A 144,179-nucleotide genomic window follows, 5' to 3' on the forward strand; every position below is an offset into this window, starting at 1 on the left:
AAAGGTCCATAAAAGATTAAAAAAGTTACAATAAAGACCTTGAATTTTACAACAAGGACACTAAATAGAGTTTTGGAAACGCCATTAGGTCCTCCATAGCAAGCACTACACCAAGATGAGCTCCAATATACAGTGTTCGGTGTTCCGAGGCCATCCCTGCTCCACAAGGAATGCTGCGGACGTGCCGGATAGAGCAAAAAGTGAGGCATGTACTGAAAGAGCAAAGTCTAAACCCCGTGTTTTGTGTGTTTGATGACAACACTTGAACAATCTCACCGTGTGCAAAGAGTATCTTTGTTAGATTTGCAAGTGCACGGTGACCTCGCTGGACACGTCAAGATCGAAGACTGAACCGTAGCTTATAGGTTTTCTGGTTTTGTGTGTGTACGAGGTGACATGGTTGGAGAGGAAAAGAGGAGAAAGCAGTTTTTGTCAGGCCGGTACTACCGGTACCAGTAGCGGTGGTACCGCTACCCCTACTGGTACCGCCCAACGGTACCGCTCTGGTGTTTTTGAAGGAGATATGCCCTAGAGGCAATAATAAAGTGGTTATTATTTATATCTTTATGTTTATGATAAATGTTTATATATCATGCTAGAATTGTATTAACCGAAACATTAGTACATGTGTGATATGTAGACAAACAAGAAGTCCCTAGTATGCCTCTTAAACTAGCTTGTTGATTAATGGATGATTAGTTTCATAATCATGAACATTGGATGTTATTAATAACAAGGTTATGTCATTGTGTGAATGATATAATGGACACACCCAATTAAGCGTAGCATAAGATCTCGTCATTAAGTTATTTGCTATAAGCTTTCGATACATAGTTACCTAGTCCTTATGACCATGAGATCATGTAAATCACTTATACCGGAAAGGTACTTTGATTACACCAAACACCACTGCGTAAATGGGTGGCTATAAAGGTGGGATTAAGTATCCGGAAAGTATGAGTTGAGGCATATGGATCAACAGTGGGATTTGTCCATCCCGATGACGGATAGATATACTCTGGGCCCTCTCGGTGGAATGTCGTCTAATGTCTTGCAAGCATATGAATGAGTTCATAAGAGACCACATACCACGGTACGAGTAAAGAGTACTTGTCAGGAGACGAGGTTGAACAAGGTATAGAGTGATACCGAAGATCAAACCTCGGACAAGTAAAATATCACGAGACAAAGGGAATTGGTAATGTATGTGAATGGTTCATTCGATCACTAAAGTCATCGTTGAATATGTGGGAGCCATTATGGATCTCCAGATCCCGCTATTGGTTATTGGTCGGAGTAAGTACTCAACCATGTCCGCATAGTTCTCGAACCGTAGGGTGACACACTTAAAGTTGGATGTTGAAATGGTAGCACTTGAATTATGGAATGGAGTTCGAATATTTGTTCGGAGTCCCGGATGAGATCCCGGACATCACGAGGAGTTCCGGAATGGTGCGGAGAATAAGATTCATATATAGGATGTCATTTTATGTGAAATAAAATGTCGCGGAAGGTTCTATGGAAGGTTCTAGAAGGTTCTAGAAAAGTCCGAAAGAAACCACCAAGGAAGGTGGAGTCCACAAGGGACTCCACCTCCATGGCCGGCCAGCCCTAGATGGGGTGGAGTCCCAAGTGGACTCCACCATAGGGGGCCGGCCACCCCCCACATGGGAGGTGGAAATCCCACCTTTGGGTGGGAGTCCTAGTTGGGCTAGGTTTCCCCCTCTTATGGAAGGTTTTGGTTTCGGGTCTTATTCGAAGACTTGGACACCAACACTTGGGATCCACCTATATAATGAGGGGCCAAGGGAGGGGGCCGGCCACCCTAAGACCACAAGCTGGCCGCCCCCCTTGAGTGGCCGGCCACCCCCTCCCAAACCCTAGCCAAAGCTCCTCTCCTCCATATTGCCCGCATAGCTTAGCGAAGCTCCGCCGGACTTCTACACCGCCACCGACACCACGCCGTCGTGCTGTCGGATTCAAGAGGAGCTACTACTTCCGCTGCCCGCTGGAACGGGGAGGTGGACGTCGTCTTCATCAACAACCGAACGTGTGACCGAGTACGGAGGTGCTGCCCGTTCGTGGCGCCGGAACCGATCGTGATCAAGATCTTCTACGCGCTTTTGCAAGTGGCAAGTGATCGTCTACCGCAGCAACAAGAGCCTCCTCTTGTAGGCTTTGGAATCTCTTCAAGGGTGAGACTCGATACCCCCTCGTTGCTACCGTCTTCTAGATTGCATCTTGGCTTGGATTGCGTGTTCGCGGTAGGAAATTTTTTGTTTTCTATGCAACGTTATCCTACAGTGGTATCAGAGCCGTGTCTATGCATAGATGGTTGCACGAGTAGAACACAATGGTTTGTGGGCGTTGATGCTCTTGTTATCTTTAGTTTGAGTACTTTGCATCTTTATGGCATAGTGGGATGAAGCGGCTCGGACTAACTTTACATGACCGCGTTCATGAGACTTGTTCCTCGTTCGACATGCAACTTGTATTGCATAAGAGGCTTTGCGGGTGTCTGTCTCTCCTACTATAGTAGAGATTCAATTTACTCTTCTATTGAAAACATTAGTATCAATGTTGTGGTTCATGTTCGTAGGTAGATTTGATCTCTATCGAAAACCCTAAACCACGTAAAATATGCAAACCAAATTAGAGACGTCTAACTTGTTTTTACAGGGTTTGGTGATGTGATATGGCCATAATACGATGATGAATATGTATGAGATGATCATTATTGTATTGTGGCAACCGGCAGGAGCCTTATGGTTGTCTTTAAATTTCATGTTGAGTAGTATTTCAAAGTAGTTGTAATAGTTGCTACATGGAGGACAATCATGAAGACGGCGCCATTGACCTTGACGCTACGCCGACGATGATGGAGATCATGCCCGAAGATGATGGAGATCATATCCGTGCTTTGGAGATGAAGATCAAAGGCGCAAGAACAAAAGGGCCATATCATATCACATATGAACTGCATGTGATGTTAATCCTTTTTATGCATCTTATTTTGCTTAGATCGCGACGGTAGCATTATAAGATGATCCCTCACTAAAATCTCAAGATAATAAAGTGTTCATCCTTAGTAGCACTGTTGCCAAGTCTTGTCGTTTCGAAGCACCTCGTGATGATCGGGTGTGATAGATTCAATAAGTACATATGACGGGTGCAAGACAGTTTTGCACATGCGGATACTAAGGTGGCCTTGACGAGCCTAGCATGTACAGACATGGTCTCGGAACACGTGATACCGAAAGGTAGAGCATGAATCATATGGTTGATATGATGAACACTATGAGTGTTCGCCATTGAAATCACACCTTTTCTCGTGATGATCGGGTTTAGGTGCGGTGGATTTGGTTCGTGTGATCACTAAGACAATGCGAGGGATATTGTTTTGAGTGGGAGTTCACTTAGGTTTTTAATTATGTTGAATTAAAATTTGAACTCAATTTGTCATAAACTTAGTCTAAACTATTGCAAATATATGTTGTAGAGATGGCATCCCCAATCAATTTTAATCAGTTCCTAGAGAAAGAGAAACTTAAGAGCAACGGTAGCAACTTCACCGACTGGTTCCGTCATGTGAGGATCTTCCTCTCTGGCGGAAATCTGCAATTTGTGCTTGATGCACCGCTAGGTGACCCTCCTGCAGAAGATGAATCCGATGAAGTAAAAGCTGTTTACGCGACTCGGAAAACTCGGTACTCTCAAGTTCAGTGTGCCATCTGTGCGATGCGGAATCCGATCTTCAAAATCGGTTTGAGCACCCTGATCCTCATGAGTTGATGAATGAGGCTGGAAGCTATATTCGAGACTCATGGGGCAGTGGAATGCTATGAAGCATCGAAACATTTCTTCAGGCTGTATGATGGAAGAAGGCAGCTCCGTTAGTGAGCACATGCTCGCCATGACCGGGCATGCGAAGAAACTCAGGTAACTTGGGAATAGTGATTCCTAACAGATCGGGGATTAATCGTGTCCTTCAATCACCGCCACCAAGTTACAAGAACTTTGTGATGAACTACAATATGCGAGAACATGAACAAGGAGTTACCTGAACTCTTTGGCATGCTAAAAGCTGCTGAGATTGAGATCAAGAAAGAGCACCAAGTGTTGATGGTCAACAAGACCACCAGTTTCAAGAAACAGGGCAAGTCTAAAGGAAAATTCAAGAAGGGTGGCAAGAAAGCTGCCACGCCTCCTATGAAACCTAAGAACGGCCCTAAGCACGATCTTGAGTGCTATTATCGCAAGGAGAAGGGACCTGGAAGCGTAATTGCTCCAAGTATCTGGCTGATCTGAAGAGCGGCCTTGTCAAGAAGAAGAAAGAAGGTATATCTGATATACATGTTATAGATGTTTATCTCACTGGTTCTCGTTCTAGTACCTGGGTATTTGATACTGGTTCGGTTGCTCATATTTGTAACTCGAAACAGGAACTAAAGAATAAACGACAACTGCTGAAAGATGAAGTGACGATGCGCGTTGGAAACGGATCCAAGGTCAATGTGATCGCAGTCGGCACACTTCCTCTACATCTACCTTCGGGATTAGTTTTAAGCCTAAATAATTGCTATTATGTACTGCGTTGAGCATGAACATTATATCCGGATCTTGTTTAATGCAAGACGGTTATTCATTCAAGTCCGAGAATAATGGTTGTTCTATTTTTATGAATAATATCTTTTATGGTCGAGCACCACAAAAGAATGGCTTATTTCTATTAGATCTCGATAGTAGTGATACACATATACATAACATTGATGCTAAGCGAATTAAACTTAATGATAATTCTACTTATATGTGGCACTTGTCGTCTTGGTCATATTGGAGTGAAACGCATGAAGAAACTCCATACCGATGGATTACTTGAATCACTTGACTTTGAGTCACTTGATAGATGCGAAGCATGTCTAATGGGAAAAATGACAAAGACTCCATTTTCTGGTATGATGGAGCGAGCTCTTGACTTATTGGAAATCATACATACCGATGTATGTGGACCAATGAGCGTAGCATCGCGCGGTGGTTATCGTTATGTTCTAACCTTCACAGATGATCTGAGTAGATATGGGTATATCTATTTCATGAAACATAAATCCGAAACTTTCGAGAAGTTTAAGGAATTTCAAAGTGAAGTAGAAAATCAACGTAACAAGAAGATCAAATTTCTACGATCTGATCGTGGAGGTGAATATCTGAGTTATGAGTTTGGCATGCATTTAAAGAAATGCGGAATACTTTCACAATTGACACCGCCGGGAACACCTCAACGAAACGGTGTGTCCGAACGTCGTAATCGAACTCTCTTAGATATGGTTCGTAGTATGATGTCTCTTACTAATTTGCCGTTATCATTTTGGAGTTATGCATTAGAGACAGCCGCATTCACTTTAAATAGAGCACCATCAAAATCCGTAGAAAGCGACACCGTATGAAGGATGGTTTAATAAGAAACCTAAGCTGTCGTTCCTGAAAGTTTGGGGTTGCGAAGCCTATGTAAAGAAGTTACAACCGGACAAGCTAGAACCCAAAGCGGAAATGCGTCTTCATAGGATACCCTAAGGAAACTATAGGGTACACTTTCTATCACAGATCCGAAGGCAAAATCTTTGTTGCTAAGAACGGAACCTTTCTTGAGAAAGAATTTCTCACTAAAGAAGTGACTGGAAGAAAAGTAGAACTCGATGAGATTGATGAATCTATACTCGTTGATCGAGTAGCGCGATACCGGAAGTTGTACTGTACCGCCTACACCGGCAACGAGAGGAAGCTAATGATAATGATCATGAAACTTCGAACGAGGAAACTACCGAACCTCGCAGATCGACAAGGGAACGTGCCACTCTGATTGGTATGATCCTTGTCTAAATGTCATGATTGTGGATAACAATGATGAGGACCACTGCGACGTATGAAGAAGCGATGATGAGCCCAGATTCCAACAAATGGCAAGAAGCCATGAAATCCGAAATGGGATCCATGAATGATAACCAAGAATGGACTATGGGAGACTTACCAGATAGCCGAAAGGCATCGAGAATAAATGGATCTTCAAGAGAAAAACAGATGCCGATGGTAATATTCTGTCTATAAAGCTCGACTTGTCGCAAAGGGTTTCCGACAAATTCAAGGAGTTGACTACGATGAGACTTTCTCACCTGTAGCGAAGCTAAAATCTGTGAGGATTTTGTTAGCAATAGCTGCATTTTTCGATTATGAGATTTGGCGAGATGGATGTCAAAACGGCGTTCCTTAATGGAGACATTGAGGAAGAGTTGTATATGGTACAACCCAAAGGTTTTGTCGATCCTAAAAATGCTGACAAAGTATGCAAACTTCAGCGTTCAATCTATGGACTGAAGCAAGCATCAAGAAGTTGGAACCGACGCTTTGATAAGGTGATCAAAGACTTCGGGTTTATACGAGTGTCATGGAGAGGCTGTATTTACAAGAAAGTGAGTGGGAGCTACGTAGCATTCTGATATTATATGTAGATGACATATTATTGATCGGGAATGATATAGAACTATTAAGCAGTGTTAAGGGTTATTTGAATAATAGTTTTTCAATGAAAGACCTTGGTGAAGCATCATATATATTAGGCATCAAGATTTATAGAGATAGATCAAGACGCCTAATAGGGCTATCATGAGTACATATCTGGACAAGATTCTAAAGAAGTTTAGAATGGACGAAAGTAAGAAAGGGTTCTTACCTATGTTACCAGGCAAGGTATTGAGTAAAACTCAAGGACCGGCTACTACGAGAAGAAAGAGAAAGGATGAGTAACATCCCCTATGCCTCGTGATAGGATCTATCATGTATGCCATGCTATGTACTAGAACGGATATAGCACATGCCGTTAGTTTGACTAGCAGATATCAAAGTGATCCAGGAATGGAACCTGGACAGCGGTCAAGAATATCTGAAGTACTTGAAAAGAACTAAGGATATGTTTCTTTGTTCTGGAGGTGACCAAGAGCTCGTTGTAACCGGTTACACCGATGCTCGTTGGACCACTGATCCTGATGTCTCTAAGTCACAACTGGGTACGTGTTTATATTGAATGGTGTCGATGAAGCTGGGCAAGCTCGAAGCGGTGCACGGTGGCGAAGTCTTCAACGAGAATCGAGTACATAAGCGGCTTGAGGCTTCATCGAAGCGGTATGGATGAAGAGGTTCATTGTAGAGCTCGGTGTGGTTCCTAGTGCATTGGACCCATTAATCATTCTTTGTGATAACATGGGTGCCATCGCCAATGCACAAGAGCCAAGGTCACACAAGAGGCTGAAGCATATCAAGCTGCGTTACCACTCGATTCGTGAGTACATCGATGATGGAGAAGTAAAGATTTGCAAAGTACACACTGATCTGAATGTAGCAGATCCGTTGACTAAAGCTCTCCCTAGGGCAAAGCATGACCAACACCGAGAATGCCATGGGTGTTAGGTATATTACAATGTAATCTAGATTATTGACTCTAGTGCAAGTGGGAGACTGAAGGAGATATGCCCTAGAGGCAATAATAAAGTGGTTATTATTTATATCTTTATGTTTATGATAAATGTTTATATATCATGCTAGAATTGTATTAACCGAAACATTAGTACATGTGTGATATGTAGACAAACAAGAAGTCCCTAGTATGCCTCTTAAACTAGCTTGTTGATTAATGGATGATTAGTTTCATAATCATGAACATTGGATGTTATTAATAACAAGGTTATGTCATTGTGTGAATGATATAATGGACACACCCAATTAAGCGTAGCATAAGATCTCGTCATTAAGTTATTTGCTATAAGCTTTCGATACATAGTTACCTAGTCCTTATGACCATGAGATCATGTAAATCACTTATACCGGAAAGGTACTTTGATTACACCAAACACCACTGCGTAAATGGGTGGCTATAAAGGTGGGATTAAGTATCCAGGAAAGTATGAGTTGAGGCATATGGATCAACGGTGGGATTTGTCCATCCCGATGACGGATAGATATACTCTGGGCCCTCTCGGTGGAATGTCGTCTATTGTCTTGCAAGCATATGAATGAGTTCATAAGAGACCACATACCACGGTACGAGTAAAGAGTACTTGTCGGAGACGAGGTTGAACAAGGTATAGAGTGATACGAAGATCAAACCTCGGACAAGTAAAATATCGCGAGACAAAGGGAATTGGTAATGTATGTGAATGGTTCATTCGATCACTAAAGTCATCGTTGAATATGTGGGAGCCATTATGGATCTCCAGATCCCGCTATTGGTTATTGGTCGGAGTAAGTACTCAACCATGTCCGCATAGTTCTCGAACCGTAGGGTGACACACTTAAAGTTGGATGTTGAAATGGTAGCACTTGAATTATGGAATGGAGTTCGAATATTTGTTCGGAGTCCCGGATGAGATCCCGGACATCACGAGGAGTTCCGGAATGGTCCGGAGAATAAGATTCATATATAGGATGTCATTTTATGTGAAATAAAATGTCGCGGAAGGTTCTATGGAAGGTTCTAGAAGGTTCTAGAAAAGTCCGGAAGAAACCACCAAGGAAGGTGGAGTCCACAAGGGACTCCACCTCCATGGCCGGCCAGCCCTAGATGGGGTGGAGTCCCAAGTGGACTCCACCATAGGGGGCCGGCCACCCCCCACATGGGAGGTGGAAATCCCACCTTTGGGTGGGAGTCCTAGTTGGGCTAGGTTTCCCCCTCTTATGGAAGGTTTTGGTTTCGGGTCTTATTCGAAGACTTGGACACCAACACTTGGGATCCACCTATATAATGAGGGGCCAAGGGAGGGGGCCGGCCACCCTAAGACCACAAGCTGGCCGCCCCCCTTGAGTGGCCGGCCACCCCCTCCCAAACCCTAGCCAAAGCTCCTCTCCTCCATATTGCCCGCATAGCTTAGCGAAGCTCCGCCGGACTTCTACACCGCCACCGACACCACGCCGTCGTGCTGTCGGATTCAAGAGGAGCTACTACTTCCGCTGCCCGCTGGAACGGGGAGGTGGACGTCGTCTTCATCAACAACCGAACGTGTGACCGAGTACGGAGGTGCTGCCCGTTCGTGGCGCCAGAACCGATCGTGATCAAGATCTTCTACGTGCTTTTGCAAGCGGCAAGTGATCGTATACCGCAGCAACAAGAGCCTCCTCTTGTAGGCTTTGGAATCTCTTCAAGGGTGAGACTCGATACCCCCTCGTTGCTACCGTCTTCTAGATTGCATCTTGGCTTGGATTGCGTGTTCGCGGTAGGAAATTTTTTGTTTTCTATGCAACGTTATCCTACAGTTTTGCACTGAGAATGTCCCACAGAACAAGTTACAGTACCTCTGCGGTACCTTGAGCGGTAGTACCGCTTGAGAGCGGTAGTACCGCTCACAGTACCGCTTAAGTACCATAACAGAAGTTACGGCTGTACCGCTCTGGTACCGCTTCGGTACCGCTTGGGATCCAGTAAGCTCTGGAAGCCTTTGCGGTACCTCGAGCGGTACCGCGAGCGGTAGTACCTCTATGTGTCCACGTGGATAAGTTCTGTGGGATTTCGAATCCAAAGCGGTACTACCGCTTAGGCAAAAACTGCAGGTAACGGTTGGATTTCGGGGGGCCTATTTAAAGGGCCCTTCTTCCCCAACACGATTTCATCTCTTCTCTCTCTCTCCTCCATTGTTGCTGAGCTTAATCCTTGAGGATCTCCCCAACCATCCAACCAATCTTGCCCAAATTTTGAGGAGTGGTGGAGGAGGCCCCGATCTATAGTTCTACCAAGAGAGATTTCACCAATTCGTGCTAGTCCTTAGTGTATCTTGGAGTTAGGGTTCCTATGGTGGAATCTTGGAGGAAGTGCACCTATGGAGGCTAGCTTGGTGTTGTGCTAGCCCCATAGGTTGTTGGGAGCCTCCTAGTGTTGTGGAGCTCGTCCCAACCTTGTGAAGGAACCACCGCCTCGACCGGTGCCATAGTGGAGAAGGGGGAGCCCCTTTGTGGAGCTCTCTCAAGGAAGAAGGTGAGGTCTTCCTTCGTGGTGTGGCCGCCTAGCCTCTTGTGTGAGGCTAGCACCTCCTCAACGCAGACGTACTCTCTTTTGTGAGGGGAACTGCGGGAAACAAACCTTGCCTCGTCTCCGCGCCATCCGGTTGTCCCGCTCCTTACTCTTAATATCATGCTTGTTTCCTTTACTTGTTGTGCTTGCCTAGGATCATGCTAGAAACATCTCCACCACTAAAGCAATCACCTTTACCTTCCGCACCGCTAAAACTGAAAAAGGATTAAAATTTGTGTAGCGTCCATTCACCCCCTCTTGTCTGCTACGATCCATTCAATTGGTATCAGAGCGAGGTTTTCTTGCTCGGGCTTTACCGCCTAAGAAATGGCCGGACAAGAGAAGGTTGTGAATGGGTCTCCTTCCCTTGAGCCACCCGCTCCATCATCTACCATCGATAGCACAACGGCTAAATTGGATGACCTCAAGAAATTGGAGTCATCCATCGTTAGCCAAATGAAGGTAATGATGATGGAGTTGGTTGCTCAAAAGCCAACCCCTATCGAAGATCCTAAGGCAAGTGCCGAGGATCCCCCACCAAAAGCTAGTCAATTTCCTCTTGTTGATTTTGTCGCGTAATCGACAAAAGATCCACAAAAGGAAGGGCTTGGGGAGACCGACACTTCAACAAAGGGGAAGGATGAGACACCGGTTGCGGGATGTCTAGGGGGTAATCATGCGGTGCCACCACCAAGTGATTACACCATAAACGTTCCAATACCTATGCCACATATCTTGTCGCATGGTTTACCACCGTTACTTGAATCAAATAGCTTCGAAAATTGGCAATTCTTAATGCGTTCTCATGTGCGCAGAGCTTCTACCGAGCTTTAGCGCATCATTGAGGAGGGCTATTCACCACGAGACCCAAAGAGCTTGACAAGAAGAGAAGTGGTGGATGACCAACTCAACACCACCGCCATCAACATGATCCACATGGTCGTCACGCCCAAGGACCGCGCTCATATCCGCTCGCTCAAGACCGCCAAGGAAGCATGGCATAAACTCGACAAGCTCTTCCTCGGAAATGAGAGCATCCAAAGCTCTCGTTTCGATGAAGTGAACAACATGGCCGACAACTTCGTCATGAATGAAGGAGAGACCCCCGAAGAAATGTATCGGCGCCTCATCGCTCTTGCCGTACAAATGCAAGATCTTGGAGCAATGTTTGTGGATGACCATTGGATCAAGTGAAAGTTCTACAACGCTCTCCTCCCTTATGAGGAAGTGAAGTTGACGGCCATCCACCAAAACGCATCCTTCCGTGCTATGACATCCGATGAAGTCCTTAGCGAAGTCATCGCTTTGGACATCTCCAAGAAAAATGCGGAGGATCTTGTTGCTCGCGCCCACAACACCCGCAAGCCCAATCTTGCATTGAAGATGAAGGTGCATGAAGCTAGTGAAAGCGATGAGGATCCCATTGAGTGGGGTCCGGATGATCTCAAGAACAACTATCATGAGCACATGGCTCTCGCCTCCAAGAAATTTTGGGAGGGAAACAAGTCCCGAAGCACAAGACCAAGAAGACCACGTGATTCTCCAAGAAACTTCTCCAAGAGTCCAAGGGAGGGGCAAAGGGGGAGAACATGCTACAATTGCAGCGACAAAAGTCATTTTGTTGCGGATTGTATCTATGAGAGAAGAGAAGATAATGGTGGAAGGCTTGTCCGCAAGGAAAAGTTCAAGTCACTCTCCAAAGGATTCTCCAAGTTCTCCTCCAAGCCCGATGACGACAAGGTCTCCTTCACCAAGAAGCCAAGAGTCTTTATCATTCGTGAAGAGTACTCCTCCGATGAGGATGAGGAGCATGAGGAAAAGAGCTCCAACAAGGAAGGAGAGGGAGTGGCCGCCATCACCATTACCACTCCCTCTATCTCCCTCTTCGACTCTCCTAATGAGAACCTCGTCACCAACAATGCCCATTGCCTCATGGCAAAGGTATCTTCGGAGGTAGAATCCCCTTCCAAACTCACATCTCCATCTAATGCTTTATATATTGATGATGCCACTAGTCTCACCATTAAGCGTGAGATTGTGGGTTTGGACTCTTTTCTCACTAACATGCAAGGGGATACCAAGACTCACGTTGGGGCTCTCTTGGCCCAACTTGGTGCGGCTCAAGACCTTATGGAGGAGAAGGAGAGGCTTGAAAGGGAGGCGGTAAATGAGATTGCCTCTCTCAATCAAGCATTTGAGGAGGAACAAAATTTGCGCATGTCTCTTGAAGCTAGTGTCATCACCCTCGAAGACTCCAACAATGCCATCATCTCCCAACTCACCAATGACCGAGATCATGCTCTTGGTTTGGTGGGTGAGCTCAAGAAGAAGATGCTTTCTCTCGAGGAAGCCAACAAGGAGAAAGATGAGGAAGGCCCCAACTCTTGTCATGCCGAGTTTGTTGATCAAGTTGCTTCTTTGACGAAGCACAATGCTCTACTCTTGAAGGTTAATGCTCTTCAAGAAGAATCCTTGGATGAGTATTACCACTTGTGCAAGTAGAAGACCTCATGTTGCAATCATGAAGAAGAAATTGCCACTCTTGAAAGCACCAAGGCTAAGAGTTTGAGTAGCATTCAAGAAGAGTCCTTGGTGGAGTGCCTCCGCATGAGCAAAGAGAAGGTCACTTGTTGTGATCATGAGGAAGAAATAGCTTCTTTGAAGAGGAGCGAAGCCAAGCTCATGGAGGTAAATTCCATACAAGAGGAAGCTTTGAAGGAATACTTTCCCTTGAGCAAGGACCGCGCGTGTTGAAACCATGAAAGTGACATTGCCAAGATGGAGAGTGACAAGCATCTACTCATGAAGATGAATTCTCTCCAAGAAGAAGCTTTGATGGAACATTTCCGGGTGAACAAGCCAAAGGTGGTCCAAGTGTTTGATATCACTCACCCTCATCCGGAGCATGAAGATGAGGTCAATCGTTTGAAGGCCAAAATTGATAGACTCCAATCCAAGCCAAGTACTTGGAAGGAGTCATTGAAGCCAAAGATGGAGCCAAAGAGGGCTCGTGCAATAAAGGATGAGTGGCTACCAAGCCAAAGAGGAAGAGGAATAGGAGGACCAAGAAGAATAAGAACAAGGAGAACATGGAGATCAACCATGAGGAAGGTGATGCTAGCTCAAAAAGGGATGGAGTACCCAACTCCGCCACAAAGGGTTTCGTCGGCTCTAACAACCCTTCTCACATTCTTTTTGTAGATTACTATGGACATATTCATGCTCTCTTTATTGGTCCTCAAGAGGACAATGTTGATTGGTCTATTTGGGTTCCCAAACTTCTTGTTACTAACATGATAGGACCCATTGAAAAATGGGTACCTAAATCCAAGACTTGATTCCTTGTAGGACCATGCTTCCGGTGGCGCTAAATGGGTGGTTGATAGTGGAGCCACAAGTCATATGACCGGAAGCAAGGATATTGTTGTCGACCTCGAGCCATCTCACTCTACCGTTTCATATGGCGACAACACGTGCTCTAAGGTATTGGGTCTTGGCAAGGTGGTGGTAACACCCGACATTTCACTTGTGAATGTCCTCCTTGTCGAGACCCTTGGTTACAATCTACTTTCAGTTCATCAAATAGCTCGTATGGGTCTATGTACATTTTTCGATGAACATATGGTGGTCCTCTTGTGGAGCAAGACACTCCGTGTAGCCTTTGTTGGATATGTAGAGAACGGATTGTATGTTATTGATTTCTCCGGAAAGACAACATCTTCCGCTCTTTGCCTATTCGGTAAAGGTGACAAGGGTTGGTTATGGCATCGCCGACTAGTCCATGTCAACATGAGGACTTTGAAAAGTCTCCACAAGGGTGGCCACATTCTCGGACTAAAAGAAGATGTTTCCTTTTGCAAAGATCGTGTTTGTAGGGCTTGCGTACAAGAAAAAATGCATGGAGCTCTGATGGCGTGTAACACACACGTTCGTTGGGAACCCCAAGAGGAAGGTATGTTGCACACAGTAGCAAGTTTTCCCTCAGAAAGAAACCAAGGTTTATCGAACCAGGAGGAGCCAAGAAGCACGTTGAAGGTTGATGGCGGCGAGATGTAGTGCAGCGCAACACCAGGGATTCCGGCGCCAACGTGGAACCTGCACAACACAACCAAAGTACTTTGCCCCAACGAAACAGTGAGGTTGTCAATCTCACCGGCTTGCTGTAACAAAGGATTAGATGTATAGTGTGGATGATGATTGTTTGCAGAAAACAGTAAAACAAGTATTGCAGTAGATTGTATTTAATGTAAAGAATGGACCGGGGTCCACAGTTCACTAGAGGTGTCTCTCCCATAAGATAAATAGCATGTTGGGTGAACAAATTACAGTCGGGAAATTGACAAATAGAGAGGGCATGACAATGCACATACATGATATGATAAGTATAGTGAGATTTAATTGGGCATTACGACAAAGTACATAGACCGCTATCCAGCATGCATCTATGCCTAAAAAGTCCACCTTCAGGTTATCATCCGAACCCTTCCAGTATTAAGTTGCAAACAACAGACAATTGCATTAAGTATGGTGCGTAATGTAATCAATAACTACATCCTCGGACATAGCATCAATGTTTTATCCCTAGTGGCAACAGCACATCCACAACCTTAGAACTTTCTGTCACTGTCCCAGATTTAATGGAGGCATGAACCCACTATCGAGCATAAGTACTCCCTCTTGGAGTTAAGAGTAAAAACTTGGCCAGAGCCTCTACTAATAACGGAGAGCATGCAAGATCATAAACAACACATAGGTAATAGATTGATAATCAACATAACATAGTATTCTCTATCCATCGGATCCCGACAAAAACAACATATAGCATTACAGATAGATGATCTTGATCATGTTAGGCAGCTCACAAGATCCAACAATGAAGCACATAAGGAGAAGACGACCATCTAGCTACTGCTATGGACCCATAGTCCAGGGGTGAACTACTCACTCATCACTCCGGAGGTGACTATGGCGGTGAAGAGTCCTCCGGGAGATGATTCCCCTCTCCGGCAGGGTGCCGGAGGCGATCTCCTGAATCCCCCGAGATGGGATTGGTGGCGGCGGCGTCTCTGTAAGGTTTTCCGTATCGTGGCTCTCGGTACTGGGGGTTTCGCGACGGAGGCTTTAAGTAGGCGGAAGGGCAGGTCAGGAGGCGACGCGAGGGGCCCACACAACAGGGCCGCGTGGCCAGGAGGTGGGCCGCGCCGCCCTGGCGTGTCGCCGCCTCGTCGCCTCACTTCATATCCCTTTCGGTCTTCTGGAAGCTTCATGGCAAAATAGGACCCTGGGCGTTGATTTCGTCCAATTCCGAGAATATTTCCTTTGTAGGATTTCTGAAACCAAAAACAGCAGAAACAAAGAATCGGCTCTTCGGCATCTCGTTAATAGGTTAGTGCCGGAAAATGCATAAATATGACATAAAGTATGCATAAAACATGTAGATATCATCAATAATGTGGCATGGAACATAAGAAATTATCGATACGTCGGAGACGTATCAGCATCCCCAAGCTTAGTTCCTGCTCGTCCCGAGTAGGTAAACGATAACAAAGATAATTTCTGGAGTGACATGCCATCATAACCTTGATCATACTATTGTAAGCATATGTAATGAATGCAGCGATCAAAACAATGGTAATGACATGAGTAAACAACTGAATCATAAAGCAAAGACTTTTCATGAATAGTACTTCAAGACAAGCATCACTAAGTCTTGCATAAGAGTTAACTCATAAAGCAATAAATCAAAGTAAAGGTATTGAAGCAACACAAAGGAAGATTAAGTTTCAGCGGTTGCTTTCAACTTATAACATGTATATCTCATGGATAGTGTCAATGTAAAGTAATATAACAAGTGCAATATGCAAGTATGTAGTAATCAATGCACAGTTCACACAAGTGTTTGCTTCTTGAGATGGAGAGAAACAGGTGAACTGACTCAACATAAAAGTAAAAGAAAGGTCCTTCAAAGAGGAAAGCATCGATTGCTATATTTGTGCTAGAGATTTTATTTTGAAAACATGAAACAATTTTGTCAACGGTAGTAATAAAGCATATGTATCATGTAAATTATATCTTACAAGTTGCAAGCCTCATGCATAGTATACTAATAGTGCCCGCACCTTGTCCTAATTAGCTCGGATTAACACGGATTATCATTGCATAGCATATGTTTCAACCAAGTGTCACAAAGGGGTACCTCTATGCCGCCTGTACAAAGGTCTAAGGAGAAAGCTCGCATTGGATTTCTCGCTTTTGATTATTCTCAACTTAGACATCCATACCGGGACAACATAGACAACAGATAATGGACTCCTCTTTTAATGCTTAAGCATTTAACAACAGATAATATTCTCATAAGAGATTGAGGATTGATTGTCCAAACTGAAACTTCCACCATGAATCATGGTTTTAGTTAGTGGCCCAATGTTCTTCTCTAACAGTATGCATACTCAAACCATTTGATTGTGAAAACCACCCTTACTTCAGACAAGACGAACATGCATAGCAACTCACATGATATTCAACAAAAGAGTTGATGGCGTCCCCAGAAAACATGGTTACCGCTCAACAAGCAACTTAATAAGAGATAAAGTGCATAAGTACATATTCAATACCACAATAGTTTTTAAGGCTATTTTGTCCCATGAGCTATATATTGCAAAGGCGAATGATGGAATTTTAAAGGTAGCACTCAAGCAATTTACTTTGGAATGGCGGAGAAATACCATGTAGTAGGTAGGTATGGTGGACACAAATGGCATAGTGGTTGGCTCAAGGATTTTGGATGCATGAGAAGTATTCCCTCTCGATACAAGGTTTAGGCTAGCAAGGTTATTTGAAACAAACACAAGGATGAGCCGGTGCAGCAAAACTCACATAAAAGACATATTGTAAACATTATAAGACTCTACACCGTCTTCCTTGTTGTTCAAAACTCAATACTAGAAATTATCTAGACTTTAGAGAGACCAAATATGCAAACCAAATTTTAGCAAGCTCTATGTATTTGTTCATTAATGGGTGCAAAGTATATGATGCAAGAGCTTAAACATGAGAACACCAATTGACAAGTATCAAATTATTCAAGACATTTTAAAATTACTACATGTAGCATTTCCCGATTCCAACCATATAACAATTTAACAAAGAAGATTCAACCTTCGCCATGAATACTATGAGTAAAGCCTAAGGACATATTTGTCCATATGCAACAGCGGAGCGTGTCTCTCTCCCACACAATGAATGCTAGGATCCATTTTATTCAAACAAAAACAAAAACAAAAACAAACCGACGCTCGAAGCAAAGCACATAAGATGTGATGGAATAAAAATATAGTTTCAGGGGAGGAACCTGATAATGTTGTCGATGAAGAAGGGGATGCCTTGGGCATCCCCAAGCTTAGACGCTTGAGTCTTCTTAAAATATGCAGGGGTGAACCACCGGGGCATCCCCAAGCTTAGAGCTTTCACTCTCCTTGATCATGTTGTATCATCTCCCTCTCTTGATCCTTGAAAACTTCCTCCACACCAAACTCAAAACAACTCATTAGAGGGTTAGTGCACAATAAAAATTTACATGTTCAGAGGTAACATAATCATTCTTAACACTTCTGGACATTGCACAAAGCTACTGGACATTGATGGAACAAAGAAATTCATCCAACATAGCAAAAGAGGCAATGGGAAATAAAAGGCAGAATCTGTCAAAACAGAACAGTTCGTAAAGACGAATTTTAAAGTGGCACCAGACTTGCTCAGATGAAAATGCCCAAATTGAATGAAAGTTGCGTACATATCTGAGGATCACTCACGTAAATTGGAATAATTGTATGAGTTACCTACAGAGAATTAGGCCCAGATTTGTGACAGCAAAGAAATCTGTTTCTGCGCAGTAATCCAAATCTAGTATGAACCTTACTATCAACGACTTTACTTGGCACAACAATGCACAAAACTAAGATAAGGAGAGGTTGCTACAGTAGTAAACAACTTCCAAGACTCAAATATAAAATAAAGGTACTGTAGTAAAAAACATGGGTTGTCTCCCATAAGCGCTTTTCTTTAACGCCTTTCAGCTAGGCGCAGAAAGGGTATATCAAGTGTTATCAAAAGATGAAGCATCGACAGTGGGGTTTGGAGTTTTCTCAACCATGCATAGTATTTTGGAGACATAAGTTTCAGCGGCTCCCTTTTCATTAGTCTTGGGCTTGCTACTCTCATCAAACAAATTTTCAGGAACAAGCCAAGCATAATTATCATCTAGAGCTTCATGCATTCCTAGGAGCATACTAGGTATCGGTACTTTAATCTCCCCTCCATCATTAACATTATTAGTGTACCTTATTCTATCCATGTCCATTTTTTCAAGTGTTCTGGTAACATCAGGATAGAAGCCAAGCCTCTTATGCTTAATAAAAACTTTTCTCGCTTCTTTAGCTATATCATCAAATTCTCTAAGAAGGACTTCTAAAACAAAATCTCTCTTTTCTCCCCTTTCCATATCAGAGAGTGTAAGAAACATATGTTGAATTATAGGATTAAGATTAACAAACCTAGTTTCCAACATGCGTACTAAAGAGGCAGTAGAACCTTCATAAGTAGGAATAACTTTTGCCAAGGATCTATCTTCAAAATCTTCAACTTTACTAACATGAGTGAAAAATGCTTCTATATTATCTCTTCCAATGATAGACCCACGTCCTACCGGTATGTCTTTTAGAGTGTACTTAGGAGGAAACATGATGAAATAAACAAGAGGTAAATAAAGTAAATGCAAGTAACTAATTTTTTTGTGTTTTTGATATGGAGAACAAGATAGTAAATAAAGTAAAGCTAGCAACTAATTTTTTTTGTGTTTTGATTTAATGCAGCAAACAAAGTAGTAAATAAAATAAAGCAAGACAAAAACAAAGTAAAGAGATTGGATTGTGGAGACTCCCCTTGCAGCGTGTCTTGATCTCCCCGGCAACGGCGCCAGAAAATATTGCTTGATGGCGTGTAACACACACGTTCGTTGGGAACCCCAAGAGGAAGGTATGTTGCACACAGTAGCAAGTTTTCCCTCAGAAAGAAACCAAGGTTTATCGAACCAGGAGGAGCCAAGAAGCACGTTGAAGGTTGATGGCGGCGAGATGAAGTGCGGCGCAACACCAGGGATTCCGGCGCCAACGTGGAACCTGCACAACACAACCAAAGTACTTTGCCCCAACGAAACAGTGAGGTTGTCAATCTCACCGGCTTGCTGTAACAAAGGATTAGATGTATAGTGTGGATGATGATTGTTTGCAGAAAACAGTAAAACAAGTATTGCAGTAGATTGTATTTAATGTAAAGAATGGACCGGGGTCCACAGTTCACTAGAGGTGTCTCTCCCATAAGATAAATAGCATGTTGGGTGAACAAATTACAGTCGGGAAATTGACAAATAGAGAGGGCATGACAATGCACATACATGATATGATAAGTATAGTGAGATTTAATTGGGCATTACGACAAAGTACATAGACCTCTATCCAGCATGCATCTATGCCTAAAAAGTCCACCTTCAGGTTATCATCCGAACCCCTTCCAGTATTAAGTTGCAAACAACAGACAATTGCATTAAGTATGGTGCGTAATGTAATCAATAACTACATCCTCGGACATAGCATCAATGTTTTATCCCTAGTGGCAACAGCATATCCACAACCTTAGAACTTTCTCCTTGTCCTGCATTTAATGGAGGCATGAACCCACTATCGAGCATAAGTACTCCCTCTTGGAGTTAAGAGTAAAAACTTGGCCAGAGCCTCTACTAATAACGGAGAGCATGCAAGATCATAAACAACACATAGGTAATAGATTGATAATCAACATAACATAGTATTCTCTATCCACCGGATCCCGACAAACACAACATATAGCATTACAGATAGATGATCTTGATCATGTTAGGCAGCTCACAAGATCCAACAATGAAGCACATAAGGAGAAGACGACCATCTAGCTACTGCTATGGACCCATAGTCCAGGGGTGAACTACTCACTCATCACTCCGGAGGCGACCATGGCGGTGAAGAGTACTCCGGGAGATGATTCCCCTCTCCGGCAGGGTGCCGGAGGCGATCTCCTGAATCCCCCGAGATGGGATTGGCGGCGGCGGCGTCTCTGTAAGGTTTTCCGTATCGTGGCTCTCGATACTGGGGGTTTCACGACGGAGGCTTTAAGTAGGCGGAAGGGCAGGTCAGGAGGCGACGCGAGGGGCCCACACAACAGGGCCGCGCGGCCAGGAGGTGGGCCGCGCCGCCCTGGCGCGTCGCCGCCTCGTCGCCTCACTTCGTATCCCTTTCGGTCTTCTGGAAGCTTCGTGGCAAAATAGGACCCTGGGCGTTGATTTCGTCCAATTCCGAGAATATTTCCTTTGTAGGATTTCTGAAACCAAAAACAGCAGAAAACAGCAACTGGCTCTTCGGCATCTCGTTAATAGTTTAGTGCCGGAAAATGCATAAATATGACATAAAGTATGCACAAAACATGTAGATATCATCAATAATGTGGCATGGAACATAAGAAATTATCGATACGTCGGAGATGTATCAAGCTCCTCACAAGGCCAAGATGGTCATCTCTACCACAAGATGCTTGGAGCTCCTACATGTTGATCTCTTCGGTCCACCGTCTCATGAAAGTCTTGGAGGGAAGAAGTATTGCCTCGTCATTGTTGATGACTATTCACGCTATTGTTGGGTATTCTTCTTCAAGTACAAGAGTGAGACTCAACAGACCATGATGGAGTTTGCCAATCAAGTTCAACGCAAGTACAACACCACGATCCTTGCAATAAGGAGCGACAATGGAATGGAATTCAAGAACTACACCTTGGATGATTTCCTCGGCGAAGAAGGAATCCAACATCAATACTCCTCGCCATATACTCCCCAAGAAAATGGGATCACCGAAAGGAAGAATCAAACCTTGATCGAAGCCACTCGAACAATGATGGTGGAGTACAAGTCCAACTACAACTTTTGGGCGGAAGCTATATCTACCGCATTCCATGCTACTAATCGTCTATATTTTCGCAAGGGTCTAGAGAAGACACCATATGAGATTCTCACCGATAACAAGCCCAATGTGTCATACTTCAAGGTCTTCGGATGCAAATGCTATGTGCTTGTCAAGGACACACGACTATCCAAGTTTGATTCAAGAGCTCAAGAAGGAATTTCGTTGGCTATGCTACAGATTCTCACGCCTATAGAGTCTTCAACAAGTCAAATGGGCGAGTTGTAGAATCTTGTGATGTGACATTCGATGAAGATGATAGATCTTTGGAGGAGCGAAGTGCTTATTGTGAGAAAGGAGATGCAATTCCCTCGGATGCCATAGGAAGGATGGGTGTTGGCATTCGCCGACCTCAAGAGCTACCTTCTATGAGTACCGGGGAAGGACCAAGTTCCACCCAAGTGGAGCCATCTACACCACAAGGCCAAGCTTCTTCCGTTGATCATACAAGTGCAAGCCAACCTCTACAACAACCTCAAGTTCATCAACAACAACAACAATAACAATCAAGTGCAAGCCCACCTCAACAAGCTCAAGAACAACAACAACTACTACTACCGCAAGCTCATCTACCTCAACAACCGACATCATGTAACCAAGGTTAAGCTTCAAGTTCTTCACCGAATGACCCGGGGACAATCTTTATGGACAATTATATTCCTAATACCCCCGAGTCGTCCGGCTCTCATGATGATGATGATGATGCCCCATTCAACAACAATGAAGGTCAAGGCGAGGATCTAAACCATTATGAAGGCCAAGAGGACTCACAAGAATCCACTCCTATAGCCGATACTCGCCGTGAAGATCCTACTACACGACATTTGCGCCTCAAGTCCCATTCTTTGCGTAATGTCATTGGTGATCTAAAGAGCAAAGTGACCACCCGGAGGCAACTAGCAAACTTTTGTGAGCACCACGCCTTTGTCTCTATGGTGGAACCACTCAAGGTTAATGATGCGCTTGAAGATCCCAATTGGTTGATAGCAATGCAAGGGGAACTCAACAACTTCAAGAGGAATGATGTGTGGACTCTCATGAAGCGACCCGATCATTGCCGCAATGTTATCAGCACCAAATGGGTCTTCAAGAACAAGCAAGATGAACATGGCATCGTCATCCGCAACAAAGAAAGATTGGTGGCACAAGGCTATTCTCAAGTTGAAGGCGTGGACTTTGGTGAAACCTTTGCACCCGTTGCAAGGCTTGAGTCCATCAGTATCCTTTTGGCCTTTGCCTCTCATCATGGCTTCAAGTTGCAACAAATGGATGTTAAGAGTGCTTTTCTTAATGGTCCTTTACATGAGGAGGTGTATGTGAAGCAACCCCTGGGATTCGAGGACCCCATTTTCCGGACCATGTCTTCAAGCTCAAAAAGGACCTATATGGTCTCAAACAAGCTCCTAGAGCTTGGTATGAGCATCTAAAGGAGTTGCTTGTAGACCGTGGTTTCGAAGTGGGAAAATTGATCCCACTCTTTTTACTAAGAAAGTCAATGGGGAGCTCTTCTTATGCCAACTTTATGTAGACGATATCATATTTGGCTCAACTAACACAAAGTTCAATGATGAGTTTGCTAAGTTGATGACTAATATGTTTGAGATGTCGATGATGGGTGAAGTCAAGTACTTCCTCGAGTTCGAGATCAAGCAAATGCAACAAGGCACCTTCACCAATCAAGCAAAGTACCTCCAAGACATGCTCAAGCGCTTCGACATGAAGGACGCCAAGGGCATTGGAACCCCGATGCATCTCAAATGTCAACTCTCCCTTGATGAGACCAGCAAGGCGGTGGATCCCAAGCTCTATCGTTCGATGATAGGTTCGCTTCTTTACCTTTGTGCTTCTCATCCGGACATAATGTTAAGCGTTGGTATGTGTGCACGGTTTCAAGCAAGTCCGAAGGAAAGCCACATTGTGGCGGTAAAGAGGATCTTTCGATATTTAGTTGATACCCCACACTTCGGACTATGGTACCCAAGGGACACGGACTTCTCTTTGGTTGGTTTCACCGACTCCGATTGGGCGGGCGACAAGGTGGATAGAAAGTCTACAACTGGAGCTTGTCACTTTCTTGGAAGATCCTTGGTGTGTTGGTCCTCAAAGAAGCAAAATTGTGTCTCCGTCTCTACCGCGGAAGCCGAGTATGTTGCCGCGGCAAGTAGTTGTGCTCAAATCTTATGGATGAGGCAAACCTTGCGGGATTATGGACTAGAGTATAGCAAGGTGCCTCTTTTGTGTGACACTGAGAGTGCAATCAAGATCTCCTACAATCCGGTTCTTCATGGCAAGACGAAGCACATTGAGATAAGGAACCACTTCAGCCGGGATCACATTGCTCGCGGAGATATTGTTCTATCCTTCATTGGTACCAAGGAGAAATTGGCGGACATCTTCACGAAGCCCTTGGATGAGAAGCGTTTCATTGAGTTGAGGCATGAGCTAAATATCATTGATCCATCGAACTTCGCTTGACCGTCGTGTGCACATACCACTCTTTAACTATATGTCTAGATGAAGAGCACGCATGAGCATAGGGGGAGTGCGGTTTAAACTTATTGAGCTATTCCTCCCCCCATAATGCATAAAGAAATCCAAAACATATGCTATTTGTCAAATAAGTGACTAATGAGCTTCATGTTGAGTTTTAGTCGTGAGTCCTAGATACATCTACGCGACCTCACACTACTATACTCTTACACGGTGGCTTTGGCCGCCAACCTCCTCCTTGAGGAGTTTTTGGTTCTTCGTGTTTCTTTGTGAGTTTCTTTTGTCCTTCTTCTTTTGTTATCTTTTCTTTTTCTCCATGTTTTTGGGGAGTCTTATCCAAGCTTTTTTTCCTTGTTGGTTTTTGCAAGCTTGGTTGTGTATTTCCTTACCATCCTTTTAGTTTGCTTATCCTCCTTTTTGGTGTTCCGATGCCAAAGGGGGAGAAGTTGCCTATTAAGATGGGTTTTTGCATGGAGACTTTCGTTGTTGTAGCCTTTTGGTCCTCGTTGTTTATCTCTTCTTGTGGCTACACCAACTCTATGGAGGCACTTGTTGTGTGTTTGGGTATTCTCAAGGCAAAGGTATGACAATTTCACCCAAAACTCCTTGCATGATCTTGTGTTGCCTCCATATTGTGCATGTGCTATACGAACATGTCAAGTATCCTTGTTGCCTATGTGCTTGGTTTGTAAAATCTAGGGGGAGTTATGTCTCTAGGATCTGTGCATTTGTATCCAAATACATATTCAAAATATGCACATGTCTAGGGGGAGCTCCGTCGAGCTTTTGCAAATCTAAATATCTCATCATAATATCATATGCCATTGCAAATTCTTGTGTTGTCATCAAACACCAAAAAGGGGGAGATTGAAAGAGCAAAGTCTAAACCCCGTGTTTTGTGTGTTTGATGACAACACTTGAACAATCTCACCATGTGCAAAGAGTATCTTTGTTAGATTTGCAAGTGCACGGTGACCTCGCTGGACACGTCAAGATCGGAGGACTGAAGCGTAGCTTATTGGCTTTCTGGTTTTGTGTGTGTATCGCGAGGTGACATGGTTGGAGAGGAAAATAGGAGAAAGCAGTTTTTGTCAGGCCGGTACTACCGGTACCAGTAGCGGTAGTACCGCTACCCCTACTGGTACCGCCGAACGGTACCGCTCTGGTGTTTTGCACTGAGAATGTCCCACAGAACAAGTTACGGTACCTCTGCGGTACTGCTTGCGCGTGACAGGGATTGCAACGGAGCCAGAAAGTAGCTTCTTGTGACGGTAAAGCACACGTCCGTTGGGAACCCCAAGAGGAAGGTGTGATGCGTACAACAGCAAGTTTTCCTTCAGTAAGAAACGAAGGTTTATCGAACCAGTAGGAGCTGAAGGCCACTTTAAGGTTGTTGGTGAAGGAGTGTAGTGCGGCGCAACACCAGGGATTCCGGCGCTAACGTGGAACCTGCACAACACAATCAAGAAACTTTGCCCCAACTTAACAGTGAGGTTGTCAATCTCACCGGCTTGTTGTAAACAAAGGATTTAACGTATGGTGTGGAGAATGATGTTTGCTTGCAAAGAACAACATAGAACAATGATTGCAGTAGGTTGTATTTCAGATGTAAAAGAATGGACCGGGGTCCACAGTTCACTAGTGGTGTCTCTCCAATAAGATAAATAACATGTTGGGTGAAAAAATTACAGTTGGGCAATTGACAAATAGAGAGGGCATAGCAATGCACATACATATCATGATGACTACTATGAGATTTCCTTAGGGCATTACGACAAAGAACATAGACCGCTATCCAGCATGCATCTATGCCTAAAAAGTCCACCTTCAGGTTAGCATCCGCACCCCTTCCAGTATTAAGTTGCAAACAACAGACAATTGCATTAAGTACTGTGCGTAATGTAAACAATACAAATATCCTTAGACAAAGCATTGATGTTTTATCCCTAGTGGCAACAGCACATCCACAACCTTAGAACTTTCTGTCACTGTCCTAGATTCAATGGAGGCATGAACCCACTATCTAGCATAAATACCCCCTGTTGGAGTTACAAGTATCAACTTGGCCAGAGCCTCTACTAGCAACGGAGAGCATGCAAGATCATAAACAACACATATATGATAGATCGATAATCAACTTGACATAGTATTCCATATTCATCGGATCCCAACAAAAACAACATGTAGCATTACAATAAGATGATCTTGATCATGATTGGCAGCTCACAAGATTTAAACATGATGGCATGATAGGAGAAGACAACCATCTAGCTACTGCTATGGACCCATAGTCCAAGGATGAACTACTCACGCATCAGTCCGGAGGCGGGCATGGTGATGTAGAGCCCTCCGGTGATGATTCCCCTCTCCGGCAGGGTGCCGGAGGAGATCTTCAGAATCCCCCAAGACGGGATTGACGGCGGCGTCGTCTCAGTAACTTTTCTCGTATTTTGGCTCTCGGTACTAGGGTTTTCCGATACGAAGGAATATATAGACGAAGAGGCAGCGTCGGGGGAGCCAGGGGTGGGCTCCCCACACCTGGGCGCGGCAGGGGGCTAGGCCGCGCCGCCCTATGGGGTGGCCCCCCTGCTGGCCGCCTCGGACTCTTCTTCGATGTTCTGAAATCCTCCGTGGAAAATAGGGCCGTGGGCTTTTGTTTCGTCCAATTCCGAGAATATTTCCTGCGTAGGATTTCTAAAACCAAAAACAGCAGAAAACAGGAACTGGCGCTTCGGCATCTTGTTAATAGGTTAGTACCGGAAAATGCATAAAAATGATATAAAGTATGAATAAAACATGTAGGTATGGTCATAAAACTAGCATGGAACATAATAAATTATAGATACGTTTGAGACGTATCAGGTACCTTGAGCGGTAGTACCGCTTGAGAGCGGTAGTACCGCTCACAGTACCGCTTAAGTACCGTAACATAAGTTACGGCTGTACCGCTATGGTACCGCTTCGGTACCGCTTGGGATCCAGTAAGCTCTGGAGGCCTTTGTGGTACCTCGAGCGGTACCGCGAGCGGTAGTACCGCTATGTGTCCACGTGGATAAGTTCTGTGGGATTTCGAATCCAGAGCGGTAGTACCGCTTACCAAAGCGGTAGTACTGCTTAGGCAAAAACTACAGGTAACGGTTGGATTTCGGGGGGCCTATTTAAAGGGCCCTTCTTCCCCAACAGGATTTCATGTCTTCTCTCTCTCCCCCCTACATTGTTGCTGAGCTTAATCCTTGAGGATCTCCACAACCATTCAACCAATCTTGCCCAAATTTTGAGGAGTGGTGGAGGAGGCCCCGATCTATAGTTCTACCAAGAGAGATTTCACCAATTCGTGCTAGTCCTTAGTGGATCTTGGAGTTAGGTTTACTATGGTGGAATCTTGGAGGAAGTGCACCTATGGAGGCTAGCTTGGTGTTGTGCTAGCCCCATAGGTTGTTGGGAGCCTCCCAGTGTTGTGGAGCTCGTCCCAACCTTGTGAAGGAACCACCGCCTCGACCGGTGCCATAGTGGAGAAGGGGGAGCCCCTTTGTGGAGCTCTCTCAAGGAAGAAGGTGAGGTCTTCCTTCGTGGTGTGGCCGCCTAGCCTCTTGTGTGAGGCTAGCACCTCCTCAACGCAGACGTACTCTCTTTTGTGAGGGGAACTGCGGGACAACCAGATGGCGCGGATCATACTAGGAACATCTCCACCACTAAAGCAATCACCTTTACCTTCCGCACCGCTAAAACTGAAAAAGGATTAAAATTTGTGTAGCGTCCATTCACCCCCCTCTTATCCGCTACAATCCATTCAGGTACCCACCTAGCGGCGACCACATCGAAGACAGTTGCTTCCTGCCTTTATTTCTTGTCGCACATCCCCTTCAGCGCCTTCCACCTCTCCGCCGCTGCTCGATTTGATGGCTGTTTTCACGGATAATTTCTCCTGCGTTGGATACCGCCGTGCCAACCAACTTGCTTGCCATCCTTTTTGTCGTCGTCGCTTTGCCAACACATCCATTGCTTGATTTGGAAGTCTAATGAAACGTGAAAATTAGCGTAAAAAATTGATGTACACATGTCCAACAAGGAGCAACAAGGAAGTGACATGTCTGAACGGACGAGACTGTCTATGGTGAGAAATAGTGGCGCCTCACTCTCCTCCCGAGAGCAATACGAGATCCTCGCCACCAATCTCGCTGGTGCCCATGGCAGCGACGGCTTGATGTTTTTTTAAAATGCGGATTGATGGTGTTCACGAGACCAGTTCCATTAGAATTGGTGCATCATTGTTAGTGAGAGAGAGCACTAAACTAGAAATTCTGATGTTTGACACCTAGAATTTCTTTTTCATTTTCTTAAAAGAGGAGAGCACTTGAAAATATGCTAACTCCAAAAACTCACTGAAGAAACAATGTGCGGTGACCCAGCATACCACTGCATGTTGTAGTATACAAGTCATTGATATGATCTTCATGAATGGACTTCTTCACAAATATCACATCCCTCAAAGTGGTACAACAGAAACGTTGCAGGTCATAACACTCTAGATTATATTACAAATATGGTCTTAACAAGTTGGTATTCTCATAGGTCCGATGAGAACACCCTAAGATACTACTGAAATACACTTACAACTCAACTTAAAGATCATACTAAGCTCAGCAACTTATTTAGGTAAGCTACTATGCTGCTCGACTCTAAGATGTCTAGGGTAAGACTCTACTCCTCTGCCAGCTCCATAGACTATTCTGTAGTCCACGCCTTCCACTCCTCCTGACAGATCAAGATCCTCGTAGACCAGCTCGTAGTCTCCTTCTGGTGCTCCGTCGTTGGCCTCCACTTCATTGTCACAGTCTAGCAAGGGTGTCGAAAGCAAGTGAGTATAGAGGTACTTAGCAAGTTCAAAAGAGAAAAGGTGTTTGATGCACTAGCTACGACCATTGATCAGAAAATCTCAGGTCAATGCATGTTTCGAAAACATTTCTTCAAAAGGTTTATTTTATTTTGAAAACTATGCCCGCCAGTCTTCATAGGTTGACCAGAACTTCACGGAGTTCCTTTTCTGCCGCGTTCGTAGTTCCCTTCTCAGAACTGGGAGTGACAAGTGATGACCCACAAGTATAGGGGATCGCAACAGTCTTCAAGGGAAGTATTACCCAATTTATTGATTCGACACAAGGGGATCTAAAGAATAAATATAAGCATTGACAGTTGAGTTGTCAATTCAGCTGCACCTGGAAATAGACTAGCTCGCAAAGTTTATCAGTAGCAACAATTTTATAGCAGTGGCAGTAATAAAGTAACAACGGAAATAAAGTAAAAAACAGCAGCTGTGGTGGATGCGGTAAACAATATTATTAAAATATTGTAGGCTTAGGGATGGATAACCGGGCGTTGCATGAATGAGACGACTCATATAATAGCTAACATGGACATTTGCAGATAAAGTGATACAAGTATCCAAGAATAAAATAACCATAGGCGTGTGCTCGCAATGAGAAACTTGCGCGATATCTTTTGTCCAACCAGCCCGTTGCAGCGGGGCCTCGAGGAAAACTACTGGTAATTAAGGTAATCCTTTTAATAGAGTACCGAAGCAAAGCATTAACACTCCGTGAACACACATGATCCTCACATCAAAGCCACCCCCTCCGGTTGTCCCGATTATTGTCACTTCGGGGCCTTGGGTTCCGGACAATGACATGTGTATACAACTTGCAGATATGATCAAGAACAATATATAAAGAATCATCATGAAAACACAATATGTTCAGAGCAGAGATCATGGCACTCGGGCCCAAAGTGACAAGCATTAAGTATAACAAGTTGCAACAATGCATAAAATACTCACAACGGATACTAGGCACTATGCCCCTAACAATTCTAATGCTATTACATGAACGAACTCATCCAATCCCGACCATCCCCTTCAGCGTACAATGAGGGAACTACTCACACATGTATGGGGGAATCATGGATGGTTGATGGAGAGGAGTCGGTGATGGCGATGGCGATGATCTCCTCCAATTCCCCGTCTCGGCAGGGTGCCAGAACGGAGTTCCTACGTCCGAAATAGGGTTTCGTGAGGCGGCGGCGCTACGGACTTTTCTCTGGAATAACTTCGAACCCCCTGGGGTTTTCTCGTGACGAGGATCTTATAGCCGAAAGGGGAGGCTGAAACAATGAAGGGGTCGGGAATACACCCCCCCAGGCGCGGCCAGGCCTGTGCCGCGCCTGGGCCATGTACTCCCATCTCCAGCCCCCTGCTCTTCACCTTCTGGCTCCATGGGTTCCCCGGGAAAATAAGGCATTTGGGTATATTTCTGGGATTTTTCCTGAAAGTTGATTTTGTGCACAAAAACAAGACACCAGGGCAGTTCTGCTGAAAAACAACGTTAGTCCGCGTTAGTTGCATTCAAAACACACAAGTTTGAGGGAAAATAATAACAAAAAGGTTCGGGAAAGTAGATACGTTTTGGACGTATCAACTCCCCCAATCTTAGCTTATTGCTTGTCCTCAAGCAATTCAGTGACAACTGAGTGCGATAAAAAACTTTCACGAACCTATTTGTTCCATAAGATGTATATATTCTCACGGTGTTATCACCAGATTTTGGCCAAATCAGGAGGTGGGCCGTAATTGAGATGGGCTTGGAGGATTACACGTGAAGAATCTCTGAAGCGGCCTTGCACGAGAGTTTGGGCTAAATTGCCCGTGTATCTGTATATTATTAGATCGTATTTAGAATTAAAAGATAGAGTTTGGCTCGTACACGGTCAGGTGTACTTCCGAATTAGAAAGTCCCTTGGACTATAAATATGTACCTAGGGTTATTGAGAAAGGAGGACAATCACGTTCACAACAAACACAAACCAGGCGCATCGGCACCCCTTATTTCGAGGGTTTCTTCCGGGTAAGCATCATGCTGCCTAGACCGCATCTTGCGATCTAGGCAGTATACGTTTATTCAATACCTTGTGTTACTCGTGCTGAAGCGTTGTTGATGGCGAGTAGCACTATTTATCTTAGATGTTTTGGGGCTTGCATTGATGCTTTTCTTATGCATATTTGCTTAGCAATGCCGTCCCTCGATATCTAGCTGTCCTTACACCTATTCAGGTGTAAGGGCAGCACCTTGCTTGTTCGTTACTTAGTAGATCCAATCTGTTATAGTTGCTCCTTGTTTCAAGGATTAGTTTAATATCTGCATGATTAGGCCTTATGCTGGGGTTGGATGATCCGGTAGTGCGTGAGGTGTTGTTTTACCGTTCCTATAAGGGATGTTCTGGGAATTGACTTAACGTTGGTTTTTAGGCCTCTTTTAGGGATAGTTTCCATCATCTTTCGTATCTGCTAGGCCCAACTACGCGTAGGATGTTCCGATTATGCGGTGAAAACCCTAAACTGTCGTAGATTGGTTTAGCTTTGTTTTGATCAAGCAGGTTCCCCATGTCATCGTAAATCCAACGTGAACCATGGGGCGATCGGCTCTTTGAGCCGATCCACAGGGCAACCTGAGAGCCGATTGGGCTCGTATTTAATGTTTACGTGTCTACCATGCAGGAGACTAGTTGAAACAATCCAACACCTTCCTGATCAGGTATAGGTCAGGTGGCACGCCCTTGCAACCGCCAGGACGTGTGCTGGGACTTTGCGGGACGACGCGAGGCACCAGGGCCCACTTAGCAGTCTTGGGAGTCTCCCGGCTCTTCGTGTTGCTTAACCACTGCTCGTCGGTGGGTTTTGGCAGGCAACACATTCTGGCACGCTCGGTGGGACACTTTTTACAACAACCACGTCAACATCGGCAGCCAAGATGTCGGACGAACTGATCAAGTACGAGGATCTACCTGCAGAGCATAAGAAGAAATACGATGAGCTGAAGGCCATCTTTGAAGCCGATCTCATCGGCTCTTTTGAGAAGACCCATTCGCACGGCATCAGGTTCAAAGGATTCACACCCGAAGGCGCGTTCGAGGGATTAGATCTGTCTCTCCCTTCGGAGGAACGTACCAGAGCCCTGCGCCAAGAAATTAACTATGCTGTGGCTCATTCTCTACATCGGCATTCTGAGAGCCTGGTGAATACGCTTGAGCGAGTTGCGCTTCGTGTGGTGCAAGAAATCATGAAACAATCAGTATTCTCCGTCAGGACCTGCTTTAGGGACTCACCAGGGAGAGATACCATTCCACACCAGGCCACCACTGCCATTCGCGATGGCAGCTCCACAGCAACAAGGTTCACCGGCATACGTTGTCTACAAGGTTGGAGGTGATCCTGGCGACTACCAATTCTTGTATGGGCCGCCCAAGGAGATCCCATATGGATACGTGTGCACATACGTGCCGGAATGCAACAACTGGACGCATGCGATCCAAACTTCGGCAGGAGGAATTGCCGGAACAGGAGCGATTGTTACGGCAGGATGGATTGCTGGAGCAGCGGGGAGTTTTGGAGCAGATGCTGAGAAACAGGCGTGGCTAACTAAATATGCCACTGCAACGAGTCATGAAAGCTCAACCCCTACAGCCCCTACGGTGGATCAGATCAGCGCAATCCTGAGAGACCAGTTCGGTATCCTGCCGAAGAAGAAAACAATCGGCTATTCCAAGCCGTATCCCAATGAGTTTGACCTGATCCCGCTGCCACCTAAGTATCGGCTCCCTGACTTCACAAAATTCAGTGGATCAGAAGGATCTAGCTCCATCGAGCACGTGAGCCGATACTTGGCACAGCTGGGCATGGTTTCAGCATCAGAACCGCTACGTGTGTGGTTCTTTGCCCAATCTCTCACGGGTCCAGCCTTTGGGTGGTACACCTCGCTACCCCCAGATTCAGTTCGGACATGGAAGCAGCTGGAAGAACAGTTTCACATACAATATCATTCAGAAGCTACCGAAGCGGGCATTGCCGATCTGACGCAGGTTCGGCAAAGGCGAGGAGAGACGGTGTCTGAATACATTCAACGTTTCAGAACTGTCAAGAACCGATGTTATTCGGTTCATTTATACGAAAGAAAGCGGTCCGAGCTGGCCGTGGCAGGCCTCGCAGCGCCACTCAAGGATCTGACGTTCCAAGTGGAGTACAATTCGTTGGCGCACATGGTCCAGAGACTAACTTCGTATGAACAGCGCCACCCAGAATTGTACCAAGACAAGTTCAAGCGCACGATAGGCCTGGTCGACGCTGAGGAGGAAGACCTTGCGGAAGATCAGGAAGTCGCCGTGGCTGAATGGACTCGGACGGCAGTTCCCGTGTCCTGCAAATGGGTGAAACAACTAGGGCCTCCAAAAGGGTTTGACTTTGATTTAAGCAAAACTGAGCAGATTTTTGATTTGCTGCTGAAGGAGAAACAGCTGAAGTTACCCGAAGGCCACAAAATTCCTACGTCACAAGAGAGGAACGGTAGGCCATACTGCAAATGGCATCACACGTTCACCCACGCCACCAACGACTGCAAGGTGTTGCGCGCACAGATTCAAATGGCGATAGAGTCAGGCCGATTAATCTTCGGACAATTTGCCATGAAAGTAGATACACATCTGTTTCCTGGCGTCAACATGGTGGATCTCAGTCACTCCCTGAGATGCGAGCCAGGTTTCTCTTTTGATGTCAACATGGCAGGGCTTGGGACCCGCCATGGCAAAGATAAAGCAGAAAGCAGTCACTCCCGTGGCAAGGAGAAAGAGGAGGCCGATCCATGCGACCGGCCCCAACATGATAACAGACGGTACCTGACAGAAAAAGAAGTGAGAAGCGTGCGGTATCAACGACCACTCTCCGCGCATCTCCTTAACAAATATGAGCAGCAGTATGACCGACGTCGGCGCTACGACATGGATGACGAAAGATATCGTCGGTCTGATGCAGATGATAGGAGGTATCGTCGATATGATAGAGACGATGAAGGGTACGAGCGTCACGCTAGAGGGAAGTCAAGAGAGCAAGAAGACATGCCCTTTCTTTAAACACTGCTGGGACTCAGGAATGAGCCGACTGCCTACAATCGAGAACTGCCCAGAATGTAGACAACAGAGGAAGGGAACAAATGAAGTTTCAGTGTTCAAGCATCTAGGGCCTCTCCCACCTCAGAACAAACGAGCTGAGTCATCTCAAGATGAAGACTTTGAGGAGTCAGATGAAGAAGAGGATAGGTACCACCGGCCAAGGTGGTGCCCTGATGGACTCAGCCATTCGCAGAAGCGTAGGGTGCAGCGGCTACAAAACCTGGAGGAAGCCGAAGCATAGTACCTGTACACGTTGAGGAAGGCACGGCCCGATCTGGCCGTGAAAATTCAGCAAACGCTGGAGACAGAGATGCGCCCGCCAAAGAAAGTGTGGCGCCCTAAACAGACAAAAGCCGATGCAGAGGCATCGGCTGATACAAACATGGTGTTCATACTCCCGTCGGAATTTTGTGCTCCAAAGGACGAGGAAGTATCGGTGGCTCAATTCGACTGCGGTCCACGGCCAGTGATCTTTGAGAAGCCACGAGAGAGGAGCTACAGGCATTTGAAAGCTCTATACCTAAAAGGTTATATCGATGGGCAGCCTGTCAGCAAGATGTTGGTTGACACGGGGGCGGCAGTCAACATAATGATGTATTCCATGCTACGACGTTTGCGACACTCCAATGACAATCTGATCAAGACCAGCGTCACGTTAAGCGATTTCAACGGCCAAGCATCAGAAGCAAAAGGTGTTCTGAATGTAGATCTGACCGTAGGCCGAAAAACCATACGTACCTCGTTCTTCATCGTCGACAGCAAAAGCAATTACGCTGTCCTGCTAGGAAGGGATTGGATTCACGCTAACTGTTGCATCCCATCCACAATGCACCAATGCATCATACAGTGGGATGGAGATGAAGTGGAGGTTGTTCAAGCAGATGACTCAATCGAGATATCACTAGCTGCCATGAATATTTGGGATGCAAACGACCAAGAGCCGCTCTCTAGAATCAGTTTGGACGGTTGTGAACGCATCGAAGCTTCAAAAAACGGGGTGAGGCTGGTCTTATCCACCGGCCTGACAGAGTAGCAAGATCCAAGGCACTAGACGTACGTGGCAAGGCCAATCCACGCGATCGGCCCCAAAAAATGAAAAGCAAAGATCTGACCTCAAGCACGTCACGTAGCCATAGTAAAGCACCAAGAAGTTGTAAACCCTCATTGAGCATTGCAATGAAAAAGGGGGCCGATTCTGGCAATCGGCCAAAATTATCCTCAACACGCATTTTCCCTGTGTTCAACATTGATCTAACAGGCGATGGAAAGCTGGGGTATGGGTTTACATCAGCTGATGAGCTGGAAGAGATTGACATTGGTCCTGGGGATAAGCCACGACCAACATTTATCAACAAAAAGTTGGATCCGCATCTGAGGGGCCTGATGATAGCCTTGTTGAAAGAATACCCAGATTGTTTTGCATGGGATTATACGGAGATGCCTGGGTTAGACAGGAGCATCATTGAGCATCGGCTCCCTCTGAAGAAAGGATTTCGGCCGTTCCAGCAGCGAGCACGACAGATGAAGGCCGAAATCTTGGTGGAAGTCGAGAAAGAGATCCAGAAGATGTTGGACGCCGGGTTCATCAGGACATGCATGTACGCTGAATGGATTTCCAATGTCGTACCTGTGGAGAAAAAGGACGGCCGATGGCGCGTCACCATAGATTTTCGGAACCTCAACAGTGCCACTCCAAAGGATGAATATCCAATGCCAGTAGCGGAGACATTGATCAATGCAGCTGCTGGTCATAAAATTCTAAGTTTCATGGATGGCAATGCCGGCTACAACCAAATTTTTATGGCTCCAGAAGATATACACAAGACTGCATTCAGAGTGCCAGGCTCGGTGGGCTTGTTTGAATATGTAGTCATGATTTTTGGACTGAAGAATGCTGGCGCAACATACCAAAGAGCTATGAATTACATCTTTCATGATTTAATCGGCAAATTGGTGGAAATTTACATCGATGACATGGTGGTCAAGTCTGTTTCGATGGATGGACACTTGGAGGATTTGCGACACGTCCTGGACCGAACTAGGAAGTTCGGACTAAGAATGAATCCAAAGAAGTGTGCCTTTGGTGTGACGGCCGGTCAGTTCCTGGGTTTCTTGGTTCATGAACGTGGAATTGAGATCGGCCTGAAAAGTCAAGAGGCAGTGCGAACGATGAAGCCACCCACCACGAAGAAGGAGCTCCAATGTCTCATCGGCAAAATTAATTTCGTCAGAAGGTTTATCTCCAACTTGTCAGGGCGAATTGAGCCGTTCATGGGATTGGTTAAAATCAAGTCTGATGAGGAGTTTCGCTGGGGGGCAGAGCAACAACAGGCATTTGACGATATTAAGGAGTACCTAATGAAGCCACCTGTGTTAGTTCCGCCGCAGCAAGACAGGCCGTTCTACATTTACTTATCAGTGGCTGACACCTCCATCGCATCAGTGGTGGTGCAGGTTTATGATGGTCTGGAAAAAGTGGTTTTCTACCTCAGCAGAAGGATGTTGGATGCAGAAACAAGGTACCCTGAAATTGAGAAGTTTGGCCTCTGTCTATTTTTCACCTGCACCAAGATCCAGCACATCTTCTTTGTCGGCGAAATCATCGTCATATGCAAATCGGATGTCATCAAGCACATGCTGTCGGCTCCTGTACTGAAAGGCCGACTCGGCAAATGGATGTTTGCGTTATCGGAATTTGATATCCGGTATCAACCTGCGAAAGCAGTCAAGGGACAAGCGTTGGCTGATCTTATCGCTGAACGAATAAACACGGACGTAGCCGCACTATCTGTGCGTGCATGGGCCATGTTCTTCGATGGATCGGTCTGTGAGGATGGTTGCGGCATCGGCGTGCTACTCGTGTCGCCTCGGGGGGCAACATTTTCCTTCTCCATCAGGATAGCTACCCCTTGCACCAACAATGTTGCTGAGTATGAAGCGATGTGCAAGGGAATGGAGTTGCTATTGGACGCTGGGGCGGAAGCGGTTGAGATTTTTGGAGACTCCAAATTGGTGATTTCTCAACTCACGGAAGAGTACAAGTGTGAGAGAGAGTCGCTCTTTCCATTATGGATAAAATGCCATGAGCTGATGACGCGGTTCAGATATATAAACTTCCATTGGATCCCAAGGTCGCAAAATACCAAGGCGAACGATCTCACACAAACGGCGTCAGGATACAAGGACATAGCCGATGGAGCCGATTTCCAGGTGCAGTTCATGGAACCAGATGATTGGAGAGCCGATATCTTCAATTACTTGAAAGATTCGGCTCGGGGGGCACCTAAACGGATAAGATATAGGGCCATGAAGTATGTACTGATTGGCGATGACATGTTCTACAGGACATTGGAAGGATTACTTCTCAAATGTTTGGGACCAGCCGAGTCCAATCGGCTCTTGCATGAGGTGCATGAAGGTGCCTGCGGAACCCACCAATCGGCTCATAAGATGAAGTGGCTGATCAGGCGATCAGGATTTTATTGGCCCACCATGCTTGAAGATTGTTTCCGGTATTATAAAGGGTGTCAAGCATGTCAGAAGTTTGGGAGCATTCAGATGGTACCCGCATCAGCAATGAATCCTATCATCAAACCTTGGCCATTCCGAGGTTGGGGCATGGATATGATCGGCAAAATTCATCCTGCATCGAGCAAGGGCCATGAATGGGTTCTGGCCATTACAGATTATTTCACAAAATGGGTGGAGGCCGTCCCTATGAAGTCAGTAGCATCGAAAGATGTTATCAGTTTCGTGTTGGAACATGTCATTCATAGATTCGGGATTCCCCAGACTATCACGACCGATGGAGGTTTGGTCTTCGTTTCCAAGGAGTTTAGAAAATTCTGCGAGGATATGGGAATCAAGCTGATCCGATCGTCTCCATACTATGCTCAAGCAAATGGGCAGGCCGAAGCCTCCAAAAAAAGCCTGATCAAGCTGATTAAGAGGAAAATCGACGAGCACCCTAGACGATGGCATGAGGTATTGTCAGAAGCTTTGTGGGCTTATCGCATGTCGTGTCATGGAGCAATAAAAACCTCGCCATACCAGCTGGTCTATGGACAAGAAGCTGTGTTACCCTGGGAAATCAAGGCTGGGTCGAGACGGATAACATTTCAGAATGATGTAACTGCTGAAGAATATGCAGCCCTAATGAGCGACAGCATTGAGGATGCAACGGAACTCAGACTATGGTCACTTGAGAAAATCAAGGAGAATAAAGCTAAGGTGGCTCGCGCATATAATAAGAAGGTGAAGCCAAAGGAGTTCCAGGTTGGTGATCTGGTATGGGAAGCTGTATTGCCGTTGGGGACTAAGGACAAAGTGTATGGTAAATGGTCTCCAAATTGGCACGGCCCGTACAAAGTCGATCAAGTTTTAAAGGGGAATGCATACATGCTTGAGCAATTGGATGGTGTGAAGTTCCCAGTGGCCGTCAATGGCCAGCATCTCAAGAAGTATTTCCCAAGCATGTGGGATGATGGGCAGTGAGGTATGGGGGCCGATTTTAAATCGGCCAGTAAAAAAAATGTGTGTACATACAAATCACAGCCGATGCACAGACATCGACTTGAGAACAAAACAGCCGATGTATAGCCATCGACTTTAGAGTTGCAAAATGTTGTGGTCAGATATCAAGTTACAGTCTGAATTCGAGGAGTGTTTGCTTGGATATCTATCTGATGTAGGATTTGAGCTCGGCCTTATGGGCGTTTGAGGGTGAAAGGCCGATACCTTGCTATCGGTTCTTGGTGCGTTGACTTGTTTTGGCAGTCAGAAGATTTGAAATCGAACAAATGGAGAATCACATTGGAAGAATGATTTTCATTGGTCCGAAGAGGAATTTTTACAAGAAAGAGCCGATGGCTCTCAAAAGGATCATTCGACGCCTAATGCACTACTACTACTAGCCCTATACTACTCCCTGATCTAAGGGCCGTCGCTGTCCTCATCGTCGCCACTGTAGCCGCCGCCGGTGTTGCTGCTGGCGAGTTCCTCGTCGCTACTACCGTAGCCCTCCATGGGGGTCTCTTCCTCCTCATCATCGTCGTCTTCGTCGTCATCCGACCAGGCCCAGCCGCGGAAGCGCTTCGCTGGTGGCTCGTCGGAGGAGGTGTCACCCTCCTCTTCCCCCTCGTTGGAGGAGGCGTCGTCCTCCTCATCCTCTTCTTCTTCCTCTTCGTCGGAGGGGGTGAAGCTACCCCAGGAGAGGAGGTCATCCTCGCTCTCCGCCACCAGTTCCCCGTCGATGAGGAACCGGAGGTCGTCCTCCCCATCGGTCAGGGGCAAGTCGCCATCTGACCCGACGAGGGCCTCGGGTGGGCCATCTGGCACAAAGTCGAAGTCCCACTCCGGCTCATCCCATTGGTTGGGCTCTGGCATCGGCTCGTCTGAGGAAGAAGATTGGAAGGAGAGAGCCGATGCAACAGAGGAGGAGGATGAGTCCATGGTGGAGGAGGGTTTTTCGATGGCTAGTATGGAGCAAGAGGATGAAGAAGCAAACTGCTCGACGTGGTTAAATAAAGGGGATATAGTGGAAATTTAATGCTTGAGCAGTTTTCGAGGAAGTGTTGCCAAAACTGTCGAATCATGCAGAGAAGTTGAGAAGGCAAGGCATCATGATGTAGGATACTGCGACGGTTCTGCTCTGCCACGACGTGACCCTTCGAAGGAAAAACAGAGTGGTTTTGAAATTATCATTGCCAAAACCAGGGGGGCATGTGTTATCACCAGATTTTGGCCAAATCAGGAGGTGGGCCGTAATTGAGATGGGCTTGGAGGATTACACGTGAAGAATCTCTGAAGCGGCCTTGCACGAGAGTTTGGGCTAAATTGGCCGTGTATCTGTATATTATTAGATCGTATTTAGAATTAAAATATATAGTTTGGCTCGTACACGGTCAGGTGTACTTCCGAATTAGAAAGTCCCTTGGACTATAAATATGTACCTAGGGTTATTGAGAAAGGAGGACAATCACGTTCACAACAAACACAAACCAGGCGCATCGCCACCCCTTATTTCGAGGGTTTCTTCCGGGTAAGCATCATGCTGCCTAGATCGCATCTTGCGATCTAGGCAGTATACGTTTATTCGTTACCTTGTGTTACTCGTGCTGAAGCGTTGTTGATGGCGAGTAGCACTATTTATCTTAGATGTTTTGGGGCTTGCATTGATGCTTTTCTTATGCATATTTGCTTAGCAATGCCGTCCCTCAATATCTAGCTGTCCTTACACCTATTCAGGTGTAAGGGCAGCACCTTGCTTGTTCGTTACTTAGTAGATCCAATCTGTTATAGTTGCTCCTTGTTTCAAGGATTAGTTTAATATCTGCATGATTAGGCCTTATGCTGGGGTTGGATGATCCGGTAGTGCGTGAGGTGTTGTTTTACCGTTCCTATAAGGGATGTTCCGGGAATTGACTTAACGTTGGTTTTTAGGCCTCTTTTAGGGATAGTTCCATCATCTTTCGTATCTGCTAGGCCCAACTACGCGTAGGATGTTCCGATTATGCGGTGAAAACCCTAAACTGTCGTAGATTGGTTTAGCTTTGTTTTGATCAAGCAGGTTCCCCATGTCATCGTAAATCTAACGTGAACCATGGGGCGATCGGCTCTTTGAGCCGATCCACAGGGCAACCTGAGAGCCGATCGGGCTCGTATTTAATGTTTACGTGTCTACCATGCAGGAGACTAGTTGAAGCAATCCAACACCTTCCTGATCAGGTATAGGTCAGGTGGCACGCCCTTGCAACCTCCAGGACGTGTGCTGGGACTTTGCGGGACGACGCGAGGCACGAGGGCCCACTTAGCAGTCTTGGGAGTCTCCCGGCTCTTCGTGTTGCTTAACCACTGCTCGCCGGTGGGTTTTGGCAGGCAACACACGGATGATCAATACTTAGCTAATTCAAGAATAAGGAGCATGTGAAACAACATAATCAACAGCAATGCAAACCATGAATGGATACCAATAGCAATGATAAGCAACATGGAACGTAAACACTTGCAAGATTTCAATAGTCATAATGAAGTAAGACAAAGTGGTATCTCGCTTGCCCCTATTTGGAAGCAAAACATAAATGCACAGGGCACCTCTGAAGTCCAAAAGAAGACTAGAAGTAAAGATATCGAAAGATGCAAGCATCACAAATATGCAATAAATAATCTTGTCTTGGGACAAGCACATTACACTAAGAATGACTGCCAATGCTTCTAGGAAAGTGCTTTAAAACAGAGAATGGTGAATCAACATTGCGGTGGTTGAATGGTCCTTTAAAAAGGAAATCAGAGATTAAACATGTGCTATAGCTTTTCATTTGTAAAACTAAGGTAAAATTTCTTTTTGAGTGGTGGTTGCTTTTGTCAACGAATCGGTAAAAGGGTTTTTGTCATCTTCCATACCAAACAAGTTGAGAGCGATTCCGAAATATTTGGGCGAAGCCTCTTTTCACCTATGTTGTTTATAAAACTGTGACACTCCTCCCATCCATTGCCTACACATACCATGGCTAGCCGAATCCTCGGGTGCCGACCAACAATCACAATTCATGGAGGAGTGCCAGTTTCTTATAATTTGCTATTTTCTCCCCCTTTTGGAAGTTGTGGTCAAACCAACTCTTCTTCTTTTTATATCTATCATTTTTTATTGACAAGCGAGATGAAGCTCACGAGTCTTGCAGTACTTAGTAAAGCATGGAAGACGACAATAATAACTCTCACATCCTCATGAGCTAAAAACAGTGTCACAAAATGAGGATTTGTTTGAAGGTTTTAAAGGTAGCACATGCAAATTTGCTTGGAGTGGCGATGAAATACCACATGTAGGTAGATATGGTGGACTCATTTGGCATACTTTAATTCAGTAGTTGGATGCATGATCAGTAGCTCCGCTCAGTTAAGGTGAAGGCTAGCAAAAGACTGGGAAGCGACAATCAAAAATGCATTGGCGGTCATAATCATGCTTGCGACAAAACGCGATTAAAAACGGCATAAAAGCAATGCAAGAACTCCGAGGAAAAATAAATCATCAAGGCTTAATTGACTATTGTTCAGTCATATGCATGCGTGAGCACATGCCAAGTCGATTCAAATGAAACAGTCAGAGGAGGATACCATAATGTCAATACTGCTACATGAAAAGAGCAATGCAAGCAAACGCGAATGTAAAATGTTACCCACCAAATGTATATTGAAACCAGTCGTGAGAGAGCGGTACTACTGAATATAATTGATTAACATATACCCCACATGAATAAACTAAGTACATTCACATAGATGAGTATATGTACAGAAATGGAAACAAATAGAGTTCATACTAGCCTCCCACCACAAGCAGATTGTCGTAGATCGTCATTATTGTTATACTTGTGTGGCTCGAATGATACAAAATGAAAACCATTCTCCAATATATTCTTGAGAGACCACTGAACCCTGCATCAAACTATACAAAACCAAAGAAGAACAACAAATATTTTTGGATTTTCGATATTAGAGTCACTGAACGAAAGTAAAATCTTTTTGGATTTTCTCATGGCAAACCAACGATAGTAAATAAAGTAAAATAGGAACAAGAAACCAAATAAAGAAATAATAAAGAGAAACAGCAGAAATATTTTTGGTCTTTTTGTGTTTTAGAAAGAAAAAGCAAAAACAAGAGAAAGAAAACTAAAAGAGTCACACAAAAGCATAGTGGCAGAAATCTGCCAAAACTTGACAACAGTACAGTAATGAATTGTTTTGAAAATCTTATGCTGCTCAACTCGGAAAGTGCTAAACTAATGAAAGTTAGATAATAATATGGGGAGAATGCACAAAAATTGGCAGCTCAAAATAAAGTTCTGGGTATTTTTAGGAATTTTTCCAGTATTAGTCCAGAATCTGTTTTTTTAGACAGCACTTCCCCAAATATCATCTTCCTCATATTAGAGGCAACCATCGGCACACAAATGAAATAAAAAAGTGAAAGTAGAGGTTAATACAGTATTAGAAACCTTCAAAAACTAAAATTAGAACCTACTGAAATAAAAATAACCGAAAGAGAAACAACCAAAAGAAGCAAAAAAAGTATATACAAATGACCGACAATTGTAATATGCAATGAATGAGTGATGCCGGCGTACCTTGGCCTAAGTGAGGTATAATACTAGCGATAGGTGGGATCCCAAGAACTTGAATCCCCCGTTCCTTGATACCCGGGATCATATGAAGAAGATGAAGCGTGCTGCCCATAATCATAGTCCGGTGGTGGATAGGAGAATCCCGAAGTGCTAGCGGGCTGAAAAGAGTGATCTTCGGCTTCTCCCCCATCACCTTCCGCTTGTTGGTCTTGCTCTGCTATGTACGCGTCCTGATGAGGACATCCCTACCTCACTACTACCTCCGTCATTGCAAGTTGAAGATGAACCTGCTGTGAAGCTCAAGTCCAATGAAGTTCGGATTGGACCAATTACAAGGGATCGTGCGAAGCTACTTAAACAACAGGTGAACTTGTTTCTAAATGATATTTTGATTGATGAGAACTTTATACTGCCTAAGTCCTGTTACTTATGTGTCATCAGGTATCAAGAGGAGACGAGCATCGCACGAGGAGTAGAAGAGCAGCTGGACGTGAAGACGGACGTCAAGATGGACGTGAAGCTGGACATGGAGCTAGACATGAAGATATATCATGGACGCGCGAGGGAGGAGCGGGAGGCATGCGCGAGAGGAGAAGAAGAAGTCCAGACCGGTCGGCACACCGGCGCGCCCGGTCCCTGGCCCGGTCCAACCGGGCGGCAGACCGGATTCACCCCGGCGCCAACCGGGCGTCGTACTGGGGCCAACCAGACGGAGTTTTGCGACCTTTCCAGTTGCCGCCCGGTCCCTGGCCCGGTTTAGACCGGCCATCCCGGTCCCAGGCCTGGTCAACCGGATTCCAGACCGGACTAGTCCGAGTCTATCTCGACCAGATCTATTCAGGGTCGGTTTTACTTGTATCTTTCGACCAGAAGTCGTCCCGGACGCCTATATAAGTGCCTTGGACAACCCCCTAGCTGTTTAGACCACGTTTAAGATAAACCCTCGTTTTTAGTTGTTTGCTTTAGCAAAACTATAGAATCCCTACACCATATTGCTTGATATTGTGTAGATCCTGAAAAAGTCTTGTGTGATCTGCTGTTCCATTGGGAATTAGACGGTTGCAACTTACCGCTTCGTGGTCGGCGGCTACGTGCGTAAGTGTGTGGAGTTGCGAATATCTTGCAGGGTTGAGAGCTGTTGCATTGGCGACAGGGACCAATCGAGAGATCTCATTGCGTCATACAAGTTATCATCCACTACATCGTCGTGTTCCTCCGCTGCTATCACCCCGTGATCATCATCACCACCGTTGCTTACTGAGAAGATCGGGCCACCCCATATCATCTGGTATCAGATTTCCAGTTTTCCTCGGTAAGCCATCCACAATCCACCCCATAGTTGAGTTGTGAGTGTGATCTTATCCAGAAAAAGCCAAAAATATTAGGGTTAGGGTTTGCCATAGCCTTAGATTGCACTAATTTCAAGTTTTAGTTGCTTTTCGTAGTTGTTTTTGCGTCTTTTTTTCTTGCATCTAGTATTGTTAGGGTTTGAGTCTCTACTATCGTCTAGTTATAGTTATTGTTACTCCGAGTCCACATAGCGTACAGTGTGCTTTTCCCAACCATAGCCACTGTAACATCCCAAATTTCAATAAAAAGAAAGTTAGAGGAATTCCAGAATAGCAAAATTTCAAACCAACAAAAACTTTTTAAATTGCATATAGTGCCCTGCATAGGACTTGTGCATTTGAGTGATATGCCATGATGATTGTTATTATGTGTATATGCTATACCCTAAAACCCTAATGTGATCATGAGAAGATCACCAACCAAATAAATCAAAAGAGAAAGAAATCAAATAAAAGGAAAAACCCTAAAACCCTCACATATGACTTATGCCATTTTTATAAATTTTGACCCTAAACCAATTTGGTCTTCACCATTAGTTGAATAATGTTATTAAACACTTATTACAACTTTTGGAATCAAAGAAACACAAATCAAATGGTTTTCAAATTCAATTTTGGCTCACATATGATAATGGTCAAATCTGCCATTTTTAGTCTGATCACTACTTTGAGCCCCTGCAATTCAAAATTTTCAAACTAAACCTTGCTAACTCTTTGCACCCCATCCAAGACAACATCAAGGTGAACACTTTTTGTAAAGATCACCATGCCAAATTCTTTTTTAGATCAAATGCCTATGCTCATCCAAAGTTGCAACATTTTATTAAGTGGAACAATCTCCCACTTATCAAATTTTGCAAATCTTTGATTTCAACAATTCCACCACCACACCTCATCTTCTCTGGTCATTTCTAACTCAATCAAACACACACTTTTCAAATTGGGCAACCATTTGAATTCAATCAAATTTGGACAAATTTGCAAATTTCCAATTATGGAACTATTTGACACTATTTGAAATAGTGATCTACCTCAACCCTAATCTACCCCAACATACTCTAAATGGTTCCCCTGCCCCCTCTCACCTTAATGACACATAGGAACCCTAAGGAGAGAGGAGAGCAAGGCTAGGACATGGCCATGCCGGCCATGTCGCCACCCCGACAAGCTCCCCCTCTCCTCCTTCATCGCCACCCCTGGCCCTGGTGTCCAACGATGCCACCGTGCTCACCTACCTCTCCTAGCATCGACCAGCTCGCCGTAGACGACGTAGCCTCACCGGAGATTGCGTGCCACGGTCGCCCCTGGATGCCGCTCGCGTCGCGCGTGGACACACACTGGACACGTGCAGTTCCAATCGCTCGCACTCGCTCTGGCCCCGCTTGCTAGCCGTTGAGCACCGCCGTGACACCACGACGCCGCCAGACACACGCTCGACCAGACCCTAGACCGCCGCCGCCGGAGACGGAGAAGAAAATCCCGTGAGCGCCGCCCGACGACACGAAAACAATGCGTCGCCCACAGACGCCGCCCGACCGTGCCGTTGCTACCTACAGCTTCGCCTGGACGAGGAGAACCTCCCTGCACCGTTGCCTAGCCCAACACCTTGCCGGAATCGCCGCGCCCATGTCGACCACCACCCTGCCCCGCAACCCTCACTCGATTCTATAAATAGAGCGTTCCCTGGAAGCAACGGAGCACACCATCTCACTCCCCACCCTTCACCACTTCGCCTCGCACCATTAGCCACCTCTATCATCGCCGGAGCAAGGCCAATCGCAAGCTCGGAGCCGCGGAAGCCCTGGAGCAATCGCCTTTGATCCAGGCCACCTCGAGCTCTGCCACTGCTACCAGCTGATTTGCCGTCGTCCACATCTACCCCGAGCATACTGCCAACCCCAGCTGGAGCTCTGGTTATCCCTCCGACCCCCTAGGTCCGCCGCCAGAGCATCGGGTTCTCGTCAGAGAAGACAATGAACCTCGATCGTCTGATTTGATTCTAATCCAACGCCTCACTTTAAAACGTACCGATTCGGGTTTTAATAGCCGCTGACATGCGGGACCCACCCTGTCAGCAGGCCCAGGCGCACTGGATGTGTTGCTGGGCCGTTTCTCTCTGTTTCAAACCAATTCGGCCCACTTAGCTTTCTCGCCGGCCCTTTTATTCAAATTCAGTTTAATTCAAATCCATTTAAATTCAATACTGCACCCAACTTTGAAAATCCATAGAAATAGTTTGGCTTTGCCAAATTTAACAAATTTTATATTGTTGGAAAGCTATGAAAAAGATCTACAATATACCACTGGTCCAATCTCAAAATTAGCTGTAGAATTAATCTGATAAAAAGAAGAAGGCAGGGACTTTTCCCTATTCAAATAATTTTTAAAAATCAACCAAAATAGATATTAAGTTAATTCCAACTCCAATAGCTCAAATTTGACTTACACTAATTGTTTATCCAAGAAAATGGTGTGGTCACTTTGCATGATCATGCCCTAGTTTAATTAATGGACAATATGGCTAGTTTATCTAAGTGATATTGTCCAAAACTATTGTGCAAATCATATGAAGTATTATACTTCATTTAAATCTTGTCTCAAATGAATTCATGTGATGTTTGGACCCCTGGCCAAACTCTCTTATATGAATTACTTGGAGATTTAAATCAATTGTAGCATTATTAAATGGTATGAGGTGGTCTACCTCATTTAAATCATTTTCTCAAATAATGATAATGAATGTTTGACTTAGGTCAACATAAATTCATGCATGATTGTTTGAGAAATTAAATCCTAAGAAGATTTCAATGAGAGGAAATTATTTCTCAAAAACCCTATGGAAACTATCATTTACATATGAAATAAGAGGAAATTCTTTCTTCTCAAGCAACACAACCAATGCACCATAATTAGATAATTGTGTGCTTAGAATAGTTTGTGTGAATATATGTGATATATGGAATAGCCATTGAATTAGTTGAGTGATTATACCCGTATTTAAATTTAGACGCTAGCACCGGAGAATACCCGAAAAAAGAAGGTTGCTACCTGGAAGAAGAGGAGGAGACCTTTGAGAACTACCAGGGCAAGCTAATATTCTTGCAAAGTGCAAAGCCCCTTTGGGGCAAGGCACCATAGTCTTACCTTTTCTTACCATAAGCCTATCCCAAGTTTCTACATTACAAGTTTTACTTGTTGTTTTCCAAGAGTTACTTTTATAGTTAACTTTGGTCAAAGTAAAGAAGTTTACTAGAGTAGTAAAGTTAGTCTAAATCAAGCAAAGAAAGATAGCACCCCTCATGATTTAGAGCTACTGCTAATGATTAAAACTTGACTACTCTAGATGGGAACAATGTGACTGGAACTGAAATTCGAAACCTTGGAATGATGAAGCATTCCATTGAATGATTTTTTGAAGGTGAATATGACAAAGAGAAGATGGTGATTTTTGATAAAACTGATATTGGTTTGAATGCGATAACTTTCCAATATTGAGTACCCCCACAATACCTGATTATGGGTAGGGCTTAACTGGAAGTTTATGCATCTTAGTATGGGTTCCCTCTGAATACACATCATAGGGGTTATGCTTGAGGCTTCCTCCGTTGTTGAGAAAAGATGTGAATTGATGTGAATTGTACGGCCAAGCCCTGTGCAGTTCCCAGGTTGACAGTTGGTCTTCACTGGGAGGCCAAGCTCATGGGGAGAGGTGCTCATACTAGGGTTTGTAAGTGATAGGTTATGGTTGATGATCCGCGTACTGTGTTACGATGATTCAGGGTAATCCCGACGGATGAAATCAAATGTTGTGGCACAAGTGTGTAACCTTTGCAGAGTGTCAATCTATTCGAATAGCCGCGTCCACGGTTACGGACGGTTGGAAAGGCCATACAGTTTCCAATGTCAAATTCTTGAAAATTGGTGAATTGAATTGTGAAGTGGTGAATTGAATTGAAATCACCACTTGAATGGTGGGAATGACACTAATGTTCCCACTTGAGTAGTTAGCACATGAATAAGGATTTTCTAAAATATTTGTGAACTAAAATTGGCTTTATGCAAATAAACTAGAGCTTAGCAAACCTTACTAGAAATGTCTAGCACTTACACTAGTATTAGTTTGCGAGTACTTGAAGTACTCACGGCTTTGTCCCTGGCTATTCAAATGGCCAGAGTATGAAGATGAACAAGGAGATGACCAGCAGGACGCCTACGACAACTAGGAGTCTTCCGATGTCAAGCGTTGGCCTGTGGACTAGAGAGTCCTTGTATCTTACGCTTCCGCTATGAACTTGTGCTTGTTCGTTGATTGATAGATCAACTATTCGTGTAATATGGATCATGTGATTCCAATTTGTAAGACATTATGGTTTGTAATGAATGATGACTGTGATACTTAACTATTATGCCTCGCAACAACAATATTCCTGGGATTGCGATGTATGATATAATAGGCATCCGGACTTAAAAATCCAGGTGTTGACAAGTTGGTATCAGAGCCATTGTTTGACCTTAGAAAACCTTAGTTAGAATGGGTGTTCTGAAAAACTTAACTTTGAAATCAAAGGAAGTGAATATTTGTGAAAATTTACTTACACTCTTGTCTTTGAGACTTTTTCAAAATTTGATGAATCATGTTCTATCTTATTTGAATCTACTTAAAATTTTACCACACTTGCTCACTCTCTAAGTTACTCATCCATTTCTCTTTCAGATTGAGCAGAATGAACCCATCAACACCAAGTTTTATCAACTTGGGAGTGGGGGGAGTCTGATCTTCGAGCACGACCTCAACGCCCTTTCGGACTTCCTCGAGCGCCCGCACCCTGAGTTCCACGGGATTCAGGTGGACGACACTCCTGGAGGAGAGTTGCAGTGGATCATCGCTGCCAACTTGAGGGGCAAGATGGAGCCTCCCACTTCTGAGAGGATCCTCTTCTCCTTCCGCGAGAGCAACTGGCTCGATGGACTCGCACGTGGCCTCTAGGAGGCACTTGCGCGTCTCTGTGGACAGAACGTGGTGCACATCCTTCCTTCATGCTTCACGCATCTCGTGAGGCGCGATGCCATGGGAGTGCCCATGGAGCTGCAGCCGCACCCGCAGCTGAGACACCATGCCGAGCACCTGGACTTCATGCTCTACCAGACTCAGAAGGACCTCGACGCCACTCGCGCTTACGCGAACCAGACCCATGCTCACATCGTCGAGCAGGGTGAGGCGATCAAGATACTCAACAACGACCGCAAGAGCCTTCGCCAGCAGCGTGCCAAGAAGGACGCTACGATTGTGCGCCTTCACGCCAAGATCGCGTCACTTGAGGCCACTGTCAAGGCCCAGGAGGATCAGATTAGAGAGCTGGAGGATGACGACGGAGGTATCGACCTTCAGGGAGGAGGTGCCTTCCTGAGCGACGACGACAACTTTGAGGAGGACGAGTTCACCGAGGAGGAGGACTACGAGTTCCTGGAGGCAGGACCTGACGACTACATCCCTATCGACGTCGAGGATGAGGAGTAGTGGCACTAGTTTCACTTATGTAGGTGTGAGTTGTATCCCGTCCTTTGTATCGTAGCATGAGAATGGTTCTTAAAACCATGGTAGTATGAGTGTGTTAGTTTGTACCATGTGATGAATGAATGAATGTTATGTTTGTCATGAAAAGATTACAAGTTTCAAATGGATTCAAACTTACTCAAAATAAACCATAGAATTTTTTCCTCTTATCTCATGATCTTCTATATCTTCAGATGGCCCCTCCCAACCGCACCAATGATGCGATGATGCAACTGCTGCAGACCCTGCTTGCCGACAGGGAGACAAAAAGAGCTGAACGCCAAGCCAACATCGCAGCCTTACAGAACATTGCCAATCAAGGCCCTGGAAATCATGATCACCCCGGATCCAAGCTAAAGAACTTTCAGAATACCAACCCTGCGGTGTTTAGCAAGATGGAGGAACCACTCGACACCGACGACTGGCTCCAGACTATGGAGAATAACTTGGAAGTAGCTGGAGTGGAAGCCAACGAGAAGGTCTTGTTTGCAACCCACTATCTCGCCGGACTAGCCCGCGCTTGGTGGACTAGCACCCGTGCCATGAACGGGGGCCAGTTCATGACTTGGGAGGATTTCAAGCTAAAGTTCAGCAAGTACCATGTACCCCCGGGTCTTATCAAAAAGATGAGGGATGAGTTCCGTGAACTGAAGCAAGGTCGCATGACGGTGGTAGAATATCGCGACAAGTTCCTTACACTGTCAAGGTACGCCCCCGACGAGACTGACACCACCGAGAAGAGGAAGGAGAGATTCCTGAACGGACTGCATGACGAGATGCAGACTGTCCTCGTCAACATCCCCTTCGCCGACCTTGAAGCCCTTGTGGACTCCGCCATCCAGATGGAGGGCAAGCTGAACCAAGCCAACGAGAACCGCAAGCGCCGCATGATGAACCAGAGTGGGTCTAGCCATGCCCAGAAGTATCGCCCTAGCTCAAGCGGAGGTTTCACTCCGAGAAACAACAACAAGCCCCCGATGTAGAATTCGCGCCCCGGTTATCAGAACCGGAGTGGAGGAAACTCCCGGCCAGGAGGCCACACCAACAATAGCAACTACAACAACAACAACTACTACTACTACAACCGTGCTCCACCCAGAGCTCCCAACAACAACACCAACACCGCCCCCAGAACCGGAAGCAACGCCATCCCCGTTGCGACCAAGGACAAGGCCACCATCACTTGTTATGAGTGTGGTGTAGTGGGGCACTACTCCAACGAGTGTCCCAAGAGGCTCACCAAGCTCGCAGGCAACACCACTGCACCTGCTCAGCAGCAACGCCGTGTCTCCACCGGCAAGAAGTTCGCCCCCAACAACCCCAATAACCGCAACAGCCGTCTCTACCACATGAACGCCGAAGAAGCCCAGGAAGCACCAGATGTTGTACTGGGTATGTTTTCTGTCAACCACATCCCTGCCAGAGTATTGTTTGATTCCGGAGCATCTCATTCTTTTGTCACTGAAGACTTTGCATCCAAAAGTAAAATTCAACCCCTCAGTTTGAAGCATGTTATGATAGTTCAAATTCCCGGATCAACCACCAAAGCCAGAAAATTTTGTAAAAATGTACCCATCAAAATCCATGATGTAGATTTCTATGCCAATCTAATCATTCTGGGAACCAAAGGTTTGGAAGTCGTCCTAGGAATGGACTGGATGGCAAAACACAATGGATTGATAGACTGTGCCAAGAAAGCCATCACTATGACTAGCAGCACCGGTATCATAGTAGACTACCCAAAAAATTCACCTGCAATCAAAGTGTAGCCAAGCCAACTCTGGATCAGATCAGGGTTGTTTGTCGATATCCTGATGTGTTTTCGGATGATCTACCCGGTATGCCCCCGGACCGGGATACCGAGTTCATCATCGAGTTAATCCCCGGAACTGGACCTAGAGCCCAGAGAGGCTACAGCATGAACGCAACAGAGCTTGTGGAGCTGAAGAAACAGATAGATGATATGTTAGCCAAGGGTCTGATTAGACCTAGTGCATCCCCCTGGAGATCCCCAGTTTTGTTTGTGGACAAGAAGGATGGTGCAAATCGTTTATGTACGGACTATCGTAAGCTTAACGATGTCACTATCAAAAACAAATACCCCCTACCCAAGATAGAAGATCTGTTTGATCAACTAACCGGAGCCAAAGTTTTCTCCAAGATAGATCTTAGAACTGGATATCATCAGCTGAAGATCCGAGCCACCGACATTCCAAAGACTGCCTTTACCACCAGATATGGGTTGTATGAGTACAACGTCATGTCGTTTGGATTAACCAATGCCCCCGCTTATTTCATGAATCTCATGAATAAGATCTTCATGAACTTTTTAGACAAGTTTGTCGTTGTCTTCATCGATGACATTCTTATCTACTCCAAGTCCGAAGAGGAACATGAACAGCATTTGGAGACTGTCCTAGAAACCCTTAGGCACCACCAGTTGTATGCCAAGTTCAGCAAGTGTGAGTTTTGGTTGGAGGAAGTAGGATTCCTGGGACACATCTTGTCTGCAGGAGGAATTGCCGTAGATCCCACCAAGATCAAAACCGTTATGGAATGGCAAGCCCCAACCACCCAAACCGAGGTCCGCGCTTTTCTTGGATTAGCCGGATATTACCGCATATTTGTACAAGGTTTTTCGAGCATCGCTCGACCAATGACCCAACTGCTAAAGAAGGACAAGAAGTTTGAGTGGACTGACAAATGTGAAGAGAGCTTTCAACAGCTCAAGAGTAGATTGACCTCAGCCCCAATCCTGATCATGCCAGACATCACCAAGCCCTTTGACGTATACTGCGACGCCTCCAAGGTTGGTCTTGGATGTGTACTTATGCAAGAAGGCAAAGTTGTATCCTACCTCTCAAGACAGCTAAAGCAACATGAACAGAACTACCCAACCCACGACCTAGAGCTCGCAGCCGTGGTCCTAGCCATGAAAGTTTGGCGTCATTACCTCATGGGTAATCGATGCGAGATCTACTCCAACCACAAGAGCCTGAAGTATATCTTCACCCAGAAGGAGCTGAATATGAGGCAACGCCGATGGATCGAATTGATCAAGGATTACGACATGGAGATTCACTACCACCCCGGCAAGGCCAATGTGGTAGCGGATGCTTTGAGTCGACTGCCGTGTCAGTTGAACTCCATGATCGCAACCGAGCAGCCCAGCTTGTACCAAGAGTTTGAACAGTTCAGACTGGAACTTGTTAGTGAAGGATTCCTAGCCAGCATAGAACTGCAACCCACCTTGGTTAGCCAGATCAAGGAAGCCCAGAAGGACAACGCTAGCATCGACGGAATCAAGAAACAGATAGCCGCAGGAAAAGCTCCCGGATTCACCGTAGATGAAGCTGGAGTTCTTTGGTACAAAGAACGTCTCTGCGTACCATCGGACTCAGACTTGAAGCAAGTCATCCTGCAAGAAGCCCATGACACCCTTTAATCAATCCACCCCGGAGGTACCAAGATGTATCAAGACCTGAAGGAGCAATTCTGGTGGCATGGAATGAAGAGAGAAATCGGTAGCTATATCGCCAAGTGTGACATCTGTCAGAGAGTCAAGGCAGAACATCAACGACCCGCCGGACTTGTACAACCCCTGCAGATTCCACAATGGAAGTGGGACTCGGTAGGAATGGACTTTATCACCGGTCTGCCCAAATCCAGCAAAGGCAATGATGCAATATGGGTAGTTGTCGATAGACTGACCAAAGTAGCCCATTTCATCGCCATCAAGACCACATACCAAGGCCCAAAGTTAGCTGAACTGTACATCTCCAGAATAGTCGCCCTGCACGGAACCCCGAAGTCGATAGTGTCAGATAGAGGATCACAGTTCACCTCAAGATTCTGGCAGAAAGTGCACGAAGGACTAGGATCCCGTCTGAATTTCAGCACCGCCTATCACCCTCAGACCGACGGACAGACTGAGAGAGTCAACCAGATATTGGAGGACATGCTGAGAGCATGTGTACTGGAATATGGATCCAAGTGGGAAGACTGCTTACCTTACGCAGAATTCTCTTACAACAACAGCTATCAAGCTAGCCTGCAGATGGCCCCCTTTGAAGCCTTGTACGGAAGAAAATGCCGTACCCCCCTGAACTGGTCGGAAGTCGGAGAAAGCCAAGTTTTTGGCCCAGATGTTCTCCGTGAAGCCGAAGAGAAAGTGCACAAGATTCGCGAGTACCTCAAGACGGCGCAATCAAGACAAAAGAGCTACGCCGACAAGAGACGTCTGGAGATGACCTTCGAGATCGGAGACTTCATCTATCTCAAGGTATCCCCCTTGAAAGGAATGCAGAGATTTCAGCTGAAAGGAAAACTTGCACCCCGATATGTCGGACCCTTCAAAGTTCTGAGTCGCTGAGGCGAAGTATCTTATCAACTGGAGCTACCTGAAGAGATGTCGGCTATGCACGACGTGTTTCATATCTCACTCCTCCGGAAGTGCCTTGAAGTCCCTGAGAAGACCGAAGTGTTCAAGAACATTGATCACAGATCGGTGGATATCAATAAGGACCTGACTTACCGCGAAGTGCCAATCTCGCATCCTGGAGGAAGCTTACCAAACCACCCGCACCCGAAGCATCAAGTTTCTGAAGATACAATGGAGCAATCATACTGAAGATGAAGCCACCTGGGAACGCGAAGACTTCATGAAGAAGGAGTACCCAGATCTCTTTAGTACCTATTCTTTTCGATCTCGGGACGAGATCTTTTGTAAGGGGGAAGGGTTTGTAACATCCCAAATTTCAATAAAAAGAAAGTTAGAAGAACTCCAGAATAGCAAAATTTCAAACCAACAAAAACTTTTTAAATTGCATATAGTGCCCTGCATAGGACTTGTGCATTTGAGTGATATGCCATGATGATTGTTATTATGTGTATATGCTATACCCTAAAACCCTAATGTGATCATGAGAAGATCACCAACCAAATAAATCAAAAGAGAAAGAAATCAAATAAAAGGAAAAACCCTAAAACCCTCACATATGGCTTATGCCATTTTTATAAATTTTGACCCTAAACCAATTTGGTCTTCACCATTAGTTGAATAATGTTAGTAAACACTTATTACAACTTTTGGAATCAAAGAAACACAAATCAAATGGTTTTAAAATTCAATTTTGGCTCACATATGATAATGGTCAAATCTTCCATTTTAGTCTGATCACTACTTTAAGCCCCTGCAATTCAAAATTTTCAAACTAAACCTTGCTAACTCTTTGCACCCCATCCAAGACAACATCAAGGTGAACACTTTTTTTGTAAAGATCACCATGCCAAATTCTTTTTAGATCAAATGCTATGCTCATCCAAAGTTGCAACATTTTATTAAGTGGAACAATCTCCCACTTATCAAATTTTGCAAATCTTTGATTTCAACAATTCCACCACCACACCTCATCTTCTCTGGTCATTTCTAACTCAATCAAACACACACTTTTCAAATTCGGCAACCATTTGAATTCAATCAAATTTGGACAAATTTGCAAATTTCCAATTATGGAACTATTTGACACTATTTGAAATAGTGATCTACTTCAACCCTAATCTACCCCAACCTACTCTAAATGGTTCCCCTGCCCCCTCTCACCTTAATGACACATAGGAACCCTAAGGAGAGATGAGAGCAAGGCTAGGACATGGCCATGCCGGCCATGTCGCCACCCCGACAAGCTCCCCCTCTCCTCCTTCATCGCCACCCCTGGCCCTGGTGTCCAACGATGCCACCGTGCTCACCTACCTCTCCTAGCATCGACCAGCTCGCCGTAGACGACGTAGCCTCGCCGGAGATTGCGTGCCACGGTCGCCCTGGATGCCGCTCGCGTCGCGCGTGGACACACACTGGACACGTGCAGTTCCAATCGCTCGGACTCACTCTGGCCCCGCTTGCTAGCCGTTGAGCACCGCCGTGACACCACGATGCCGCCAGACACGCGCTCGACCAGACCCTGGACCGCCGCCGCCGGAGACGGAGAAGAAAATCCCGTGAGCGCCGCCCGACGACATGGAAACAATGCGTCGCCCACAGACGCCGCCCGACCGTGCCGTTGCTTCCTACAGCTTCGCCTGGAAGAGGAGAACCTCCCTGAACCGTTGCCTAGCCCAACACCTCACCGGAATCGCCGCGCCCATGTCGACCACCACCCTGCCCCGCAACCCTCACTCGATTCTATAAATAGAGCGTTCCCTGGAAGCAACGGAGCACATCATCTCACTCCCCACCCTTCACCACTTCGCCTCGCACCATTAGCCACCTCGATCGTCGCCGGAGCAAGAACAATTGCAAGCTCGGAGCCGCGTAAGCCCTCGAGCAATCGCCGTTGATCCAGGCCACCTCGAGCTCCGCCACTGCTACCAGCTGCTTCGCCGTCGTCCACATCTACCCTGAGCATACTGCCAACCCCAGCTGGAGCTCTGGTTAGCCCTCCGACCCCCTAGGTCTGCCGCCAGAGCATCGGGTTCTCGTCGGAGAAGACGATGAACCTCGATCGTCCGATTTGATTCTAATCCAACAACTCACTTTAAAACGTACCGATTCGGGTTTTAATAGCCGCTGACATGCGGGACCCACCCTGTCAGCAGGCCCAAGCACACTGGATGCGTTGCTGGGCCATTTCTCTCTGTTTCAAACCAATTCGGCCCACTTAGCTTTCCCGCCGGCCCTTTTATTCTAATTCAGTTTAATTCAAATCCATTTAAATTCAATACTGCACCCAAATTTGAAAATCCATAGAAACAGTTTGGCATGGCCAAATTTAACAAATTTTATATTGTTGGAAAGCTATGAAAAAGATCTACAATATGCTACTGGTCCCATCTCAAAATTAGTTGTAGAATTAATCTGATAAAAAGAAGAAGGCAGGGACTTTTCCCTATTCAAATAATTTTTAAAACTCAACCAAAATAGATATTAAGTTAATTCCAACTCCAATAGCTCACATTTGACTTACACTAATTGTTTATGCAAGAAAATGGTGTGGTCACTTTGCATGATCATGCCCTAGTTTAATTAATGTACAATATGGCTAGTTTATCTAAGTGATATTGTCCAAAACTATTGTGCAAATCATATGAATTATTATACTTCATTTAAATCTTGTCTCAAATGAATTCATGTGATGTTTGGACCCCTGGCCAAACTCTCTTATATGAATTACTTGGAGATTTAAATCAATTGTAGCATTATTAAATGGTATGAGGTGGTCTACCTCATTTAAATCATTTTCTCAAATAATGATAATGAATGTTTGACTTAGGTCAACATAAATTCATGCATGATTGTTTGAGAAATTAAATCTTAAGAAGATTTCAAAGAGAGGAAATTATTTCTCAAAAACCCTATGGAAACTATCATTTACATATGAAATAAGAGGAAATTCTTTCTTCTCAAGCAACACAACCAATGCACCATAATTAGATTAATTGTGTGCTTAGAATAGTTTGTGTGAATATATGTGATATATGGAATAGACATTGAATTAGTTGAGTGATTATACCCGTATTTAAATTTAGACGCTAGCACCGGAGAATACCCGGAAGAAGAAGGTTGCTACCAGGAAGAAGAGGAGGAGACCTTTGAGAACTACCAAGGCAAGCTAATATTCTTGCAAAGTGCAAAGCCCCTTTGGGGCAAGGCACCATAGTCTTACCTTTTCTTACCATAAGCCTATCCCAAGTTTCTACATTACAAGTTTTACTTGTTGTTTTCCAAGAGTTACTTTTATATTTAACTTTGGTCAAAGTAAAGAAGTTTACAAGAGTAGTAAAGTTAGTCTAAATCAAGCAAAGCAAGATAGCACCCCTCATGATTTAGAGCTAGTGCTAATGATTAAAACTTGACTACTCTAGATGGGAACAATGTGACTGGAACTGAAATTTGAAACCTTGGAATGATGAAGCATTCCATTGAATGATTTTTTGAAGGTGAATATGACGAAGAGAAGATGGTGATTTTTGATAAAACTGATATTGGTTTGAATGCGATACCTTTCCAATATTGAGTACCCCCACAATACCTGATTATGGGTAGGGCTTAACTGGAAGTTTATGCATCTTAGTATGGGTTCCCTCTGAACACACATCATAGGGGTTATGCTTGAGGCTGCCTCCGTTGTTGAGAAAAGATGTGAATTGAGGTGAATTGTACGGCCAAGCCTGTGCGCTCCCAAAGGGTTGACAGTTGGTCTTCACTGGGAGGCCAAGCTCATGGGGAGAGGTGCTCATACTAGGGTTTGTAAGTGAAAGGTTATGGTTGATGATCCGCGTACTGTGTTACGATGATTCGGGGTAATCCCGACGGATGAAATCAAATGTTGTGGCACAAGTGTGCAACCTCTGCAGAGTGTCAATCTATTCGAATAGCCGCGTCCATGGTTACGGACGGTTGGAAAGGCCATACAGTTTCCAATGTCAAATTCTTGAAAATTGGTGAATTGAATTGTGAAGTGGTGAATTGAATTGAAATCACCACTTGAATGGTCAGAATGACACTAATGTTCCCACTTGAGTAGTTAGCACATGAATAAGGCTTTTCTCAAATATTTGTGAACTAAAATTGGCTTTATGCAAATAAACTAGAGATTAGCAAACCTTACTAGAAATGTCTAGCACTTACACTAGTATTAGTTTGCGAGTACTTGAAGTACTCACGGCTTTGTCCCTGGCTATTCAAATGGCCAGAGTATGAAGATGAACAAGGAGATGACCAGCAGGACGCCTACGACAACTAGGAGTCTTCTGACGTCAAGCGTTGGCCTGTGGACTAGAGAGTCCTTGTATCTTACGCTTCCGCTATGAACTTGTGCTCACTACAAGAAAAGTTGCCATGGCCGACGAAGTTGAAGTCGCGCCGTGGTTGCTGGTGTACCATGGCCGACGATTTTGGGTCCCTCCGTGGTGCGTGTCAAAACTTTTTTTTTCTCGTTTTTGAGGCCACCTAGCCCGACGAAAGCGGAAAAAACGTCGCGTATGGTGGCCCGGGACGTGGTGCATCTCGAAATCTCGGGTTCGCCGGCTGAGTCAACGCAAATCCGCACCGCCGAGGGATGTAGGGCCCAGATGGCAGCCTCTCTGGCATTGTTTTTTTTCTCGATCGCGCCATCTCGTTCAACGTTCTCCGATCGAGCCGTTTACGATGCAGGATCATGGGTCCCGCATGTCATCCTCTATGAACCAAAATTCTTTCTATTCTTGGATTTTTTTGACCCCCTGATTTATGGCTACTTCCTTTTTCTTTTGATCCCTTGCCGCCTTGGAAACGTTGAGACCGCTGCTGCTAAATGGGACCCGCATGTCATCCTCTATGTGCAATCAACTTTCTTTTCTTGGAGTTTTTTTTGGCACCTCATATTTGGTCACTTGCCTTTTTTTTTTGATCCCCTGCCGCCTCTCAAACGGTGATACCGCTGCTGCTAAATGGGACCCGCATGTCATCCTCTATGTACTATAAAACTTTCTTTTCTTGGATTTTTTTTGGCACCTCATATTTGGTCACTTGCCTTTTTCTTTCGATCCCCTGCCGCCTCTCAAACGGTGATACCGCTGCTGCTAACTGGGACCCGCATGTCATCCTCTATGTACTATAAAACTTTCTTTTCTTGAATTATTTTTGGCACCTCATATTTGGTCACTTGCCTTTTTCTTTCGATCCCCTGCCGCCTCTCAAACGGTGATACCGCTGCTGCTAAATGGGACCCGCATGTCATCCTCTATGTACTATAAAACTTTCTTTTCTTGAATTATTTTTGGCTCCTGATATTTTTTCACTTGCCTTTTTCTTTCGATCTCATGCCACGTTTGAAACGTTGAGGAACCTGCAGGCTCATGGGACCCGCATGTCATCCTCTATGTACTATAAAAGTTCATTTTCTTGGTTTTTTTCACCCTCTGATTTTTGGCAATTTCTTTTTTCTTTTGAACCCCTGCCGCCTCTCAAACGGTGATACCGCTGCTGCTAAATGGGACCCGCATGTCATCCTCTATGTACTATAAAACTTTCTTTTCTTGAATTATTTTTGGCTCCTCATATTTGGTCACTTGCCTTTTTCTTTCGATCTCATGCCTCGTTTGAAACGTTGAGGAACCTGCTGGCTCATGGGACCCGCATGTCATCCTCTATGTGCTATAAAAGTTTATTTTCTTTATTTTTTTTTCACCCTCTGATTTTTGGCTATTTCCTTTTTCTTTTGATCCCCTGCTGCCTTGGAAACGTTGGGTAAGCTGCTGACTCATGGGACCCGCATGTCATCCTCTATGTACAATTAAATTTCTTTTTCTTTTGATCTCAAGCCGCTTTTGAAACGTTGAGACCGCTGCTGCTAAATGGGACCCGCATGTCATCCTCTACGTACAATAAAGTTTCTTTTCTTGGATTATCTTTGGCTCCTGATATTTTGTCACTTGCCTTTTTCTTTCGATCTCATGCCGCCTTTGAAACGTTGAGTAAGCTGCTGGCTCATGGGTCCCGCATGTCATCCTCTACGAACAATAAAAGTTTCCTTTCTTGGAGTTATTTTTTACCCCTAATTTCTGGCTATTTGCCTTTTTTCTTTTGATCTCCTGCCCCCTCTGAAACGATGAGGACGCTGTTGGCAGGTCGGTCCCACATGTCATCCTCTATGAACAATAAAAGTTTCCTTTGGTGGATTTATTTTTGACCCCTAATAAATTTCTGGCTATTTCCTTTTTTTCTTTTGATCCCCTGCCGCCTTGGAATTGTTGAGAATGCTGCTGCCTCATTTTTCTTTTGGTCCTGTGCCGCCTTGGAAACGTTGAGACCGCTGCTACAAAATGGGACCCGCATGTCTTCCTCTATGTACAATAAAATTTCTTTTCTTGGATTATTTTTGGCTCCTGATATTATGTCACTTGGCTTTTTCTTTCGATCTCATGCCGACTTTGAAACGTTGAGGATGCTGCTGCCTCATGGGTCCCGCATGTCATCCTCTCAGAACGATAAATGTTTTCTTTTCTTGTATTTTTTTACCAACTGATTTTTGGCTTTTTTTTATTTTCGGTCCCCTGCCGCCTTTGAAACGTTGACGACGCTGCTGGCTCATGGGTCCCCGATGTCAGCCTCCCCGTACAAGAAACATGTGATATTTTTTTTTGCAGACAATAAACGTTGTATTTCGCTCTGAGCTATTGCAAACGGATAAATTAAATCTTTATATCTACATAAACAAACTTATATGTTGAATCTCCTTGTTTTTTGTTTTTGCGAAGCATAGGACTTTCCTGTTTTTTTTTGAGAAAAATCCGACCTTTCCTGTTTTGGAGTGGGCTGAAATTGTACGAGTCAAAAGGCCCAGCAGGATAGTTCGAAGGCCCAGATGTCCAGATACAGCCCAATTGAAATCTTTCTTTTCTTGGATTTTTTTTCACACCCTGATTTCTGGCTACTTCATTTTTCTTTCGGTCCTGTGCCGCCTTGGAAGCGTTGAGACCGCTGCTACAAAATGGGACCCGCATGTCATCCTCTATGTACAATAAAGTTTCTTTTCTTGGATTATTTTTGGCTCCTGATATTATGTCACTTGCCTTTTTCTTTCAATCTCCTGCCGACTTTGAAACGTTGAGGAAGCTGCTGGCTCATGGGTCCCGCATGTCATCCTCTATGAACAATAAAAGTTTCCTTTGTTGGATTTATTTTTTTCCCTAATTTCTGGCTATTTGCCTTTTTCTTTTGATCCCCGGCCCCTTTGAACCGATGACGACGCCGCTGGCAAGTCGGTCCCACATGTCATCCTCTATGAACAATAAAAGTTTCCTTTGATGGATTTATTTTTGACCCTAATTAATTTCTGGCTATTTCCTTTTTTCTTTTGATCCCTGCCGCCTTGAAATAGTTGAGGATGCTTCTGCCTCATGGGTCCCGCATGTCATCCTCTCAGAAAGGTAAATGTTTCTTTTCTTGAATTTGTTTACCAACTGATTTTTGGCTTATTTTTTCTTTCGATCTCCTGCCACCTTTAAAACGTTGACGACGTTGCTGGCTCATGGGTCCCCAATATCAGCCTCCCCATACTGCAAATCCTCTTTCTGCAAAGGTTGTATTTCTAGATAGATAAGGTGGATTCGAATCTGCCATGGTTCAGGCAGCTCAGGTAAGCCTTCTTGCACTGATTAATGGAAGTAGTGTATAGCAAGGTCAAGACATGTGGCTCGGTGTAATGAATCTATTTGAATCATGTTGTGGGTTCAATCTGATAGTTCTCTAACAGGTCAGCCAAAATAGAAATTAAGTTTTTTTCTAAAACGGAAATGCAAATTAAGATGAACACAAACATTAGTTATCATAATAGCTGATCATACATACATACTTGCTAAGAGCAAAAGCTTGCCAGAGTTTTACCACCCATACAATTAATTAGCAGTTCAGATAAGATAACCTTATATAAGTATAACTACAAATGCATTTGCTAAGGGCTCATGGGGCAACAGAACTAGACAACCGCGAACTTTATGACCAGCATGTCACAGTGGCATCGAAAGATCTTGACCTTCAACTTTGATCCAATGCGAAGTTTGGCACCGTCAATGAACTTTTTCCACCTGGAAGTAACAGCCAAGTGGCCATCTGTGGGACTGACGGAGTACCGTCCCTCCATGGTGAGACCTTCACTCTCCATGACGAGGGATATCTTGCCCCTTCGGCCAGCATTGAGATCCTTGGAGATACTTTTAGGCAATTTCTGATTCAAAGCAAGAGATACCACCAAAAATTAGTCAATGGCACCAATGCAGAACCATGTGAGACTTTGAGCAGAGAAGACATCAAGATAAGAGCAGTTATGCTTTGTCATATACTCACGAACATAGCCTTCGGATGCGTCCTGGTCACCACACGGGTGGCCACGGCAATGAGCCGAGACCTCGGTGATCCGGGGGGCAGGTGCGGGGAGCCTGGGCCGGTACACGAGCCGGTGCCGATGCAGAGACTGCCGGGCAGTGTGCAGAAACGGTGCCTCTAGAGGAACCGGTGCTGATGCGAGGAGGCTGTTGGGCAGGTGCAGAAACGGTGCAGCTAGAGGAACAAGTGCTGATGCAGGAACTCGGGCAGGTGTAGTATATGGGGCCTCTACAGGAACCAATGCTGATGTAGGGGACTGCTGGGTAGATGCAGTAAACGGAGCTGGTATAGGAACCGGTGCTGATGCAGGAGAGTGGGAAGCCGGTGCCGGTGCTGGTGTGGTTGCCCTTTGTGACATCCGCTCATGTTCCATCAGGGGATCTGCAGCTTTGATCATGTTAAACCCAGCAAGCTAGAACAGAGGGAATGGTTTAGAACAACTGCTCAGAATAGTTATCAAAAGATATGAGTAGAAAAAAGTTACATATTATATATTTGGAAGTGTCTCCAACTCTGTAAGCAGTTACGTATATCTGCCCGTTTGAGTTTCTGATCCTCAGCTCGTCGCCCTTCTTCAGACCGTAGTCAAAAGCAAACTTTCTCCAATCATGTCCATACAAATATGTGATGGCCTGCGTCTTGTAGACATACACCTCATAGACCGTGTGTGTTCATCAATTTGCCATTGCCATGCATAGTGAAAGACCCTTCATGCGGACACATCCGGTTAATCATTGTACGAATTTCACAAGGTACATTCAGCATGTGAAAATTGATACAAATGTAAGAAGCAGGAAGACTAAAAACAAGACTTTACTATATGTCAATTCATGCTAAACCACTGAGAATACATACCTGTAACTCTGTGAAGGAGCTACTAGAAAGGTAGATAGAGCCATAGGAGGTGTTATATGCGGGGTATGTACATGGGCCCGCCATATTCCCGCAAGCTCGGCATCAGGATGGTGAAGGAAACATGGGAGGTACTACTGGTGCGTAGCGCTGAATGTAAGTGGAAGAATTAGGTTGTGTAAAGTGCATAGTTCAGAGCAATGCAAATGTTGACAAGCGAGTGCATAACACTATGTTACAACCTGAACTGTGAAAAATTAGTGTATGATGAATATAAGCATGCTAATTTGGTGTTTCCGAATTCCAAAAAGCATTAGACAGAGCCGGTGATAATATCAGACATAAATCATGGCATGTATATGTGGCTTAAGAAAATATACCCGAACCCTTGGATGGTTACGGCCCGGCTGGTCCTTGGACTTGAGCTTATATAAGCATCCAGAAGGTGGGGCTAACAGTAACTTGGTGGCAGCCTCTGCAGATGCCTCATCAGCAGCAGTTGCATTCCTTTTGACCAATGAAGGGTTAGCAGTTTCAGTCTGCATATGAAAATTGAAGAGCAACAGACATCAGCAGTGATATATAAAATGAATCTATGAGACACTGATGCATATAGTGCTGGATGTAAGTGTAAGAATAGGTGTGTGTGTTTCTGAACTATTGGTAATCATTAGACAAAGCCGGCAATAAACAGACAAAAATCAAATCATGTATGAAGATTAAGAAAATATACCTGCTTACTGAAAAGGGTACCACCCAGCTGGCCCGTGGCCTTGTGCTTGAGGAGGTTTTCAGAAGATGGTGGCGGCACCATCGTCTTCACAGCAGCCTCATCAGGATCATTTTTATCCATTTGAGTAGAGGCACAGAAGTTTCATCCTGCATATGAATAGCAACATAACTCATCATTGATATTTAATAAATCTATGAGATAGACTGATGCAAATAGTGCGGGTGTAAGTGGAAGAATAGGGTTGTGCATAGAGAACAGTCGACAACAATGCAAATGATTACAAAACAAGACAATGGAAATCAACAGTTTATATACTGGATGAGACAGACTGAAAAGTGAAAAATTAGTGTATGATGATTGTAAGCAAACGTAGTGTTTCTGAACTTTTGGTAAGCATTAGACAAAGCCAACAGTAATTAAACAGATAATAATGAAATCATGTATGTGGATTAAGAAAATATACCAGATTCATTAAAAGGTCACCACCCAGCTGGCCCATGGCCCGTGCTTGTAGAGGTTTTCGGAAGATGGTGTCGGCACCATCGTCCTCACAGCAGCCTCATTAGCCTCATTTTGCATCCACTTGAGTAAAGGCGCAGCAGTTTCAGCCTGCATAAGAATGGGAACAGATCTCAGCAGTGATATTGAATGACTCTGAGACAGACTGATGCATATAGTGCTGGATGTAAGTGGAAGGGTATGGCCGTGTATGGACAACATTTCACAAGAATGCAAGGGTGTGTTCGGTTCTGAAACAGCGTGGAATGGAATGGTTCCATTTCAGAGGAATGGAATGGTTAAATTTTTGTTCGGTTGGGATAAATGGAGAGCAGAAGAGATCGAGGTTAAACTAACCATTTGTCTCAAAATTGTAATTAACAATTGCAAATGACATTTTAATCTCAAAGTCGTAATTAACAGCGCCTAATGGTGCTCTTTTAATCTAAAAATCGTAATTAACATAATTTTTTGTTGGGTTAGGGGAACTGGAGTAGATGAACATTACTGTATGATGATTGTAAGCAAACGAATTTGGTGTTTCTAAACTTTTGGCTTCGAGATCTTATGGGTTTCAAGTCTAGCCTACCCCAACTTGTTTGGGACTGAAAGGCTTGGTTGTTGTTGTTGTTGTTGTAAACTTTTGGCAAGCATAGAAAAAACCAACAATAAACAAAGAAAAATCAAGGCATGTTTTGTGGATTAAGAAAATATACCATATTCATTAAAAGATCACCACCCAGCTGGCGCGTGGCCATGTGCTTGTAGAGGCATTTAGAAGATGGGGGCGGCATCAACATACTGGCAGCCTGATCAGCCGCAGTTTTGATCTTCCTTTTGAGTAAAGGCCCTAAAGTTTCAGTCTGCATATGAATAGCAAAACAAAAGGCAGACCTCAGCAGTGATATTGAATTACTGTATGAGATAGACTGATGCATATAGTGGATGCTCTTAGCCTTTTGCAGCGTGAACACTAGCTATGGACAGACAAAAAACTAGTTAACTCAGCTTTGTCTAGATATGAATGTACTACCACCATCCAAAAGCTTAAGCCTTATTTATTTTTGAGAAATCAAAACAAGCAAAGTTTGACCAAAATTTTAGAACATTCTATCAACAAATATAATACTCTGTAGATACCGTAGGAAAATATATTTTATTATCTACTTAATGATATTAATTTTGTATTTTGCATGTTACTGATTTTTGGTAAAAGCTTAGTCAAACATGGTATAGTTTGACTTTCTAAAAATAATATAAGCCCAAAGCTTTGGGATGGAGGCAGTAGTATCTAGAGCTAAAACACATCTAGATACATCCGTATCTACAGATAGTTGAGTCAATTAATTTGGATCTGAGGGAGTATCAGATTCAGACTACATCATGGTAAGTTGGTTAAAAAAATTACCCCTGGGCGGTCCCTGCCCAGCTCGGCAAAGCTGGCATTTCGCTTCTTGTGCTGCAGATCGGGCCATGCTCCCGCAAAGCAGGGGGCGCTATTCTCGTTCCCCATAGCCTCAGCACGGAACCCGGAGGTACCAACCCGATACGAGAGAATATAGAGCATGGTGTCACGTAGGCTTTACGCAAAAACACACGAAGACATGTGCTACTTTAAGCATATTCCAGAACAGGAACAAATTGAGGATGCAGAGAGACACTTAAAAGGTAAAGAGTGGATAAGCAAACGGAGTACCTGCTTCGCGGGGCTGGGGACGCAGCTCAGGCTCAGCCAACTGCCCACATGCGTGGTGGCCTTACGCTCCATTGCCCCCACCGCCGAGGTCTTACCTTTCCTGTACAAGCTGACAAAAGATACAGTGAGGATCAGCAGAAACTACAAAGGTTGCAAATGTCGACAAATAAAGGAAGAACACCCCAATCCAAGTAAAGGTAGCCCCCCCACCCCCATCAATCACTCCCAGCTCGAGGGTGACCAGAAAGACACCCCTTCGCCCAGAATAGGAAAGAGATGCGCAAGATATCGAGGAGAGGAAAAAAGAACCGATCTCGAGAAAGGAAAGAACATTACTAGTCCTACCTAATCCGCTTGGTCTAGATGCAGCTTGCCCCTCCAAGCTGGATGCCTGGACGGTGGAGGCGAAAGGAGGGGATCGAGCTAGCGGCTTGCATCCGTCGGCAATCGGCACTCGATCGGGAGAGAAGGGGTGCTACATAAAGGGGAGGGGTAACATATTTTATTACACAGTGAACTTACTGATGTGACTATAGTCATTACATGTCTCACTGAAACTAGGGCCCATAGCGTGGCACCCCAAATTCACTTGAAGCTGCCCAGCGGGACGCATTGGCGCGTCAAGAAACCCCCGAATTGTAGCGGGGAAATAAACATTTCACAAAAATTCGAAATTCAAGCACACCGCCACGCGCCAAGCACGCGGCTGTTCCTTCCTCTTCCTCGGTTCCTCCTCCCCTATCCGAAAAAACCCCAAATCCCAATCTCAAACCAAAAAAAAAACAAATCCCCTGGCCGCCATGCATGTCCTCGTTAACCCGCTGGAGATCGTTCCCGGACGATGCGGACCCCCCGCCCTGAGATCCAGAAGTCCGTCCACCTCGAGGCACTGCGTGCTGTCTCGCAGCAGCGGCTTGAGGGCGCTGAAGAGGAAGTTCCGCCGGAAAGTGCTCATGGCAACCGTGCAAGCTCACCGGCGTGCTGCATCCCGAGAGGAACTGGTCAAAGCTTTTCTATTCGCCACACACACAAAATTGCTGGCCAAGATCTGGTCAAAGCTTCGTCGATGGCTTGCCGCGAGAGGCTTGGAGTCCAGAGTCAATAAACTAGCTGCTCGAGGACTGGGCGGTTTACACGGATTCATATTAACTGACTCAAGTTTGTTAGTCTAGTTAACAAATGCATCTAGATACATCCATATCTAGACAGAATTGAGTCAATTAATATGAATCGAGAGGGAGTACCTGAAAGTGTTTCATGCTACCAACTAATGCGCTGGGCAGAATCGCTGTAGAAGTAATTGTGCTACTACTCATACGATGAACTGATTGTGTGGGTGTCGAATTTTGCAACGCGATCATCCACTGAATGCTTAATCTAGCGCCAAAGGCGTACAAATCATAACATACTACAGCACCAGAACATAAGAGTACGAATCATAAAGTAGCTCAACATTTTGCATTAGGGCTGGGTGGTCCTGAGACTACCGGGACGCCCCTGATGATCTCCGGGTGTGCAGCCTCTTCAACGCAAAGCTGTGTACTCGGTCCACGGCCTCCTTCGTAGGCTGGATAATCTCAGGTGCAGGACCTTCGTCTATGAGAGGCTCGTCATCGCACCATCCACAGGTGCATCAGGGCTGGGTGGTCTTGAGACTACCCGGACGCCCGATGATCTCCGTGCGTGCATCCACTTCAACGCAAAGTCGTGTACTCGGTCCACGGCCTCCTTCTGTAGGCTGGATAATCTCAGGTGCAGGACCTTCGTCTATGAAAGGCTCGTCATTAGTACCATCCACAGGTGCATCAAACTGAGATTCATCTTCAAATCTCCCATCAAAATGAGAGACCTCTTCAACTCTATGCTTCTGCAATTAGTACATCAACCGATTAGACAAACATCTAAGGGATGCAACCTGAACAAATGCCGTTTTACATATTTACCTTCTCATCTGGCACAGCACATGTCCCGCAGCTGAAACCCGTTTCTGAAGCAAGCGCTTTTTCTCTCCTTCCCGTCCATCCATCTCGCAACAAGTTAAATTTGAGTATAGAACCTTGCACAAAGCAATGCAAACTATTGATTGAAACAGCGGCAGCATCAATATAAATAATTAACTACATATGCCAGACACATACGGTGTGAGCAAGATCTCGCTTCTCTGCTAAAGGATCATTATATGGTTCACCATGCTAAACCCGCCTAACATATGTGCGGTCCATCCCAAAAATGTGTAAATGATCTGCCACTACAGGGTGAGGCCTCTTCTCACCATTCATACATGTGCAGCGCGGGCAATACACGTCCAGGTTGTGACCTTCATGAGCTCTAATAAACCCCATAAAGGGTTGAACACCATTTATATATGAAGGGGGACATAAGTGTCCATGCAGTATCCAAGTTCTGTCCATCTGTTTAATTATGAGATACAGTGGTTGGTGATTAATTTAAGGTGAATTAGGAAATGTATATCCATCGAGTACAAAACTATACTACATGATTATGCATTTCAGCAATCATGTCGAGTACAAAACAAAAAATGCCCATCGACATTTTAGCAAACAGATCGTGTACAAAACTCTGCCATGGCATTTCAGCAAATTAACGGATCGAGTGCAGAACTGACTCTATATGCCCACGCAAATGAACAAATTGATCGATGACAAATCGAGCGGAAAACTATAAAGTGCCAATTAGTTCGAGCATACTGACGAATTTTTTTAGCAGCATCAAGAAAATATAAATTGTTAGGCCGTCTTGCCCGATACATGATTGAGCTAGAGATAGCAGCCCTACCGTGGATCAACTTGACCGCCGGTGCGTCTCGAGAAGAATGACGGGGAGGGGAAGCTTCTTCTTCGCACGGACGGGACGGGGAGGGGAAGCTCTTCGCACGGACGGGGATAAGTTGTGTAGGGGTGGGTGGGGGGTCATGCGGCCGGGCCGCCGGGGTGATAATTAAGGTCGGTAGGTGGCGTTTAATGGAGTTGCGTGTGTAATTTGCCGTGCACAAGGTTGAGGAATAGGCAGTTCCCTTTGCCGCGCGCACAATTCAAACTATCCCGCCCATGTAGTTTAAATTCGCCATATTTTCGTTAAATCGACATAAAGTCATGGGAGTGGGGGAAAATTAGCAAAGTTGCTTGAAAAATAGTAAAACTCTGGAATTATCCTTTAAATATGCTCTACTTCGTGTGGAAATCGGGGTGTGGAAGCATGTTGAGCTGTTTTATTTGTACTTTCTTCATTAAAACTCCCATTTTATGCACTTTGGATGGAAAGAAATCATTTGTACATAAATTTTGACAACGCCATTTGCAAACACTAATTGTTTTACATGCCAAGATGCACCCATCCACCAAATATATATGGGGCAAAAGTTTATCACAATCTAGCAGATATGCACAATTAGTGAGGGACCCCTTTTGATTTTGTGCAATTTCCACTAATTAGGTAGAGAGAAGGGGTTAGTTAATTAGGCCATGTTAGGGGTTATGTGTTTTAGATTAGGTTGTGTGGATTCAAATACAACTTCTTTATTTGTGTGCTATGATTAATCAAAACTAGATTGATCGACTGCGCACACATTATTAGAGGTGCATGCCTTTGCGCACAAAGTGCATGTGTGTGTTGTTGGCCACCAATTAACGAGAGAGAGAGAGAGAGAGAGGTAGAGAGAGATCTACATACGAGAGAGCGATTGAAATCCCCAAATTAAACACATATATATATGCATGGCACATTTAATTTAATTAGAGGACCGCGAGCTAAGGCACCCCTGGCCTGCTTGATGCACAATTAAGTGTCATTGGCCTATATATAGGGTTTAATTAGGGTTTAGGGTTTAGGGTTAGGAGGTTAGGGTTTAGGGTCTAGGGTCTAGGGTTTAATGTTTATGGTGTTTAGGGGTTTAGGGATTAGGGATTAGGGTTTATTTAATTAGGGTTTAAGGTTTATGGATCATCGATCGAGTGCGCACATACACATTATTAGAGGCACACGCGCCTTTGCGCATAAAGTGCATGTGTATATGTGCGTGTGTTTTTGGCCAACAACGATATATAGATGATCGAGAGAGAGAGAGAGATTGAAATCCCCAAGAATATGTTCGATCACATATATATTAAAATATATGCACGAATGCATGCATGGTAGGCCATGCATGCACACTAATTATATATATATTATGAGGAAACTTAATCAAATGTGTTTTCATTCGAGAGAACTTGTCAAAATTCAAGTTAATTAATTTATCATCGATAATTATATAATTAATTAATGAATCTCAGGGAGATGTTATACAACATATGATCGATATAGGCCATGTCGTATATATTAATTGGTGTTAATCTACCGTTTAATTTGCTAGCTAGCTGCTATATATAGATCGAGCATGTTTTTATTAGATCGGGTTATAGCTAGCTAGTATAGTTTAGGGTTATGTGTTTTAATGAACTAGGGTTTGATTAGCTAGGGGTTAGTTATATATATGGTTTAGGGTTAATGCATGGCACATTTAATTTAACTAGAGGACCGCGAGCTAGGCACCCCTGGCCTGCTTGATGCACAATTAAGTGTCGTTGGCCTATATATAGGGTTTAATTAGGGTTTAGGGTTAGGTAGGGTTTAGGGTTTAGGGTTTAGTGTTTAGGGTGTTTAGCTAGGGTCTAGGGTTTAGTTTAGGGTGTTTAGGGTCTAGGGTTTAGGGTTTAATTAGTGTTTAGGGTGTTTAGGGTTTAGGGTTTAGGGTTTAGTGTTTACGTACGGTGTTTAGGGTCTAGGGTTTAGGGTTTAGTGTTTAGGGTGTTTAGGGTCTAGGGTTTAGTGTTTAGGGTGTTTAGGGTTTAGGGGAGTTTTAGGGTTGTTTAAGGTTTAGGGATCATCGATCGAGTGCGCACACTAATTATATATATATTATGAGGAAACTTAATCAAATGTGTTTTCATTCGAGAGAACTTGTCAAAATTCAAGTTAATTAATTTATCATCGATAATTATATAATTAATTAATGAATCTCAGGGAGATGTTATACAACATATGATCGATATAGGCCATGTCGTATATATTAATTGGTGTTAATCTACCATTTAATTTGCTAGCTAGCTGCTATATATATATATCGAGCATGTTTTTATTAGATCGGGTTATATATAGCTAGCTAGTACAATTTAGGGTTATGTGTTTTAATTAAGTAGGGTTGATTAGCTAGGGTTAGTTATTACATATATATGGTTTAGGGTTAATGCATGGCACATTTAATTCAATTAGAGGACCGCGAGGCACCCCCTGGCCTGCTCGATGCACAATTAAGTGTCGTTGGCCTATACATAGGGTTTAATTAGGGTTTAGGGTTAGCTAGGGTTTAGGGTTAGGGTTAGGGTTAGGTTAGGGTTTAGGGTCTAGGGTGGTTTAGGGTCTAGGGTTTAGGGTTTAGGGTTAGCTAGGGTTTAGGGTTAGGGTTAGGGTTAGGGTTAGGTTAGGGTTATGGTTTAGGGTCTAGGGTTTAGGGTTTAGTGTTTAGGGTGTTTAGGGTTTAGGGATTAGGGATTATTAGGGATTAGGGATTTAAGGTTTTAGGGGTTGTTAAGTTTAAGGTTTAGGGATCATCGATCGAGTGCGCACACACATTATTAGAGGCACCCGCGCCTTTACGCATAAAGTGCATGCGTATATATGTGTGTTTTTTGGGCCACCAACGATATACAGATGATCGAGAGAGAGAGAGAGAGAGAGATCGAGACTGAAATCCCCAAGAATATATATGTTCAAATATACATTAAAATATATCCATGAATGCATTGTAGGCCATGCATGCACACTAATTATATATATATTATGAGGCAACTTAATCAAATGTGTTTTCATTCGAGAGAACTTGTCAAAATTCAAGTTAATTAATTTATCACGATAATTATATAATTAATTAATGAATCTCAGGGATATGTTATACAACATGATCTATATAGGCCATGTATATTTTAATTGGTGTTAATCTACGGTTTGCTAGCTAGCTAGCTGCTACATATAGAGCATGTTTTTATTAGATCGGGTTATAGCTAGCTAGTATAGTTTAGGGTTATGTGTTTTAATTAAGTAGGGTTGATTAGCTAGCTAGGGTTAGTTACATATATATGATTTAGGGTTAATGCACGGCACATTTAATTTAATTAGAGGACCGCGAGGCACCCCCTGGCCTGCTCGATGCACGTACAATTAAGTGCCGTTGGCCTATACATAGGGTTTAATTAGGGTTTTAGGGGTAAGCTAGGGTTTAGGGTTAATTAGGGTTAGGGTTTAGGGTCTAGGGTTTAGGGTCTAGGGTTTAGGGTTTAGGGTTAGCTAGGGTTTAGGGTTAGGGTTAGGGTTTAGGGTTTAGGGTTTAGTGTTTAGGGTGTTTAGGGTTTAGGGATTAGCTAGGGATTATTAGGGATTAGGGATTTAAGGTTTTAGGGGTTGTTTAAGGTTTAGGGATCATCGATCGAGTGCGCACACACATTATTAGAGGCACCCGCGCGCGCCTTTATGCATAAAGTGCATGCGTATATATGTGTGTTTTTTGGGCCACCAACGATATATAGATGATCGAGAGAGAGAGATCGAGATTGAAATCCCCAAGAATATATATGTTCAAATATACATTAAAATATATGCACGAATGCATTGTAGGCCATGCATGCACACTAATTATATATATATATATATTATGAGGCAACTTAATCAAATGTGTTTTCATTCGAGAGAACTTGTCAAAATTCAAGTTAATTAATTTATCACGATAATTATATAATTAATTAATGAATGTCAGGGATATGTTATACAACATGATCGATATAAGCCATGTATATTTTAATTGGTGTTAATCTACGGTTTGCTAGCTAGCTAGCTGCTATATATATAGAGCATGTTTTTATTAGATCGGGTTATATCTAGTATAGTTTAGGGTTTTGTGTTTTAATTAAGTAGGGTTGATTAGCTAGGGTTAGTTACATATATATGGTTTAGGGTTAATGCATGGCGCATTTAATTAATTTAATTAATTATGTGTCGTTGGCCTATACATAGGGTTTAATTAGGGTTTGGGGTTAGCTAGGGCAGATGGTTAGGGTTAGGGTTAGGGTTAGGGTTTAGGGTCTAGGGTCTAGGTTTTAGTGTTTAGCTAGGGTGTTTAGGGTTTAGGGATTAGGGATTAGGGATTTAGGGTTTTAGGGTTGTTTAAGGTTTAGGGATCATCGATCGAGTGCGCACACACATTATTAGATCGAGGCACCCGCGCCTTTACGCATAAAGTGCATGCGTATATATGTGTGTTTTTTGGGCCACCAACGATATATAGATGATCGAGAGAGAGATTGAAATCCCCAAGAATATGTTCAAATATACATTAAAATATATGCACGAATGCATTGTAGGCCATGCATGCACACTAATTATATATATATTATGAGGCAACTTAATCAAATGTGTTTTCATTCGAGAGAACTTGTCAAAATTCAAGTTAATTAATTTATCACGATAATTATATAATTAATTAATGAATCTCAGGGATATGTTATACAACATGATCGATATAGGCCATGTATAATTTAATTGGCGTCAATCTACGGTTTGCTAGCTAGCTGCTATATATAGAGCATCTTTTTATTAGATCGGGTTATATCTAGTATAGTTTAGGGTTATGTGTTTTAATTAAGTAGGGTTGATTAGCTAGGGTTATTTACATATATATGGTTTAGGGTTAATGCATGTCGCATTTAATTAATTTAATTAGAGGACCGCGAGGCACCCCCTGGGCTGCTCGATGCATAATTAAGTGTCGTTGGCCTATACATAGGGTTTAATTAGGGTTTAGGGTTAGCTAGGGCAGATGGTTAGGGTTAGGGTTAGGGTTTAGGGTCTAGGGTCTAGGGTTTAGTGTTTAGGGTGTTTAGGGTTTAGGGATTAGGGATTAGGGATTTAGGGTTTTAGGGTTGTTTAAGGTTTAGGGATCATCGATCGAGTGCGCACACACATTATTAGATTGAGGCACCCGCGCCTTTACGCATAAAGTGCATGCGTATATATGTGTGTTTTTTGGGCCACCAACGATATATAGATGATCGAGAGAGAGATTGAAATCCCCAATAATATGTTCAAATATACATTAAAATATATGCACGAATGCATTGTAGGCTATGCATGCACACTAATTATATATATATTATGAGGCAACTTAATCAAATGTGTTTTCATTCGAGAGAGCTTGTCAAAATTCAAGTTAATTAATTTATCACGATAATTATATAATTAATTAATGAATCTCAGGGATATGTTATACAACATGATCGATATAGGCCATGTATATTTTAATTGGTGTTAATCTACGGTTTGCTAGCTAGCTGCTATATATAGAGCATGTTTTTATTAGATCGGGTTATAGCTAGCTAGTATAGTTTAGGGTTATGTGTTTTAATTAAGTAGGGTTGATTAGCTAGGGTTAGTTACATATATATGGTTTAGGGTTAATTCATGGCACATTTAATTTAATTAGAGGACCGCGAGGCACCCCTGGCCTGCTCGATGCACAATTAAAGTGTCGTTGGCCTATACATAGGGTTTAATTAGGGTTTAGGGTTAGCTAGGGTTTAGGGTTAGGGTTAGGGTTAGGGTTAGGGTTTAGGGTCTAGGGTTTAGGGTTTAGTGTTTAGGGTGTTTAGGTTTAGGGATTAGGGATTAGAGATTTAAGGTTTTAGGGTTGTTTAAGGTTTAGGGATCATCGATCGAGTGCGCACACACATTATTAGAGGCACCCGCGCCTTTACGCATAAATTGCATGCATATATATGTGTGTTTTTTTGGCCACCAACGATATATAGATGATCGAGAGAGAGAGAGAGATTGAAATCCCCAAGAATATGTTCAAATATACATTAAAATATATGCACGAATGCATGGTAGGCCATGCATGCACACTAATTATATATATATTATGAGGCAACTTAATCAAATGTGTTTTCATTCGAGAGAACTTGTCAAAATTCAAGTTAATTAATTTATCACGATAATTATATAATTAATTAATGAATCTCAGGGATATGTTATACAACATGATCGATATAGGCCATGTATATTTTAATTGGCGTCAATCTACGGTTTGCTAGCTAGCTGCTACATATAGAGCATGTTTTTATTAGATCGGGTTATATCTAGTATAGTTTAGGGTTATGTGTTTTAATTAAGTAGGGTTGATTAGCTAGGGTTATTTACATATATATGGTTTAGGGTTAATGCATGGCGCATTTAATTAATTTAATTAGAGGACCGCGAGGCACCCCCTGACCTGCTCGATGCACGTACAATTAAGTGTCGTTGGCCTATACATAGGGTTTAATTAGGGTTTTAGGGGTAAGCTAGGGTTTAGGGTTAATTAGGGTTAGGGTTTAGGGTCTAGGGTTTAGGGTCTAGGGTTTAGGGTTTAGGGTTAGCTAGGGTTTAGGGTTAGGGTTAGGGTTAGGGTTTAGGCTTTAGGGTTTAGTGTTTAGGGTGTTTAGGGTTTAGGGATTAGCTAGGGATTATTAGGGATTAGGGATTTAAGGTTTTAGGGGTTGTTTAAGGTTTAGGGATCATCGATCGAGTGCGCACACACATTATTAGAGGCACCCGCGCGCGCCTTTATGCATAAAGTGCATGCGTATATATGTGTGTTTTTTGGGCCACCAACGATATATAGATGATCGAGAGAGAGAGATCGAGATTGAAATCCCCAAGAATATATATGTTCAAATATACATTAAAATATATGCACGAATGCATTGTAGGCCATGCATGCACACTAATTATATATATATATTATGAGGCAACTTAATCAAATGTGTTTTCATTCGAGAGAACTTGTCAAAATTCAAGTTAATTAATTTATCACGATAATTATATAATTAATTAATGAATGTCAGGGATATGTTATACAACATGATCGATATAGGCCATATATATTTTAATTGGTGTTAATCTACGGTTTGCTAGCTAGCTAGCTGCTATATATATAGTGCATGTTTTTATTAGATCGGGTTATATCTAGTATAGTTTAGGGTTATGTGTTTTAATTAAGTAGGGTTGATTAGCTAGGGTTAGTTACATATATATGGTTTAGGGTTAATGCATGGCGCATTTAATTAATTTAATTAATTAAGTGTCGTTGGCCTATACATAGGGTTTAATTAGGGTTTAGGGTTAGCTAGGGCAGATGGTTAGGGTTAGGGTTTAGGGTCTAGGGTCTAGGTTTTAGTGTTTAGCTAGGGTGTTTAGGGTTTAGGGATTAGGGATTAGGGATTTAGGGTTTTAGGGTTGTTTAAGGTTTAGGGATCATCGATCGAGTGCGCACACACATTATTAGATCGAGGCACCCGCGCCTTTATGCATAAAGTGCATGCGTATATATGTGTGTTTTTTGGGCCACCAACGATATATAGATGATCGAGAGAGAGATTGAAATCCCCAAGAATATGTTCAAATATACATTAAAATATATGCACGAATGCATTGTAGGCTATGCATGCACACTAATTATATATATATTATGAGGCAACTTAATCAAATGTGTTTTCATTCGAGAGAGCTTGTCAAAATTCAAGTTAATTAATTTATCACGATAATTATATAATTAATTAATGAATCTCAGGGATATGTTATACAACATGATCGATATAGGCCATGTATATTTTAATTGGTGTTAATCTACGGTTTGCTAGCTAGCTGCTATATATAGAGCATGTTTTTATTAGATCGGGTTATAGCTAGCTAGTATAGTTTAGGGTTATGTGTTTTAAGTAAGTAGGGTTGATTAGCTAGGGTTAGTTACATATATATGGTTTAGGGTTAATGCATGGCACATTTAATTTAATTAGAGGACCGCGAGGCACCCCTGGCCTGCTCGATGCACAATTAAAGTGTCGTTGGCCTATACATAGGGTTTAATTAGGGTTTAGGGTTAGCTAGGGTTTAGGGTTAGGGTTAGGGTTAGGGTTTAGGGTCTAGGGTTTAGGGTTTAGTGTTTAGGGTGTTTAGGTTTAGGGATTAGGGATTAGAGATTAAAGGTTTTAGGGTTGTTTAAGGTTTAGGGATCATCGATCGAGTGCGCACACACATTATTAGAGGCACCCGCGCCTTTACGCATAAATTGCATGCATATATATGTGTGTTTTTTTGGCCACCAACGATATATAGATGATCGAGAGAGAGAGATTGAAATCCCCAAGAATATGTTCAAATATACATTAAAATATATGCACGAATGCATGGTAGGCCATGCATGCACACTAATTATATATATTATGAGGCAACTTAATCAAATGTGTTTTCATTCGAGAGAACTTGTCAAAATTAGAGTTAATTAATTTATCACGATAATTATATAATTAATTAATGAATCTCAGGGATATGTTATACAACATGATCGATATAGGCCATGTATATATTAATTGGTGTTAATCTAAGGTTTGCTAGCTAGCTGCTACATATAGAGCATGTTTTTATTAGATCGGGTTATAGCTAGTATACTTTAGGGTTATGTGTTTTCATTAAGTAGGGTTGATTAGCTATGGTTAGTTACATATATATGGTTTAGGGTTAATGCATGGCACATTTAATTTAATTAGAGGACCGCGAGGCACCCCTGGCCTGCTTGATGCACAATTAAGTGTCGTTGGCCTATATATAGGGTTTAATTAGGGTTTAGGGTTAGGGTTAGGGTTTAGGGTATAGGGTTTAGTGTTTAGGGTGTTTAGGGTTTAGGGATTAGGGATTAGGGTTTCAGGGTTGTATAAGGTTTAGGGATCATCGATCGAGTGCGCACACACATTATTAGAGGCACCCGCGCCTATGCACATAAAGTGCATGCGTATAGTTTAGGGCTATTTGTTTTAATTAAGTTGGGTTTGATCAGCTAGGGTTAGTTACATATATATGGTTTAGGGTTAATGCATGGCACATTACATATAGTTTAATCTCAAGAATGTTTATACATGATAGGCCATATGTGAAAAGGATTTTTTTCCCTGTGAACTTGTCAAAATTCAAGTTTATCAGTGCCAATGGAAACTAGTCCAAAAAATTACATAGAGGACCAAAAGTACTAGACAATAACTAATAGAACCTGCAACTTTACAAAAAGGACCCCAAAACATATAGAAGAAAATCAATCGAGTCCTTCTCGACCGCACATCAGATCTCTGCTCCGCATCCTTTCCAGCAACTCCGTCGCCGGGGACGCACCACTTGGGATGGTGTCGCCGGTAGTCGCCAGGACGAAGGAGAAGAAGGGCCTCAGCAATGGCATATTGGCTCTGAGAAGGGCCGCTGAAAGGCCAAGATGTGCACGGGCAAGACGGATGACGCCGTCGTATGCCCCGAGCTTGTGAACTTTAGCAGCTTGACTTCCCCATTGACCAGATCTGAAGCACTGACCAAAGCAAGCCTCACCGTTAGCGCCATCACATTGATGGCACCAGATCGGGGTTTGGCCGGCAAGATCCGCCAGATTCACCATAGGCCAGATCTGAAGCCGATGACGAGATCCCCGACTCCATTGCGCCATTCTGCTCATGGGAAACACTGGATCTAAGCTTACAACAACACTAACTCCCTCGGATCCAAATTAGCTGACTCAACTTTGCTTATCTAAATATGGATGTATCCACACATGTTTTTACTCTAGATACATACACGTCTAAGGAAAGTTGAATCAATTAATTTAGTTCGGAGGGTGTACAATATACAGAGAGAAGTCGGCCTCGTCTCCGGCCGGCGAGGCCGCCGGAGAGAAGGGGGAGAGGAGCCGGGGGAGTGGGAGAGACTCGAGAGAGAAAGAGAAGAGGAAGAAATGAGAGCTCCCTGGGGAAGAACATTATTTTTGTCGTTCTGCTCGTAGCTTGAAACTGAAAATTTCGGCCGCGTGCCAAATCATCCCGCCGCATCCATTCGAAAATCCCGTGACCAGTTTTACCCTTTTAACCCTGGTCCGGAAGCTACAACCCACCGACCATGGAGGGCTCATTCGGTAACAATGAAATATCTTGCCTAGATCCCGAACCCTCCCCACAGGCCCACACCCACCCACCAACCATTCGCCCCATTAGCTCAAAAATACTCTCACACGCCAAAGCTCTGACTCTCTACAGTACTAGATCTGCTTCACCGCCGGCATACTCCTCCACGGCGTAGCCTTGATCGTGTTGGCTGTCCACCCACCTGATCCGCTCCCCCGCCGCCCTCGTCACCGACGGATCTGCTTCACCGCCGACCTCGCCACCGACGGATCTGCTTCACCGCCGACCTCGCCACCGATGGATCTGCTTCATCGCCGACCTCGCCACCAACTACCTCGGCGCAGCGGCTGTATCAACTTCACCGAATCCCTTGCCAGCCAACCAGATCTGCTTCACTAACGCCCGCTTCTACTGAAACAGGGTCGATTCATCGTCTCCCGCGTTCGCCGCCACTGGAATGCAAGTTGCCGCCCCCGTCCACCCCGCCGCAGCTTGGTTAGTGCGCTGGCCCGTTAGATCGCGGTGTTTCTTTAGCCATGTTTTGTGTAGTTATTTGCAGATCTCATATGCCGTTAACTTTCTTGATGTGTTGCTTCGCATGAAGTTTGTTTAAATATTGTACAGTACAAAAGCATTATCCGGTCGCTACCATCCTGTTCATTCTACTGACACCTGTGTGCATCCACATATTTATAGCCTTATACCCATTCACTTGCTGCCTACTGTTTTTGTACTGCATGCTATTGTCGCACTGCTTTTATAGTCATGCTATGGGTATTTCCAATTTGCTTGTTCTTATACCACGTCATTAGCTCACCTCTAGCTGCTAGCTGTTTTCTCGTGTCTGCTATTCTCACACTGCTTTTATAATCATGCTATGTGCATTTCCAATCTGCTTGCTCTTATACCTCGTCTTTAGCTTATATAGTTATTGCTGCGTGCATGTCTGGTCTTTGTATTATCGTAGACTGACTTGTCAATGTTATTTTTCCTAGGGATTGATCATGCGAACCACTTATCAGAACATCCAACATTAACAGCGGGGACGCTAGGGAAGGTTGGAATCTAAGTTCTTGGTTGGTAATTTTGGCAGTTTACTTCCGTTATTATCTATAACCTATATGCATTGTTCCTTATGCAAGAGATTAACACTTGGAACCCTGCCATAGCAATGCCATTCATGCTTTACTATGTTTCTGCCTATTTGATATGCTTGTCTTGGAGAAACTGCGAAGGTGATTTGAACCTGACATTTGGTCATTCTTAATGCCAGTTTACTTTATGTGGAAAACCTTGGCATTACCCTACTCTAAATCTGAATGTCTGAAATTCGTATCTCATGCAAAGCAACATCTAGTTGGTTTTAATCTGATATCTGGTAAATATTGGCTTATTCATTTGGCAGCTCAAGTTTTTTGTTATTTGAAACCAGCTGACTTGGTCTTAAATGTGATATCTAAACACAGATTAAGGACAATGGAGCATGAGGATTAGCATTTCACTTGATGGCTGAACCAAAAATGACAGGCATGTTGACCACGACTAGTGCACGCAAGAGAAGGACCTGCAATGAGCGGTATGTGCTTAGTACATGCATCTTATCTTATCTTGTGCTTATTTCTGCTACATCTTTGTTATCGATCTCTACATTGCGTAATACATGTTTGAATAGTTAATTGTTGTAACTATGTTTGCAATGTTACCGTAATGCGATTTAATGAAGCAGTCATCATTAGAAGATAGTCGCCAAAAAGGATCTGTAGCGACCCTGTGCAACATTATGATGTAAGTTTGTGCTTAGTACAAGTTCCATACATTGTCTTATTTATGCAACTTGTTATTATCTTATATCTACATTGCATAATAAATGTTTGCATAGTTCATCGTTTAACTCTTTTTGCATTATTATCGTAATGCGATTGTGATGAAGCAATCTTCATTAGAAGTGAGGCCCACAAAAAGTTCTGACATTTCTTCTGATGCATCTTCTCATAGCCGTCAACCTAGACCATTGCTTTCATCAAACAGTAAACATCTCAAGGCTGTACTTTATAAAAGACATGGTATTGCTGCTTTAAGATCTGTAGCTGATATGTTGACAAAGAGTACACAAGATTCAATCAAGGCGATTGCCAAATGTCAACGTGTTATTGATGATGCTAATAGAAGTCCTCAATGATTCTATGTAATTTTTTTGTTTGGGCACATTAATTGCCTTGTAATTTTCCTAACTGTTTTATTTGTGTATGTAATTGTGTGTATCATTGATATCAGATTTTAGGCTCATGAAATGTAATGCAAGTTGACTAGTCAAACAAGTAGGGCACTACAACAGTTTGGGCCGGCCCACTTACAGTAGTGTGGGACCCACTTTCATTTTTGGCCAGCCCACTTCTTTAGTAGGCCGGCCCGGTTACACGATAGTGGGATCCACATGCTTATTGGGCCGGCCCACTATCTTGTTGGGCCAGCCTATTTGCTATATGGTGGTCCCACATGGTAAATGGGCCGGCCCTTTAACAGGAAGGTGGGACCCACCTGTGTTTTTGGCCCGGCCCACTATCTTGTTGGGCCGGCCCACTTACTATATGGTGGACCCCACATACTAAATGGGCCAGCCTTTTAACTGGAAAGTGGGACCCATCTGTGTTTTTGGCCCGGCCCACTATCTTGTTGGGCCGGCCCACTTGCTATATGGTGGACCCCACATACTAAATGGGCCAGCCTTTTAACAGGAAGGTGGGACCCACCTGTGCTTTTGGCCCGGCCCACTATCTTGTTGGGCCGGCCCACTTGCTATATGGTGGACCCCACACACCAAATGGGCCGGCCCTTTGACAGGAAAGTGGGACCCACCTGTATTTTTGGCCCGGCCCACTATCTTGTTGGGCTGGCCCACTTGCTATTTCGTGGACCCCACATACTAAATGGGCCGACCCTTTAACTAGAAAGTGGGACCCACCTGTGTTTTTGGCCCGGCCCACTTGCTATATGGTGGACCCCACACACTAAATGGGCCGGCCCTTTAACAGGAAAGTGGGACCCACCTGTGTTTTGGCCCGGCCCACTTGCTTCTTGGGCCGGCCCAGTTGCTGTAAGGTGGACCCCACATGTTAAATGGGCCGGCCCATTTAAGTTTTGACCAGTCAACCTTAGAGGTTAGGCCCGGCCCACATAACTAATGGACCAGCCCAGCTATATAGTTGACCGGTCAAACTATGTCAGCTGGCCCGGCCCGCTTAAGACGTGGCAGGCCTCGTGTGGGCCTACCATCTACCACGGGGTTTCAGCCGGTTAACGCCGTTAACTGCCAGTTAACGGCATCTGCCACGTGTCAGTTTGCATGACGTCAGCAGTCAACGGGCTCCCGGAAACACTTGGGCAACGGTCCGATTTTCCGTGGCGGAAGGGCGCCCAAGCGCGACGGACCGAAAAAATCGTCGTAGGACTTTGCCTGACGCAGTTTCCACAACAGAACCCATATCGTCGGGTTAGGCCCATAGGCAACGAAAAACACCCCTTAGCGGACGATTTTGAGACGTTGCCTATCAGAACTTTTCTTGTAGTGGCTTGTTCGTTGATCGATAGATCAACTATTCGTGTAATATGGATCATGTGATTCCAATTTGTAAGACATTATGGTTTGTAATGAATGATGACTGTGATACTTAACTATTATGCCTCGCAACAACAATATTCCTGGGATTGCGATGTATGACATAATAGGCATCCAGACTTAAAAATCTGGGTGTTGACAGCCACAGCCTATCGATATACGTGACTAGGAACTTCCCCAGAAGAGACTAGTTTTACCTCTCGACAGGCTGCTCATTAGGGTTTTGGTGCTTTGCATATCTTGTTGGCCGTGTTATCAAGGAGTGTGTCATAAAATAAAATAAAACAGAAAGTTGAAAAGAAGCAAAAAGAAAGAGCTACATAGCTGCGTTACAAAAGAAAATACAAAACGACAAAGTGAAGTGCTAGAAGAATCAAGTGAAGGCCTAAGTTTACTTTACTGCACCCGTAGTTGAGCAATCTTGTGTCTGTTTCGTTGAGCTTTGCTAGCGTCTCTCTAGTGCATTGCAACCTTTCCTCCATATAGTTGCATTGCCCCATCATATCGCCTTGTGTGAGTATCATTGGTTGTCTACGGTAAGCGCTAGAACTTGTTATTGGTGCAAATAGGTAGCCTACCTACAGCCCCACATATACCCTGCTTTGTCGTGTGATTTGTTCTTATTCCCTTGATATTCGCTTTGCTACATCCATGCCCTAGTTATTTCTACAAGTGGTAAGCAACACTAATTTACTTTGGAACAGTAAGATCTCCTTTTCTTATCAGTTTTGAGTGAGTTGTGAGAGTACCACCATATATATATTTATTTAGTGCACTAACCTACTAATCATGTCTGCTAGTGATCATAAAATTGTTAACCAGGAAAGCAAGAGTGCTGCAGACCTCATCACATGGAGGGAGTTTGAGGCTCTTCGTAATGAGATGCGACGTGAATTCCGCGCTCAGGACGATGTGCTTAATGGGAAGGTTGAAGAGATCAACCAAAAGTTGGATGCTACTAATGCGACCGTCACCACAATGGCTGATCAAGTGACGGATATACAGCGCAATATTGCCGATATGCGCTTAGCTATTGAGAATTTGACCGCACAACAACAACAAGATGAAGACGCAGATCCTGAGCTTCAAGATGACGCACACAATGCTCGTGGTGCGCCACGTGGTAATCTTCCTCGAGGATGGGCTCCGCTTGACCGCCATGGTCGTGGACATGATGAGGAAGATGGTTTGGGTAAGCCTAAGTTTTCCATACCCAAGTTTGAAGGAGGAGCTGATGTTGAAGAATACCTCACTTGGGAGCTCAAGATTGAGAAGTTATGGAACTTACATCCGAACTACACTGAAGATAGAAAGATCAAACTTGCTTCTTCTGAATTTGATGGCTATGCATTGCGTTGGTGGGATGCTTTTGTTCGTAACCGCGCTGAGGATGGTGAGCAACCTATACGCACATGGCGTGCCATGAAGGAAGCAATGACTTCTCGCTTTGTGCCTACAAATTACTTGCGGAATATATACGATAAGTTGACTCTATTGAGGCAAGGTGTGAAGACTGTTGATGAATACTACATGGAGATGGAGATGCTTATGCAGCGTGGCCGTGTCCGTGAGTCTCTCGAGATGACAATGCAGCGTTTCCTCAACGGTTTGAAGTATGATATCAAAGGTATTGTTCGTCACTACAGCTACACCAATATGAATCAATTGTTACATCATGCAAGAGAAGCTGAATCACAGTTGGCTGACGAAGCAAAGATTAAAGGTCGAGCTTCAGGAGTTGGGCGTTTCACACCCCGCGCGGCCCCATCTACGGCGCCAGCGCCTTCGACGTGCTCTGCCCCTTACTCTACTCCGCCTAGTAAGCCGGTCTCCAATGTGTCTAACACAAAGAAGTCCGAATCTGCTGCAAGTACGAGTGGCTCTAATGTGTCTACTGCGCGTAACCGTGATATGGCTTGTCATACCTGTGGTGGCAAAGGTCACTTCAAGTGAGATTGTCCTAACCGCAAAGTCATGATTATCAATGAGGACAATGAGTACGAGACTGGAGATGATGTTGATCCTAATGCTCCAGAAGATGATGACTATGACACTGATGGTGAAGATGCATATCCGTCTGATGCTCGCACCATTGTTGTGTCGCAACGTGCTCTTAATGTGTTGCCTAGTGCATCTACTCAGCGCTGCAATTTGTTCCAAACAAAGGCTTTAGTTGGTCCTGACAAAGCTTGCAAGGTCATTATTGATGGCGGGAGTTGCCGCAATTTAGCAAGCAAGGAGTTGTGTACCAAGCTGAAGTTGAAGTATCTACCGCACCCGCATCCATACTATATTCAGTGGTTGAGCGACAATGGTGAGATGAAGGTAAACCACATGGTGCATGTTAAATTTGCTATTGGACCGTATAAGGATTGCATTGATTTTGATGTGGTTCCTCTGACGGTGTGTCACCTATTATTGGGTCGGCCTTGGCTCTATGACCGTTCTGTGCAACACAATGGCCGTGCCAATACATATCACTTGGAGTTCAAGGGCAAGAAAATCAACTTACAGCCTATGACACCACAGCAAAATTGTCAATGAGTCTCGTCAGAAGATTGAAGTAAACTTGGAGGATGCATCTTTAGATAGGCGAGAGAATTGTAATGTTGTGAGTGATATAATGAAAAGTGAGAGAGTGAATTCCTTAGTCTCATTAGCCACCAAAGAAGACATGAGAGAATTTAGTGAGGATTCTACAGCCATGCCTCTTGTGCTTTTGTACAGGGGTACGGTTTTGGTTTCTAACGACATGACCCCTCTTCCTCTTGGTGTTTCTAATGTTTTGCAGGAATTTGGCGACGAGCTTCCGGATGAGGTACCCGCAGGACTTCCACCATTGCGAGGTATTGAGCATCAAATCGACTTGATTCCCGGAGCTTCGCTACCCAATCGGGCACCATATAGAACGAACCCCGAAGAAACGAAGGAGATACAGAAGCAAGTACAAGCGCTACTCGACAAAGGTTACATCCGCATAAGCCTTAGTCCTTGTGCTATTCCTATTATTCTAGTTCCTAAGAAAGATGGTACATGGTGTATGTGCGTAGATTGTAGAGCTATAAACAATATCACTATTCGATATCGTCATCCTATTCCCCGTTTATAGGATATGCTAGATGAATTGAGTGGTGCTGCTGTGTTCTCTAAAATTGATTTGCGTAGTGGTTATCATCAAATTAGGATGAAAGAAGGGGATGAGTGGAAAACAGCCTTTAAAACAAAATTTTGTTTATATGAGTGGTTAGTAATGCCTTTTGGTTTGACTAATGCACCTAGTACTTTTATGAGACTGATGAACCATGTTTTGCGTGAAATTATTGGCAAGTTTGTGGTTTTGTATTTTGATGATATATTAATTTACAGCCGCAATGAATCTGATCATACTATACATATTTGACATGTTTTGCAAGTGTTGCGTGATAATAAACTCTATGGTAATCTTGAGAAGTGCACATTTTGCAAAGATAAGGTCATATTTTTGGGTAATGTTGTCTCTAAGCATGGAGTAGAAGTAGATGTGTCTAAAATTGAAGCTATTCAAAATTGGCCTACTCCCATGAATGTGAGTCAAGTAAGAAGTTTTCATGGTCTAGCTGTGTTTTATAGAAGATTTGTGCCCACCTTTAGTACTATTGCTGCACCTTTGAATGACTTGACTAAAAAGGGTGTTATATTTGAGTGGGGCGCAGCCCAAGATCATGCTTTTGATGAACTTAAGAGATTGTTAACTTCTGCACCGTTGCTTGCACTTCCTGATTTCAATAAGCAATTTGAGATTGAATGTGATGCTAGTGGTGTTGGAATTGGTGGTGTTTTGATGCAAGAGGTTCGCCCAATTGCATATTTTTCTGAGAAACTTTCTGGTGCTAAGTTGAACTATCCTATATATGATAAAGAATTGTATGCTTTAATTAGAGTTCTTGAGGTTTGGCAACATTACTTGTGGCCAAAAGAATTTATCATACATTCTGATCATGAAGCTTTGAAATATCTGAAAGCCCAATCTACTTTGCATAAGCGTCTTGATAAGTGGGTTGAGTTCATTGAGTCTTTTCCATACATTATTAAGCATAAGAAGGGAAAAGATAATATTGTTGCTGATGCTCTATCTAGGAAGAATATGCTATTGACTCAAGTTGATGTTAAAATTCCTGGATTAGCAAAAAGCAATGGTGGCTTAGGGGTTCTGGATTTCAAGTTACAGAATGAGGCACTTCTCCTAAAGCATTTGCATAAGTTCTTTAATCGTGAGGATTTGCCATGGGTAAATTTGGTTTGGAATTATTATCCAGAGGGGGTGCCGCATGTTTCCAAGCTATGTGGGTCTTTCTGGTGGAGGGATGTGATGAAGTTATCTGAGCTCTACAGGTCTGTGACGTCGGTGGATATAAAGGATGGTATTACTGCTCTTTTTTGGGCCGATAAATGGAATGGTGTTTGTCCTCAGGAAAGATTTCCCAGACTTTATTCTTATACAGTGAACCAGACCTTGTCTGTCAAGGAAGCCTTACTAATTCCTGACATCATGGATTTGTTTGAGAGGCCCTTGTCACAGCAGGCTGCCTTGGAGCTTGTTGATCTGCAGGAATTGATCCAAAGTGTGGTGATTCATCCAGATGGTAAGGATGAATGGAAAACCATATGGAAGGATGGAACTTATTCTGCCCAACGTTTTTACAGACACAGTTTCAGGGGTTTTGTTTGTAGTAGGGTTTATGGATGGATATGGAATAGTAAATGTCTGCTGAAGATAAAAGTTTTTGCTTGGTTACTGATTAGTGACAGGCTCAATACAAAGGACATGATTAAAAGGAGACATTGGAATGTTACAGACGAATATCACTGTGTTCTTTGTCCTTCTCACATCTATGAGGACAGGATTCATTTGTTCTTTGAATGTGTTTTCAGCATCCGGGTTTGGAACTACCTGCAGATTGATTGGTCAGATGGGGATACAATTGAGGAGAAATTCATATATGCAAGGAAGGAGTTTGGGAAGCCTTTTTTCACGGAGGTTGTTATTTTGGCACTTTGGCATATATGGAAGCAAAGAAATGGCTTAATATTTCAGCACACAAGGCCATCTTTTAGAGCTTGGAGGAGAGATTTTATTCATGATGTTTATATGCATCAGCACAGGGTCAAACAAAAACATGTTCCTCAGCTGAAAGCCTGGATTGATTCATTGCCTTAGTAGCCTGGCTTGGTTTTCTCTTTTCTTTCTCTTTGTTTTGTACATTTGTAATTGTTGGACTCTTTGTTCTTTGTTTTTTAATAAATTGCTGTGAGGCTATGCTTCACAGTTTCTCTCAAAAAAAAAATTCCTGGATTAGAAGTGCTATGTGATTTGTATGCTACTGATCATGATTTTGCTGAACCATATCGCTTATGTGATCTTGGTAAAGCATGGGAAAAATATCACATACATGATGGGTTCTTGTTTCGAGCTAACAAACTATGTGTTCCAGAGTCGTCTGTGCGTTTGCTCTTATTGCAGGAATCACATGCTGGAGGTTTGATGGGTCACTTTAGGCGTGAGAAGACGCTACTCATGCTAGCTGACCCCTTTTATTGGCCAAAGATGAGGCGGGATGTGGACAGGTATGTGAAGAGGTGCATTACTTGCAACAAGTCCAAGTCCAAGCTGAAGCCTCACGGTTTGTATACTCCGTTACCGGCACCTGATGTGGTGAATAGAACATTGTCACAACTGTTGAGATCTATGATCAAGAAGAACTTGAAAGAGTGGGTAGAATGTTTGCCGTATGTGGAATTTGCTTACAACAGGGCGGTACATTCTACCACGGAGCTATGTCCTTTTGAGGTGGTGTATGGTTTCAAACCCATTACTCCACTTGACTTATTGCCTTTGCCCATACACAAGAGAGTTAATATGGAGGCATCCAAGCGGGCAGATTTTGTACGGAAGATACATGTGAAGACTAAGGAGTTGATTGAGAAGAAAGGCAAGAGCAATGCTGCAAGGATGAATAAGAAGCGTAAAGAGATGTTGTTCAAGCCTGGTGATATGGTTTGGGTACATTTTTGCAAGGATAGGTTTCCGAAGCTATGAAAGTCTAAGTTGAAGCCTCGTGGTGCTGGTCCTTACAAAGTGCTTGCCAAGATCAATGATAATGCATACTCAATAGATCTTCCAGTTATTGATGAGTTTTGTGTCAGTAATTCTTTCAATGTTGCTGATTTGACACCATATGACGGAGAAAACCTTGGAGCGTTGAGGTCGACGCCTTTTGAAGGGGGGGAGATGATGAGGACATCCCTACCTCACTACTACCTCCATCATTGGAAGTTGAAGATGAACCTGCTGTGAAGCTCAAGTCCAATGAAGTTCGGATTGGACCAATTATAAGGGCTCGTGCGAAGCTACTTAAACAACAGGTGAACTTGTTTCTAAACGATACTTTGATTGATGAGAACTTTATACTGCCTAAGTCCTGTTACTTATGTGTCATCAGGTATCAAGAGGAGACGAGCATCGCACAAGGAGTAGAAGAGCAGCTGGACATGAAGATGGACGTCAAGATGGACGTGAAGCTGGACATGGAGCTGGACATGAAGATATATCATGGACGCGCGAGGGAGGAGTGGGATGCATGCGCGAGAGGAGAACAAGAAGTCCAGGCCGTTCCAGCACCCGGTCAGACCGGTCGGCACGCCGGCACGCCCGGTCCCTGGCCCGGTCTAACCGGGCGGCAGACCGGATTCACCCCGACGCCAACCGGGCGTCGTACTGGGGACAACCGGACGGAGTTTTGTGACCTTTCCGGTTGTCGCCCGGTCCCTGGCCCGGTTTAGACCGGTCATCCCGGTCCCAGGCCCGGTCAACCGGATTCCAGACCGGACTAGTCCGAGTCTGTCTCGACCAGATCTATTCTGGGTCGGTTTTACTTGTATCTTTCGACCATAAATCGTCCCGGACGCCTATATAAGTGCCTTGGACGACCCCCTAGCTGTTTTAGACCACGTTTAAGATAAACCCTAGTTCTTAGTTGTTTGCTTTAGCAAAACTATAGAATCCCTACACCATATTGCTCTATATTGTGTAGATCCTGAAAAAGTCTTGTGTGATCTGCTGTTCCATTGGGAATTAGACGGTTGCAACTTACCGCTTCGTGGTCGGCGGCTACGTGCTCAAGTGTGTGGAGTTGCGAATATCTTGCAGGGTTGAGAGCTGTTGCATTGGCGACAGGGACCAATCGAGAGATCTCGTTGAGTCATACAAGTTATCATCCACTACATCGTCGTGTTCCTCCGCTGCTAGCACCCCGTGATCATCATCACCATCGTTGCTTACTGAGAAGATCGGGCCACCCCATATCACGTCCATCTCGGGCTCCTAAAGTGACAAGCTTCTCCTGCTAGAAAAATCAAGAAGCGGTGCAGGCAATCTAACTGTGCGGTTAGTTTGAATTACTCTCGTAGCTTTCTTCCAGAAAGATATTTCATAGAGTAAATGGTCATGCTCAGAATCGGGAGAAACAAACTAGTGTTGAATCATTGAATTAAGATCGAGTCTTCTCAAACTGAATGCCAAATCAAGCGCATGCGGTGCCAAACCGTGGAAAGCAAGTAAGTGGGAGGCAATAAGACATCCACAAATACTTCCTTTCTCGCGGTTAAGAGCCAACTGTTGGGTTACCATGGCACCCAAGTTGTAAGTTTGATCTTGCTTCACCGCAGCAGCTATAAAAGTTAAATCATGTGCGAATAACTTACTTGCGTTCTTCCTTGCCAAGATGCACTTTGTAACAAAATAGGCAAAATACCTTATGGATGGGAGTTGGATGTTCTTTATTTTACCATTCTCGTCCTTGAAGCTCCTCCCCTGGCAAATTTCATTGTATAAGTCCGCCAAGTGTTGGGGTTTCTCCTTGAGCTTCTCATAAGATCCCCAACAAGGCACCTTAATAGCTGCACAGAAAACACTAAGAGGCAAGCTAACAGATTTGTTATATATTTATAATGCACCATGGGGTTAGAAGAGTGGAAATTGCACTCCAAATCCCGCACCACGGACATGGTTAGCTTCAAGAACTGAGAAGGTTCATCACAAGCAAAGTTTTGTAACCCTGCCCTTTCAAGCAAGAATTGGAAATATGCAGAAATTCCTGCAATGCTCATGAACTCGCGACATGGATATAAAGAAGGGAAGATACTTTCTTCTCGACGAACTCTCATGACTTGTCCCACTTCTAATTCATGCTGAAGGAGTTGATAAGCATTTCCATCCATTTCTGAAATTTTCAACAAATCTCACGAAAATTATTTTAAGACAAATAAACAAGGTAGAATCACAATAACAAAAAGTAGGAAGGCTAAACATGCATCAAAACTACTTCTAAGAGCATAAATCAAGCATGCAAGCTCACATAACATGTCACCTAAGATGGCAAAATACTCAAGATATACTCCACCAAACAAAATTCTACTTGGATGAGCGGACGAGTCACATACAGGAGAGCAAATTTGCCAAATTTTAGACAGAAATCTGGGCTGAGCAAGGAGATTGAGAAATCCTGAGCCCTCGGGCAAAAACGCGAGTGAGAACGAACTGGTACGAGTTTTTTTGGGAGAGAGAGTGGAATGAGTGGAAGGGATGAGTGAGTGGGGCCAGGAGGACGCATACACATATTAGGCCCGACCAGGGGGTGCTCGCGCCTGGCCCATGTATGGCCGGCCTGGGGGGCCCCCCTGAGCAGCCTCAGGTCCCAATCCTCCTCATTTCATGAATAATTTTTTGGTAAACTTTCTGGAATTTTTCGAGAAACTTCATTTTTGAACAAATTCCAGATTTTAAAACAAAAGATTCAGCGCAGGAAAATTTTAAACAACGATGAAATACCAAACCAAATAAAACTTCCAGTAGCTCTAAAACATTCTAATATGAAAAGTAAACAGTAGTGGCACTTATGAAAGCATTGTTTCATTCATCAAAATCACTTTGGTGGCAAGGTTGATCAGGTCTTGACATAAAAAATAATTTTATATGAAGTAAAACGTTGCATTTTCACTAAATAATCAAGTTACCTCAATTTGAATAGGAATATCACCAATCATAATAATATCACACTCCTTATGAGGCTTTGACATAGGCACATGTATTTGACCAATTTGAATGGTCTCAATATTGATAATATAATTTAGGCAATATGCCCCATTAATCTTCTTCGGAAAATAGATGGTATGCTCCTTGTCATTAACATTAAAAGTAACCTTGCCTTGATTGCAATCTATAACAGCCCCTGCAGTATTAAGAAAAGGTCTCCCAAGAATAATAGATATATTGTCATCCTCGGGAATTTCTAGCACAACAAAGTCAGTTAAAATTAAACAATTATGAGTAACTTGAATAGGAACATCCTCACATATACCAACAGGAATAGTAGTGGACTTATCAGCCATTTGCAAATATATATCAGTAGGTATCAACTTTTCTAAATCAAGTCTTCTATAAAGAGAAAAAGGCATGACACTAACTCCGGCTCCTAAATCACATAGAGCAGTCTTAACATAACTATTTTTAATAGAGCAAGGAATTGTAGGCATACCTGCATCTCCGAGCTTCTTCGAAACTTTGCCATTGAAGGAATAGTTAGCATGCATAGTAGAAATTTCCTCAGTAGGAATTTTCCTTTTGTTAGAAACAATATCCTTCATATACTTTGAATAAGGAGGCAATTTAATAGCATCAGTCAAAAGAATTTACAAGTACATAGGTTCCATCCATTCACAAAACCGGTTAAAGTGTTCCTCTTCCCTTGATTTGTGTTTCTTATCAGGGAAAGACATTTGTTTTTGCACTCAAGGTTCTATTTCTTTGCCATGTTTGTTGGCAATGAAATCTTCCTTAGTGTACTTCACGTTTTTAGGTTGCTTTTCAGGTGCAACCTTAGCTTCTTCTACTTCTTCCTTATCAGAAGCCTCACTTTTCTCATTGCCACTTTCAATTTCGGCATCGGAAATAGATATACTATTAGGATCTACAGCAGGATCAGAAGATTCTACATGTGTTCTATTTTCCTTCTGCTTCTTTTTCTTAGATTTAATCCTAGTATCATCAGCGCGCTGAGAATCTTGCTCGACTCTCCTGGGGTGACCCTCAGGATATAAAGGATCCTGGGTAGTAGCACCACCTCTAGTTCTAATCTCATAAGCATGCTTCTCTTTAGAAGCATTCACTATCAAATCATTTTGCACTTTGGTGAGCTGATCTATTTGTGTTTGAACCATTTGGAAATGCTTAACAAGCATCTTCACATCATTGGAGGTTCGCTCCACAATATCATGTAAATTACTAATCTCTCTAGAATTTTCCTATAAATGTCTCTCAACTCTCTTATTAAAGTTATCTTGCTTAATACAATAATTATCAAACTCATCTAAGCATTGGTCGGGAGTCTTACCATAAGGAATGTCTCCGCTGTTGACTTGAAGAGCATGTACTTCGACAACGGTATGAGGAATTGGCTTACATAATTCTTCAATAGGAGGGAGGTTCTTCACATCTTCAGATTTAATGCCCTTCTCCTTGAGAGATTTATTGGCCTCCTTCATCACTTTATCATTTCATTCAATCATCCCTCTTTTCTTCAGGGTTGGTGTAGACTCAGGAATATGCCAATCATCATAATTCTTACTTATTTTAGCCATTAATTCTTCGGCTTCAGTAGGAGTTCTTTGCCTGAAAACACAACCAACACAATGATACGTCTCTGACGTATCGATAATTTCTTATGTTCCATGCCACATTATTGATGATATCTACATGTTTTATACACATTATATGTCATATTTATGCGTTTTCCGGAACTAACCTATTGACGAGATGCCGAAGTGCCAGTTCCTGTTTTCTGCTGTTTTTGGTTTCAGAAATCCTAGTAAGGAAATATTCTCGGAATTGGACGAAATCAACGCCCAGGGTCCTATTTTCACACGAAGCTTCCAGAAGACCGGAGGAGATACGAAGTGGGGCCACGAGGTGGTGCCACACTAAGGCGGCGTGGCCAGGCTAGGGCCCACGCCGCCCTGTTGTGTGGGTCCCTCGTGACTCCACCGACCTTGCCCTTCCGCCTACTTAAAGCCTCCGTCGCGAAAACCCTATGACGTTCGACGAAACCAGAGAAAACCTTCCAGAGCCGCCGCCATCGCGAAGCCAAGATCTGGGGGACAGGAGTCTCTGTTCCGGCACGCCGCCGGGACGGGGAAGTGCCCCCGGAAGTCTTCTCCATCGACACCACCGCCATCTTCATCAACGCTGCTGTCTCCCATGAGGAGGGAGTAGTTCTCCATCGAGGCTCGGGGCTGTACCGGTAGCTATATGGTTAATCTCTCTCCTATGTACTTCAATACAATAATCTCATGAGCTGTCTTACATGATTGAGATTCATATGATGATGCTTGTAATCTAGATGTCATTATGCTAGTCAAGTGGATTTTACTTATGTGATCTCCGGAGACTCCTTGTCCCACGTGTGTAAAGGTGACGGTGTGTGCACCGTGTGGGTCTCTTAGGCTATATTTCACAGAATACTTATTCACTGAGTTATGATTTGAGTTGGATGTCTCTATGAAATTGTGGTGTGTTAGTACCTCCTGTGAATGCTCAAAGTGACAGCGTGGGGTGTTCATTAGTACTTGGGAATGCATCTTTAAGGTTTGCCTACATGATGAATTAGTGTTCGTTATCTTGCCAGAGAGTAATTCAGAGTAGCATGGTGAAGTGCTTATTTATATCTCTTTATGATTGCAATGTGTTTTGTATCACAATTTATCTGTGTGCTACTCTAGTGATGTTATTAAAGTAGTTTATTCCTCCTGCACGGTGTAATGGTGACAGTGTGTGCATCGTGTAGTACTTGGCGTAGGCTATGATTGTGATCTCTTGTAGATTATGAAGTTAACTATTGCTATGATAGTATTGATGTGATCTATTCCTCCTTTCGTAGTGTGAAGGTGACAGTGTGCATGCTATGTTAGTACTTGGTTTGGTTATGTTGATCTGTTATGCACTCTAAGGTTACTTAAATATGAACATTGAATATTGTGGAGCTTGTTAACTCCGGCATTGAGGGTTCGTGTAATCCTACACAGTTAGTGGTGTTCATCATCCAACAAGAGAGTGTAGATTCTAGCATCTATCTATTTATTCTGTTATGTGATCAATGTCGAGAGTGTCCACTAGTGAAAGTATGATCCCTAGGCCTTGTTCCTAAATACTGCTATCGCTGCTTGTTTACTGTTTTACTACATCTTTACTTCCTGCAATATTACTACCATCAACTGCACGCCAGCAAGCACTTTTCTGGCGCCGTTACTACTGCTCATATTCATCCATACTACTTGTATTTCACTATCTCTTCGCCGAACTAGTGCACCTATACATCTGACAAGTGTATTAGGTGTGTTGGGGACATGTGGCACCCCCGGGATCAGGGTTAGACAAATACCAGATCTTTGTCTGACATAAGCCTAACCTAGAGCTCGAGAGACTACAGTGAGAGAATCGGTAACACAACAGTGACTCTAGGACTCAAGAAGTAATACAAGCTCATAACTGAGCGAAGAACCAAAGTATTACAAGCAGAGGTCACTGACCTGACATACATCAATCAACGGAAGCAAAGTTATGCTATTAGACATAGCAAGATAGCAAAAGGCCTAAGAGGCCAGGAGCATAACGGCGACATCCCAGCCCATAGATTCCAAGCTGCCACCTGGGAACCCCAAGCTACTCGTCGATGTCGACTAGAAACCACCATCTGTTGGAGCAACTTCGTCTGAAACAAGAGCATGCAAAGCTGAGTACAGGGACTCAGCAAGACTTAGTACAACCTTTTAGCAAAGCGGGTATGCGGGCTTTCTGTAGAGCTTCTTTTGCGTAAAGCCAGTTTTCTTTGTTAAACAAGAGGGAGAAGAAGCTCGACTACTCAGAACCTTTAAAAGGGGATAAGAGAGCGATATCTCTAGCTCTATTGATCATCATGTTGTATCCACCAATCTTCATCATCTCGAACCACTATCCTCGGATCACCCCCTCAACACCCGGAGAAGATATCCGTAAACACACATTGGTTGCCAAGTTTTACGATCAGGTTAAAGTTGTCTATGATCACAGAATCCATTCCCAAGTCGTCCATAACCGTGGACACGGCTTTTCGAAAAGATTTAACCCTGCAGGGGTGCACAACTTTACCCACACGTGCCAACCGACTCTTAATGCCAAGCTATAAGCTCTCTTCCTTGGAAAGCCGGCAGAGGGTGGTTGACCACGACCTTTACCTTGCTGTCGCCGAGACCATGAGTCACGCGCTAAGGATTGTTCCGCCGTAACGGGTCAAGTCTCGAAGTCGGTCCTTAACGATGTGAGGCGAGGTGGGTTTCACCAGGGACTCTAACCCAAGCCACCTCGGCCACGCTTACCTACCTGTATGCTATGCACCTTTTCACAAACATTTTCAATGCATATGTCCAAATAACGCGCAAACTATGTGACTCATGGAATCTACTAGGCAAGTTAGTGAGTCGAGAGGGTACCATAATAGGGCCTCGTGTGGTTGTACGCTCGGTCTTGGTTCAAGAGGCGAGAACTCGGTTCCTAGGGTCGGCAGAAACGAAACAACCCACCACATCCCAATGTGGCCTCTCGTCTGAGCCTTTAATCATGTTTATCAACATCTCTATACTTACCACGTCAACCTGTCATGCTAGTTTCATTCATTGTATGGCTCCAGTCCGAAGACTGGAGTAGTAGCGTAACAAACTAAGCATGGCTAAGCATAAAGAGATAAAGGTTCTAGCGATGCACACATGCCAAACCTAGTTATGCTAGGAGCAGTGGATCAGGGATTTGAGGTTACAAAGGTAGGACATGCAATAGATAGGGTAACTCTATCTATCGATAAAAGACACTTGAATCGCATGCAATATGAAGGAACCAGAGTAAAAGCATTTCGAAATCATATATGAACCAGGCTAGGGCTTGCCTTTGTCCCTGACAAATCAATGTGGATCTTCGGAGATCCCTATGCTTGACTTGTTCGCTGATGGACAAATATTGATCTTCGGTATTGTCGTTCTTCATCGTCTCGGACTCGTGCTCTATCGGTCGCGAAGAAGCAAATACTAGAAATAGAGAAGTAACATTCAATACATGGCATAATGCAATGCACACTCAAGGATGATGATATGATATGTTAATAGTAATGAAAGTGATCCTATAACATGCTCATCAATTTAAATAGGGTTGGAATGCATAATACTTTGCAATTCCATAAACCCCGCATATTAAAGAAAAGGGTTCATTTGTTCTTCTATTAAGGACGGGGTTAAAAGTTGTTTAACAATGCATGGTTTTGATACTAAAGTGTAGATCTCATTTTTCTGAAGATTTTGATATATTATACACATTTTGCTGATTTAAAATGAATAAGTTATGAATTATACAAGTTTTACTCAAATTCTGGAATTTCTGGAAAATAATAAATCTCTGACAGCTCGTGGCCCACTGTCAGGATTTTATTAATTAAAACTCATTTCCATAAATGATTAAAAATCTGACGGTCGGGGCCCACCTGTCATGATTTTCTATTTACAGAAAATCAAAAACAAAAAGGAAAAAGGGTCGACACCGGGTCCCACCGGAGTCAACCGCCGGTGGTTGACCACGGCGGGTCGCCGCAGGTGAGGAGCGGCGCGGGGGCTCCAGGGCGTCCCCGGGCGCGCGGTTGGGTGCGTTAGGAGCGCCCCGACGTGGGCGACCTCTGGGAGGCGGCGCCGCCCCGTTTGGGTCGCCGGAGCGACCGTGGCGGCGAGCAGCGCGGTGGCCCGAGACGGCACGCGACGCGGCGGCGTTTGGGAGGGGGAGAGAAGAAGGGAGCGGGCGCCGGGGCACCGGGAGCTCACCCTGATGACGATGGCAGTGACGGCGAGGCCGGAGGTGGCCGGACCGCGACGAATCGACGCCGGCGAGCGCTGCCGTCTGTGGAGAAGACGAGCGCGGCCACGGCGATTCCGGGCCTCCCGGCTTGCGCGCGTGGGCGAAGGAGGACGAGGGAGTCCGGGCGGACCTCGTGGCGGTGTCGGCTGGGCGCGGGGAGGCTCAGAGCAGCGGCGACGGCGAGCGGCCGTGGGCTAGGGTTTGGTCGCGCCCTTGCAGAAATGAGGAGAAAAGGGGGAAAAGGAGGCGGGCTAGGGTTTGCTCCGGCGCCGCTGCGGGGCTTTAAAGCGGCCAGGGGGCGGCGGGGCCATCCAGGCCGCCGGCGCCATCGATGGCAGCGCGGGCGCCAGGCAGCTGTGGCTCTGCCTGTCGAAGAAGACAAGCTAATTTGCGCATAACCCCCTAGGGTCTGGGGATTTTTCTGGAATTTGTAAAACAGGGCTAAAAACAAATAGATTTTGGCATTTGCAACCCTTTAGGGATACAAAATAACTTAAAACTTTTAGGGAAAAAATATTTAGTGGTCTTCCTCATGTAATTGAGGTTCCACATATTTTGGTTTTCAAGATTTGAAACAAATTGGGAGAATTTAAAATAGAGGAAGGTTTGCATACATTTTGGATTTCCACTTTATAAGAAATATGTGAATTTTTCTTAATGCAATTTACATGATGCTCATGAATGCACAAACAATTCCAAATTAGTGTTTGCTAAAACAGGGATGTTACAACTCTATCCCCCTTACAAGAATCTCGTCCCCGAGATTCCTATAGTAGGAAAAGAAAGGTAACAAGGACTACACCGGTCTTCAACAAGCTTGTTGATACCACGATGATCTTCTTTGAAGAAGTTGACCCACATCACCATGAAGAGCTCTTCATTTTGCTTTCTTTACTCTAAAGGAAAGAGGGAATAACTCTAGAACGAAGGATCTCTAAAAGATCGAGTATCTCATGGTCAACTCATGGAAGGAGTGTTTGAAAACAACTCTTGAGCTAACAAACATGAAACACATCAAGGTAACATAGGAGACGGAAGAAGTTTCAAGTTTTGGTAGACAATTTCTCCATGCTTTACAAGAATACGAAGGATAAGATAGCGAGGAGTTAGACTGTCTTGGTTACCATGAAGAGGCACTGTTAGAGAGGGTGACTCATGGAAGTACAAATGATTATCCAACCATAGCAACTTTGGATTTAAGAATCATAGTCACTTCTCTGGCATGGGTACATGAAATGATTGTTGTCTACTCAAAAGGCTGGGGCCTAAATGGCTGGCGAATTCACACAACGTGTGAATTGGTTAGAACTTCAAGTACAAACCAAAGGAAAGAGAAGGGTACTGTCTAGGGAAGTGCCAAGGATCAGTGGGGAGTGAAATTTCTCCGAATAAAGTGGTTGTCACCGGAGAAATGATTTCAAGGGATTGACCGAGAGACATTTAGCAACACTGCTTGTAATGTTCTCCTTGATGTTCTAAACACCAATTTTAGGCTATTGACTAGCCTTCAATAGGTCATGAAGTGAAGGTCGGATTTCAGAATTTAGAAAGACATCATAAGGGCAACTCCTAGAATAAGCCGCACAAGATCCTTATGGAGAGTGGTTATTCTTGATGATTCAAGAGATTATGGCATCAGGCCTTCCGACTAATTGTGTTAACCACGACATCAATCTTGTCGGATTTACAAAGAGACCTAAGCCAAAAATCCTTGAGAAACACCAACCATCATTGCCGCTTGAGATTCGGCTTAGGTTAGGTGTAAAGATACTTTTGGACTCAAAATGTTTGAATGTAAGATTTGCAACAGTTACCACCAAGGTAAAGTTGCTAGATTCTCAAGATATGGACCACAATGTCAAGCTCCAAAGGATTGAGCTAGATTGCGTAACACATATGGATGCGACTGCCAAAGGAAATTGCGTGCATATGAATTTGCAATGTAACACAAGTGAGTCCTAATGGGGACATCAAAGAAGATTTTGAAGTTCTTAAGCGTCTTCTCTTTATTGAACAAATCAGTCAGCGGCTTAAGGTGCATAGAGGAATGTTTCAAGGAATGGAGGTAACAACCTTCCATCTCAAGAATACTTCGCACATGCATGGCCGACGTGCGATGATTCCCGAGGAAACAAAAGAAACTCGACTCGGATCCACGGCGACATCTTTCAGCAAATGCACGTGAACTAGAGAAGGTCACTTCCAACATCCAGAACACATACTTCATGATAACACAAAGATGGTTCTCAAAAGTTTCCAACATTAGTGCCACTTGTCCAATATGAATATGTTTGAACATGGAAAAGATAAGGATGTCATCGATGGGCTCAACAACAAACTTATCAAGATACTCCAATGAGGGACTCATATTCTATATGGACTTGGCAGAAATATTGGTCAGACCAAAGGACATGAAGGTATACTCAGACGAGACACCATGAGTATAAACATCATCAAGATAGTCCTTGGAACTGAGTTTGATTTGACGATAGCCCAAACTCAAATCAAAGGTTAAGATATCATATCCATAAAGGAGATACTTTCCGACCTCAACACAAACAACACTATACATCCCTTTATGAAGGAACAAAGTTAGATAGAGCTTTTGCCTTTCAACTCTCCGAGTTGTTGATTAAGCTTAATTAACTAGTCCAGGGTATCCAGTAGTTTCTTGGAGAAAGAAGTAGTTCAAAGAACCAACTTACTCATGAATTCGACAACACGGTCATGTGGCAACATGGCGATACTTCTAGAAAGACAACTAGAATATCATGAACCACCAGTATATCACTGAATTCAGGAGGGGATCTTGCTTTACAAAGGAAACGATACGGTCTTGAGAGCTTCAGCATAAACCTAACTCTTTGACCGAGGATGTGCCTGAATAAATGGACTTGGGAACACGATCAAACTTCGCTTAGTAATTGGCGAACCAATCCTGCTAAGAATGACACAAATGTCCTTGGATTTCAAAGCAATAAGGTTTGCTAAGAATCTTAGATTGCCACATCAATACGCAAACCCCAACATTCCCAAGCACAGACAGCTCGGAGGAAGGGCGAGTAAAGATATGTAAGAGCATCACTTCATCAATAAGGCCATGAGACTCAGCACTACCTCATGATATAAAAGAGGGTGATACTCTAAGGTAGAACAGAACAGAAGCTAACAAGGCCTCTTAACCTGCGGATTACAACACTTTGACCAAGTCTTTGAAATGGACAAGGTACTGGAGTTTGTTTCTCCTGACATACCAAAGTGAAATGTCTTGACGAACCACGTGAGTAACATACACTGGAAACACCAATGCACATTTACCACTTGGCTATTAACTAGCAGACAAAGGTCGGAAAGCAACTAAAGAGGAGGAACACAAGTAGGATCAGAATTCCTGAGATATAGATGCACAGGATAACACTTTTAGGAAACTCGTGCTGAAAAGGGAGGTGTGTCAGAGTCACGGACATAGATGCGAGACTCACAAAGAGCACTCTTGTCGTGATCCATTTGGTTCAATGAGAGAACCTCTGCGATAGCTAATGGAAGGGAAAGTCTTTGATTGTCACAATTCAACACGACAATAACCACAAGCTTGAAGGCTAGATTGATTTGAATTTAGCCATCCCGATGTAATGTTTGAACATTAACACCAGTGTTCAACGACATGGATCTTTGGTTAAAGGCCAGCTTCATGTACTAGGATTCATTAGAATCCAAAGACAATCGGGGACCTTCGGTTCAAGTCCAAGGGTTAAAATCCAAGAAAGTAGTAACTACTAGATGAGTGACACAAAGGACACTGCGAGGTAGTAATCACGATGTAGCTTCTAGAAGTCATGCGAGGCTTCCAAACTACCCAAGAGAATAAAAAGGAGGCATACAAGGCGAAAGGAAACCTCGAAGCCTAGAATAGAATGATGTGTAACCCAAAAAATAGAGAGATCATGATGGAAAGGAATCTCTCTGTTGAACAAAACAAAACAAAGAGGAAGCAAAGAACACACACGACTCTAGAGAACTCTGCACTAGGTCAACTGGTTTGCAAACGACCTACCCTTGAGGCACCTAAGTTTGAAAGACTAGAAGAGATAGAAAAACTTTCAAATCAACACAAGGCAAGGCACCTTAGAATTAGAGTGATACCAGATAAGGAGTAAAAAGAAACCTAATCAGATTTTCACAAATACTTTTAGCTTTCAAATAGTTTTCACAAACACTAGGCTCAACATCGACTAGTAGAAAGGGCTTCCTACAGGCAGTCCTGCTCTGATACCAAAACCTGTGGCACCCCCGGGATCAGGGTTAGACAAATATCAGATCTTCGTCTGACATAAGCCTAACCTAGAGCTCGAGAGACTACAGTGAGAGAATCGGTAACACAACAGTGACTCTACGACTCAAGAAGTAATACAAGCTCATAACTGAGCAAAGAACCAAAGTATTATAAGCAGAGGTCACTGACCTGACATACATCAATCAACGGAAGCAAAGTTATGCTATTAGACATAGCAAGATAGCAAAAGGCCTAAGAGGCCAGGAGCATAACGGCGACGTCCCAGCCCATAGATTCCAAGCTGCCACCTGGGAACCCCAAGCTACTCGTCGATGTCGACTAGAAACCACCATCTGTTGGAGCAACTTCGTCTGAAACAAGAGCATGCAAAGCTGAGTACAGGGACTCAGCAAGACTTAGTACAACCTTTTAGCAAAGCGGGTATGCGGACTTTCTGTAGAGCTTCTTTTGCGTAAAGCCAGTTTTCTTTGTTAAACAAGAGGGAGAAGAAGCTCGACTACTCAGAACCTTTAAAAGGGGATAAGAGAGCGATATCTCTAGCTCTATTGATCATCATGTTGTATCCACCAATCTTCATCATCTCGAACCACTATCCTCGGATCACCCCCTCAACACCCGGAGAAGATATCCGTAAACACACATTGGTTGCCAAGTTTTACGATCAGGTTAAAGTTGTCTATGATCACAGAATCCATTCCCAAGTCGTTCGTAACCGTGGACACGGCTTTTCGAAAAGATTTAACCCTGCAGGGGTGCACAACTTTACCCACACGTGCCAACCGACTCTTAATGCCAAGCTATAAGCTCTCTTCCTTGGAAAGCCGGCAGAGGGTGGTTGACCACGACCTTTACCTTGCTGTCACCGAGACCATGAGTCACGCGCTAAGGATTGTTCCGCCGTAACGGGTCAAGTCCCGAAGTCGGTCCTTAACGATGTGAGGCGAGGTGGGTTTCACCAGGGACTCTAACCCAAGCCACCTCGGCCACGCTTACCTACCTGTATGCTATGCACCTTTTCACAAACATTTTCAATGCATATGTCCAAATAACGCGCAAACTATGTGACTCATGGAATCTACTAGGCAAGTTAGTGAGTCGAGAGGGTACCATAATAGGGCCTCGTGTGGTTGTACGCTCGGTCTTGGTTCAAGAGGCGAGAACTCGGTTCCTAGGGTCGGCAGAAACGAAACAACCCACCACATCCCAATGTGGCCTCTCGTCTGAGCCTTTAATCATGTTTATCAACATCTCTATACTTACCACGTCAACCTGTCATGCTAGTTTCATTCATTGTATGGCTCCAGTCCGAAGACTGGAGTAGTAGCGTAACAAACTAAGCATGGCTAAGCATAAAGAGATAAAGGCTCTAGCGATGCACACATGCCAAACCTAGTTATGCTAGGAGCAGTGGATCAGGGATTTGAGGTTACAAAGGTAGGACATGCAATAGATAGGGTAACTCTATCTATCGATAAAAGACAGTTGAATCGCATGCAATATGAAGGAACCAGAGTAAAAGCATTTCGAAATCATATATGAACCAGGCTAGGGCTTGCCTTTGTCCCTGACAAATCAATGTGGATCTTCGGAGATCCCTATGCTTGACTTGTTCGCTGATGGACAAATATTGATCTTCGGTATTGTCGTTCTTCATCGTCTCGGACTCGTGCTCTATCGGTCGCGAAGAAGCAAATACTAGAAATAGAGAAGTAACATTCAATACATGGCATAATTCAATGCACACTCAAGGATGATGATATGATATGTTAATAGTAATGAAAGTGATCCTATAACATGCTCATCAATTTAAATAGGGTTGGAATGCATAATACTTTGCAATTCCATAAACCCCGCATATTAAAGAAAAGGGTTCATTTGTTCTTCTATTAAGGACGGGGTTAAAAGTTGTTTAACAATGCATGGTTTTGATACTAAAGTGTAGATCTCATTTTTCTGAAGATTTTGATATATTATACACATTTTTCTGATTTAAAATGAATAAGTTATGAATTATACAAGTTTTACTCAAATTCTGGAATTTTTGGAAAATAATAAATCTCTGACAGCTCGTGGCCCACTGTCAGGATTTTATTAATTAAAACTGATTTCCATAAATGATTAAAAATCTGATGGTCGGGGCCCACCTGTCATGATTTTCTATTTACAGAAAATCAAAAACAAAAAGGAAAAAGGGCTGACACCGGGTCCCACCGGAGTCAACCGCCGGTGGTTGACCACGGCGGGTCACCGCAGGTGAGGAGCGGCGCGGGGGCTCCAGGGCGTCCCCGAGCGCGCGGTTGGGCGCGTTAGGAGCGCCCCGACGTGGGCGACCTCTGGGAGGCGGCGCCGCCCCGTTTGGGTCACCGGAGCGACCGTGGCGGCGAGCAGCGCGGCGGCCCAAGACGGCGCGCGACGCGGCGGCGTTTGGGAGGGGAGAGAAGAAGGGAGCGGGCGCCGGGGCACCGGGAGCTCACCCTGATGACGATGGCGGTGACGGCAAGGCCGGAGGTGGCCGGACGGCGACGAATCGACGCAGGCGAGCGCTGCCGTCTGTGGAGAAGACGAGCGCGGCCACGGCGATTCCAGGCCTCCAGCTTGCGCGCGTGGGCGGAGGAGGACGAGGGAGTCCGGGCGGACCTCGTGGCGGTGTCGGCTGGGCGCGGGGAGGCTCAGAGCAGCGGCGACGGCGAGCGGCCGTGGGCTAGGGTTTGGTCGCGCCCTTGCAGAAATGAGGAGAAAAGGGGGAAAAGGAGGCGGGCTAGGGTTTGCTCCGGCGCTGCTGCGGGGCTTTAAAGCGGCCAGGGGGCGGCGGGGCCATCCAGGCCGCCGGCGCCATCGACGGCAGCGCGGGCGCCAGGCAGCTGTGCCTCTGCCTGTCGAAGAAGACAAGCTAATTTGCGCATAACCCCCTAGGGTCTGGGGATTTTTCTGGAATTTGTAAAACAGGGCTAAAAACAAATAGATTTTGGCATTTGCAACCCTTTAGGGATACAAAATAACTTAAAACTTTTAGGGAAAAAATATTTAGTGGTCTTCCTCATGTAATTGAGGTTCCACATATTTTGGTTTTCAAGATTTGAAACAAATTGGGAGAATTTAAAATAGAGGAAGGTTTGCATACATTTTGGATTTCCACTTTATAAGAAATATGTGAATTTTTCTTAATGCAATTTACATGATGCTCATGAATGCACAAACAATTCCAAATTAGTGTTTGCTAAAATAGGGATGTTACAACTCTATCCCCCTTACAAGAATCTCGTCCCCGAGATTCCTATAGTAGGAAAAGAAAGGTAACAAGGACTACACCGGTCTTCAACAAGCTTGTTGATACCACGATGATCTTCTTTGAAGAAGTTGACCCACATCACCATGAAGAGCTCTTCATTTCGCTTTCTTCACTCTAAAGGAAAGAGGGAATAACTCTAGAACGAAGGATCTCTAAAAGATCGAGTATCTCATGGTCAACTCATGGAAGGAGTGTTTGAAAACAACTCTTGAGCTAACAAACATGAAACACATCAAGGTAACAGAGGAGACGGAAGAAGTTTCAAGTTTTGGTAGACAATTTCTCCACGCTTTACAAGAATACGAAGGATAAGATAGCGAGGAGTTAGACTGTCTTGGTTACCATGAAGAGGCACTGTTAGAGAGGGTGACTCATGGAAGTACAAATGATTATCCAACCATAGCAACTTTGGATTTAAGAATCATAGTCACTTTTCTGGCATGGGTACATGAAATGATTGTTGTCTACTCAAAAGGCTGGGGCCTAAATGGCTGGCGAATTCACACAACGTGTGAATTGGTTAGAACTTCAAGTACAAACCAAAGGAAAGAGAAGGGTACTGTCTAGGGAAGTGCCAAGGATCAGTGGGGAGTGAAATTTCTCCGAATGAAGTGGTTGTCACCGGAGAAATGATTTCAAGGGATTGACCGAGAGACATTTAGCAACACTGCTTGTAATGTTCTCCTTGATGTTCTAAACACCAATTTTAGGCTATTGACTAGCCTTCAATAGGTCATCAAGTGAAGGTCGGATTTCAGAATTTAGAAAGACATCATAAGGGCAACTCCTAGAATAAGCCGCACAAGATCCTTATGGAGAGTGGTTATTCTTGATGATTCAAGAGATTATGGCATCAGGCCTTCCGACTAATTGTGTTAACCACGACATCAATCTTGTCGGATTTACAAAGAGACCTAAGCCAAAAATCCTTGAGAAACACCAACCATCATCGCCGCTTGAGATTCAGCTTAGGTTAGGTGTAAAGATACTTTTGGACTCAAAATGTTTGAATGTAAGATTTGCAACAGTTACCACCAAGGTAAAGTTGCTAGATTCTCAAGATATGGACCACAATGTCAAGCTCCAAAGGATTGAGCTAGATTGCATAACACATATGGATGCGACTGCCAAAGGAAATTGCGTGCATATGAATTTGCAATGTAACACAAGTGAGTCCTAATGGGGACATCAAAGAAGATTTTGAAGTTCTAAGTGTCTTCTCTTTATTGAACAAATCAGTCAGCGGCTTAAGGTGCATAGAGGAACGTTTCAAGGAATGGAGGTAACAACCTTCCATCTCAAGAATACTTCGCACATGCATGGCCGACGTGCGATGATTCCCGAGGAAACAAAAGAAACTCGACTCGGATCCACGGCGACATCTTTCAGCAAATGCACGTGAACTAGAGAAGGTCACTTCCAACATCCAGAACACATACTTCATGATAACACAAAGATGGTTCTCAAAAGTTCCAACATTAGTGCCACTTGTCCAATATGAATATGTTTGAACATGGAAAAGATAAGGATGTCATCGATGGGCTCAACAACAAACTTATCAAGATACTCCAATGAGGGACTCATATTCTATATGGACTTGGCAGAAATATTGGTCAGACCAAAGGACATGAAGGTATACTCAGACGAGACACCATGAGTATAAACATCATCAAGATAGTCCTTGGAACTGAGTTTGATTTGACGATAGCCCAAACTCAAATCAAAGGTTAAGATATCATATCCATAAAGGAGATACTTTTTGACCTCAACACAAACAACACTAGACATCCCTTTATGAAGGAACAAAGTTAGATAGAGCTTTTGCCTTTCAACTCTCCGAGTTGTTGATTAAGCTTAATTAACTAGTCCAGGGTATCCAGTAGTTTCTTGGAGAAAGAAGTAGTTCAAAGAACCAACTTACTCATGAATTCGACAACACGGTCATGTGGCAACATGGCGATACTTCTAGAAAGACAACTAGAATATCATGAACCACCGGTATATCACTGAATTCAGGAGGGGATCTTGCTTTACAAAGGAAACGATACGGTCTTGAGAGCTTCAGCATAAACCTAACTCTTTGACCGAGGATGTGCCTGAATAAATGGACTTGGGAACACGATCAAACTTCGCTTAGTAATTGGCGAACCAATCCTGCTAAGAATGACACAAATGTCCTTGGATTTCAAAGCAATAAGGATTGCTAAGAATCTTAGATTGCCACATCAATACGCAAACCCCAACATTCCCAAGCACAGACAGCTCGGAGGAAGGGCGAGTAAAGATATGTAAGAGCATCACTTCATCAATAAGGCCATGAGACTCAGCACGACCTCATGATATAAAAGAGGGTGATACTCTAAGGTAGAACAGAACAGAAGCTAACGAGGCCTCTTAACCTGCGGATTACAACACTTTGACCAAGTCTTTGAAATGGACAAGGTACTGGAGTTTGTTTCTCCTGACATACCAAAGTGAAATGTCTTGACGAACCACGTGAGTAACATACACTGGAAACACCAATGCACATTTACCACTTGGCTACTAACTAGCAGACAAAGGTCGGAAAGCAACTAAAGAGGAGGAACACAAGTAGGATCAGAATTCCTGAGATATAGATGCACAAGATAACACTTTTAGGAAACTCGTGCTGAAAAGGGAGGTGTGGCAGAGTCACGGACATAGATGCGAGACTCACAAAGAGCACTCTTGTCGTGATCCATTTGGTTCAATGAGAGAACCTCTGCGATAGCTAATGGAAGGGAAAGTCTTTGATTGTCACAATTCAACACGACAATAACCACAAGCTTGAAGGCTAGATTGATTTGAATTTAGCCATCCCGATGTAATGTTTGAACATTAACACCAGTGTTCAACGACATGGATCTTTGGTTAAAGGCCAGCTTCATGTACTAGGATTCATTAGAATCCAGCACAATCGGGGACCTTCGGTTCAAGTCCAAGGGTTAAAATCCAAGAAAGTAGTAACTACTAGATGAGTGACACAAAGGACACTGCGAGGTAGTAATCACGATGTAGCTTCTAGAAGTCATGCAAGGCTTCCAAACTACCCAAGAGAATAAAAAGGAGGCATACAAGGCGAAAGGAAACCTCGAAGCCTAGAATAGAATGATGTGTAACCCACAAAATAGAGAGATCATGATGGAAAGGAATCTCTCTGTTGAACAAAACAAAACAAAGAGGAAGCAAAGAACACACACGACTCTAGAGAACTCTGCACTAGGTCAACTGGTTTGCAAACGACCTACCCTTGAGGCACCTAAGTTTGAAAGACTAGAAGAGATAGAAAAACTTTCAAATCAACACAAGGTAAGGCACCTTAGAATTAGAGTGATACCAGATAAGGAGTAAAAAGAAACCTAATCAGATTTTCACAAATACTTTTAGCTTTCAAATAGTTTTCACAAACACTAGACTCAACATCGACTAGTAGAAAGGGCTTCCTACAGGCAGTCCTGCTCTGATACCAAAACCTGTGGCACCCCCGGGATCAGGGTTAGACAAATATCAGATCTTCGTCTGACATAAGCCTAACCTAGAGCTCGAGAGACTACAGTGAGAGAATCGGTAACACAACAGTGACTCTACGACTCAAGAAGTAATACAAGCTCATAACTGAGCAAAGAACCAAAGTATTATAAGCAGAGGTCACTGACCTGACATACATCAATCAACGGAAGCAAAGTTATGCTATTAGACATAGCAAGATAGCAAAAGGCCTAAGAGGCCAGGAGCATAACGGCGACGTCCCAGCCCATAGATTCCAAGCTGCCACCTGGGAACCCCAAGCTACTCGTCGATGTCGACTAGAAACCACCATCTGTTGGAGCAACTTCGTCTGAAACAAGAGCATGCAAAGCTGAGTACAGGGACTCAGCAAGACTTAGTACAACCTTTTAGCAAAGCGGGTATGCGGGCTTTCTGTAGAGCTTCTTTTGCGTAAAGCCAGTTTTCTTTGTTAAACAAGAGGGAGAAGAAGCTCGACTACTCAGAACCTTTAAAAGGGGATAAGAGAGCGATATCTCTAGCTCTATTGATCATCATGTTGTATCCACCAATCTTCATCATCTCGAACCACTATCCTCGGATCACCCCCTCAACACCCGGAGAAGATATCCGTAAACACACATTGGTTGCCAAGTTTTACGATCAGGTTAAAGTTGTCTATGATCACAGAATCCATTCCCAAGTCGTTCGTAACCGTGGACACGGCTTTTCGAAAAGATTTAACCCTGCAGGGGTGCACAACTTTACCCACACGTGCCAACCGACTCTTAATGCCAAGCTATAAGCTCTCTTCCTTGGAAAGCCGGCAGAGGGTGGTTGACCACAACCTTTACCTTGCTGTCACCGAGACCATGAGTCACGCGCTAAGGATTGTTCCACCATAACGGGTCAAGTCCCGAAGTCGGTCCTTAACGATGTGAGGCGAGGTGGGTTTCACCAGGGACTCTAACCCAAGCCACCTCGGCCACGCTTACCTACCTGTATGCTATGCACCTTTTCACAAACATTTTCAATGCATATGTCCAAATAACGCGCAAACTATGTGACTCATGGAATCTACTAGGCAAGTTAGTGAGTCGAGAGGGTACCATAATAGGGCCTCGTGTGGTTGTACGCTCGGTCTTGGTTCAAGAGGCGAGAACTCGGTTCCTAGGGTCGGCAGAAACGAAACAACCCACCACATCCCAATGTGGCCTCTCGTCTGAGCCTTTAATCATGTTTATCAACATCTCTATACTTACCACGTCAACCTGTCATGCTAGTTTCATTCATTGTATGGCTCCAGTCCGAAGACTGGAGTAGTAGCGTAACAAACTAAGCATGGCTAAGCATAAAGAGATAAAGGCTCTAGCGATGCACACATGCCAAACCTAGTTATGCTAGGAGCAGTGGATCAGGGATTTGAGGTTACAAAGGTAGGACATACAATAGATAGGGTAACTCTATCTATCGATAAAAGACAGTTGAATCGCATGCAATATGAAGGAACCAGAGTAAAAGCATTTCGAAATCATATATGAACCAGGCTAGGGCTTGCCTTTGTCCCTGACAAATCAATGTGGATCTTCGGAGATCCCTATGCTTGACTTGTTCGCTGATGGACAAATATTGATCTTCGGTATTGTCGTTCTTCATCGTCTCGGACTCGTGCTCTATCGGTCGCGAAGAAGCAAATACTAGAAATAGAGAAGTAACATTCAATACATGGCATAATGCAATGCACACTCAAGGATGATGATATGATATGTTAATAGTAATGAAAGTGATCCTATAACATGCTCATCAATTTAAATAGGGTTGGAATGCATAATACTTTGCAATTCCATAAACCCCGCATATTAAAGAAAAGGGTTCATTTGTTCTTCTATTAAGGACGGGGTTAAAAGTTGTTTAACAATGCATGGTTTTGATACTAAAGTGTAGATCTCATTTTTCTGAAGATTTTGATATATTATACACATTTTTCTGATTTAAAATGAATAAGTTATGAATTATACAAGTTTTACTCAAATTCTGGAATTTCTGGAAAATAATAAATCTCTGACAGCTCGTGGCCCACTGTCAGGATTTTATTAATTAAAACTGATTTCCATAAATGATTAAAAATCTGACGGTCGGGGCCCACCTGTCATGATTTTCTATTTACAGAAAATCAAAAACAAAAAGGAAAAAGGGCTGACACCGGGTCCCACCGGAGTCAACCGCCGGTGGTTGACCACGGCGGGTCGCCGCAGGTGAGGAGCGGCGCGGGGGCTCCAGGGCGTCCCCGGGCGCGCGGTTGGGTGCGTTAGGAGCGCCCCGACGTGGGCGACCTCTGGGAGGCGGCGCCGCCCTGTTTGGGTCGCCGGAGCGACCGTGGCGGCGAGCAGCGCGGCGGCCCGAGACGGCGCACGACGCGGCGGCGTTTGGGAGGGGGAGAGAGGAAGGGAGCGGGCGCCGGGGCACCGGGAGCTCACCCTGATGACGATGGCGGTGACGGCGAAGCCGGAGGTGGCCGGACGGCGACGAATCGACGCCGGCGAGCGCTGCCGTCTGTGGAGAAGACGAGCGCGGCCACGGCGATTCTGGGCCTCCCGACTTGCGCGCGTGGGCGGATGTGGTGACCCGGCATACCACTGCATGGTGTAGTATGCAAGTCTGATATAACACCAATGAAACACCGTTCCACTAGTATCATATCGCTCAGAGTGGTACAACAGAAACATATGCGGGTCCAAGGCATGTCTATAGAATTACATACAGACTCTGTTACATAAGATCAGCATAGCCTCCTACTTTACAATGAGGTAAAATTGCAAATAACTCCAGAAGAACAACTCGTAGTCTAATCCTAACACGAACTCTATTTGTAGAGTATTTAACTAGCTATAGGGGCTATGAATAGATTCTAGCTAAATAGGAGCTAGGTTTAGGAAGCTAGTTCCCTCCTATGGCTAAACTAGGTTTTCTCCTTGTTGGATGTGGTATCTGACTCCTCTGATAGGGTCCTGTCTCTTGAAGTAGTTGTTGACTCCTCGGCAGTTGAGTTGCACTGTAGATCCTCATTCGCTGCCTCCATACCTAAGCAGGGGATTTAAGAGTGGGATGAGTACGAGCGTACTCAACAAGTTCATTATAGGAAAGAGGTGTTTAATGCACTAGCTACGGCATTAGACCAGAAAGTCTAATACCAATGCAGATTTTAATAATCATTTCTTCAAGAGGTTGCTTTTATTCAGAAGAACTATGTCCGTCAGCCTTCACCGGTTTACTAGAACTTCATGGAGCTCCTTTCCGGCCGCGTTCGCAGTTCCATATCCCGGAACAGGGAGTGACAGGTCACGGTTCTTTACACTCTGCAGAGGTGTGTTGCTTTACCCATAAGAGATCTTAACCTTGGTGCCAACCGAGTCTAGTTCTCGTCCACACTTCCTTTGGTGTGAGGCCCGGTATAAGGTCTAGCCAATCATGTTCCTCCGCTACCTCCAACACCCACCCTTTGTTGCATGCCCCGACCCTGGGTCCACGTCGGTCCCATTATTCCTGTAGATTTCAAGGTGGACCCCGACCACGATGTCAGTGCTGGGCTCTACCATACACTCCTACGCCGGTAGCTGCAACCCATCATAGACCGCAATACCGTGGGGACTTAGGACTCCCCAGCCTCACCGCTTGCTCCTTCGGGCGACAAGTGTACTATGGACTATGCCGTGGGGACTTAGGACTCCCCAGCCTCACCAGCTTGCCCCCTTGGATTACAAGTGTACTACGGTAAAGCGCATCCGTTGATGAACGAGAGGTGGAAACACTTTTGACTACTCTGTCCCACTCCGGATCTTATGGTTAACACGGATATTACGGCACAAGAATCACTGGCGACATTTGTTGTTTAATCCTAGATGGATATAAACCCGTGCAATGGAACCTCCACCATATCAACACAATCCATGGTTCCATTGCCCACCACATAGTCATATTCATAGTTATGAAAGTAGTGGTTTTGATTTTTTATGCAATAGTGATAACCATAATACTTTGCAAGTAATTTGATAGAAATACTCAAATGACATGAGCAAGTGATGAACTTGCCTTTCTTGACTGCAAGATTATGCAGACAAGGTCTTCGATACGCAATAACTCCAAATTCTGAAATAGCATCATCGTCCGGTAAGGACGATGTTTAAAAGATTACCAAGGATGCAATAATGCATAAGTATGAGATGCATTCGTCCTAAACGTGACCTAACCCCGATGATTTAGGATTAGTGAGTAGCAGTGATCAGTTCAGGGTGTGTTGCACTTTTAGAGTGATTCACAAACAAAGTTCTTATTCAGGTTTGTGTTGTTTCAGAATCATAAGCAAGTGGTAAAATGCATAGTAACAATCATACACACTAAGGAATAGTAGTGGTATAATAAGTATAGAACAGTTGTCAAGTTTAAGTCCTATAGTGCATGGTTGATGATTACTTATTATATAATTCAAAAGAATAACTTTTGAAGAACATGTTCTATAATAAAGAACAAGTATGATAATTAGGTTGGGGGTTCTATGGTTGACTATGGTTTCATGTAGTTGTTGGAGTAAGTATTAGATGGATCCCAACAATGTTGGATTCATCAACACCTAGGGCTTGTAAGTTTGAGTTAAGCCTAGGCATCCTAAGCAAGTATTTATACATGGTTGCTATCAAGGTTGATTCATCTGACTGGTGATTGTTAGCTAGGGTTTATAGGTTCTTATAAGCAGGGTTGGTGATGCTTCTTTATTTACTTCAAAAGATTAACTTTTGAAGAACATACTTCTCAAGAAATAAGAAGTATCTCAATTGGAGTTGAGGTTGACTAGGGTTTGCTATTGGATCCACTAATTAAAGAATGGTTGGTTCTTAAATGGGATGGTTCCTAAGTGTCTCACACTAGTAGAGATTAGTGGAGTATGGTATGTAATGGTAAATAATTGGTATGGTTGCTACTAAGGTTCATCACAAGGGTGTGATGTTAAATCAGGATGAGTAAGGATAAGATTCTTGGTAATAAGGCTAAGGTTGATCCTATCTGATCATCTAGGTAGGTTAGGTGTGCATACATGGAATACTGAATTATGGATAATAGGGCTTCTATATTTTATGTTGACATGGTAAGTGTTTAATTGCTAATTATAGTTTTATGGATCAGAATAAAAATATCATGGTCACATCTCCTAACCTAGGGTTTAGGTTAGAAACAAATTAGGGTTCATATGAATTAATGGAGCTAGGGTTCCTAATGGTGTTAGGGTTTTAGGGTTTCACAAGCAATGATAATGTTGTAATACCATTCAATAAGAAATTAGGGTTTGCTATTTACCCCATAGTTCTAAGATTAATAACTTCATTTTTAAAGTTGAATTTATTAGTAACTTTGAAATAAAAATAATACTGAATTTTGCATTTTATTATTTTTAAACAATTAATAATTAAGGTAATTATTAATTAGGGTTTAAATTTCCGCTAATAAAGATTTAACAAAATAACAAATAAAGAAAAATAGCTTTCATGTTTTCTTTATTTTTCTTACTGGTTTTTATTTATTTTAGAAAGTTTTCCTAATTATTGAATTTTAATTGAATTGAGAATTAATAATTAGGGCTTAAATAACAAGGATAAAATAATTGAATTTTTATTAAAAATAAAAATTTCATTTTATATTTTTATTGGATAGAGTTTAGTTTTATAAGAATTTTGATATATTATTTTCATTTTTCTGAGTTAATATGGATTTTATATAATTTTGCAGAGTTGCAGTAATTTTTGAATTGAAATTTAAAACAGAAAACTACTAAACCTACCCAGACTAGAGTTACCCACACACACAGATAGGTGGGCCAGTGGTCCACGTCGGTTTTGACCAAGTCAAAATCGAGGACGTGGCCTGGGAGCTCCCTGCTGGCGACCAGTGAAGGATGGCGCCGACGCTGGAGTGCTCCCGCGGGTGCATGTGTGTGCTAGTTCGAACCGGAACACTATGGCGAGTCGAGTGGTGGTTGCGCCGCCATTTATTGGTCGTCGGAACTTCGCCGTCGATCATGAACAATGGCGGCGGATGGTGGTCGACGGTGACGGGATGTTACGACACGAATTAGGGCTCAATAGGATGCTCAGGAGAAGCGTAAGCTCACCGTGATGCTTCCTAGATGGTCGCCGGTGTTTATTGACGACGGAGGCGACCAGGTGGTCGTCGTTCCCCTTGCAGTCCGGTGGAAGGAAACGGTCGATTGCGTCATCCCCCGAGCTCCCCTTGATGCGAAACTATACTAGAGGAACGAGGACGATGAGGCGCTCCTCCTGAGCTCAACAGCGGCCTCGGGGGTGGTCAGAATCGCCGGGGCGAGCTGGCTACCGGCGAGCTAGGGTTTCGGCATTGTAACGAGGGAGAAGAAGAAATGGGTGCTAGGGTTTGTTCTCCCGTATTTATACGGTCTTCGGTGGTTGTCGATGGACGCGGAGGTCCACATCGGCGGCCGGGACGTGGAGCTCTGTCGGCGTCGAGCTGTCGAGCATGCCCACGCCGAGGAAGACGGAGACGAAGACGATTTCATCGTCTTCGCTCTTATCTGTGGCGAAAGGGTAAGTGACTGGGCCAGGCCGTGGTTTGGGCCGCTACTGGTCTGCTGCTGGGCTGTGGTAGTGGGCTGCGGTGGCCAGGTGAGCCAGGTAAGGTTTTTCTTCCTCCCCTTTATTTCCTGTTTTTCTTTTCTATTTTGTTTTCTGGTTTTAATTAACATTTTAATTAGTTTCTATTTGGCAGGTATTTTTCTAATTTGAATTTTATTATAACTAACTAAGGTGCATTGTATTACTAAATTATTCTTAAACAATCATTGTATATAGGTGGGCTTTATTGCAAAATAGCAAATAGACATGAATTTATGTTCTTATTTTTCTTGCATGTCTTTCTTGTGACTCAATATATTTGAATTATTAGAGTTAATAATATCAACTCATAGTATCTCAGAGGTTGTTATTAAGATTTGTTTTCTATTTGAAGAATTAATCACTTGCATATTATTTCATGTGAGCACTTATTGATTATGGTTTTATATGGTTGATGATAATTCAATTTTAAGGTTAGCATTAGTGTTATGGTCTATTAACACTTTGATTTTCCTAGAGTAATTCTACTCTCGTCATGGTTTGATCCTAATTACAATGATATGTGGTTGATCACCACACATAGTTTAATTATAGGACTTAGCATTAGGTGGCTCTTATGTTTTATAATTGAACATTGGATTTAATTAATGAACCATTAGGGTTCCAATGATATTTACCTAATGGCATTTGGTTTGAATCTCAATTATAGCATGGGTTTATATCATGATCACCATAGTGATACATAAACTAGAGTTGAGATATAATTCTAGTTTATAGAGTTGAGATGACACCATATTGCATTTGCTAGGTTTTAATCTCCCCTAACCAAGGTAATATGGTTAGTTGTTTAATTGTTTCTGTTCTCCCTTTAATTACTAAGGACTTGAGAATTGGTTTTATCTTGTACCAATAGTTTGCTATCATATCCTTGCTCTATTGTTAAAGTAACTAAAGTTATTATAGTTCTTTTATAGTTAACTTTGGTCATGTGAATGAATGATTTCTCACCATATTAAGTATGGAGTTTTACACTAAGGTTTTCTTATGTTTCTTAGGTGAAGAATAAGTGGAATGCAGATGTGGTAGAATACTACTTATGATCACCGAGTGGTTCACAAGTTAAGGTTGGGATATAAGTCTAGAGTTTCTTACTAGTGATCTCCCTATAATCTCATGTGGAAAGGGGATCTGCTTATACTAGTAGGGTTTAACTTATCCTCACATATCTCCAAAGCATGATCATATATTATATATGATCATCTTGTTCTTAATATCTTTACTTCAAATTCTTAGGGTTTATGATCATTACACAATTTATAATGATCAAGGTTGAACTTCCTAAGGTATCTCTCCTTGAATGGGTTTCTCACTCCCAAGATCAAGTGTTGTCTTGATCAATTAAATATTTACTTTATTTTATAGTTTCTTGAGTGGGCATGGTTATGGTTGTCTCAATTATCTTGAGTATAACACCATAGGTTGAGCTTTCTCATTTAGGGAATGGTTATTCTAGAGTTTATGGTGTACTCCTAATATATCCTTAGGTATCTAGGCTAAGGTTTCATTTGGCTAGTTTAATTGGGTTAGTCTCTTCCTCACCTTATCAATTCAGGGTATGGTATTATTCCATGTGATATTAGGTTATCTCACCACTCCAACGGAAATGGTTTTCAACCTAATACTTTAATTCAATGATTGTCCTTCAGTCTTAAATAGGTAAAGCCAAGAGTGGTATGAATGGTCTCACTCATTTGGGAAGGACTTGAATGATACTCTAGGGTTCCTCTTGAAGATAATGATTTGAATACTTGGATGTATATCCAAGGTTTAGCTCAAGGTTTGTTATTGCTTCTCTAATAAATACTATAGAACTCTCACCTCTCTAGGTTTGATGTGTAATAACTTGGAATGGAGAAGAATATCTATTTCTGGAGTGGATCTTCTGGTGATAACTCCAGTGTTGAAGTGGAGTGAATACTCTGAAATTTCATGGTAGGATTATGGATTAGTTTTAAGACAGGGAGAAGATGGTCAGGAATGGTTTCTCCATTTTATTCTTACTTGGTTTGTAATTGAACAGATGTTCTTATGTTATGGCAAGGGTTACCATATTATGATCTGTTATAAGATCAAGTAATTGATCATTAAGTAAAGTGTTGTTGTGTTGATTATTAGTTCCATTTGATCTAACCCCTTAGATCAAATCATCTCTACCCAAAACAAGGTTTTATCAAAGTCACATTGAGGTTTATAGCGCTTGACTTGATGAGCTACTTCAATTCCACCAAGGTCAAGTGAAACTTTAGTTACTGTGACTGTTTTACTTTAAAGCGCGAAAATTCCCCAGATTTTCTATGCATGAATGCAATGCACACATCTGTTTCCTCTATTTTTGTAACCCCATTACCTGGGATATTACAGTCTCTACCCCTTAAACTAAACTTCGTCCTCGAAGTTTGATCTCTCTCACGTTTCCGAAGTGTAGTTCTGACTTATGCAGACTTAAACTTTTCTAGAATTCCGTAGTGATCTCACTGGATATAATTGAATATATCCCTTGTCCAGATTCTTCCTGGAATCCATTAGGGTTTGTCTCTGAACCATGGTTCTTACTTTGATTCCTTGAGTTCTTCCAACTCTATAAACTTGTTTCCTTTCTCTTTGAAGATTCATTGATTAGGACTTATTCCGGTGCTGCTAGTCCTAACTGAGAACTAATTTGATAATCAACTCATAATTGATAAATAGGTCTTTGTTTTCCCTTACTACCAAAAGTGCAATAATGGTACTTGGGAAGGTACTAACTATGGAAATGATTATGCTGGATTATTCCTCTAAGAATGGATTAGGCTCATTTAATTCATCCAATCATGGTTTATAACTGGTACCTATAACTATTTTGGGTTATTTAGGTTCCATGAAAGGAATCATTTTATTAGTCTTTGATATTGTCAATCTTCTTCATTCTTTGGCCATCTTGGGCTCTAGTGGTCTACGGTATTTCCTTCATCCACTTCATTAAACTTAGCTTACTTGAGCCTCCGTACTTCTGAGTAAATATTACTCACTTTCTCAAGTTATAGTCCCCTTCTTGCTTCCTCGAGGTATAAACCTCGGCTTCTGGTCTGACATCCTTCTGAAAGTAGTGTCCAATAATCTTATGAAAATAAGATTGAATTTCCTCTCAGTTCAGACCTTCTTTTTCTATCTTGCTCAAAATATTGAGTTTTTGTACCTCCAACTCAATCTTTACTCTACCCCTTAGAGTGTTCTTATGTTCTTCAACTCCTTTTCTTCCAACCATTGGGTTTATGGTTAGAATATTGGTCTAGGTCTAGCTTATGGTTTATATTCTTCTAAGGTCTTGTGAAGAATCCTTGTGGTGTATCCACTTAATTGTGGACATCGAACATGAATCCTTCGACTAAATGATTATAGGTCATTGTTATTTGGCTAATAAAATTTTATTTGTTCACATCTTCTTGGTACAATTAATCCAATGGTGGACTACTTGATAACAATTGTGGCTATTTGTTATCTAAAAATGGATTCTATTTAGGTTCTGATCAACTGGACGAGACATCCACTACTTTATCTCGCAGTTTTGATCCTATACCAATTGTGGTCTTCTGATATCAACTATGGTCTTCTTATATCTGTTCTGGTTTCATAGGTCATCTTCCTTTCTTCGAGGGTTTATTGTTGCAAGAAAACCACTAGCTGACACTATGATTATAGTATCCTAAGTGATTTCTCATGCATTCCCTCTTCCATGATGACTAGAGATCTGCTTGAGCTTCACCATAATCATCATATTTCTCACCTTCATGCTTCTTCTGTACTAAAGTACTCCTTTGTGGAGGTAAGCATGAGTTTCTGATTGTACTTCTTTCAGAGTATTGTGGTTACTTCCCACAACTTTACTTTATTTCTCCGATGAACCTTCATCTTGTCTTCGGAATCTTCCAGAATTCGTCACTTCCTCACACATTTACCATCACCCTCTAGATCTATAGCATCAAGTAAGAAATTGATATTGCAACATGCATTTGCATATCAAGATCAAACTTCATGTATGGATCTAGTCAAACAATGAAAATTCCAATAAAATCCAAGAAGATTCAGCTTTGTGTTTATAATACACACCATCATAAGCCTGAATATAATAGTTGAGTAAGACATCTCTAAACATCAGGATCTGATGTGTAGTATATAACACCACATAAGATAGGTTATATTGTGATACTTAGCACATATAGTTGGCATTCTACTATTTGTCTTGACATTTACCTGAATTGCACATTTGCAATGAGATAAACTTGAAACAAAGTGGTCTAGGATAGTTGAAATTAACCTAATTTTCTTTGGAAGTACTAACTTAACTTCCATTTTGGTTGAGGACTATTTCGCATGGTATATCTGGGTTCTAACATTGCTACTCTTAACTCATAACAATTGGAATATTGCTCCGATACTTCAAAGTGTTTCTACCATAAACATATGGTCTTGATGTGCTTGGCACACTTCCCATTGTTTTTAAGCACAATTCTTACACTATTGTTTTGCACTTGGCTTCTTATTGTACTCCTCTTAATTAATTATGAGGTTCTAGTCCATCACATAATGATTCTTAGGTGAATCATATATGATTTCTATCTCTACCATGTAAGTAGGAATATTTTATTCCTATCTCTCCTCCTTACCTCCCATGATTGACTCATCATGGTCTATACTACCTCATATAACTCAGAGTTATCACTTACTATCAATTGTTTCACATGTCTAGATAATTTTAATTACTCATTACTTAACTTGGTCTACATCTTCTATTAGGATTTCTTAACGATCTTCATCACTTGATTTACTCCTATTACATGTCTGAATAATTCTTACTTAATCATGACTTGTGTTGGTACACATCTTCCAATAGGGTAGCTTTCTTATGGTTGTATCCTCTCTTTGGACTACCATGTATTGTATACCAACTGGGGTCTACTCATCTATTGTTTTTGAGGATTTAATGGAGTGCTACATGTTTGGGTTTAGCTAACTAACTTCACTTAGGAAGGATAGATAGAAAGGTTGACTCAAGTGTGTCAGGATTATTCTCAAGTGAATATCCGTCTCAAGTCATACGAATATTTGGTTTAACTAAGACGACTTCCTATAGACACTACCAATCCTATAGGTCTCCTTTAAAGGGTTTTAATCCTAGGGTCAAAGCATTTGCTCTGATACCAACTGTGGTGACCCGGCATACCACTGCATGGTGTAGTATGCAAGTCTGATATAACACCAATGAAACACCGTTCCACTAGTATCATATCGCTCAGAGTGGTACAACAGAAACATATGCGGGTCCAAGGCATGTCTATAGAATTACATACAGACTCTGTTACATAAGATCAGCACAGCCTCCTACTTTACAATGAGGTAAAATTGCAAATAACTCCAGAAGAACGACTCGTAGTCTAATCCTAACACGAACTCTATTTGTAGAGTATTTAACTAGCTATAGGGGCTATGAATAGATTCTAGCTAAATAGGAGCTAGGTTTAGGAAGCTAGTTCCCTCCTATGGCTAAACTAGGTTTTCTCCTTGTTGGATGTGGTATCTGACTCCTCTGATAGGGTCCTGTCTCTTGAAGTAGTTGTTGACTCCTCGGCAGTTGAGTTGCACTGTAGATCCTCATTCGCTGCCTCCATACCTAAGCAGGGGATTTAAGAGTGGGATGAGTACGAGCGTACTCAACAAGTTCATTATAGGAAAGAGGTGTTTAATGCACTAGCTACGGCATTAGACCAGAAAGTCTAATACCAATGCAGATTTTCATAATCATTTCTTCAAGAGGTTGCTTTTATTCAGAAGAACTATGTCCGTCAGCCTTCACCGGTTTACTAGAACTTCATGGAGCTCCTTTCCGGCCGCGTTCGCAGTTCCATATACCGGAACAGGGAGTGACATGTCACGGTTCTTTACACTCTGCAGAGGTGTGTTGCTTTACCCATAAGAGATCTTAACCTTGGTGCCAACCGAGTCTAGTTATCGTCCACACTTCCTTTGGTGTGAGGCCCGGTATAAGGTCTAGCCAATCATGTTCCTCCGCTACCTCGAACACCCACCCTTTGTTGCATGCCCCGACCCTGGGTCCACGTCGGTCCCATTATTCCTGTAGATTTCAAGGTGGACCCCGACCACGACGTCAGTGCTGGGCTCTACCATACACTCCTACGCCGGTAGCTGCAACCCATCATAGACCGCAATACCGTGGGGACTTAGGACTCCCCAGCCTCACCGCTTGCTCCTTCGGGCGACAAGTGTACTACGGACTATGCCGTGGGGACTTAGGACTCCCCAGCCTCACCAGCTTGCCCCCTTGGATTACAAGTGTACTACGGTAAAGCGCATCCGTTGATGAACGAGAGGTGGAAACACTTTTGACTACTCCGTCCCACTCCGGATCTTATAGTTAACACGGATATTATGGCACAAGAATCACTGGCGACATTTGTTGTTTAATCCTAGATGGATATAAACCCGTGCAATGGAACCTCCACCATATCAACACAATCCATGGTTCCATTGCCCACCACATAGTCATATTCATAGTTATGAAAGTAGTGGTTTTGATTTTTTATGCAATAGTGATAACCATAATACTTTGCAAGTAATTTGATAGAAATACTCAAATGACATGAGCAAGTGATGAACTTGCCTTTCTTGACTGCAAGATTATGCAGACAAGGTCTTCGATACGCAATAACTCCAAATTCTGAAATAGCATCATCGTCCGGTAAGGATGATGTTTAAAAGATTACCAAGGATGCAATAATGCATAAGTATGAGATGCAATCGTTCTAAACGTGACCTAACCCCGATGATTTAGGATTAGTGAGTAGCAGTGATCAGTTCAGGGTGTGTTGCACTTTTAGAGTGATTCACAAACAAAGTTCTTATTCAGGTTTGTGTTGTTTCAGAATCATAAGCAAGTGGTAAAATGCATAGTAACAATCATACACACTAAGGAATAGTAGTGGTATAATAAGTATAGAACAGTTGTCAAGTTTAAGTCCTATAGTGCATGGTTGATGATTACTTATTATATAATTCAAAAGAATAACTTTTGAAGAACATGTTCTATAATAAAGAACAAGTATGATAATTAGGTTGGGGGTTCTATGGTTGACTATGGTTTCATGTAGTTGTTGGAGTAAGTATTAGATGGATCCCAACAATGTTGGATTCATCAACACCTAGGTCTTGTAAGTTTGAGTTAAGCCTAGGCATCCTAAGCAAGTATTTATACATGGTTGCTATCAAGGTTGATTCATCTGACTGGTGATTGTTAGCTAGGGTTTATAGGTTCTTATAAGCAGGGTTGGTGATGCTTCTTTATTTACTTCGAAAGATTAACTTTTGAAGAACATACTTCTCAAGAAATAAGAAGTATCTCAATTGGAGTTGAGGTTGACTAGGGTTTGCTATTGGATCCACTAATTAAAGAATGGTTGGTTCTTAAATGGGATGGTTCCTAAGTGTCTCACACTAGTAGAGATTAGTGGAGTATGGTATGTAATGGTAAATAATTGGTATGGTTGCTACTAAGGTTCATCACAAGGGTGTGATGTTAAATCAGGATGAGTAAGGATAAGATTCTTGGTAATAAGGCTAAGGTTGATCCTATCTGATCATCTAGGTAGGTTAGGTGTGCATACATGGAATACTGAATTATGGATAATAGGGCTTCTATATTTTATGTTGACATGGTAAGTGTTTAATTGCTAATTATAGTTTTATGGATCAGAATAAAAATATCATGGTCACATCTCCTAACCTAGGGTTTAGGTTAGAAACAAATTAGGGTTCATATGAATTAATGGAGCTAGGGTTCCTAATGGTGTTAGGGTTTTAGGGTTTCACAAGCAATGATAATGTTGTAATACCATTCAATAAGAAATTAGGGTTTGCTATTTACCCCATAGTTCTAAGATTAATAACTTCATTTTTAAAGTTGAATTTATTAGTAACTTTGAAATAAAAATAATACTGAATTTGGCATTTTATTATTTTTAAACAATTAATAATTAAGGTAATTATTAATTAGGGTTTAAATTTCCACTAATAAAGATTTAACAAAATAACAAATAAAGAAAAATAGCTTTCATGTTTTCTTTATTTTTCTTACTGGTTTTTATTTATTTTAGAAAGTTTTCCTAATTATTGAATTTTAATTGAATTGAGAATTAATAATTAGGGCTTAAATAACAAGGATAAAATAATTGAATTTTTATTAAAAATAAAAATTTCATTTTATATTTTTATTGGATAGAGTTTAGTTTTATAAGAATTTTGATATATTATTTTCATTTTTCTGAGTTAATATGGATTTTATATAATTTTGCAGAGTTGCAGTAATTTTTGAATTGAAATTTAAAACAGAAAACTACTAAACCTACCCAGACTAGAGTTACCCACACACACAGACAGGTGGGCGAGTGGTCCACATCGGTTTTGACCAAGTCAAAATCGAGGACGTGGCCTGGGAGCTCCCTGCCGGCGACCAGTGAAGGATGGCGCCGACGCTGGAGTGCTCCCGCGGGTGCATGTGTGTGCTAGTTCGAACCGGAACACTATGGCGAGTCGAGTGGTGGTTGCGCCGCCATTTATTGGTCGTCGGAACTTCGCCGTCGATCATGAACAACGGCGGCGGATGGTGGTCGACGGTGATGGGATGTTACGGCACGAATTAGGGCTCAATAGGATGCTCAGGAGAAGCGTAAGCTCACCGTGATGCTTCCTAGATGGTCGCCGGTGTTTATTGACGACGGAGGCGACCAGGTGGTCGTCGTTCCCCTTGCAGTCCGGCGGAAGGAAACGGTCGATTGCGTCGTGCCCCGAGCTCCCCTTGATGCGAAACTGTACTAGAGGAACGAGGACGACGAGGCGCTCCTCCTGAGCTCAACGGCGGCCTCGGGGGTGGTCAGAATCGCCGGGGCGAGCTGGCTACCGGCGAGCTAGGGTTTCGGCATTGTAACGAGGGAGAAGAAGAAATGGGTGCTAGGGTTTGTTCTCCCGTATTTATACGGTCTTCGGTGGTTGTCGATGGACGCGGAGGTCCACATCGGCGGCCGGGACGTGGAGCTCTGTCGGCGTCGAGCATGCCCACGCCGAGGAAGTCGGAGACGAAGACGATTTCGTCGTCTTCGCTCTTATTTGTGGCGAAAGGGTAAGTGACTGGGCCAGGCCGTGGTTTGGGCCGCTAGTGGTCTGCTGCTGGGCTGTGGTAGTGGGCTGCGGTGGCCAGGTGAGCCAGGTAAGGTTTTTCTTCCTCCCCTTTATTTTCTGTTTTTCTTTTCTATTTTGTTTTCTGGTTTTAATTCACATTTTAATTAGTTTCTATTTGGCAGGTATTTTTCTAATTTGAATTTTATTATAACTAACTAAGGTGCATTGTATTACTAAATTAATCTTAAACAATCATTGTATATAGGTGGGCTTTATTGCAAAATAGCAAATAGACATGAATTTATGTTCTTATTTTTCTTGCATGTCTTTCTTGTGACTCAATATATTTGAATTATTAGAGTTAATAATATCAACTCATAGTATCTCAGAGGTTGTTATTAAGATTTGTTTTCTATTTGAAGAATTAATCACTTGCATATTATTTCATGTGAGCACTTATTCATTATGGTTTTATATGGTTGATGATAATTCAATTTCAAGGTTAGCATTAGTGTTATGGTCTATTAACACTTTGATTTTCCTAGAGTAATTCTACTCTCGTCATGGTTTGATCCTAATTACAATGATATGTCGTTGATCACCACACATAGTTTAATTATAGGACTTAGCATTAGGTGGCTCTTATGTTTTATAATTGAACATTGGATTTAATTAATGAACCATTAGGGTTCCAATGATATTTACCTAATGGCATTTGGTTTGAATCTCAATTATAGCATGGGTTTATATCATGATCACCATAGTGATACATAAACTAGAGTTGAGATATAATTCTAGTTTATAGAGTTGAGATGACACCATATTGCATTTGCTAGGTTTTAATCTCCCCTAACCAAGGTAATATGGTTAGTTGTTTAATTGTTTCTGTTCTCCCTTTAATTACTAAGGACTTGAGAATTGGTTTTATCTTATACCAATAGTTTGCTATCATATCCTTGCTCTATTGTTAAAGTAACTAAAGTTATTATAGTTCTTTTATAGTTAACTTTGGTCATATGAATGAATGATTTCTCACCATATTAAGTATGGAGTTTTACACTAAGGTTTTCTTATGTTTCTTAGGTGAAGAATAAGTGGAATGCAGATGTGGTAGAATACTACTTATGATCACCGAGTGGTTCACAAGTTAAGGTTGGGATATAAGTCTAGAGTTTCTTACTAGTGATCTCCCTATAATCTCATGTGGAAAGGGGGTCTGCTTATACTAGTAGGGTTTAACTTATCCTCACATATCTCCAAAGCATGATCATATATTATATATGATCATCTTGTTCTTAATATCTTTACTTCAAATTCTTAGGGTTTATGATCATTACACAATTTATAATGATCAAGGTTGAACTTCCTAAGGTATCTCTCCTTGAATGGGTTTCTCACTCCCAAGATCAAGTGTTGTCTTGATCAATTAAATATTTACTTTATTTTATAGTTTCTTGAGTGGGCATGGTTATGGTTGTCTCAATTATCTTGAGTATAACACCATAGGTTGATCTTTCTCATTTAGGGAATGGTTATTCTAGAGTTTATGGTGTACTCCTAATATCTCCTTAGGTATCTAGGCTAAGGTTTCATTTGGCTAGTTTAATTGGGTTAGTCTCTTCCTCACCTTATCAATTCAGGGTATGGTATTATTCCATGTGATATTAGGTTATCTCACCACTCCAAGGGAAATGGTTTTCAACCTAATACTTTAATTCAATGATTGTCCTTGAGTCTTAAATAGGTAAAGCTAAGAGTGGTATGAATGGTCTCACTCATTTGGGAAGGACTTGAATGATACTCTAGGGTTCCTCTTGAAGATAATGATTTGAATACTTGGATGTATATCCAAGGTTTAGCTCAAGGTTTGTTATTGCTTCTCTAATAAATACTATAGAACTCTCACCTCTCTAGGTTTGATGTGTAATAACTTGGAATGGAGAAGAATATCTATTTCTGGAGTGGATCTTCTGGTGATAACTCCAGTGATGAAGTGGAGTGAATACTCTGAAATTTCATGGTAGGATTATGGATTAGTTTTAAGACAGGGAGAAGATAGTCAGGAATGGTTTCTCCATTTTATTCTTACTTGGTTTGTAATTGAACAGATGTTCTTATGTTATGGCAAGGGTTACCATATTATGATCTGTTATAAGATCAAGTAATTGATCATTAAGTAAAGTGTTGTTGTGTTGATTATTAGTTCCATTTGATCTAACCCCTTAGATCAAATCATCTCTACCCAAAACAAGGTTTTATCAAAGTCACATTGAGGTTTATAGCGCTTGACTTGATGAGCTACTTCAATTCCACCAAGGTCAAGTGAAACTTCAGTTACTGTGACTGTTTTACTTTAAAGCGCGAAAATTCCCCAGATTTTCTATGCATGAATGCAATGCACACATCTGTTTCCTCTATTTTTGTAACCCCATTACCTGGGATATTACAGTGGAGGAGGAGGAGGGAGTCCGGGCGGACCTCGTGGCGGCGTCGGCTGGGCGCGGGGAGGCTCAGAGCAGCGGCGACGGCGAGCGGCCGTGGGCTAGGGTTTGGTCGCGCCCTTGCAGAAATGAGGAGAAAAGGGGGAAAAGGAGGCGGGCTAGGGTTTGCTCCGGCGCCGCTGCGGGGCTTTAAAGCGGCCAGGGGGCGGCGGGGCCATCCAGGCCGCCGGCGCCATCGACGGCAGCGCGGGCGCCAGGCAGCTGTGCCTCTGCCTGTCGAAGAAGACAAGCTAATTTGCGCATAACCCCCTAGGGTCTGGGGATTTTTCTGGAATTTGTAAAACAGGGCTAAAAACAAATAGATTTTGGCATTTGCAACCCTTTAGGGATACAAAATAACTTAAAACTTTTAGGGAAAAAATATTTAGTGGTCTTCCTCATGTAATTGAGGTTCCACATATTTTGGTTTTCAAGATTTGAAACAAATTGGGAGAATTTAAAATAGAGGAAGGTTTGCATACATTTTGGATTTCCACTTTATAAGAAATATGTGAATTTTTCTTAATGCAATTTACATGATGCTCATGAATGCACAAACAATTCCAAATTAGTGTTTTCTAAAACAGGGATGTTACAGGACACAAGAGACTTCTTGCTTTGTGGTTGCAGGGTTGCATGAGAGGGATATCTTTGACCTCTTCCTCCCTGAGTTCGATAAACCTTGGGTGATCCACTTAAGGGAAACTTGCTGCTGTTCTACAAACCTCTGCTCTTGGAGGCCCAACACTGTCTACAAGAATAGAAGCGTGCGTAGACATCAAGCTATTTTCTGGCGCCGTTGCCGGGGAGGAAAGGTAAACGGCACTCACACACCGGATCCCGGCAACGAAGCTATTTTCCGGCGCCGTTGCCGGGGAGGAAAGGTAAAAGGCACTCATACTCCGGTCCCAGGTAAAGTACTTTTATGTTGCCGTTGTGTGTGTGCTCGAAGCTATTTCCTTTAGATCCTGCAATTGCATCTTTTTGTTTCTTGTTTACACTAGTTTGGCATAATGGATAACAATGAGCTTCTTATTCTATTTCCTGATTTAAGACATGGATGGTTTGATGCGAAAATTAAAAAACCTATGGAACATATTTGTATGAACGCTTTGAACACCATTGTTGCTAATGATATGGAAAATTTTAAGCTTGGGGAAGCTGGCTTTGATGAGCATGATATTTTTAGTCCCCCAAGCATTGAGGAGAAAATTTACTTTGATGATACTTTGCCTCCTATTTATGATGATTATAATGATAGTAGTCTTTTAGTACCGCCTGTTATGGAGGATAAATTTGATTATGATTACAATATGCCTCCTATATTTCATGATGAGAATAATAATGATAGCTACTTTGTTGAATTTGCTCCCACTACAACTAATAAAATTGATTATGCTTATGTGGAGAGTAATGATACTTTTATGCATGTGAATAAGAATGCTTTATGTGATACTTATATTGTTGAGTTTGTTCATGATGCCTCTGAAAGTTATTATGAGAGAGGGAAACATGGTTATATGCATCTTAATAATATTAAGTTCCCCCTCTTTATGTTGAGAATCTTGAAGTTACTCGTGTCTTATCCTCTTATGCTTGTCACTTTGTTCTTCATGAATTCATTTGTGTACAAGATTCCTTTTCATAGGAAGCATGTTAGACTTAAATGTGTTTTGAATTTGCTTCTTGATGCTCTCTTTTGCTTCAACTCTTATTTCTTGCGAGTGCATCATTAAAATTGCTGAGCCCATCTTAATGGCTATAAAGAAAGAACTTCTTGGGAGATAACCCATGTGTTTATTTTGCTACAGTACTTTTGTTTTATATTTGAGTCTTGGAAGTTGTTACTACTGTAGCAACCTCTCCTTATCTTATTTTATTGCATTGTTGTGCCAAGTAAAGTCTTTGATAGCAAGGTTGATACTAGATTTGGATTACTGCGCAGAAACAGATTTCTGTCTGTCACGAATTTGGGCAGGGTTCTCTGTAGGTAACTCAGAAAAATCTGCCAAATTACGTGCGTGATCCTCAGATATGTACGCAACTTTCATTCAATTTGGGCATTTTCATCTGAGCAAGTCTGGTGCCACTTTAAAATTCGTCTTTACGGACTGTTCTGTTTTGACAGATTCTGCCTTTTATTTCGCATTGCCTCTTTTGCTGTGTTGGATGGATTTCTTTGTTCCATTAACTTTCAGAAGTTTTGTGCAATGTCCAGAAGTGTTAAAACTGATTGTGTCACCTCTGAACATGTGAATTTTTGATTGTGCACTAACCCTCTAATGAGTTTGCTTAAAGTTTGGTGTGGAGGAAGTTTTCAAGGGTCAAGAGAGGAGGATGATATACTATGATCAAGAAGAGTGAAAAGTCTAAGCTTGGGGATGCCCCCGTGGTTCATCCCTGCATATTTCAAGAAGACTCAAGCATCTAAGCTTGGGGATGCCCAAGGCATCCCCTTCTTCATCGACAACTTATCAGGTTTCTTCTCTTGAAACTATATTTTTATTCGGTCACATCTTATGTACTTTACTTGGAGCGTCTGTTTGTTTTTGTTTTTGTTTGAATAAATCCTTGTGTGGGAGAGAGACACGCTCCGCTGGTTCGTATGAACACATGTGTTCTGAGCTTTTAATGTTCATGGCGAAGGTTGAAACTGCTTCGTTCATTGTTATATGGTTGGAAATGGAAAATGCTACATGTAGTAATTGGTAAAATGTCTTGGATAATTTGATACTTGGCAATTGTTGTGCTCATGTTTAAGCTCTTGCATCATATACTTTGCACCCATTAATGAAGAAATACATAGAGCTTGCTAAAATTTGGTTTGCATATTTGGTCTCTCTAAAGTCTAGATAATTTCTAGTATTGAGTTTTGAACAACAAGGAAGACGGTGTAGAGTCTTATAATGTTTACAATATGTCTTTTATGTGAGTTTTGCTGCACCGGTTCATCCTTGTGTTTGTTTCAAAAACCTTGCTAGCCTAAACCTTGTATCGAGAGGGAATACTTCTCATGCATCCAAAATCCTTGAGCCAACCACTATGCCATTTGTGTCCACCATACCTACCTACTACATGGTATTTCTCCGCCATTCCAAAGTAAATTGCTTGAGTGCTACCTTTAAATTTCCATCATTCGCCTTTGCAATATATAGCTCATGACAAAATAGCCTTAAAAACTATTGTGGTATTGAATATGTACTTATGCACTTTATCTCTTATTAAGTTGCTTGTTGTGCGATAACCATGTTCCTGGGGACGCCATCAACTCTTTGTTGAATATCATGTGAGTTGATTTGCATGTTCGTCTTGTCTGAAGTAAGGGCGGTTTTCACAATCAAATGGTTTGAGTATGCATACTGTTAGAGAAGAACATTGGGCCGCTAACTAAAGCCATGAATCATGGTGGAAGTTTCAGTTTGGACATAAAACCTAAAAGATGCATTCCCAAGTACTAATGAACACCCCACGCTGTCACTTTGAGCATTCTGGCTCCGGTGAATAATTCTCCAATAATCATGAAACATGCAAAATAGGTGAAATAACATAAGTATCATCTCTAAATATGAAATATATCAATGAATAACGGTTAATTATGATATAAATAGTGATGCAAAATGGACGTATCAACTCCCCCCAAGCTTAGACTTCGCTTGTCCCCAAGCGAAACTGAACTCGGTAAACAAGACCACATGTTTATGGAGTGAAGAGTCGATCAATAAAATACGGACAAGAAGCATCATATTAATTCACACAAGACATAATAGTGAACAACGTCCTCATATAATTCAACTTGAAACAAGTAAAAGGAAATCACAAGTGAAGGTGCATAGAAAATCATAATTGGTGATGGCAAACTTCGTTCTTGGTCAAAGAACAGTTAACAGATTATACTTATCTAACGAGCGGAGCTCTTATATTAAAGCTTATATAGCAGAACTTGCATACTCAATCATAATAATCTCCTCATAATCATTGATAATCTTCAAAGCTATATTCATCAGATAAAACTTGTACTAAACAAGGAAGAATAAAAGGCATGATTAAATATATCACAATATAGATGGTTGGATCACAACAACTCAAATGCTTGCTTAAGATGGAGGGAAATAGGTTTACTGACTCAACATAAAGTAAAAAGACAGGCCCTTCGCAGAGGGAAGGAGGGATTAAATCATGTGCTAGAGCTTTTCAAGTTTTGAAATCATATAGAGAGCATAAAAGTAAAGTTTTGAGGGGTGTTTGTTGTTGTCAACGACTGGTAATGGGTTCTCTAACCCCCTCGCCAGACAAACTCTCAAAGAGCGGCTCCCATTTTATCTTTATTTTTGGATGGCACTCCTTCCAACCTTTGCTTTCACAAACCATGGCTAACCGAATCCTCGGGTGCCTGCCAACAATCTCATACCATGAAGGAGTGCCTTTTTATTTAGTTTTATTATGATGACACTCCTCCCCACCTTTGCTTTCTCAAGCCATGGCTAACCGAATCCTTCGGGTGCCGTCCAACAATCACATACCATGGAGGAGTGTCTATTTTGGTTAATTAATTTGGGACTGGGAATCCCATTGCCAGCTCTTTTTGCAAAGTTATTGGACAAGTGGATGAAGCCACTAGTCCATTGGTGAAAGTTGCCCAACAAGATTGAAAGATAAAACACCACATACTTCCTCATGAGCTATAGAACATTGACACAAATAAGGAGTAATAAAGTTTTGAATTGTTTAAAGGTAGCACATGAAGTATTTACTTGGAGTGGCAGGAAATACCACATAATAGGTAGTTATAGTGGACACACATGGCATGGGTTTTGGTTTAAAGGTTTGGATGCACGAGAAGCATTCCCTCTCAGTACAGGTCTTTGGCTAGCAAGGTTAAATAGCAAGCATAAGAGTTGAGGGAAACAAACAAATATACATGTGATAGAAACAATCATGCATCTTACTTGTAAGCACAAACAATCTTAACTTCAGAATACTAAGCTAAGAACTGATAAGAAAGATAATAACATCTTCTACATGTATTTCCTCTATTCTTCTTAAACTCGAAGTGTTGTTGCTATTGACCATTGCTAAGTTTGCCAAAACCAAATAGATTTACTTGATGCTCCCAAAGTGGTACCAATACTAAAATCAAGATCAATCATATAATAGAAATTGCAAACTAAAATAAGGTGTGCAATATGTAAATGATAAGACTTCTCATTAATATTTCATAACGATAACTCACCCCAAGGGATACATAGACAAACTAAAGGAGAGATACTTCCACACTGCAACCCATCTTATATGATAACTTCCCTACTCATGATATGACACTACTTGATAATAAAAAGTAAAAGATAGTGATGATATGATACCGCGGCACTCCCCCAAGCTTAGAACAAACCAAGGGGGTGCCAATACCGATGATGAATTACTCCTTTGGCGATGGTGAATCCCCGACAAGCTTCTCCACAAGCTCCTGAAGCTCATCAATCTTGTACATGAGGTTGCGGATCATCTCTGAATTGTGCTCGACGCGATTAAGAAGTATATCAAACGGCGAGTCCCAATCCTTGGAGTTATTTCCCCATCCTTCAGCTTCAGGCTTCGTCCTTCCTGCAGTGTTAGAACGATCTATATCCCAATTGCTAGGCAATGCTGCCTTGGGAGTCCTTTCAATTTGATTATTGTAGATTAGATTGCGGAAGGGATGGTAAGTGCCTGAAGAAGATGTCTTTGGAGCTAGGTAATGACGTGGAACTCCTCCTCCAGTGCTAATCCGTGCACTCTTCTTGGCGTTGAACGGGTTTGACACCACTCCGATACTTGCAATGGTGGTGCGCGGGCGTACTCGCGGAACTTCTTCGACTTCCTCTTCATCCTCCTTCACTTCTTCCTTCAACTCGGGATCTTGAATACCTTCCTCAGAAGACTCCTTGTCCTTGTTGTTGGAGACCATGGTGCTCCTAGATTGAAAATAGATCCTGGCAGAAACAGCTCGAAACAAAACACGTCGAGAAAACGATATACGGACCTCCAGGGGTCCGGGGGATTATATAGCAATTTTTTTTAGGACAAACGGAAAGTAACAGGTCGAACAAGAGTCGGAGAGGGACAACGAGGCGGTGTCCTCATAGGGCGGCGCGGCCAGGCTGGGGCCCGCGCCGGCCTATGGGGGCACGCCCTCGTGCGCCTCCTCCACTCCGTTTCGATCTCGTAATTTTTCATATTTTCCAAAAACAGCAAAAACAATGTTCGGAAAGTAAATCGCGAACTTTTTATTACCTGTACTGTTACCTATTCAAAGTCGAGTTCTGGCGGACTGCTAATTTGACCTTTGATGAAAGCCTCCGGTGTTTCCACTCGAATAACATCAACATCTACATTATAAGAATCACCTGAGATATAATGCTTGAGTCTTTGTCCATTCACCACTTGCGTGGCATTGCCTTGGAGAGAACTAATTTTAATTGCTCCTGACCGATAAACCTCATCAATTACATATGGTCCTTCCCATTTCGAGAGTAATTTCCCTGCAAAGAATCTGAGACGAGACCGATACAATAGGACTTTATCCCCAATATTAAACTCTCTTTTGATAATCCTTCTATCATGCCATTTCTTAACTTTCTCTTTAAAGAGTTTAGCATTTTCATATGCTTCACTTCTCCATTCATCTAGAGAACTTAATTGCAACAACCTCTTATCACCGGCTAGTTTAGGATCTTTGTTTAGTTCTCTAACAGCCCAATAAGCTTTGTGCTCTAGTTCTAAAGGTAAATGACAAGCTTTCCCATAAACCATTTTATAAGGTGACATTCCCATGGGGTTTTTATAAGCAGTTCTATAAGCCCATAGTGCATCCTTCAATTTAATAGCCCAGTTCTTTCTAGTTTTATTGACAGTCTTTTGCAAGATAGATTTAATCTCTCTATTTGATAATTCTACTTGACCACTAGTTTGAGGGTGATAAGCGGAAGCAATTCTATGATTAATACCATACTTAGCAAGAGTTTTTCTAAAACCTCCATGAATAAAATGAGAACCTCCATCAGTCATAATATATCTAGGTACTCCAAATCTAGGAAAAATAATATCTAAAAGCATTTTTAAAGAAGTTTCACCATCAGCACTTTTTGTGGGTATAGCTTCTACCCATTTAGTAACATAATCAACAGCGATAAGTATATGAGTGTTACCTTCTGAAGAAGGGAAAGGACCCATGAAGTCGAATCCCCAAGAATCGAATGGTTCAATAACAAGAGTATAATTCATAGGCATTTCATTGCGTCTGGAGATATTACCAACCCTTTGACATTCATCACAAGATAAAATAAACTTCCTTGCATCTTTGAAGAGAGTTGGCCAATAAAAACCTGATTGTAGAACCTTTTGTGCGGTTCTATCTCCGGCGTGATGTCCTCCATAAGCACTACCATGACATTTACTCAATATCTCCTGTTGTTCATATTCAGGAACACATCTTCGCATAATACCATCTACTCCTTCTTTATATAGGTGTGGGTCATCCCAAAAATAATGCCTCAAGTCATAAAAGAATTTCCTCCTTTGCTGAGCTGAAAAGGTTGGAGGCAAGTACTTGGATACAATAAAGTTAGCATAATCAGCATACCAAGGGTTATCTTGCGAGTTCACCTTTATTACAGCCAATTGTTCATTTGGAAAACTATCATTAACAGGAACAGGATCATAAGTAATATTTTCCAATCTAGATAAATTATCAGCAACAGGATTATCAGCACCTTTCCTATCTATAATATGTAAATCAAATTTTTGCAAAAGAAGTACCCATCTAATAAGCCTTGGCTTAGCATCTTTCTTTGGCATAAGGTATCTAATTGCAGCATGATCAGTATGAATCGTGACTTTTGAATCAACAATATAGGATCTAAACTTGTCACAAGCAAAGACTACAGCTAATAATTCTTTTTCAGTTGTAGCATAATTTCTTTGAGCAGCATCAAGAGTCTTGCTAGCATAATGAATAACATTTAATTTTTTATCTACTCGCTGTCCAAGAACAGCGCCTACAGCAAAATCACTAGCATCACACATAATTTCAAATGGTAAATTCCAATCAGGAGGTTCAACTATAGGGGCAGTTGTTAAGGCTTTCTTTAGAGTTTCAAAAGCTTCCTTACAATCATCATCAAAAACAAAAGGTACGTCTTTTTGAAGAAGATTAGTAAGAGGCTTTGAAATCTTAGAGAAGTCTTTAATAAACCTCCTATAAAACCCAGCATGACCAAGACCACTACGAATACCTTTAACATCCCTAGGATAGGGCATCTTCTCAATTGCTTCAACTTTAGCTCTATCAACTTCAATACCTCTCTCAGAAATTTTATGTCCCAATACAATTCCTTCATTAACCATAAAGTGGCATTTCTCCCAATTAAGAACAAGGTTAGTTTCTTCACATCTCTGCAAAACTTTGTCAAGGTTTTGCAAGCAATTATCAAAAGAATTCCCATAGACAGAAAAATCATCCATGAACACCTCTACAATACTCTCGCAAAAGCCATGAAAAATAGCAGACATGCATCTTTGAAAAGTAGCAGGAGCATTACATAAACCAAAATGCATACGCCTATAAGCATAAGTTCCATAGGGACAAGTGAAAGTGGTTTTCTCTTGATCTTTAGTTTTAACAGCAATTTGTGAAAACCCAGAATAACCATCAAGAAAGCAAAAATGAGTATTTTTAGACAACCTTTCTAGCATTTGATCAATAAATGGTAAGGGGTAATGATCTTTATTAGTAACTTTATTAACCTTTCGAAAATCAATGCACATTCTATACCCTACAACTACTCTTTGAGGGATGAGCTCATCATTATCATTAGGCACAACAGTCATTCCTCCTTTCTTAGAAACGCAATGCACAGGACTAACCCATCTACTATCAGCAATAGGATATATAATACCAGCTTCAAGAAGTTTTAATACCTCATTCCTTACCACCTCCTTCATCTTCGGAATTAGACGACGCTGATGTTCAACAACAGGCTTTGCATCATCTTCCATATTAATAGCATGTTGGCAAATAGAAGGAGAAATCCCCTTCAAATCATCAAGAGTGTAGCCAATAGCTCCTCGGTGTTTCTTCAATATTTCCAATAACCTTTCTTCCTCAATCTCTGAAAGCTTAGAACTAATAATAACAGGATATATTTTCTTATCATCAATATGAGCATACTTAAGATTATTAGGAAATGGTTTTAAATCGAAAACAGGATCTTCCTTTGGTGGTGGTGTTGTACCTAAATCTTCAACTGGCAAGTCATGTTTAAGGATAGGTTGACGAAGGAAAATTTCATCAAGCTCATTTCTTTCTTCTCTAAAGACTTCACTCTCACTATTCTCCAAATGTTGCTGCAAAGGATTATTAGGAGCAAGAGCAATAGACGCACACTGTTCAACTCTAAAATCATTATTAGGCAAATCAGCTTTATAAGGAGTTTTGGCAAATTTAGAGAAATTAAACTCATAAGATTCACCAGCAAATTTAGTAACAATCTTTTCCTTCTTGCAATCTATAACAGCTCCACAAGTATTTAGGAATGGTCTACCAAAAATAATAGGACAATACTTACTAGCAGCAGAACCAAGTACCAGAAAATCAGCAGGATATTTAATCTTACCACATAAAACTTCCACATCTCGAACAATACCAATTGGAGAGATAGTTTCTCTATTAGCTAGCCGAATAACCACATCGATATCTTCAAGTTCACAAGAACCAATTTCGTGCATAATCTCCGTGTAAAGCTCATAAGGAATAGCACTAATACTTGCACCAATATCACATAAACCATAATAACAATGATCACCAATTCTAACACATAGCATAGGAACACTAGTTTTTCTAGACTTATTAGGATGCGAAACAATATTAGAAGCATCTTCACAGAAAATAATATGACCATCTTCCACATTTTCAGTCACAAGATCTTTAACTATTGCAACAGCAGGTTCAACCTTAATTTGTTCTTCAGGTTCTATAGGTTTCTTTTCACTTTTATTAACCGCACTAGATATAACAGAGTACTCCTTCATTTTAGCAGGAAAAGGAGTTTTTTCAATATAAGCTTCAGGAATAACATGATCAACAGTTTCAATTACAACACATTTGTTTACAGATGAATCAATTTTATCTTTATACGGTTCATGATACTTATCAAAATTCTTCTTAGGCAATTCATAATGAGAAGCAAAAGCTTTGTAAAGATTTGCAGCAACTTGAGAATCAAGACCATAAGTAGCACTCATATTACAAAATTTATCAGTATCCATAAAAACTTCAATGCATTTATAATCATAATTTATACCTGACTCTCTATCTTTGTCGTTCTCCCATCCTTCAGTATTCTCCTGGATTCGATCAAGAAGGTCCCTTTTAAACTCTTCTTTGTTGCGTGTAAATGATCCAGAACAAGAAGTATCCAGCAAAGTCTTATCTTGAAAAGACAATCTTGCATAGAAATTATCAATGATAACATTACCAGGAAGCTCATGAATGGGGCATTTGAGCATTAAAGACTTCAATCTCCCCCAAGCTTGGGCAATACTTTCTCCATCATGAGGCCAGAAATTATATATGCGGTTCCGATCTTTGTGAATTTCACTTGGAGGATAGAATTTGGAATAAAATAAAGGCACAATGTCCTCCCAATCAAGAGAATCACCAATCTTCAGCAATTTATACCAATGCGCCGCTTTACCAGACAGCGATATCGAGAATAGTTTTTTCTAACTTCATTCATAGCAATACCTGCACATTTAAATAACCCACATAATTCATGTAAAAACAGTAAATGATCACCAGGATGGACAGTTCCATCCCCTTCATAGCGGTTATCCATAACACGTTCAATAATTTTCATAGGTATTTTATATGGTATTACTTCCTCACCTGGTGCCTCATCCACTACCGTTGCAGTAGTAGTAGATTTCCCAAATAGAAATTGAAGAGAAGATCTCTCCATAATGACTTATAGCAGCAGGCAGAAATAAAATCAGCACAAACAGTATAGGTTTTCCTTACCAATTCCACTTACCAATAGCGCTTCACTCCCCGGCAACGGCGCCAGAAAATAGTCTTGATGACCCACAAGTATAGGGGGTGTATCGTAGTATCTTTGATAAGTAAGAATGTCGATCCCAACGAGGAGCAGAAGGTGTTGACAAGCAGTTTCGATGAAGGATTCACTGTAAATGCTCACAGACAAGTATTCAGGGGGTTTTGATGTAACAGATGAATAAAGTACGAGTAAGTAAAGTGCGAGAGTAACAATTGCAGCGAGTGGCCCAATCCTTTTTAGCACAAAGGATAAGCTGGTTTGTTTACTTATAATGACCAAACGTTCTTGAGGACACACGGGATTTTAGTCTAGTGCTTTTGCTTCATGTAGCTAAATAATCTTCATTGTTTTGATAAGTGTTGTGTGGGTGAACTATGATAATGTACCGCCCTTCCTAGGACTAATACATACTTGTGATTATACCCCTTGCAAGCATCCGCAACTACAAGAAAGTAATTAAGATAAATCTAACCACAGCCTTAAACTCTGAGATCCTGCGATCCCTCATGCATCGATATACCAACGGGGGCTCAGGTTTCTGTCACTCCGGCAACCCCACAATTGGCAAACGAGTACAAGATGCATTCCCCTAGGCCCATAAAGGTGAAGTGTCGTGTAGTCGACGTTCACACGACACCACTAGAAGAATAACACCACAACTTAAATATCATAACATTGAATATTACTCAACCATACTTCACTACTAACATTTAGACTTCACCCATGTCCTCAAGAACTAAACGAACTACTCACGAGACATCATATGGAACATGATCAGAGGTGATATGATAATGAATAACAATCTGAACATAAACCTTGGTTCAACGGTTTCACTCAATAGCATCAATAATAAGTAGAAATCAACACCGGGAGAGTTTCCCCTATCAAACAATCAAGATTAAACCCAAATTGTTACAGCGGTGACGAGATGCAGTGGTGGAGACGGCGGTGATGATGATGAAGATGATGGTGATGGTGATGGAGATGATGTCCAGCTCGATGACGGTGACGATGGCGTCGATTTCCCCCTCCGGGAGGGAATTTCCCCGGCGGATTCCTGCCCGCCGGAGAGATCTTTTCTCTCTGGTGTTCTTCGCCCCGCAGAGGCGGCTGTGGCTCTGTTCGACGTACCCTCTGGAGCTTAGGTTTTCGGGACGAAGGAGTACGCGAAGAAAAGGAGGCGAGAGGGGGCTGTGGGCCCCCTCCTCACAGGGCGGCGCGGCCAGGGCAGGGCCCGCGCCGGCCTGTGAGGGGGGCCCATGGCGGCCCTCCTCAGCTCCCCCTTCTGGCTCCCTTCGTCATCTGGAAAAATAGGAGTTTTCGTGTAATTCCCGTCAATTGTTGATCTTCCGAAATATTGCATCTTGATGGTGCTTTTTCCAGCAGAATCCTGGCTCCGGTGCGCGATCTCCAAATAATCATGAAATATGCAAAATAGATGAAATAACATAAGTATCATCTCCAAATATGAAATATATCAATGAATAACAGTAAATTATGATATAAAATAGTGATGCAAAATGGACGTATCAGCTGTCTTACATGATTGAGATTCATATGATGATGCTTGTAATCTAGATGTCATTATGCTAGTCAAGTGGATTTTACTTATGTGATCTCCGGAGACTCCTTGTCCCACATGTGTAAAGGTGACGGTGTGTGCACCGTGTGGGTCTCTTAGGCTATATTTCACAGAATACTTATTCACTGAGTTATGATTTGAGTTGGATGTCTCTATGAAATTGTGGTGTGTTAGTACCTCCTGTGAATGCTCAAAGTGACAGCGTGGGGTGTTCATTAGTACTTGGGAATGCATCTTTAAGGTTTGCCTACATGATGAATTAGTGTTCGTTATCTTGCCAGAGAGTAATTCAGAGTAGCATAGTGAAGTGCTTATTTATATCTCTTTATGATTGCAATGTGTTTTGTATCACAATTTATATGTGTGCTACTCTAGTGATGTTATTAAAGTAGTTTATTCCTCCTGCACGGTGTAATGGTGATAGTGTGTGCATCGTGTAGTACTTGGCGTAGGCTATGATTGTGATCTCTTGTAGATTATGAAGTTAACTATTGCTATGATAGTATTGATGTGATCTATTCCTCCTTTCGTAGTGTGAAGGTGACAGTGTGCATGCTATGTCAGTACTTGGTTTGGTTATGTTGATCTGTTATGCACTCTAAGGTTACTTAAATATGAACATTGAATATTGTGGAGCTTGTTAACTCCGGCATTGAGGGTTCGTGTAATCCTACACAGTTAGTGGTGTTCATCATCCAACAAGAGAGTGTAGAGTCTAGCATCTATCTATTTATTCTGTTATGTGATCAATGTTGAGAGTGTCCACTAGTGAAAGTATGATCCCTAGGCCTTGTTCCTAAATACTGCTATCGCTGCTTGTTTACTGTTTTACTGCATCTTTACTTCCTGCAATATTACTACCATCAACTGCACGCCAGCAAGCACTTTTCTGGCGCCGTTACTACTGCTCATATTCATCCATACTACTTGTATTTCACTATCTCTTCGCCGAACTAGTGCACCTATACATCTGACAAGTGTATTAGGTGTGTTGGGGACACAAGAGACTTCTTGCTTTGTGGTTGCAGGGTTGCATGAGAGGGATATCTTTGACCTCGTCCTCCCTGAGTTCGATAAACCTTGGGTGATCCACTTAAGGGAAACTTGCTGCTGTTCTACAAACCTCTGCTCTTGGATGCCCAACACTGTCTACAAGAATAGAAGCGTGCGTAGACATCACACAACTATCCAGGTATGTCCTAGATTCATCGGTTAGTCCATTATAGAATATATCAAGTAATTCATTTTTAGCAAAAGGACAATTCATTAATCCTCTAATTAATGAGCAAAACCTTGCCCATGCAACAGGCAATATTTCTTCTTTCTCCTGTACAAAGTCAGTAATATTTTGTAAAGCAGCATGTTGAGCACTAGCAGGGAAATATTTCTGAAAGAAAGCTGCAACTAAATCCTTAGGACATTTAATAGACCCACGCAATAAACTATCATACCAAGCTTTCGCGGCAGCTTTCAAAGTAAAAGGGAAAATCTTAGTAATAAAGTAGGTGCACATTTTATTATCATCAGCAAAAACATTACTCAAAGCACTGAGCTCATTCATATGCTTCATAGCACTTTCATTTGCAGTGCCACAAAAAGGCCCCTTCTTAACAATTGATATAAAAGATAAATCTAGAGAGAAATCATAATCTTCATCCCTAATGTTTATGGGAGATGTGGCAAAAGTAGGATCAATAGGCGGCGTATATTTAATATCGCGTGTTGCAAGTAGGCTTTTAGAAGCGTTAGCATTAATAGCGGCATGACATTCATCAATTAAATCATCATCAAGCTCAATATAAGCTTCATCAAAATCGTCACTAGCATGCTCTCCGAGCTCAGGTGAACCGTAGGGCGAAAAAGTACTTCTTTCATTTTCGATTTGCTTAGCCCTAGCAATTGTGGTTTCTAGGAAAGGACCTAACAAACACTACAAGAAAAGTTGCCATGGACGAAGTTGAAGTCGCGCCGTGGTTGCTGGTGCACCATGGCCGACGATTTTGGGTCTCTCCGTGGTGCATGTCAAAACTTTTTTTTTTCTCGTTTTTGAGGCCACCTAGCCCGACGAAAGACGCCAAATCGTCTCCTATGGTGGCCCGGGACGTGGTGCATCGCGAATTTTTGGGTTCGCCAGCCGAGTCAACGCAAATCCGCACCGCCCAGGGATGTAGGGCCCAGATGGCAGCCTCTCTAGCATTGTTTTCTTTCTCAATTGTGCCATCTCGTTCAACGCTCTCCGATCGAGCCGTTTACGATGCAGGATCATGGGTCCCGCATGTCATCCTCTATGAACCAAAATTATTTCTATTCTTGGATTTTTTGACCCCCTGATTTCTGGCTACTTCCTTTTTCTTTTGATCCCGTGCCGCCTTGGAAACGTTGAGACCGCTGCTGCTAAATGGGACCCGCATGTCATCCTCTATGTGCAATTAACTTTCTTTTCTTGGAGTTTTTTTGGCACCTCATATTTGGTCACTTGCTTTTTTTTCGATCCCCTGCCGCCTCTCAAACGGTGATACCGCTGCTGCTAAATGGGACCCGCATGTCATCCTCTATGTAATATAAAACTTTCTTTTCTTGGATTTTTTTTGGCACCTCATATTTGGTCACTTGCCTTTTTCTTTCGATCCCGTGCCGCCTCTCAAACGGTGATACCGCTGCTGCTAAATGGGACCCGCATGTCATCCTCTATGTACTATAAAACTTTCTTTTCTTGGATTTTTTTGGCACCTCATAATTTGTCACTTGCCTTTTTCTTTCGATCTTGTGCCGCCTCTCAAACGGTGATCCCGCTGCTGCTAAATGGGACCCGCATGTCATCCTCTATGTACAATCAAGTTTCTTTTCTTGAATTATTTTTGGCTCCTACTATTTGGTCACTTGCCTTTTTCTTTCGATCTCATGCCACATTTGAAACGTTGAGGAACCTGCTGGCTCATGGGACCCGCATGTCATCCTCCATGTGCTATAAAGTTTATTTTATTGGATTTTTTTTCACCCTCTGATTTTTGGCTATTTCCTTTTTCTTTTGATCCCCTGCCGCCTTTGAAACGTTCAGTAAGCTACTGGCTAATAGGTCCCACATGTCAGCCTGTATGAATGACAAAGCTTTCATATCTTGGAGTTTTTTTAACCCCCTAATTTTTGGCTACTTCCTTTTTCTTTTGATCTCAAGCCGCATTTGAAACGTTGGGACCGCTGCTGCAAAATGGGACCCACACGTAATCCTCTATGTATAATAAAAGTTTCTTTTCTTGGATTATTTTTCACCCTCATTTTTGGCCATTTGCCTTTTTGTTTTGATCCCCTACCGCCTTGGAAACATTGAGTAAGCTGCTGACTCATGGGACTGATACGTCTCCGACGTATCGATAATTTCTTATGTTCCATGCCACATTATTGATGATATCTACATGTTTTATGCATACTTTATGTCATATTTATGTGTTTTCTGGAACTAACCTATTGACGAGATGCCGAAGTGCCAGTTCCTGTTTTCTGCTATTTTTGGTTTCAGAAATCCTAGTAAGGAAATATTCTCGGAATTGGACGAAATCAACGCCCAGGGTCCTATTTTCACACGAAGCTTCCAGAAGACCGGAGGAGATACGAAGTGGGGCCACGAGGTGGCGCCACACTAAGGCGGCGCGGCCAGGCTAGGTCCCGCGCCGCCCTGTTGTGTGGGTCCCTCGTGACTCCACCGACCTTGCCCTTCTGCCTACTTAAAGCCTCCGTCGCGAAAACCCTAACACGTTCGACGAAACCAGAGAAAACCTTCCAGAGCCGCCGCCATCGTGAAGCCAAGATCTGGGGGACAGGAGTCTCTGTTCTGGCACGCCGCCGGGATGAGGAAGTGCCCCCGGAAGGCTTCTCCATCGACACCACCGCCATCTTCATCAACGCTGTTGTCTCCCATGAGGAGGGAGTAGTTCTCCATCGAGGCTCGGGGCTGTACCGGTAGCTATGTGGTTCATCTCTCTCCTATGTGCTTCAATACAATAATCTCATGAGCTGCCTTACATGATTGAGATTCATATGATGATGCTTGTAATCTAGATGTCATTATGCTAGTCAAGTGGATTTTACTTATGTGATCTCCGGAGACTCCTTGTCCCACGTGTGTAAAGGTGACAGTGTGTGCACCGTGTGGGTCTCTTAGGCTATATTTCACAGAATACTTATTCACTGTTATGAATGGCATAGTGAAGTGCTTATTTATATCTCTTTATGATTGCAATGTGTTTTGTATCAA

Source organism: Lolium perenne, chromosome 5 (assembly GCF_019359855.2).
Source record: "Lolium perenne isolate Kyuss_39 chromosome 5, Kyuss_2.0, whole genome shotgun sequence".
Classification (NCBI taxonomy): domain Eukaryota; kingdom Viridiplantae; phylum Streptophyta; class Magnoliopsida; order Poales; family Poaceae; genus Lolium; species Lolium perenne.